At 38.1% G+C, this 144,179-nt stretch overlaps 2 protein-coding genes and 1 pseudogene across 3 annotated transcripts; all 3 read right to left on the reverse strand.

The window, feature by feature from the left end:
- Positions 1–10,940: 10,940 nt before the first annotated feature.
- On the reverse strand, positions 10,941–11,343 carry LOC101135649 (protein cornichon homolog 4-like; annotated as a pseudogene).
- A 21,362-nt stretch (positions 11,344–32,705) lies between these two features.
- Positions 32,706–67,950, reverse strand: KIAA0408 (KIAA0408 ortholog). Its single transcript, XM_019030022.4, has 6 exons — positions 67,764–67,950; positions 48,129–48,383; positions 44,270–44,632; positions 44,102–44,181; positions 40,692–42,024; positions 32,706–38,575 (listed from the first exon to the last, which is right to left on the reverse strand). Exons 2-6 carry the CDS (start codon positions 48,261–48,263, stop codon positions 38,402–38,404), a joined length of 2,085 nt encoding a protein of 694 aa, XP_018885567.3. The 5' UTR covers positions 48,264–48,383; positions 67,764–67,950; the 3' UTR covers positions 32,706–38,401.
- Positions 67,944–111,420, reverse strand: MTCL3 (MTCL family member 3). Of its 2 annotated transcripts, none has more exons than XM_004044661.5 (6): positions 110,291–111,420; positions 109,629–109,853; positions 107,696–107,854; positions 77,579–77,650; positions 69,973–71,148; positions 67,944–68,075 (listed from the first exon to the last, which is right to left on the reverse strand). In XM_004044661.5, the coding sequence occupies exons 1-6, from the start codon at positions 111,389–111,391 to the stop codon at positions 67,965–67,967; spliced, it is 2,844 nt and encodes a 947-aa protein (XP_004044709.1). In that variant the 5' UTR covers positions 111,392–111,420; the 3' UTR covers positions 67,944–67,964. The 2 variants fall into 2 exon arrangements, with proteins under 2 accessions (XP_004044709.1, XP_055247248.1); XM_055391273.2 differs by having other exon boundaries at positions 67,959–68,075; positions 69,982–71,148.
- Positions 111,421–144,179: the final 32,759 nt, after the last annotated feature.

The raw sequence follows: 144,179 nt of genomic DNA on the forward strand, positions 1-144,179 counted from the left end.
CTGTCTAGTCTGTCATTTTCACTCTGATTATGTCTTACCTGTGTGTATTTAATTTGTGCTGTTACAATATTGTTTTATGCTCACCAACCTCCTAACTTTGGAAAGGATTCAAAGCATGTATATTTTCTGTCTGTAGCCAGTTTTTATACTTGAAGGCAAAGGACCAGTTTTCTATGATGTTCAAAATGATAGTGTGCACAGAGGCTCAATAAATGTAGGTTGACTTGGTGCAGTGACTACTGTCTTTTAATGCCACAGAAATTATTGTCGTAACACATGGGTATCAATCATACCAAGCTATATAAGATCCATACAAGAAAAAATAAATTTTTTATATCCTGAAAAATATCAAGAAATATGGAATCAGAAAATGGAAGGAAAGGAATAATTAAGAGTCATTTTATATTATACGGCTTCAATGTTTATATCTAATTATTTAAGCATTGAAAACATTTCAGAATGCAGATTATCCTAATGTGTCTTGCTTTCATATATTTTATAAAAGTAATTGGTATAATATTCATCAAAACCATTTTAGTGATCTCTTCAAATCCATAGATTCTCCTTACACTTCAGTGCCAGAGAATTTTAGAAGTAGGACCAAGGTCTGTTGAAGAAAATACTAGTGACGTGGCCTTTATTATGTTGTCTCAGCAAGGTTGAAGATAACGATTTCAGCCCTGATCTATAAAGATAAAGAGGCAATGTTTTTTAACACAAGATCTCACCTATTGGTAAGTCTTAAAGCCCCACCCTAACAGAGTATGAACCAGTTGTTACTGCTATCTCATTCATTTCCTCTCTGCCAAGCTTCTTCCCAGTTTCTTGGTTATCTCAAGGCCTTTGGGAAACAAGACTGTTCTTCAGAAAATGTTTGAGGTCCTTGAATACAGAGACTATTTACTAGAGATGATAATGACCCAAGTTTCTTATATTAAAAACAACAACAACAACAACAACAACAACAACAATTCTTTGAATTTCTGGGCACTGCTACAAAGAAAGAGTTGACATAAGTGTATATCTTTGTTTTAAAATATACTCTAAGTTCTAGGATACATGTACACAACATGCAGGTTTGATACATAGGTATACATGTGTCATGTTGGTTTGCTGCACCCATCAACTCATCATTTACAATACGTGTTTCTCTTAATGCTATCCGTCCCCCAACCCCCACCCCGTGACAGGCCCCAGTGTATGATGTTCCCCGCCTTGTGTCCAAGTGATCTCATTGTTCAATTCCCGCCTATGAGTGAGAACATGTGGTGTTTGGTTTTCTGTCCTTGTGATAGTTTGCTGAGAATGATGGTGTCCAGCTTCGTCCATGTCCCTGCAAATGACATAAACTCATCCTTTCTTATGGCTGCATAGTATTCCATGGTGTATATGTGCCACATTTTCTTAATCCGGTCTATCATTGATGGACATTTGGGTTGGTTCCAAGTCTTTGCTATTGTGAATAGTGACACAATAAACATAAATGTACATGTGTCTTTATAGTAGCATGATTTATAATCCTTTCGGTATATACCCAGTAATGGGATGGCGGGGTCAAATGGTAATTCTAGTTCTAGATCCTTGAGGAATCTCCACACTGCCTTCCACAATGGTTGAACTAATTTACACTCCCACCAACAATGTGAAAGCTTTCCTATTTCTCCACATCCTCTCCAGCATCTGTTGTTTCCTGACTTTTTAATGATTGCCATTCTAACTGGCATGAGATGGTATCTCATTGTGGTTTTGATTTGCATTTCTCTGATGACCAGTGATGATGAGCATTTTTTCATGTGTCTGTTGGCTGCATAAATGTCTTCTTCAGAGAAGTGTCTGTTCATATCCTTTGTTGACTTTTTGATGGGGTTGTTTGATTTTTTCTTGTAACTTTGTTTAAGTTCTTTGTAGATGCTGGTTATTAGCCCTTTGTGAGATGGGTAGATTGCAAAAATTTTCTCCCATTCTGTAGGTTGCATGTTCACGCTGATGGTAGTTTCTTTTGCCTTGCAGAAGCTCTTTAGTTTAATTAGACCCCATTTGTCTATTTTGGCTTTTGTTGCCATTGCTTTTGGTGTTTTACTCGTGAAGTCCTTGCCCATACTTATGTCCTGAATGGTATTGCCTAGGTTTTCTTCTAGGGTTTTTATGGTTTTAGGTCTAACATTTAAGTCTTTAATCCATCTTGAATTAATTTTTGTATAAAGTATGAGGAAGGGATCCAGTTTCAGCTTTCTACATATGGCTAGCCAGTTTTCCCAGCACCATATATTATATAGGGAACCCTTTCCCTATTTATTGTTTTTGTCAGGTTTGTCAAAGATCAGATGGTTGTAGATATGTGGTGTTATTTCTGAGGCCTCTGTTCTGTTCCATTGGTCTATATATCTGTTTTGGTACCAGTACCATGCTGTTTTGGTTACTGTAGCCTTGTAGTATAGTTTGAAGTCAGGTAGCGTGATGCCTCCAGCTTTGTTCTTTTTGCTTAGGATTGTCTTCTCAATGAGGGCTCTTTTTTGGTTCCATATGAACTTTAAAGTAGTTTTTTCCAGTTCTGTGAAGAAAGTCATTGGTAGCTTGATGGGAATGGCATTGAATCTATAAATTACTTTGGGCAGTATGGCCATTTTCACGATATTGATTCTTCCTATTCATGAGCATGGAATATTCTTCCATTTGTTTGTGTCCTATTTTACTTTGTTGAGCAGTGGTTTGTAGTTCTCCTTGAAGAGTTCCTTCACATCCCTTGTAAGTAGGATTCCTAGGTATTTTATTCTCTTTGTAGCAATTGTGAATGGGAGTTCACTGATGGTTTGGCTCTCTGTTTGCCTGTTAATGGTGTATAGGAATGCTTGTGATTTTTGCACACTGATTTTGTATCCTGAGACTTACTGAAGTTGCTTATCAGCTTAAGGAGATTTGGGGCTGAGACGATGGGGTTTTCTAAATACACAATCATGTCATCTGCAAACAGGTACAATGTGACTTCCTCATTTCCTAATTGAATATCCTTTATTTCTTTCTCTTGCCTGATTGCCTGGGCCAGAACTTCCAACACTGTGTTGAATAGTATTGGTGAGAGAGGGCATCCTTATCTTGTGCCAGTTTTCAAAGGGAATGCTTCCAGTTTTTACCCATACAGTATGCTATTGGCTGTGGGTAAATAGCTCTTATTATTTTGAGATACATTCCATCAATACCTAGTTTATTGAGAGTTTTTAGCAAAAAGTGCTGTTGAGTTGTGTGGAAGCCCTTTTCTGCATCTATTGAGATAATCATGTGGTTTTTGTTGTTGGTTCTGTTTATGTGATGGATTATGTTTATTGATTTGCATATGTTGAACCAGCCTTGCATCCCAGGAATGAAGCCAAATTGATCATGGTGAATAAGCTTTTTGATGTGCTGCTGGATTCACTTTGCCAGTATTTTATTGAGGATTTTCACTTTGATGTTCATCAGTGATACTGGTCTAAAATTCTTTTTTTTTGTTGTGTGTCTACCAGGCTTTGGTATCAGGATGATGCTGGCCTCATAAAATAAGTTAGGGAGGATTCCTTGTTTTTTTATTGATTGGAATAGTTTCAGATGGAGCAGTACCAGCTCCTCTTTGTACCTCTGGTAGAATTTGGCTGTGAATTCATCTGGTCCTGGACTTTTTTTTGGTTGGTAAGCTATTAATTATTACCTCAATTTCAGAGGCTGTTATTGGTCTATTCAGAGATTCAACTTCTTCCTGGTTTAGTCTTGGGAGGGTGTATGTATCCAGGAATTTATCCATTTCTTCTAGATTTTCTAGTTTATTTGCATAGAGGTGTTTACAGTATTATCTGATGGTAGTTTGTATTTCTGTGGGATCAGTGGTGATATTCCCCCTTTATCATTTTTTTATTGCATCTATTTGATTCTTCTCTATTTTCTTCTTTATTGGTCTTGATAGTGGTCTATCCATTTTGTTAATCTTTTCAAAAAAACAGCTCCTGGATTCGTTGAATTTTTGAAGTGTGTTTTTGTGTCTCTATCTCTTTCAGTTCTGCTCTCATCTTAGTTTTTATTTCTTGCCTTCTGCTAGCTTTTGAATGTGTTTGTTCTTGCTTCTCTAGTTCTTTTAATTGTGATGTTAGGGTGTCAATTTTAGATCTTTCCTGCTTTCTCTTGTGGGCATTTAGTGCTATAAATTTCCCCCTACACACTGCTTTAACTGTGTCCCAGAGATTCTGGTACATTTTATCTTTGTTCTCATTGGTTTCAAAGAACCTCTTTATTTCTGCCTTCATTTAGTTATGTACCCAGTAGTCATTCAGGAGCAAGTTGTTTAGTTTCCATGTAGTTGTGTGGTTTTGAGTTTCTTAATTCTGAGTTCTAATTTCATTGCACTGTGGTCTGAAAGACAGTTTGTTGTGATTTCTGTTCTTTTACATTTGCTGAGGAGTGCCTTACTTCCAATTATGTGGTCAGTTTTAGAATAAGTGCAATGTGGTGCTGATAAGATTGTATATTCTGTTGATTTGGGGTGGAGAGTTCTGTAGATGTCTATTAGGCCTGCTTGTTGCAGAGCTGAGTTCAGGTCCTGGATATCCTTGTTAACCTTCTGTCTTGTTGATCTGTCTAATATTGACAGTGGGGTGTTAAAGTCTCCTATTATTATTATTATTATTATTTTTTTATTTTTTCTTTGAGATGGAGTCTCGCTCTGTGACCCAGGCTGGAGTGCAGTGGCGTAATCTCGGCTCACTGCAAGCTCTGCCTCCCGGGTTTATGCCATTCTCCTGCCTCAGCCTTCCGAGTAGCTGGGACTACAGGTGCCCGCCACCACGCACGGTTAATTTTTTGTATTTTTAGTAGAGACGCGGTTTCACCATGTTAGCCAGGATGGTCTTGATCTCTTGACATCGTGATCCGCCCACCTGGGCCTCCCAAAGTGCTGGGATTACGGGCGAGAGCCACTGTGCCAAAGTCTCCCATTCTTATTGTTCGGGAGTCTAAGTCTCTTTGTAGGTCACTAAGCACTTGCTTTATGAAGCTGGGTGCTCCTGTATTGGGTGCATATATGTTTAGGATAGTTAGCTCTTCTTGTTGCATTGATGGCTTTACCGTTATGTAATGGCCTTCTTTGTCTCTTTTGATCTTTTTTGGTTTAAAGTCTGTTTTATCAGAGACCAGGATTGCAACCCCTGCTTTTTTTACTTTCCATTTGCTTGGTAGATCTTCTTCCATCCCTTTATTTTGAGCCTATGTGCATCTCTGCACATGAGATGGGTCTCCTGAATACAGCACACTGATGGATCTTGCCTCTTTATCCAATCTGCCAGTTTGCGTCTTTTAATTGGGGCATTTAGCTCATTTACATTTAAGGTTAATATTGTTATGTGTGAATTTGCCCCTGTCATTATGATGTTAGCTGGTGACTTTGCCCATCAATTAATGCAGTTTCCTCATAGCATCAATGGTGTTTACAATATGGCCTGTTTTTGCGATGGCTGGTACCGGTTGTTTCTTTCCATGTTTAGTGCTTCCTTCAGGAGCTCTTGTGAGGTAGGCCTGGTGGTGACAAAATCTCTCAGCATTTGCTTGTCTGTAAAGGATTTTATTTCTCCTTCACTTATGAAGCTTTGTTTGGCTGGATATGAAATTCTGGGTTGAAAATTCGTTTCTTTTAGAATATTGAGGCCAGGCATGGTGGCTCACACCTGTAATCCCAGCACTCTGGGAGGCTGAGGCGGGTGGATCATGAGTTCAGGAGATTGAGACCATCCTGGCTAACACAGCGAAACCCTGCCTCTACTAAAAATACAGAAAAAAAAAAAATTGCCAGGCGTGGTGGCAGGTGCCTGTAGTTCCAGCTACTCAGGAGGCTGAGGAAGGAGAATGGTGTGAACCCAGGAGGCAGAGCTTTCAGTGAGCTGAGATCGCACCACTGCACTCCAGCCTGGGTGATAGAGCAAGACTCCATCTCAAAAAAAAAAAAAAAAAAAGAATGTTGAATATTGGCTGTACTCTCTTCTGGTTTGTAGGATTTCTGCCGAGAGATCCGCTGTTAGTCTGATGGGCTTCCCTTTGTGGGTAACTCGACCTTTCTCTCTGGCTGCCCTTAACACTATCCTTCATTTCAACCTTGGTGAATCTGGCAATTATGTGTCTTGGGGTTGCTCTTCTTGAGGAGTATCTTTGTGGTGTTCTCTGTATTTCCTGAATTTGAATGTTGGCCTGCCTTACTAGGTTGGGGAAGTTCTCCTGGATAATATCCTGAAGAGTGTTCTCCAACTTGATTCCATTCTCCCCATCACTCGCAGTTACAGTAATCAAACGTAAATTTGGTCTTTTCACATAGTCCCATATTTCTTGGAGGATTTGTTCGCTTCTTTTTACTCTTTTTTCTCTAACCTTGTCTTCTCGCTGTATTTTATTAATTTGATCTTCAATCACTGATAGCCTTTCTTCCACTTGATCGAATCGGCTACTGAAGTTTATGCATGTGTCACGAAGTTCTCGTGCCATAGTTTTCAGCTCCATCAGGTCATTTATCGTCTTCTCTATGCTGTTGATTCTAGTTAGCCATTCGTCTAATCTTTTTTCAAGGTTTTTAGCTTCCTTGTGATGGGTTCAAGCATCCTCCTTTAGCTAGGGGAAGTTTGTTATTACCAACCTTCTGAAGCCTACTTCTGTCACCTCATCAAAGTCATTCTCCGTCCAGCTTTGTTCCGTTGCTGGCGAGGAGCTGCAATCCTTTGGAGGAGAAGAGGCACTCTAAGTTTTAGAATTTTCAGCTTTTGTGCTCTGGTTTCTCCCCATCTTTGTGGTATTATCTATCTTTGGTCTTTGATGTTGGTATGTTGGTGACCTACAGATGGGGTTTTTGTGTAGGTGACCTTTTTGTTGAGGTTGACGCTATTCCTTTCTGTTTGTCAGTTTTCCTTCTTTTTTTTTTTTTTTAGTTGGAGTCTCGCTCTGTCACCCAGGCTGGAGTGCCCTGGCGCGATCTTGGCTCACTGCAAGCTCCACCTCCCAGGTTCACGCCATTCTCCTGCCTCAGCCTCCCTAGTAGCTGGGACTACAAGCACCTGCCATCACACCTGACTAATGTTTTGTATTTTTAGTAGAGACAGGGTTTCACTGTGTTAGTCAGGATGGTCTTGATCTCCTGACCTTGTGATCTGCCCGCCTTGGCCTCCGAAAGTGCTGGGATTACAGGCATGAGCCACCATGCCAGGCCCAAGCCACTGCACCTGGCCAGTTTTCCTTCTAACAGTCAGGTCCCTCAGCTGCAGTTCTGTTGGAGTTTGCTGGAGTTCCACTCCAGACGCTGTTTGCCTGGATATCACCAGCGGAGGCTGCAGAACAGCAAATATTGCTGCCAGCTCCTTCCTCTGGAAGCTTCGTCCAAGACGGGCAGCCACCTATATGAGGTGTCTGTTGGCCCCTATCAGGAGGTGTCTCCCATTTAGGCTACATGGGGGTCAGGGACCCACTTGAGGAGGCAGTCTGTTCGTTCTCAGAGCTCAAACACCGTGCTGGGAGAACCACTGCTCTCTTCAGAGCTGTCAGACAGGGACATTTAAGTCTGCAGAAGTTGTCTGCTGCCTTTAGTTCAGCTGTGCCCTGCCCTCAGAGGTGGAGGGAGTCTAGAGGCAGTAGGCCTTGTTGAGCTGTGGTGGGCTCCGCCCAGTTCCAGCTTCCCGGCCACTTTGTTTACCTACTCAAGCCTCAGCAATGGCGGATGCCCCTCCCCCAGTCAGGCTGCCGTCCTGCAGATTGATCTCAGACTGCTGCACTAGCAGTGAGCAAGGCTCTGTGGGTGTGGGAGCTGCCAAGCCAGGCATGTTAGAGAATCACCTTGTCTGCTGGTTGCTAAGACCTTGGGAAAAGCACAGTATTTGTGTGGGAATGTCCCGTTTTTCCAGGTAGTCTGTCACGGCTTCCCTTGGCTAGGAAAGGGAAATCCCCAAACCCCTTGTGCTTCCCGGGTGAGGGAATGCTCTGCCCTGCTTCAGCTCACCCTCCGTGGGCTGCACCCACTGTCCAACAAGTCCCAATTAGATGAACCAGCTACCTCAGTTGGAAATGCAGAAATCACCCATCTTCTGTGTCGATCACGCTGGGAGCTGCAGACCAGAGCTGTTCCTATTCGGCCATCTTGGAACGCCCCTCTTCCATAAGTGTATATCTTTTAGCTACTGAGCATCCATGAGTGAATTTTGACAGCTCAAGATACCTATAACAATCTTGCCAAGATTAGTGGTCTGAGCATTTATGGTCTCATGGTGAGGCAGTCCTAGGTTCCCAGGCATAAATTATTTAAAAATATGAAGAACACTTCTGACTCATCTACCTATTGAAGCCTACTGTCATTTTCTTCAAAGACATAATATCATTCCCTTTTTCCAAATTTCATTAGGTACCCACTGGGGTACTGAATAAAGTATATAACTTTATATTTACTATCCCAGCCTCATTGGAAGCCTCCCCTCCAGGCAAGATGGTCCACTCACTGTCTTCCAGATTTCAAGAGAGGCCTCAAGAATTCCCACTGCCATGCCTTTGCCAACAAACTTCTGCACTTGGCATGATCTATGCCCCTAGGCCCAGACAAATCCAGCATCTGTCAGGAATGCTCCCTTGGTACAGTCATGCTTCAATTCTGATCTTCTAGACATTTAATTTCTTGGAACATTCAGAATAATGAATTTGATACCAAGATCAAATTCCAAAAAAATAAATGTCTAGAAGATCAGAAGTGAAGGAATGAAATCTTGAGCAAGTGCAGTTTTTTTTTTTCTTTTGAGACAGAGTCTCGCTCTGTCACCCAGGCTGGAGCGCAATGGCATGATCTCGGCTCACTGCAACCTCTGCCTCCCAGGTTCAAGTGATTCTTCTGCCTCAGCCTCCTGAGTAGCTGGGATTACAGGCACCTGCCATCATGCCTGGCTAATTTTTGTATTTTTGTAGAGACAGGGTTTCACCATGTTGGCCAGGCTTGTCTTGAACTCCGTACCTCAGGTGATCCGCCCACCTTGGCCTTCCAAAGTGCTGGGATTACAGGTGTGAGCCACCACAACTGGCTTGTGCAGTTTTCTTAAATACCAATTTAGTCATCCATTGAATTGTGACAATAATGCCAAATTTGCAGAGCTGATGTGAATGTTAAACTTTGTAAACTCTAGAAAGTTATGGAAATATTAGGTGTATCATTATAATTCCTGTTCAATACCATGTATTATTTATATTACCTTATTTCTCCATCCATTATTCTAAAGTTTTTGAGAGTGCTGTATACTTCTTATAATTTGTTTCCCCAGTATGCTTGGCCAAGTGTCCTTTCTATTCTATATGAACAAAAATATTTGTCAATTGATTAACTAGATTTGAAACAGTGATGAAATGCTTTCAGATTATTTCATATTTGACATCTTATTCATTGGTTAGTAATATGTGAAGATAGGGCTTAATTATTTTTGTTGTTGTTAATTACAGATTTTAGGTAATTTAACACATAACCATTGTTACAAGAGCTATATATTCTGTATATTAATTTAAAAAAATGTACAGTTCTCTTTTTCATCTCTCTGCTGTAAAATCAATACTGAATTGGATCAAATGCCAGCTCGTATGCACTTTCAGCTTTGAAAGTTAGGACACAACTTTGAGTCTCTCTGACCGCAGACCGACTTGTAATTTAACCTACCAGAGGCTGGGTGTGTATCAAAACACAGTGGCTTTACTCAGAGCTTTTAAACAGCTACAAAAGTGAAAAAGCTGAGGATGGAGTGGAAAAAGAGAAAGGATACTTTGTTTTAGGGACCTGTTTTATTTATTTATTTTTTTGTATCCATTGATCACAGGACATCAGTGGCTGCTTCAGGGACTTGGGTTAGTAGTCTCCAGGGTTTACTTTACTCTGTATCTAGGGCAAACCTGACAGTCTGGAGTAGAGCAAGAAAAATATGTAATACAGTCAACTAGATTATTTAAAAAGCCACCTTTCTGTTATTCTTATGGGGTTGAGGAAATTGTTTCTCTATATGAGTATAAAATTTATCACCAATGTTCAAGGCTTTAAAGCAGAGTTGAAGGCAACCTGAGAATCACTCAGTATTCTTTCTTCCCTTACGTTTTATATCTGCTACTGAATTATTAGTGATGGCTCACTGTGCTTCCAGTGAGGGCAGAGGGTGTTGGGCTCCCCTTAAACAGGGAGAAAAAAGAACAACAAGGATATATATTTTTTTCATGCTGCCTACTGGTTTTGAATGTTTTAGGCTATTTAATTGGAAGAAGAAGGAATTGTTAAAGTTACTTTAAAACTCTACAATTGCTTAACAAGGAGGAGAAAAACTATTGGATAAAACATACAGTTATTTAAATAAGGTTTGGCAATTCAGCAACATCTATCAAAATCTTTATTATTTTCATGTTTAAAAAATACTTTAGGCTGGGCATAGTGGCTCAGGCCTGTAATCCCAGAACTGTGGGAGGCCGAGGCGGGCGGATCCCCTAAGGTTGGGAGTTCGAGACAAGCCTGACCAACATGGAGAAACCCCCTCTATACTAAAAATATACAAAAATTAGCTGGGCATGGTGGCACACGCCTGTAATCCCAGCTACTCAGGAGGCTGAGGCAGGATCATTGCTTGAACCCAGGAGGCAGAGGTTGCGGTGGGCTGAGATCGCATCATTGCACTCCAGCCTGGGAAACAAGAGCGAAACTCTGTCTCAAAATAAATAAATAAATAAATAAATAAATAACCAACCAACCAACCAACAAAACAAACAAAAAAACCAAAGCAAAACAAAAAAACTTTATATAGTAAAAAGACAGCAAAAATAGATTTTTGTTCAAAGAAGAAAAGATATACTGCCATTGTTGTGGTTCTGTAGATGATTTTAGTCTCTGGCTCCTCAACTGTGCACTGAAATGTAGGTTGATTTCAACCATAGCTTCTCCAGCTTCAGTCATTTATTGAAGCTAAAACCATAGTTTAAAGATACGTGAAAAAACAGAGCAAGTGGAAATTAAGCTTGATTATGGTCTTTCATGTGTTACTTTTGCTGTCCTTGATTGTGTATTTCTGTTGGATCAAACACTCCTACGTTACTGCTTGGCACCATAATGAATCAATATATATTCCAAGTGGCAAGAGGTAAGTTGAGAAGGAAGATGAACCAGTGCAACAAAATGCGCATAATACAGTGACAATAGTATGGCCAATCAATCTTGGAAATTACCCACTTGTTTAATGTTGAGCAACATGATCTAGCATTAATGTAATCACACTCTAAATCAGACAATGTAATTATGAAGACTGAGAGAAAAATGAGCCTGCAACTGAGGAGAAAGAAGACAGAGACCATGTCCTCTTCCTCTACCTATCAAAAGCTTTAAAATGTTTATTTACTCACAAATCCTATTCCTGATAATGTTTCAAAAGAAAACAGTAGAAAAGGCTGGGCATTGTGGGTCACGCCTGTAATCCCAGCACTTTGGGAGGCTGAGGTGGGCGAACCATGAGGTCAGGAGTTCAAGACCAGCCTGACCAGCATGGTGAAACCCCGTCTCTACTAAAAATACAAAACTGGCCGGGCGCGATGGCTCCCGCCTGTAATCCCAGCACTTTGGGAGGCCAAGGCAGGCGGATCAGGAGGTCAGGAGATCGAGACCATCCTGGCGAGCACTGTGAAACCCCGTCTCTACTAAAAATACAAAAAAAAATTAGCCGGGTGTGGTGGCAGGTGCCTGTAGTCCCAGCTACTCGGGAGGCTGAGGCAGGAGAATGGCATGAACCCTGCAGGGCGGAGCTTGCAGTGAGCGGAGATCGCGCTGCTGCATTCCAGCCTGGGCAACAGAGCAAGACTCCATCTCAAAAAAAAGCAAAAAAACCCAAAAATTAGCCGGGTGTGGTGGGATGCGCCTGTAGTCCCAGCTACTCAGGAGGCTGAGGCAGGAGAATCGCTTGAACCGGGGAGGTGGAGGATGCAGTGAGCCGAGACCGTGCCATTGCACTCCAAGCCTGGGTGACAGAGTGAGACTCAGTCTCAAAAGAAAAAAAAAAAGAAAATATGTTATTTACCAAGATGTCATCTATCATATAACATGAAATATAACACAATCATTAAAATACTGCCATTAAAGTGATATTAAACTAATAACATGGGGTAATGTTAAGAAAAAAAGTGAGACATAAAATTATGTATATGTTGTATGTTAAAAGCTACAAAAAACCAACATAATACATAAAATGTAAGAAAATATACAAAAATGCTAATCCAGATATAGGTAATATTGAATTTTCTCAACTTTTTTTGTAGGTTTTGTAAGGACAATTAAAATTTTAAAATAAGAAGCATAATTCTCCCTGCTGAAAATAAGAGATTTTCCTTCTCTTCTTTTTATCAGAGAATTTATTCTAGAAAGTTTGTAATTTTAAACATAATTATCCTCAGTATCTGTGAGCGATTGGTTCCAGGCCCCCCATGACCCCCGGGATACCAAAATCCAAAGACGCTCAAGTCTCTTCTATAAAATGGCATAGTATATGCATGTAACTTACACACATCCTCCGAAAGACTTTAAGGCATCTCTAGATTACTTGTAATACCTAATACAATGTCTACATATCACTTCCTTTGCGTGGACTGAATGTAGTACTTGGTATATGGCAAAGTGAAGTTTTGCTTTTTGAAGCTTTGTGGAATGTTTTTTTTTTCCCCCCAAATATATTTGATCCATGGTTGATTGAATCCACAGATGCACACTCCTGGATACAGAGAGCCCACTGTACCCTCTTGGTTCATTAAAATGTATATAAATCATTTTGAAGACTAGATAGGCCCTTTGTCAGCCCAGGAAGGTCTCTCTCAATAATCTAGGAACAATGCCATTGAAATGTACACAACGAGGGAGATAGCATCCTTAATCTCCCAGTTTCTGTGGGAGGACAGGAATCTAACTTCAGTGGAAGCCAGGCTCCAGAACTACCTTCTGTCATAAAAATACGAGAAGTTTGTTTTTCCCCGGACAAGGTCAATTAGCTAACAGGAACGATCTCCTCAATTTCCAGGTAAAGTTAGGATGAATGATGTTTGCAAATGGGGCTGTCATGTTGTCTTGCCTGAGAAATTGTTATTTATCTTGAAAACACGTATGTAATGCGTTGTATCTGCTGGGCGATATAAGGGGGTACGATTACTTTCTGTTTTTGGAATCTCTTAATGGATTACCTGTGATGTACCTCACATTCTGGCTTAATGTTTATTCAATAATAAAAGTGCTTTCTTTACTACCTTTATGGAGAGAATTTCTGGGTTGGGAGAAGATTATCGTTCTAATTATATTTATAATCAAATAAGTTCACATTGATATAATGAGCTTTATTATGCTTACAATGGGAAATATACTTTATAATTATTGCCTTTTTTCCTAGTTGATGATTTCTTTACCTTTTCGTTAGCAATAACTATCACCACTTTATTGGTTTATTCTACTCTAAGCTCTAAGCTCCCTTCCACTTCCAATTCTTTTGACTCACAGACTGTCTGTTCCAGTTTCTTCTCAGCTTCACAACATAGTTTTTAAGTCCAGGAAACACATCTGTACTATCTTGTACAACTAGGAACCCTGCTAGTGTCCCATGTAAGTCAACTGAAAGCCTTCCCTATTTTCTGTTTTTTGAGATGGAGTCTCGCAGTTGTCGCCCTAGCTGGAGTGCAATGGCGTGATCTTGGCTCACTGCAACCTCCGCCTCCCTGGTTCCAGCAATTCTCCTGCCTCAGCCTCCTGAGTAGCTGAGATTACAGGTGCACGCCACTATGCCTGGCTAATTTTTGTATATTTAGTAGAGACGGAGTTTCACCATGTTGGCCAGGCTGGTCTCAAACTCCTGACCTCAGGTGATGCACCCGCCTCGGCCTCCCAAAGTGCTGGGATTCCAGCTGTGAGCCATTGAACCCGGCCAGCCTTCCCTATTTTCAAAACAAGGACTTTATCACTAGTTCTAGTTAGCTCTTCCTTTGGTTTCTGCTTTCTGGTTTTAAACTATTCCTTTTTTTTCTTTTGTTTATCCTTTAATTCTCCTTTGAGTGCTTTGAGCTGCATTTTATACTTAATGTGCATAGATTTTTTTGTATAATTTAATATTCAAACTGGGACACTTTTGAGAGTGAAAAGATGGGGTAAATAATTACTGGGAAGTTATGCTGTAACCAAGACTGTCCTAGGCAAAACTGGATGTACGTAGGCAAAAGAATCTGAGGTTGGGAGTACCTTTGACTCAAAGTAGTGATTTAGTGTAATAAACCAATCAAGTGGTTATGAACTGATTGTTAACACAAAGATAGGTAGGTAAAGAGATAGATAAATGCAATATTTGGAGTATATTTATTTTTAAATATTTTTGTTGTTTATCTGAAATTAAAATTTAACTGAAGATTCCATATTCATATTTGTTAAATCTAGTAACCCCAGATGCATGGTCATCATAAATATGTTTATTGAAACTGTTTTCCTCAAGGATGGCAATTTCTTATTCATCAGTAAGGTGAATAGCTCAGCATTTACAGTATATTATTTAACATAAGTTAATAGGCTAAACACCGTAAAACTAACAAATAAGGCTTATTAATTTAAATGACTAGAAAGAAATATATTTATACCATAAAAAAACATAATTTCTTATTTTTAGGGGAAAATTAAGCTAATCTAATTAGGACTCTAAAGGATAAACATAATTTGAATGGCTAAATAAATCATATTGTCTATATCTTTAAAAAAATTTTGTTTTCTCTTTTCATATATCTGTTCTCATAAACATTTTGAATAGAAAATACAAAAATATTATTACCATATAAAAGTGATCTCATTACTTTTTTGGCATTCTACAATATAGTAACTTTTTCCACTACAGTCAAAAGATGCCTATTTGCCAGTAAGTCTTCTAAAATTCTCAAAATTTTCTTTCTCTTTCTCTTGGCTGTAACAGTTCACAAGTACAATGAAAGACTAAGTCAGATGGCTGGCGTTGGTGACTCACTTCCTCCCCCTTTTGGCAGTTTAGCTAGACACCCGTCTGAGTCAGCTTAACCAAAGAACAAACAAGCAGATACAGTGCCTGAGTTCTGGGGCTCCCCCTTTGTCACAAGGCTGTTTTCAGTGTCCCATGGCATTGTTAAAGAAAGCTCTCCTTGTTACATTGTCACAATGAAGTAGCCTACCCCTCTTACTCTATCAATATGTAGAGTGGTAGTACCAGGTGAGGCATTCCTAGAACTCCTTCCAGGAAGCGTCCAGATCCCCCTTCTTCAGCATGTCTCTCTGCAAGATAACACAAGCCAATGGGATGGTGTGTGCTTTGCTGTTTTCACTGCCAATATATTTGCTATATTCCCCAGGACACCCACTTTACTTTTATGCCTATGATTGCTAATTTTGTGTGTGTGTGTTTGTGTCGTGCTCCCATTACATGACATATACTGTCTGAATTAGGGGAAGATGGCAGTGGTGTAATTTCAGACCAGAGCCGCCTTTTAATTGGACTTTTATGAGACACAAAGGGCTTTTTACCCCATGTCCAGACTGAAATAAAAAAATTCAATCACTTCATTACAATAATTTGTAAGTCATTCTTCTTTTCATTCTGAAAAATCTCCCTTTGCACTTTATAACATTTCAGAAAGTAGAACTGTTTTCGTTTGTTTGTTTATTTGTTTGTTTTTGAGATGGAGTCTTGCTCGGTAGCCCAGGCTGGAATGCAGTGGCGTGATCTTGGCTCACTGTAACCTCTGCCTCCCAGGTCCTGGCTCAAGTAATTCTTCTGCTTCAGCCTACCGAGTGGCTGGAATTACAGACACATGCCACCATGCCCAGCTAATTTTTTGTATTTTTTAGTAGAGATGGGGTTTCACCATGTTGGCCAGGCTGGTCTTGAACTCCTGACCTCGGGATCCGCCTGCCTCAGCCTCCTAAAATGCTGGGATTATAGGCGTGAGCCACCAGGCCCGGCCCAGAGAGTTGAACTGTTAAGGAAAAACATGCATATTTATCTAAAATATATATATATTTTACTTAAGAATATATGTATTTTGAGATAGGATCTCACTTTGTCACCCAGGCTGGAGTGCAGTGGCACGATCACAGCTCATTGTAGCCTTGACCCACCAGGCTCAAGTGATCCTCTCATCTCAGCTTCCTGAGTAGCTGGGACTATATATAGGTGCATGTCCCCATGCCCGGCTAAGTTCAAAAATTTTTTTTTTCTAGAGACAGGGTCTCTCTGTGTTGCCCAGGCTGGTCTAAAATTCCTGGGCTCAAGCAATCCTCCCACCTGGGCCTTTCAAAGTGCTGGGATTACAGGTGTTATCCACTGTGCTTGACCAAGGAAAATAATATGTGTTTCCCTCTTAAAATGAATTCAAGAGTTTTTTGTTTTTTTTTTTTTTGACGGATTCTCACTCTGTCACCCAGGCTGGAATGCAGTGGCGTGATCTCGGCTCACTGCAACCTCCGTCTCCCGGGTTCAAGTGATTCTCCTGCTTCAGCCTCCCGAGCAGCTGGGATTACAGGCACATGCCACTACGCCCGGCTAATTTTTTTTTTTTTTGAGACAGAGTTTTGCTCTTATTGCCCAGGCTGGAGTGTTATGGCGAAATCTCATCTCACCGCAACCTCTGCCTCCTGGGTTCAAGCGATTCTCCTGCCTCAGCCTCCCAAGTAGCTGGGATTACAGGCATGTGCCACCACATCTGGCTAATTTTGTATTTTTAATAGAGATGGGACTTCTGCATGCTGGTCAGGCTGGTCTTGAACTCCCGACCTCATGTGATCTGCCCGCATCGGCCTCCCAAAGTGCTGGGATTACAGGTGTGAGCCACTGTGCCCAGGCTAATTTTTGGTATTTTTAGTAGAGATGGGGTTTCACCATGTTAGCCAGGATGGTCTCGATCTCCTGACCTCGTGATCCACCTGCCTCAGCCTCCCAAGGTGCTGGGATTACAGGCATGAGCCACCGAGCCTGGCCTAAGATTTAAATAATTATGGAATCTTTGTTAAATAAGCATGAACATTTTAGAATGTAAATTTCAGAGTTAGAAAAGAAATATTAGGTAAGTGAACATATTTACTGGTTTTGTAAATTATTTTAGGATGACCTGGGTTACAGGCACTTGCTTAAGGCACATATGTGAAATAAAACTTAAGGAATAGCCCTCAATGCTTCATGAATCTCCTATCCTTCCCCTTTCCTCTTTGGAATGGGTTGAGTACTTTTATGGTGAAAGTCTTATTCCTTGCTCTTTTCCTTCATATGACAAATTAATATCCTGAGCATAATATTAAAAAAAAGCAAACCAAACCTGTTTATTCTCTGCTCTGGCAGTTTGACATTTCTGTGTAGTACCCTCTGCCAAGTTGAGCTATAAATCCTCTGTGTTGATTTTACTGAGAGCTGTAAGTAAATGATACTTCTATATTTGGGGGATAATTTTATTTTGCTTTAAAATATTGAAATAAACAGAAAATCACCCAACAGACACTATCTTCTATCATTTTTCCTATAGTTTAAGGCATTTTAAAATCAAATGTTATTTTCGAATATGTTCTGCAGAAACACTTGGATTTTCCCCACTTGCCTTTACATACTTTGCTGTGTGTGATCAGGGCTGGGACATTACAAATTATATTTCCTTGGCTCCTTTGGTACTGGCAGAAGATCAGAAGAATAAAGGAAAAGAGAAGCTTCTGGTTTCTAGCATATACCAGTGGGAAATACTGGTAGTTGTTGTTATGGCATGGGAAGTCAGATGATTTCACACTTTTTTTTTTTTTTTTTTTTTGAGACAGAGTCTTGCTCTCACCCAGGCTGGAGTGCAGTGGCACGATCTCGGCTCACTGCAAGCTCTCTGTCCCGGGTTCACGCCATTCTCCTGCCTCAGCCTCTCAAGCAGCTGGGACTACAGGCGCCCGCTACTATGCCCAGCTAATTTTTTTGTATTTTTAGTAGAGACGGGGTTTCACCATGTTAGCCAGGATGGTCTCGATCTCCTGACCTCGTGATCCGCCCGCCTCGGCCTCCCAAAGTGCTGGGATTACAAGTGTGAGCCACCGCACCCGGCTGATTTCACACTTTCAAATTGAAGCAGAACTTTTCCATGTGAAATGGTTCTTATTCAGTGTTCCAGAATCAGCCAACAGTGCAGCATCAGGTGTGTGTTCCAGGCCAGGATCATTAGCAGTTTCTAATCTCTAGGTATTATTTCCACTTCCTTCTTGCTCCCCTGTCTCCCGTCATCATTTTGTTCTAGATATTTTAGTACCTTTGTTTCCAATTTTCTGTTGTAATGTGTTTAAATTCTTAGTGTTTCTCTGTTTTCCTAACTGGACTTTGACTGATAAAAGTACTGATGAAAAGCCACTAGAAATCCTACACTACAAATAGAACATATGTCTTTGACACCAGAAGAAAGAGGCACCTCAAAAATGATGCTCCTTTTCTAAGAAGGTATAGCGTTTCACAAAAGAATGAGGAACTACATTCATGTTTCTGAAATGAAAATGGGAGTGGTGTGTCATATTTTAAGCTCAACACAACCTCCTGGAATGTAAATTTTACTTGAAAATTTGTATTTAAAGGACAATATTTCTTTCAATCTTGAAATTTTTGGGGCAGATGATTTTACTAGTCAATTCTACCAAAGATTTAAAGAAAAGTTGATAATTTTACTAGTTTAAAATCCTTTACAAACTCTTCAAAAAATAGGAGGGGGGAACACTTTACATCTCATTCTGTGAGGTCAATATTACCCTCATAACAAAGCCAGACAAAGACATCACAAAAAATAAGACTAGAGACAGTACATATATATTCATATATATGTAAAAAATTTCAACAAAACATTATCAAACTGAAGCCATCAACATATACAAAGGATTATACCATAACCAAGTGGGATTTATCACAGGAATGCAATATTGGTTTAATACATGAAATCATTCCGTGTAATACACTGTATCAGTAGAATAAAAGACAAAATTAACATGATCACCTCAACAGATGCAAAATAAGATTTTGGTAAAATCCAACCCCCTTTTATGTTTAAAATACTCAACTAACTAGAAATACAAGGAAACATTTTCAAACTGATAAAGATCCATGAAAAACCTACAGTAAACTTCGTAACTAATGGTGGAAGACTGAATTCTTCCCCCTAATATTAGGAATAAGACAAGGATGTCCACTCTTGCTACTTCTATTCAACTTTGTGCTACATGTTCTATGTCAATTAGTGCAGAAAATGAAGAAAAGGTACCCAGATCAGATGGAAACTAGTAAAACTCTATGTGCAGATGTCATATTGTCGTATGTAAAAGATCCTAAGGAACCCTGCCCAGAAAAATATTAGCACAAATGAGTTAATTCAGCAAGACTGCAGGCGACAAAGTCAATATACAAAATACATTGTAATATGAAATCAAGAAAAATATTCAACTTATAATAGCATCAGCAAATTAAATACTTAGGATTTTTTTTCTTTTCTTTTTTTTCTTTTCTTTTTTTTTTTGAGAGCCTCACTCTGTCGCCCAAGCTGGAGTGCAGTGGTGCGATCTTGGCTGACTGCAACCTCTGCCTCCTGGGTTCAAGCGATTCTCGTGCCTCAGCTTCCTCAGTAGCTGAGATTACTGGCACCCACCACCATGCCAAGCTAACTTTTGTGTTTTTAGTAGAGATGGGATTTCACCACGTTGGGCAGGCTGATCTCGAACTCCTGACCTCAAGTGATCTGTCCATCTCAGCCTCCCAAAGTGCTGGGATTACCGGCGTAAGCCACCACACCCAGCCAGACCAATTACATTTTATCAGTGATTCTGGGGATATTGTGTATCCACATCCAAAATCATGTAGTTAGACCTGTACCTCACAGAATATGCAAAATTAACTAAAAATGGATCATAGGCCTAAATGTAAGAGCTAAAACAATGAAATGCTTATAAGAAAGTATAGAAGTTATTCTTTATGACCTTGCTTTAGGAAATGGATTTTTTAAGATATGACATTAAATGCACAAGTGATAAAAGGAAAAAAAAAACATCAATTGCACTGCATCATAATTAAAAACTTTTTTTTTTTTTTTTTGAGATGGAGTCTCGCTCTGTCGCCCAGCCTGCAGTACAGTGACCCAATATTGGCTCACTGCAAGCTCCGCCTCCCGGGTTCACGCCATTTTCCTTCCTCATCCTTCTGAGTAGCTGGGACTACAGGTGTCCACCACCATGCCCAGCTAACTTTTTGTATTTTAAGTAGAGATGGGGTTTCACTGTGTTAGCCAGGATGGTCTTGATCTGCTGACCTGGTGATCCGCCCACCTTGGCCTCCCAACATAATTAAAAACTTTTGTGCTTCAAAGGACACAATAAAGAAAATGAAAAGAGAACATACAGAATGAGAGAGAATATTTGCAAATTATATATCTGATATGGGATTTATATCCAGCATATAAAATTTAAAAAGATAGGCTGGGCATGATGGCTCACGCCCATAATCCCAGCACTTTGTTAGGCCGAGGTGGGCGGACATCAGGACAGGAGTTTGAGACCAGCCTGGCCAGCATAGTGAAACCCCGTCTCTACTAAAAATACAAAAAATTAGCCAGGCATGGTGGTGCATGCCTGTAGTCCCAGCTACTCGGGAGGTTGAGGCAGGAGAATTGCTTGAGCCTGGCAGGCAGAGGTTGCAGTGAGCCAGGATAGCACCACTGTACTCCAGCCTGGGTGACAGAGCAAGAACGTGTCTCAAAAAACAAACAAAAAAAAAAAAATTAAAAAGACAGGCTTAAAGTACTAACATATCAATAATTACTTTAAATGTAAATGATATAATTACACCAATTAAAAGAGATTGGCACTGTGGGTTTAAAAAATGAGCCAAGTTTATGTTGTCTACAACTAACTAACTTCAAATACAACAATGTAAGTAGGTTGAAAGTAAACAGATGGAAAAAGGTATGTACACATTAATTTAAAAAGAGCAGAAGTGGATATATTAATATGAGATAAACTAGAAGTCAGAGAAAAGAAAGTTACCAAGCACAAAGGGAGATTATATAATGATAAAAGGGTCAATACACAAAGGAGACATAGAAACTGACTTCAAAATACATGAAACAAAAATTGATAGAACCTAATCCAAAATTATATTTGAGGATGTTAACACCACTCTCTCAACAGTTGATAGCAGGACTAGATAGAAGATCATCAAAGGTATAGAAGACAGAACTACACAACCAACGAACAGGATCTAATAGAAATATACAGAACACTACACATCGAAAAGGAAAATACACATTCTTTTCAAGTGCTCATGAAACTTTCACTGATACAGATTATATCCCAAGAAACTAGAAGAAAAATTAGCAAAATTGGCCCAAAGCAAATTGAAGAAATGAAATAATAAAGAGCAGAGATCACTGGAATTGAAAACAAAGTAGAGAAAATCAATGAAACAAAAAGCTGGTTATTTGGAAAGATCAACGAAATGAATAAACTTCTAGCAAGACTGATGAATATTAAAAAGTAGAAGACACAAATTAGCAATATAAAAAACAAGCAACATCTTTACACATTATGCAGCTGTTAAAATGATATAAAGGAAGCACTATAAACAGCTCTGCATATACAAATACAGCAATTTAGATGAAATGGACCAAATCCTCTGAAAAGTCAAACTACCAAACATCCAACCTGAATGTCATGATCTAATTAACCTAACAATTCCAAAAAAATTGAATCTATAGTCTAAAAATATTTTAAAAAGACATCTCCAGGTTCATATTATTTCACTGGAGAATACTACCACATATTTAAGAAAGAATTAGTATTAATTCCAATTCTACATAATCTCTTTGAGAAAACAGAAGTGGAGGAAACACTTCCCAACTCTTTTTTTTTTTTGAGACAGGGTCTCTCTCTGTTGCCCAGGCTGTAGTGCAGTGGCATGATTTGGGCTCACTACACCCTCTGCCTTCTGAGCTCAAGCAATCCTCCCATTTCAGCCTCCCACGTAGCTGGGACTACAGGTGTGCCCCACCATGCCTAGCCAATTTTTGTATTTTTTTGTAGACTTGGGGTTTTGCCATGTTGCCCAGGCTGGTCTCAAAGTCCTGGGCTCAAGAGATCCTCCTGCCTTAGCCTCCCAAGGTGCTGGGATTACAGGCATGAACACTGCTTTCTGCCCAAACTCATTTTATGAGGCCAGTAGTATCCTAATGCCAAAACCACATAGCACAAAGAAGGAAAACAACCAAATGATCATTATCTCTCAACTTCTCAAGAATTTAGACATAATAATCCTCAACTACATACTAGCACACTGAATCTAGTGGTGTATATATATATTATATATAAATGATATTTTATACATATTAATATATATAATTAATATATATGTAAAATGACCAAGTAGGATTTGTTCCAGAAATACAAGGCTGGTTCAATATTAAAAGTTAATGAATATATCTGTAAGATAATAACAAAAGATCCATTTATATCACTATGTGTCCGGAATTGGTTCCTTTCGGTGGGTTCTTGGTCTCGCTGACTTCAAGAATGAAGCTGCAGACTCTCGCGGTGAGTGTTACAGTTCTTAAAGATGGTGTGTCCAGGGTTTGTTCCTTCAGATGTTCAGATGTGTCTTGAGTTTCTTCCTTCCGGTGGGTTTGTGGTCTCGCTTGACTTCAGGAGTGAAGCCGCAGACCTTCGCAGTGAGTGTTACAGCTCTTAAAGGTGGTGCGCTCGCAGTTGTTTGTTCTTCATGGTGGGTTCGTGGTCTCCCTGACGTCAGGAGAGAAGCTGCAGACCTTAGCAGTGAGCGTTACAGCTTATGAAAGTAGTGTAGATCCTAACCGTGAGCAGCAGCAAGATTTATTGAGAAGAGCGAAATAACACAGTTTCCACAACGTGGAAGGTGACCCAACCAGGTTGAGGCTGCTGGCGCCGGTGGCCAGCTTTTATTCCCTTATTCGGCACTGCCCACATCCTGCTGATTGGTCCATTTTACAGAGTGCTGATTGGTCCATTTTACAGAGCGATGATTGGTCCTTTTTTACAGAGTGCTGATTGGTGCATTTACAAACCTTTAGCTAGACACAGAGCACTGATTGGTGCGTTTTTACAGAGTGCTGATTGGTGCGTTTACAAACCTTTAGCTAGACAAAGAGTGCTGATTGGTGCGTTTTTACAGAGTGCTGATTGGAGCATTTACAAACCTTTAGCTAGGCACAGAGTGCTGATTGGTGTGTTTACAATCCTTTAGCTAGGCAGAAAAGTTCTCCAAGTCCTCACCAGACCCAGAAGCCCAGCCAACTTCACCTCTCAACTAGAGTCCTAGAAAATAAGCCTGGGTACTAAAGATTATTCAAAGAAATAATGGCTGAAAACTTCCCAAAGTTAGTGAAAGAAATAAACCTACCAGTTCAAAATATTGAGTGAAACTCAAACAAGATAAACTTATTAAAGAAATCTATGCCAAGACATATCATAATGAAACTTCTGAGAGCTAAATAAAAACAAAACAAAATGAAATAAAATCTTAGAACACACTGTAGAGAAGCACTACATTATCTATGGAGGGAAATTATTAAAGTTTTTTTTATCTGAACCTATGAAAGCAAGGAGAAAGTGGTACAATGGTGTTCTGGTTTCAACCTCAGTAAAAATATCCACTGGAAGGAAGTAGAAATAAAGACATTCTCAGATGAAAGTAACCTAAGAAATTTCTTGCCAGAAGAACTACCCTTAAAAAATGTCTAAAAGGGGCCAGGCGCGGTGGCTCACACCTGTAATCCCAGCACTTTGGGAGGCTGAGGCGGGCAGATCACAAGGTCAGAATATCCAGACTATCCTGGCTAACACGGTGAAACTGGGTCTCTACTAAAAATACAAAAAATTAGCCAGGTGTGGTGGTGAACGCCTGTAGTCCCAGCTACTCAGGAGGCTGAGGCAGGAGAATGGCGTGAACCCGGGAGGCAGAGCTTGCAGTGAGCCAAGATCGCACCACTGCACTCCAGCCTGGGGGACAGAGGGAGACTCCGTCTCAAAAAAAAAAAAAAAAAAGAAAAGAAAAGAAAAAAAAGTCTAAAAGTATGTTCTCTAAGGAGAAAGGAAACAATAACAGAAGGAGGCTGGGATTTCAGGAGGAAGGAATTTAAAAAGGAAATGGGTAAAAATAGGGGTAAAAATAATAGACAATATTTTTGTCTCATGAGTTTTTAAACCGTGTTTGAAGTTGAAATGAGAATTATAACATCATCTGATATGGTGCTTAAAATATGTAGAGAAAATATTGAAAACATTTATATTTAAAAGCATGGTGAGTAAAAGGATCTAAATAAAGCTATGGTTCCTACATTTCCCTCAAAGTGATAAGATGTTGATACTAGCAGACTGTAACATGCAATGTCTGAACATTGTAATGAGAGCATCCATTAAAAACTATACAAAGAGATACATTGAGAAACACTCTCGATAAACCAAAGTAGTGTTCTAAAATATTTGAAGAGAATAAGAAATGGGAAAAAGAGGAATAAGAATGAGAAAAAAATGAAACTCAACCTAAACTTCACAACTTAAAGAAATTAACTCAAAATGGATCATAGATTTAAGTGTAAAATATAAAACTATAAAACTTTTAGAATATGATATAGGAGAAAATCTTTGGGACCTAGGGTAAGGTGAAAGGTTCTCAGATTTGACACTAGAAACATGATTCATAAGTGAAAAAAATTAATAAATTGGACTTCATTAAATTAAAAACTTTTTCCCCACAAAACACTCTGTGAAGAGATTGAAAAGACAAACTACAGGCCAGGCACGGTGGCTCACGCCTGTAATCCCAGCACTTTGGGAGGCCGAGGCGGGCGGATCACCAGGTCAGGAGGTTGAGACCATCCTGGCTAACACGGTGAAACCCCGTCTCTACTAAAAATACAAAAAATTAGCTGGGCGTGGTGGCGGGCGCCTGTAGTCCCAGCTACTCAGGAGGCTGAGGCAGGAGAATGGCGTGAACCCGGGGGGCGGAGCTTGCAGTGAGCGGAGATTGCGCCACTACACTCCAGCCTGGGCGACAGAGCAAGACTCCGTCTCAAAAAAAAAGAAAAGAAAAGACAGACTACAGTTTGGAATAAAATAACTGCAGGTCACATATCTGACGAAGGCCTTCTATCAAGAATCTATAAAGAACTGTCAAAGCTCAACATTAAAAAAAATCCCGTTTGGAAATTGGCAAAAGAAATGTAAAAGCATTTTGTCAAAAATGACACATGAATTGCATGCAAATGAGCACATTTAAAGATGTTCAACATCATTAGCCATTACAAAATGCAAATTAAAACCACAATGAGATAATACTGTATATCTGTCAGAACATCTAAAACACGAAGTAATTATATAGTTGGCCCTCCATAAGCGAGATTTCTCATTTTATGTAAGGGACTTGAACATCAGTGGATATGGTATCAGTCAGAGGAGGAGTCCTGGAAACAATCTTCTGTGAATAGGAAAGGCAGACTGTAATAACAAATATTAGTGAGGATGTGGAGAAACTGGATTTCTCCTACATTGCTGTTGGGAATGGAAAATGGTGCAGTCACTCTGAAAAATAGTCTGCCAGATTTTACAAACCTAAACATGTAGTTATAGTACAACCAGGAATTATTTTTTGGGCATTTATCCCAGAGAAATTAAAACATGTTCACACAAAACATTTGAATGTTAAGAACAGTTTATATAGTAAAATACTGGAAATTACACAAATGTCTTTAAATGAGTATATGGATGAAAAAGCTCTGGTACATCCGTGCAGTAGAATACTACTCAGCAATAAAAAGTAATGAACTATTGATACTATGTAATGATCTGAATGAACTCCAAGGGCATTTTGGTTACTGAAAAAAGTTAATTTCAAAATATTACATACTGTATGATTCTATTCATATAATACCCTCAAAAAGACAAAACTACAGAGACAGAGAACAGATCAGTGGCTGCCAGGACACAGGAACAGGTGTAGTGGGGAAGGGGGACACAAAGAGGTAGTAGAAGGGAGTTCTTTTGTGGTGCTAAAGAAATCTGTATTTTGACTATAGTGGTGATTACACAAATTTTACATGGAGAAGGGTGCACAGAGACACACACACGCACACACGCACACAATGAATGCAGATTTTTAACCACTAATATGTTAATGTTTATTTCCCAGTTTTGATTTTGTACTACAGTGATATAAGATGTCATCATCAGAGGAAGCTGAGTGAAGGTTGCATGGGGCTTTTCTATTTTTACAACCTCCCACGAGTTTATTCTCAGTTCATAACAAAAAGTTTAAAAAATGTGTTTGGAATATGCCAACTCAATGAACCTAAGAAAATTTTATTTTCTTTGTTGGTGAATATCGTGTTGCTTTTATTTAAGCCTGGAAAGCATAAATTTTTATGTGCAATTGCTGATTAGAAAATTTGGCACTTCTGTACTTGGAGAATAAAGTGGCATTAACATTGCCTCCCAAACAGTTGATTTGGGCAAGCTGCTAGAGGAAGAACAGTGTGTGCTGAGGTTGCTCATGGCACTGGCTACCAAAGTAAAAGAGCTGAAAATTGTGATGTCTTCATGTAAACTCAGAGACCCACACAGCCAGTATTTTGATAAATTATTTTGCTACTGCAGGAATCACTGTTTTAGATTACACCCCACCAGAAGTCATTGATTCCAAAAGAGCTTAAAAGTTTCTAAGTTACTCTCATTGTAAACTTTGTTTACAAGCAAGTGATTCCAATTAGCTCTACGTCCTACTAATAGCAGATAAGTATCACCCGTGCCACCCACTAAATATTCTGTTTTGTGTGTATAGTTACCATTTTTTCCACTTACACATTTAAAGTGTAATAATTTTAAAATTATATTTCCAACGGGAAACACATATTGTGATTTAATACAGAAAGTTTGAATCATAAATTTGATATTGGGTAAAATAGGAAAGACAATTTAAAAATTTTAGTACAATTAGAAATCTGCAAAGATTGGAGAGATGAGACTTTCCCAAAGAAACTGATGGTGAAAAATATCACAGACAATTCTCTTTACTACTGGTAGTAGGTGGATGCCATCTAAAAATAGTAGATATACTCAGAGGCATATTTAAAATAGCTTTAATACTGTGTAACTGCCAAAGGTTTGATCCTTTATATCTTTCAGTGGATAAAATCCTGAGAATAATTACATAAAGCTTCATTGTTTTTTGTGGGTAACATAAAAATAAACTGTTCAAACAATGAGAAAACATTGTATTAACAAAAGAAAAAAATATTCGCTAGGAATGAAAACCACAATTGAAAAGCCAAAATTACTTGATAATTAACTTAAAGTCTATTTACAATAACAACAACAACAACAACAACAACAACAAACCCCAGTCAAAAAAAATTGGTAAATTCCACACTGAAGTTAAGGTCAAACTTGTGTGGAGCTTAACAATAAACTGGTAAAGGCCAGGCTCGGTGGCTCACGCCTGTTATCTCAGCACTTTGGGAGGCTGAGGCGGGGTGGATCACGAGGTCAGGAGATCGAGACCATCCTGGCTAACACGGTGAAACCCCATCTGTACTAAAAGTACAAAAAAAAAAAAAAATTAGCCAGGCGTGGTGGCGGGCGCCTGTAGTCCTGGCTACTCGGGAGGCTGAGGCAGGAGAATGGCGTGAACCCAGGAAGCGGAGCTTTCAGTGAGCAGAGACCGCGCCACGGCACTCCAGCCTGGGCGACAGAGCTAGAGTCCGTCTCAAAAAAATAAAAAAATAGAAAATAAAAAATAAACTGGTAAAGTGAAAAAGCCATACCTATTAAATGATACCCAAGGAAACAATTCTAACATTGAAGAAGGATAACCTGGAATGATTGGCTGAGAGATGAATCATAACCTTGCTATTTAGTTTACATTGGAAATAATGGACAATAATAATTTAGGAATGTAGTTATTGATCTTTGTCTACTAATTTTAAAAGGATAATTTATACTGAAATAACTGGTAAAGATAATTTTTAAAGATATTTGAGATTAAAAAATGAATGTAATAACACATATAGATGGGTGTATGCATGGAAACAAATCTGTGATGGTGACATTGGCGGGAAAGGTAGCATTTCTGTATCCTGAGTGAATCAGCAGCCCTGCAGTCACTCACTAATGATATCTCCTCTCAAAGAGTTTGTCTCTTGGTTTTCTTTTTCTTTTTTTTTTTTTTTTTTTTGGGACAGAGTCTTGCTCTGTCGCCCAGGCTGGAGTGCGATGGCATGATCTCAGCTCACTGCTGCAACCTCCACCTCCCAGGGTCAAGTGATTATCCTGCCTTACCCTCCACCTGTATCCTGGGATTACAGGTGCCTGCCACTACACCCGGCTAATTTTTGTATTTTTAGTAAAGACTGGGTTTCACCATGTTAGTTAGGCTAGTCATGAACATCTCTTGGTTTTCTTTGTGCTTTACTGAGCTGGAAAGAAATGCTGGATTTTGTTTAATATTAGTAGAAAAAAAATTTAGATGCTTATCTTTTTAGATTAATCCATAAGGAAATGGGAGATGAGGCCACATGTGGTGGCTCATGCCAGTAATCCCAGCACTTTGGGAGGCCAAGGCGGGTGGATCACTTGAGATCAGGAGTTCAGGACCAGCCTGGCTGACACGGTGAAACCCCATCTCTACTAAAAATACAAAAAATTAGCCAGATGTGGTGGCTGGCGCCTGTAATCCCAGTTACTCAGGAGGCTGAGGTGGGAGAATCGCTTGAATCTGGGAGGTGGAGGTTGCAGTGAACTGAAATCTGGCCACTGCACTCCAGCCCGGGCGACAGAGCAAGACTCTGTCTCAAAAAAAAAAAAAAAAAAAAAAAAAAAAGAAAGAAAAGAAAAGAAATGGGAGATGAGTTTGAAAACTTGCTCTTTGACATATGTATTTGTTGGCTTAGGCAGAGAAAAATACTGATCAGATTTTCAATTATTGGAATTACTCTTTTTAAAGTGGAGAACTGAAAAACTTTTCATGACAATGCCTGAAACATAGGTTAAAATGACTAATTATTGTTTTGCCTAATGGTAAACTGGTTCTCAAAGTTGGCTTATTCAGCCAAGACATTTTAAGGGTAACTTCTCTGTGAAAGTGAAATTGTGAAAGCTTTCATTGGTGAATTACATTTCACTTTTAATTCTGTGCAATAAGATTGCAACAGAATTAAAGTGTGAGAGCTGTGAAGAGTTTTATCGACAATAAAATTTTGAACACTTAGTTCAACTACATAAAATTAAAGTCTAGGTAATTTGTTATTTTTCCTCCTTCAAAAAGGCCCTTCAACTATTGTTTTCCTAAGACAATGGAAGAGACAGCCTTATATTTCACATGATGCAAGTCCTTTGACCTTTTATTATTAATTTAATTAATAATAAAATTAATTTTAAGCCTGTTAAATATTTATTTAACAGGATTAAAATCTTTAATCCTGTTAAATAAGAGAATTTCTACCAGCGGTCATCTGAAATATTACAGTATGCTATCTCTTTAGTAGTATTCTGGTCATCTTGTCTTAGTGATTGTATTATAAAATTTTCAAAACAACAAGAAAACAGTTCAACTTGTATGCACATTTTTCAGTGGATTCAGGTTCTCAAAATATGCTGACACCAGAACAGAAATTACTGTACCATATATATTCAGGTCAGCTCAAGTTTTTGAAATAAGTAAATTTAGTGCAGCAAAAATTAGGCATGTGCAGCAAAAAGTCTGCACTCTTAATCCAGCTGTGACTAAATGAGGAATCAGAGAAGAAAAACTTTTTTTTTTTTTTTTGCTGATAACAAGTAATTAAAATATTTACAAATTTAATGAATTCACTGTTCTCCTAAGCGGCCTGAGGTGATCTATGAAAACGGTTTGCTATTCACTTGACCCAGAAAACTCAACAAAATCATGCCAACCAACAGGTTCAAATCTTTGTGTTCATTTTAAGAACACTCATGAGTCTGCCCAGGCCATCAAGGGTATGCACATACAAAAAGCCACTAAATATGTCACTTTATAGAAACAGTGTTCACTATTCTGATGTTACAAGGGTGGAGTTGATAAGTGTGTCCAGGACAAACAGTGGGGTTGGACACAGGGTCAGTGGTCCAAAAAGAGTGCTGAATTTTTGCTGCATGTGCTTAAAAATGCAGAGTTATGCTGAGTGAACTTAAGGTTGTAGACAGAGATTCTCTGGTCATCGAGCATATCCAGGTGAACAAAGCACTCAGGATGCGCCGCTGGACTTACAGAGCTCATGGTCTGATTAAATCCATACCTTAACTCCCCTGCCACGCTGAGATAATCCTTACACAAAAGAAACAGATTGTTCCTAAACCGGAAGAGGTGGATCCACCGGAGAAAAAGAGATCCCAGAAGAAACTGAAGAAACAAAAACTTATGGTGTGAGAATAATAAAATAAAATACATGCAAACAAAAGTTAAAAAAAAAGAAATCTTGTTAATTCTTTTTTTGTTTTTTGAGACACAGTTTCATTCTGCCTCCCAGGCTGGAGTGCAGTGGCGTGATCTCGGCTCACAGCAACCTCCATCTCCTGGGTTCAAGTGATTCTCATGCCTCAACCTTCCGAGTAGCTGGGATTACAGGTGTGTGCCACCACACTTGGCTAATTATTGTATTTTTAGTACAGACAGGCTTTCTCCATTGTGGCCAGGCTGGTCCCGAACTCCCGACCTCAACTGATCCGTCCGCCTCTGCCTTCCAAAGTGCTCAGATTACAGGCGTGAGCCACCGTGCCCGGCTGAAATCTTAATTCATTCAACGTAATCTCTGCTGGCATTTTTCTAAGTGCTTGGCATAATCAGTGAATGAAGCAGATAGAATCCTGGTTTGTTTATAAACATTTTCAAGTTAAAACCCTTCAAAGTTAAAGAATTTTCTCTTAACAATGGGCTTCTTTAGATACTATCAGAGACCTTTGAAGGACTATTTCTTTTCTCTCCAATTAGAGAAAACTTACTGGAAACAGTCAAGAAACACTGATTTAGATGCTCTTTAATTTCTCTAAGGACCTAGGTAGTTAATCTGAGAATCAGAAGGCTCTTAGGATGAGTGTGAAAGAAGTCAGTTGATAGAATTGGGTGACCTCCAGGGATATCTGTCTGGCACAGATCCATCTGGAGGCATCTCCTGTTCCCACAACAGAAGGAAGTAGCCCTGTGGCAGAAAGTTTCTGTTCTCAGAGCCTGGCCTTTCTCACTGGACAGTGGTGGGTCAACACTGGATATTCTTGCTCTTGGGGTCCCTTTTTCTGCGCTCCATGCAGCCCATCACCCCACCGTAGATGGAGCTCAGGACTGGTCCATTCAGTTTCACTGCCTTTGCTTATACTCACATGGCATTTCTTTCTCCATGAGACTGTATTTATTCCTACCAAAGCAGTACAGGTGTTCCCTATGCTCATCTACTTCATATTTATATAGACAATTTTAAGTAATTTTATAAGTTATAAAAATGGTCCTACTCTTTATGTGCCTATTTTTGATTTTAATTGAAGAAAAATATATTTCCTAATTTCTGTTCTTATTGTCAATTATATGAAAGTATAGATGGTTTATTTTATTTATTACATTATCAGGTAAAGTTTTAGGTTCTAGGGATAGAGTCACAAGAAAATGACAATAAATGGAAAGTGGAGAGAAAAGAGAGGCTCAGTCCCCACCTCATCATCTTTGTGTCTTTTTCAGTCTCTCACAGTGAGGCCTTCTGATGGTTTCCTATAATTTTTTTTTTTTCTGAAAATATCCCAGATGAGGGCTCAAGCTGCATGGAGCCTCCATTTATTTTAGCTTAGTGGTGATTACTGTCCTAGTTGCCTGCAAATGGGTCCTCATTTGCCACTGTAGTCTTTTTAGGTTCCAACTTTAGTAAAGATGTGATGTGCTGGTAAAGACCTCTCAATTCCTATTTCCAATGGGCCTGCCTCCCTACCTCAGGCTGTATCTCTTAACTTTCCTACATGCTGGTCCCCAGGACTGGGATTCTTGATCTCAGATCTTGCATTTGCCAACTTTTTTCCCCCCTGGACACTTTATTCTACCCTGGCCCAGAGTCAGGTCTCTGCTGTTTTAGGAAGAGATCTCCTTGAGGATGGACTGCCTATCTGACCTGTGAGCACTGTCCACCCTGGAGTCCTTGATGTAGTGCTTTTGCCAGCCCCTGGATCTGTCTGGGAAGCCTAGATGCTTGCTTTTGCTAAGTAGAATACCTCATAAATTCACTTAGCTCTGGCTCCGTGGGCTATATGGCCACCATCTTTAACTAGGCGGCATGCCAGGTCTCAGTATCTCTCTCCTTACCTCTGCTTTTCTAGGAAGAATCTTTATTCCCAATCATTTACCTCCTGAGTTTTCACAGATGGAGACTTTTGCCCCCTATTACTCCTACATGTAGCTTCCTCTAAAGAATATTGTGGGTGCTTCTCTGGCTTTCATTGCAAATGAACTATTTTACTACAGATATCATTAACTCAAAAAACCCTTTACTGGGTTAATTTTAAACAGAAAATTTTAAGAAAATATTCAAATAAACAAATATATATATAATTCAGGTTAGACAATTTGGTGTTGAGACTGGTCAGCATTATGTAAGAAAAAATCTGCAGATCCCAAATAGCTGGATTAAATTTGTTTAATGATTCTTATAAAATTGCCATGAGTAAGTAATTGAAAAATAAAGCTTCAAAAATAAAGGCAGCAGAGCACAATTGCAGTCACATTGCTTAACAACAGCGATATGATCTGAGAAACGTGTTCTCAGGTGATTTCATCACTGAGCGAACATCACAGAGTGTAATTATATAAATCTAGATGGTAGGCTTGATAGTATAATCTATTGCTCCTAGGCTACAAACCTGTACAGCATGTTACTGTACTGAATACTAAAGGCAATTGTAACACAATGGTATCTGTATACGTAAACATAGAAAAAGTATAGCAAAAATATTGTATTATAATCTTATCATATATGTGCATTGAACTGGTTTGTGCAGCATGTGACTGTAATTTTGAGTGAGGTTTATATTGGAAATTACTGTATGCTTGCTATGGTTTGAATACGTACCTCCAAAATTCATGTTGAAACTTAATCTTCAATATTAAGAGGTAGGGCCTTTAGGAGGTGATTGGATTATGAAGGCTTCTCTTTCATGAATGGAATTTAAGGCCCTTATAAAAGAAGCATCACATAGCATTCAGCTGCTTCTTGCTATTCTGCTGTCTCTCCATTGTTGGCCCCTTCTGCCATATAAAGACACAGCAATAAGGCACCACCTTGAAAGCACACAGCAGCCCTCACCAGACACCGAATCTGCTTGCAGCTTGATCTTGGACTTCCCAGCCTCCAGAACTGTAGAGAAATAAATTTCTGTTCTTTATAAATAACCCAGTCTCAAGTGTTTTGTTATAGCAGCACAAATGAGCCAAGATAATATTTCAAGCAAACTGCTTTTATTTATTCTGGAGTATATGTAACTTATGAAGTGTGAAACTATTCTGATTCTTTTGAAGATTGAGGTCAGGATTCAGTTGATGCTAGAGATGAATACTGATTGGCTATTTATTGGTTTTACTTCAACATCATGTCCTACATACAAAATTTATGTAAAATCAGAGCATAGGCATTAAAAGTGGAAATATTTTGTTAAAGCCTTGTTCACAACTTCTTGAATTTCATAAAACCATTTAAGTCGGGGTGATGACTTTTGATGATCATTGAAAGAGGGAATCAACAGAAACTCCCAATGAGAGCAATATAAACAATTTGTGTCATGTATAAAATGAACAAAACAAAAATGAAAAAGAGCTGTTCAATCTTTTTTTTTTTTTTTGTCTTCTCTTCCTTGGGAAAAGAAGGCTGGAAAAATAGCCTGAGCTAGGAGTCTGAAGAGCCATCTATTTAACAATCATCTTCAAAAATATTTATTCTAAATATTATCTTGACTACTTAATTTTTCCTTCTTACTTAGAAATCACAATGCCTGCCTTGTAGTTTGTTGTAAGAAGCAGACAAGTCGTGGAATATGAATTTGCTTTGCAAACAATAAGGTCATAGATGCACATGGGACATTTATACAGGAGAGCAGATCATGAGTGAGCCCAGGCTTGGATTCTGTCCCTGCAATCTTGGCAGCCATGCAGACCTCTTTGAATCTCAGGTTTCCCACCTCTAAATGAACTTGTTCTGAGTTCATAGGTCCCTCAAAATCTAAACCATTACCTACTTTCTAGATTTCTCCATAGCTTCATATAAACAGATTTTTTTCCTAAGAATTTGTTAATTTAACCTATTGGATTAATACGATCATTGAAATGTGTATCAGATTTTAAGTATCATGATTTTATTCCCAGTAAAACAAAAAATTATTTTCTATGATGAATATGCATACATTAAAAATGACAAGAAATCATTTTTGGCACTTGTCTGAAGAACTCATCCCCAATTTTTGCCTTTTTTGCTTTGCAAAGCACATTTTCTTGTAGGAACATATTTTCAGGTTAAGATGAACAAGTCATAGTTATAAGTTCTTTTTTTTTTTTTTTTTTTTGAGACAGAGTCTCACTCTGTCACCCAGGCTGGAGTGCAGTGGCGCCATCTCTGCTCACTGCAAGCTCTGCCTCCCGGGTTCATGCCATTCTCCTGCCTCAGCCTCCCGAGCAGCTGGGACTACAGGTGACCACCATAATGCCTGGCTAATTTTTTGTATTTTTAGCAGAGAGAGGGTTTCACCGTGATGAAACCAGGATGGTCTCCATCTCCTGACCTCGTGATCCCCCCACCTTGGCCTCCCAAAGTGCTGGGATTACAGGCATGAGCCACCGTGCCCACCAGTTGTAAGTTCCGATACATGTACTTGCTACTTAAGAAAAACATGCCGAATTTAAAGCAAATAGTACTGTAATAAAAAAATCTGATTTTCCTGAAAATGGTTTATGATGTAAATGCAAATCTTAGAAGTAAAAACTTTTTTCAAAGAAGACTTTTATCAGACTCAATTAGCAGTTAAATGGGTAGAGAGAGGATGTCAGTGTACGAGAAGCCATATGGAGTTTTGGGTGGCCAGGAGCAGGAAGTCAGGCAGGTTTGGCTTCAATTGTACTACCTAGAGATATTTTGGAAGAAGCTAGAGTGAACTGTGTACATATATGAGTTTAGATTTCATAAGACACTTAGCTTTACTGGAGTTCACTGCAGAAAATGAGGGAAAGAAAAATGTTCTCGATGTATACAAATGCCACAGACAGTTGTTTTTACGCCTACTTTATTTGATAGCTTCTAATGGCTGAAGGAGATTTCAATATCAAGTAGTTGTTTATCACAAATGTGCCTAAAAATAATTTTAAAGATCTTTGTAGGGAAGCAGAAACTCTTTTAAGTCCAGATGTTTTCTCAGGATAACTAAACCTGGTAAAATCGCCTATGTAGAAGTAAATAATATTTTATGGCCACATCTGCAAAATGAAATATGATCATCTTCATTGTCGATATAAAAACAAATGAAAGTTATGGGTAATTTTTGATAAAATGAATTATACAAAGCATCATTTATATTTTTATATTTGGCTTTGGGACATAAGGCAATATGGAGAACTTATGTGACACTGACACAAACACACACACACACACACACACACAGAAACTCAAGTACTCCTCTCTGCCTCATCCTTATTCCTTTCTGAGATCAGCCCATAATATCAGTAATCCTCTGCTGAAGTAAAATAATATTTTTGCTCCAAAAGTCTGCTAGGGAAAACATCTATTAATATATGTTTTTAAATCAAATATTTCCAGAAATGCTTACAAGTCCCTTTAAATCTAGCAATGATAGCATAATAAAGGGCATATTCTAGGGAAGAAAATGCCCACCTAAAGTAGAAATTTACCAGTTAAAAATCACAAAACATCAAAAACTATTTTCAAGGATTATTTCCATTTACCTAATAGGTTTTTCCATTTAAAAGTTATAAAATATTTAAAAAGAGAAAACAGAACATTCAAATAACCTTAGTTTTTCAGTTTTACAATCAAGGAGTTGGACTAGATGCTAATTTTTTTTTCTCAGCTCTAACTATAATTTTAGTCAACATAAAAAGACGTTAAAATGTGTCCCACTGGTTCATTCAACTGTTAATAGAAAAAAGTGGCTTAAAATTGTGAAGTCTGAAAGTATAGCCATTCTAATTTACAGATAACAAAGGCAAGTCCTAGGAAGAAAAGTGACCACCCAAGGGCATCCATCCACTCAGAGATCAAGCAATGTCACTGTTTTCAAATCTGCCTGATCATCAATATTTTGCTTTGTTTTGTTTTGTTTTATTAATGGTTCTGGAGTCCCAGTCCCTACCCCTGGAAATTTTGCTTTAGTAATATGGGGTGAGATCAGAAATTTCGTTTTTTTAAAGAGATCCTCAATATTCTAAGGAACCACAGATCATACCAGACTACTTGGGATACAGTGGTGGAGAGGAACAGATAGGTTGCACAGTCCTTGGGCAGGCTCTCCATTGTCACACAACAGCATTTTCCTAACAGGTCCGTCATTTTATGACCCAGGGTTCCTCTTTCCTGGTGTTTTCTCCCCTCTAGCTGGAAAGCATATTATGAGAGTGATATTACTTGGTGTCTAGTTTACTTTTCTTTGATAGCTTCCTGTGGAAAAGGATCTTCCTGAAGGAAATAAGAATTAAAAGAGTAGATGTATAGACCTTAGTTACCATCCAATATAAGTCACTCTAGACCTTTAATTCCACTTAACTACCGAAACTGTCCTTACAGTGAAGTATGAATCTAGACATCACCATGCTACAGTCTTGAGCCTTTCAAGGAAGTCTGCAATTTGAAAATTATTTTCTTTACCTCAGGTCATGGGGTACAATGAAGTGAATTTCTCTAAATGGTTCAAATACATCATAAGGAGATGGCTCTTGGAATACATTTGGCATAAGAATTTCTTAGTAAAAGAAAAGCTTAAATAGAGTTAATATCTAATAACATAACATAATTGGTTTTATATAGTGACAGTGGAGAGCAAAGTTCCTTCTAAAATCTTCCATTTAGAATTCCAAGCCCCTCGACATTCATATTTCTGTCAGTTTTCAATATAGATTTTATGTGTTCACTGTATGCAAACTGTAGCCAAAATATACATTTCTATTCCTGATGCTACTGTGGATGTCAAGGTTTAGTTTAAGCCTTTTTTTGGTAGCAAACTGTGAGAAGTATAATTTCAGCTTTCAAAGAAATATTATTCCTGATCTTCCTTGTTAGTAAAAAAGTAACTTAGTTTGTTATCTATTAATTTTAAGGAAAAGATTAGAAAAAGGAAAAAAATAATAAATGACTTACCTCTAAGTATGTATGACTCCATGTTAAAGCAGCTAAACTAAAAGCTTACCACAACTTAAAGAAAAACTAAAATTCAACATCATTCAGTTTCTTTTTGCATCCCATTTAGGAAATGTTTGTTGCTGAGGCTGACAAAATAAATTCATCATTTAATCATGTCATTTATAATGCAGTCTCATGATACTGTCTCTGAGGATCAAATATTCAGTTAAAGCCATACTAGACTACCAAATAATATATAAAACATTTATGAACATTTTATGCTTGCTTTACAAGGCTGATCTATTAAACTTGTGACATTTTTATTTAAAAAGAATAAACAAGAATATCAATGGTATTATTTTATCCTAATATGGGTTAAGAAATTATTTATGAGTTGTCTTTAGAAATCTACCAATGTTAGATGTGTGCATAATTCTTCTTTTTCATTGTAGCTGGGGGCCAAGGAAGTGGTCAATTAATATTTGTACTGCAAATGCCTTAAGTGGATACCTATTAAAAGGTATACAAAATATAAACAGTACTGCATATTTTCAAAACTTTTAAATAAACACAAAGAATATATAGGTATACATGTTATAATTTCAAAGTCAACACTAGCACATAAGTTTTTCATATCTAAATACATACTAGGATACTTCCTATTTCAACACATGCACCTACAAACACATGGCCATGCACATAACCTTACTTTCTGCCACTTGCAACAAAGAATATACAATATTGTACATTGTTTCAACTTATATTGTATTGGAAAATTAATGAGGATGGCATTAAAAAATTCTGATCTAAGAAATCAAAATACAGGAAGATAATTATTCCTTAGATTAAAAACACTGAAGACTGATGGAAAGTTAAGATTCAAATTGCTTGTCGGAAGAGAACAGGTCCGCCTGTAAACACTCAGAATGCTCTGTTTGACAAGTGGGACTAGAACTTCTGTAATATAGCAATCCAGGCCAAAGACTTAAACCATCGATGCTTCGGATCGCAGAGAAATGGTATAGTTGTGGGTAGTTCTCCGCAAGGCAGGGGGTGCAGATGGAGATCTGGATGCCCATCTGGAGGGGAGACGACGATTTGCTGGTCTAGCAGGTCGGGAAAATCCTTTTCCATGTGAGGCGTTCACTGACATGGATTCCTAGGACACAAGTAAAAACATTCCTCTCACTCTCTGGGTACCAACAATAGGCTTAATATATGATGGGTCTCAACTATAAGATTAGTCCGTTAGTAAATTTACAAGAAAGAAAAAGCACTGAAAACTAAAGAAGGTAGTTGTCTAATATTTGTGGTTTTGAATGTTTTAAAGCAATTCAATTTTAATATGGAATATGACATTTGATAATTTTGTACCTTTCCTTACACTGACAAATTTTAATACAGTTAATCTCTCTGTAGAACTAATGATGAGCTCAGGATTTAAAATTTCAAGTTAAATAACTTGAATATCATGGAAATACAGATGTTTCTTAGTGCGCTGTTAGTATGTTACAGTGTTATTTAAAAATAAAAAGATAATTTATAGAAGAAACTGTTCATTTATGTCAAATTATTGACACTTTTAGAGGTGATAAGCAAAAGGCACAAACCAAATGATTAATCTGATGCTTTTTTTTTCACTATCACTGGCACTATCTATCAAAACCTTTAAATTATCATTAAAATACTTTTAAATACATCTTCATTCTAATTACTAATACAAAATTGCTATCTCTTGGGCATATTCTGATGATAGAAAACCTTTTCCTTCACTTTTCTTCTCTTTCTTTTATTTTCTTCCTTCTTTCATTTTAATGGAAAAAAAGCATTCCTTGGTCCTTAAAATTAAAACGAAAGTACAAAGCTTCCATGACACACTTTATACACTTGGTTCTTATTGACCCTTCTTAGACCCCACAAAGCCTGTGCTCTTTCATCTGAGCTAGGCAGTGAGGATGGCCTCCTATTTCTACTATTTTAGCCATGGTCTGACAGTAAACTGCAGTTTCTTTTTCTTTTTGGAGACTTATTTTCTAGATTTGTTCCCACAGGAGGAAGAACAAAAAACAAAAAACAAAAACTGCTCCTAAGGATCTATAGTAGAGAACCTCCCTGCCAAACTCCCAATGAATGCAAAAAGGGAAATCACTCAGTATTATTTCTTGTTAGTTAACAACAATTTTGTTTGGTTATTGTACAGATATATCTATTTCCCATCTTTAGCTATAGGACCTTGCGGGCATTGATGGGCTCAATTAAAAAGCAGAGAAATACAAAAGCAGGATACTTTCTGCACCTTATAAAAACAGGCAAGATTTCTCATAAGATGGATGAAAACTGATATTTTTGCAGGGTTTGAAATCCACATAGTAGTTTTTTACACCAGAAGGAAGCAACTTGCATAATAGTTTAAAACCATGCTGCGTACCCACTGCATTCTATGAAACTAGGAGTTCTGAAGTATTGGTTAATAATAACAATATGTCACCTTGTAATTTTCGTTAGCTTCTTAAAAATTATATGAATAAAAGAGAGTGTTGTATAACTCTTCTTTGTAAATACCAATTTCTTTGACCTCTTTTTCTCTTATAACTAATGAAGATTAAACTCTTTCATAAATAGACAGGAACAAAAAAAGATAACAGTTTACTTAAAATGTCCATTTGAGTGGGGTATTTTTGGTCAATTTCTATGCTAAGAATACATACAAATAAGAATAACCTTATTTATATATACTATCTTTTAGTTCCACAGATAAAAGGACTCTATTAGGCACTGTTTTAAATGATGTGTATTTCCCATATTCATATTAATGTGATTAATCCTATGAGAAAGAACATGAGTCAAATGCTGAGAATGACTGAACCAATCATAGTTAATAACTGAAAAGTGAAAACGATTTTAAAAATATTTTCCATACACTTAAAAAAGAACCTTTAAAATAATGAAATTCTATAAATTGAGAAATGTCCATTCTGAGTATTTTTTCAAGAAAGAGCAAACATTTGATCTTCTTCAGGTTCCTAAATCCACTTACTGTATTTATGTTATCCCATTTCAGAATTTTTCAAAAATTACAATGTACTATTCTCAGTCTTAAAAACTACACCTTCAAGGTTCATGTTGAGTTATATTTATTTACAAACAGGGTCAAGAGGCTAAGAGAGTCCAAAACTTGTGCCCTCATTCTATTTATATGAATTGGACATATAAACATGATTCAGAGCCTTTGCTAATATGGATGCTACCAAATTATGTTATATTTGCTTTCTCACCTCTGTTATCTTTTTCGGATCTATTCCTTGCTTCACTTCCTGTCCCCCCCACACAGCTGTCTTTTGCTGAAACTGTTGTTCCATTTGCAGCATTTCTAAATGCTGACTTAATGTGGCACCACCACTGACATCAGAATTACATTTGGTCCAATTATCCTGGAAGCACTTAGAATTTTGCAATGCAGACTCTGTTGCTGTCTCATAGGTTTTCAGCAGCTTTTCCACAACACCATAATTTGACCTGGGATCAGCTGACCTTGGACGGCCAGACAAATTACTCGGTCTCCAGTCATGCTCGTGGAGCATATTTCGATAACTGCGAGGACTTAGGTGTCCCTGCATTTGTCTTACTAGGCCTGTTGTGGATTTCTTGGTGGGATTATCAGGCACATTTTCCATGGGCACAGGCATGTGGGCATTGGTTTTCCAAATACCAGACACATCGTTACTTTGTGATATGCTACCTGTGTGAGTAGATGAGGTATCACAGGGCTTGAGATCCTCCGATGATTTTGAGCAGCTGTGATTTTGCTGTATTGCCTGACAATTTCTATCTGTTCTAAATACAGTTCTGTTAAATTCATCAGTCTTTGCTGCCAGCTTCTCATTCCTTGTAGTCCTTTCAAAGCCACAACTGAAATTTCTAAGTGGGCTACTGCTCTCTGCTACTGAGGAGCTACAGTCATTACTTACATGAAGATCAGGATGAGATTTAGCAGGGTGATCTGGGATCACCATTTCATATTTTGGATTACTGGGGGTAGAGCAGGTTTTCTGAAACCACGAAGTAGAGGGGCTCCTTTTTGCACCTATCCCAGTGTCACATGACCACATGCTAAGTCCAACATCTTCATTACTTGGAGGCTTGCTATCGATTTTGACTTCTGGTACCAAAGAGGAAAAGATGATACCATCTTTCAAAGTTTTCCCTTCATTTGGATACAACATAGACATCTCTTGTTGTCTCAAAGGGAAGTGAGGGTTGTAATTCCTTTTACTTCGACCCTCATGGGGCACCCAGCTGTTGTGGTCTAACCTTTCCTTCCATCTTTCATAGGCTTGTTCAGAATCCGAGCTGGGAAAATTTCGAGAGGTACTTCTTGGAGGAGGAACTGGTGGAGTTTCATTTCTTTTTAAATCGATTGTATCAATTCCACATTTTTTCGTAGAATTGCTCTGGAGCACATTGGTACAGCTCAGATTCTTCCTATTTTTCTGTTTTTCTTTTTCTAAACTGATTGGAAGAATGCACTGGTCATTGTTGATCATGGGGTCCCCATGAGGTATATTAGTTACATTTGGCATTTCCTGGAGAAAAGAATCTGACTTCATCCTAAACAATGATAAAACATGGTGTATTGGTTATAACTTTATTTAGAATAAGCTCTCAAAAGCAACCATAGCTAAAGCAATGAGTTTCTGCTATAAGAAAAGGATTCACAACTGCCTCATACATCATTTTTATATAAATCTCCCAGTCAAAAACTTCAAGTCCTTTTATGGTGGAATGAAGTCTACCTCTCAGTGTTATATTCAATGCTCTACACACTCTGACTCAAACTCTTTCCAAACTTGTCTCTCATTTTCACTATTACCTGAGACTTCACCTACCCTCAGATTAAACTATGTAGTCTCCTGGGTTTCTGCTACTGGCATTTCTCTCTCTGTAGCTTTTATCTTGCCATTCCCTTACCTTCTCTCTGCCTGCTGAATTCTTATTCATTATGTAATGTGAGCTCAAGTTCTTCTCCTTGAATTTGAAATAACATTTTCAGTAGTCAGATAGAAATCTGAATAAAAGTGCAATGAGATATGAGTAATTCCAAATGGAAAGTGTCATTTGGTCTTGAAAAAAAGTAAAAATTTTTTGGATGACTTGAGTAAACGGCATATAGGATTGAAGTAAAAGGCAAAAGGATTAAATACTATGGCTACTCGAAGGAAAATGAGTACTTTGATATGGATTAATTATAAAGCAGAGTGGGGAGGATAATGAAAAATGAGAGAGAAACATTAGGTTATGTCAAATTGTAATGTCTTTGAATTACAAATATCTTGAACCTTGTTCTAAAGTCCATGGGGTGACAATAAGAACGTTATATTAGGTGTGATTTGTAAAAGAAAATTGGCAAGTAAGTCTTTTCTGAGTTATATTAAATAAAAAACTAAATATCACAATTCAAACTTAATCACACTGATAAATATAAATCATATTTATATCTCTTCAAATTATAAAAGATTATGGGATAGCTTACAACAAAATGTGGATAAATACCTATTAACAGAGAATAGAAAAGCTAAATGGGCAAATAGAGGACAAAGTTATGTTTAAAACATGATTGGCTAAGAAAATCTATTGCAAGTCAGCACAAAAATTCTTTCTGAGCTTCCTAACAACTAATGAAAAATAAGGGAATATAGGAAGCCTACTGACCCACGAAGAGAGATAAATGTTGATCCTAGAATAATCCATCTTTACTAAACTTGTAGAGAATTCCAATATATTTGTTAATTTGGCTAAAACTTACTGTTATTAAGTATATACTGTTTCCAAATGGAAACAGCATTTTTTGTGGCACGCGTACATATTTACAATATGTTGTTCTGAAAAGTATGTAGGCCTCCATTACATAAATGAGAATTGAAGCAAAATAAAGTGCTCTTAAGCATTAAATATTTTAGTAGAACATGATTATATAAGCAAAACGCCACACTGTTAATTCTGACATCGTTTAATGATACGTTTAACTGAATTAGCCCAGTTGCACACTTTCATTGTCCAAATGCTCAGAATGAGAAAGAACTACTTTAGAGGTTACTTACTGATTTTTTATGGAGGGTCTACCTTAATTAGACACGAAAAAGAGTAAAGTATTACTAATAGTCAGATTACAAAGAGAATTGGAAGATTTGCTTTAAGAATTAGTGAACAGAGAAATATACAATTACAGTTTCTGGCCTGGTGTGGTGGCTCACGCCTGTAATCCCAGCACTTTGGGAGGCTGAGGCAGGGGGATTATTTGAGGTCAGGAGTTCGAGACCATGCTGGCCAACATGGTGAAATCCCGTCTCTACTAAAAATACAAAAAAACTAGCTGGGCGTGGTGGTGTGTGCCTGTAGTCCCAGCTACTTGGGAGACTGAGGTAGGAGAATTGCTTGAACCTGGGAGGCGGAGGCTGCAGTGAGCCAAGATCATGCCACTGCTTTCCAGCCTAGGAGACAGAGCGAGATAACATCTCAAAAACAAACGAGCAAACAAAAAATTAAAGTTTCTGTCTCCCACCCTAGATAGTACATTTTAATAACTCATTAGTTCTTACATGTAAGGAGGAGGCAGTTTGGAGTCATTAACTAAAAACAATATTCTTTTTTATTTACCCATCTAAAATAATCAGATGTACCAGCCTACCTTCTATGGTTAGACCGCTTTCGAATTTCCTCTTGAAAGCTGCATAATTCTTCACTCACCTTCGCAAGTTCTTCAAGAGCCTTTACACATATAAGCAACAGCCCGTTAGCACTTTGAAATGTAAATATTTCTTTAGAAACAGTTCTAGGCCAATCACATCTTACTTACTGTGCTGAGGGCGCCAGAACAGCTCTTGCTCTCTTCCTCAGAAGTCCTCAGGTCAGGCCAGGCCTCACATTCCTTTTGGTTGTCTGTAGCCAAAGGATCCAAAAACCCTACTTTTGATTTTTTTGTTGCTTTTTGTTCCTTACACATTTGATTTCCTCCACTGACTAAGCTCTGCTCTCTTTTATATTCTTTTCTCAGACCATCTTTGTGATTCGTCCTTATAAATTCACTTTGTCCTAAATCGGGGTAATTTGGGGAAGATTCTATCACTTTCTCTGGAATGGTCTTCTCATGGTAAAGATCAATGATCTTAGCACGTTCATTCATATTGATTTTCCTCCGAAGCTTTACTTCCCGGCAAAGCTGTAAGAAAAATAAAACAAAATTAAAACTTCTTTTCCCCTAATTCACTTTGTTAATATTCTTGATACTAAGCAAACCGCTTTGAGTTCTCTTTACCATATTAAAATATACTTCCTGGGTATTAATGCTTCGGCCTCCAAATAGTGCCTCTAAAATATGGATTAGCTGGAACAAGTTTGATGAAACATAAAGGCTACTTTTAGTAGGGCAACACATGGATGCTAATTCTTTTGACTAGCAATCAATCATTCACAAATAAAATAAATCTGTATCTGTATATAAATACAGAAACACTGTCACAAAATTAGAATGACCTGAATCAATTACTGGCCATATTATGTAATTGCTTTCAGAGAGATGCAAGAATTTAACATTAAAGTCATAGTTTTCAAATGTCTGGTCCTACTTGTACACTAACATTTAACTGTCTAAATGCTTGACAATCTCAGATAGTAAGTCAACTTATTCTTGTTCCCTAAACAGTCACTTGTCAGTCAAAAGATGTTTCCTTTGGTTGGTCAATTACATTGTGAGGGCTAGATATTACTGAGATTTTTAAAAAATCTCAAAGTGATATACATTTTTAAAATATTTCTCATCCAGATTAAAACAAATATGACAATACCCTACGTGATATAATAGAACTGCAAGGCTTTGATCATCTATTAGTCTGTATTAAGGTAGAATCCAGATTACTTCTTTATGAGATCTTAGTTGAACCTGACCACACTCATTCAGTTCACTTCTGAATAGAGGAAAGAAATGGCTTTCTCTTTAGGCTTGAGTCATGTAAAAGCTTGTCAAACTTCAAAAGAGACTGTCAGATGACTATCAAAGCAAATGACTCTATGTTTAACAGCCGCAATCAATATCTACACTACATGTATTATTCAAGTAATATAATAGATTTATTGCTGCTTAATACATACCGATAACTCAGTTGAGAGAAGCACTAGAGTTGATGCCTGAAAAATATACAGTGTATTTATTTTTCTAATGCTTATAAATGTATTAGTATTTATTGTATGAAGTCAGGATAGCATCAAACTGCAGCCGTGAATTGATTGTTTGGTCCCTGCCAAATTATTTGTACTGAACTTCTGCGGGCATTATGGTTTGAGCTGACCTTGAGGGATATAAGAAGGAACCCTAAAAAGTGACATGTTAAATCTAAGGATGCTCTTGGTGACACTGTCCTGTTTTTGCGAAGTCATGAGTGAAAACAAAATTGCTTTAGTTGCAAAACCGGGGAAAAATGTGCTATTCCTGGGAAATAATGTTTGCCTTATCATTTGAATTTGAAGGTATATGCACCTGATAATTTTTGTTAGTTACTAGAAAGACTCACTGGTACATTTCATATATGATCCTTCCTCCTGTCTTCAGCTCATCTTTCCATTTTTGTTTTTGCATATTTTATATCATACCTAATTTTATGCCATCTTAAATTTTCTTGACTTAGGTGAGGTATGAATCAACAAATAACAATGTTATTGACGGAAAACTATTTTGTACAAAGGTACTACGTTACTTGGTACTCCGCCCTTGTCAATGGTTATCTGATTATTCTACCAAAGGATACAGGCAGGAGACTACAGTGTGGGAAAAAAACAAAACAAAACCCCAGACGTCTATAAGTTCTATCCAGAATTTCTATCTGGATTATTTCAAATTTCAAATGATCCAAGTATGAACATCTTGGTTTTGCCATAGCAAATGCAATGACTGTGGATAGTGGCTGAACAGGGAACTACGAGTATCTTAATAGCCAACACTGCATCCTCTCATTAGATATTATCACTTAAAATCACTGAAGATATATGTGCATACCTGGGAATCTACAGTTCTCTAGTACATGGCTTAATAATTTACATCTGATTTAACATACAGAACTTTGTGATAAATGTTAAACAAATACAGTCTTTTATGCTTGTGGCATGAGATTATTTTTCCAAGTGTTGATTTCTTAATTTTAGTTTAGTTATGGAGCTGTATAGCACAGGCAGCAAAACATAAACAGCAGTACAGCTACTCTCCAAGATAAAAAAATATGACAGTCCTTTTGTCTCTCTGATACAGAAAGGGATGTTATCTCTATGAGGTATAATTTGATGTTTAAAGCATATTTCATGCCTGCTAATTGATAAAGCTAATATTTACCATAGATGAACTCTATAGAATTGTCAGAATAATTATTGGACAGTAATAAATTTAATCAGACAGCAGCTTCTTTTAACTACATGGCTTTAAAAATTGGCTAGACTAATCCTGCATCCCTTAGTTATTTTGCTTGGATGCTAGAATTGTCTGAGACTGTTATGAACTGAACTTCCCAAACATTTGGAAGGCAATGACCTAGGACTACAGGTGAGTTTCTGATTGCGCTGGAGTTTTGGATTCTGATTTGACCAGGGAATCTCTTTGTTGATCCAATCCGAGTATGGGTAGAGGGGTTAAAGGAGCAAGCAGTGCACATTTTCTAAACTATAGAGGGACAAGAAGTATATATTCTCCTTTAATCCCTAATCATACACCACATGCCTGCCTTCTCAGCTCTATTTTAGAGGAAGGGCTTAATAGTTACTTTTCTTCAGCTTTCTTCCTACTATGCCAATTCATATTTTATTCACAGTCAATTACATGGCTGTTAATAAGAAACATGACTGTACTATAAACACATAAAGCACTTACTTTGCCTGCAAAAAAGGCCAAGAAGTCTTAAAATAACAACTTTGGTAATGCGCATAAAACCATATAAAGTCAATACTAAGGATGTTACCAAAAGAAAGCAAGATAAGCATAAATTCTTTCCAGTTGGTGCAAAAGCTTGAATATACATCAATGCAAATGCTTGAAGGAAATATTTCAGGGTCAACAGACTGAGGGAGGGTTAACGGGAACAAAATGACTGTGTCAGAGTCGTGATATGTCATTTTTCATAACTCCTTTTCCAATAAATATGCCACTAAATGTGCACACCTTGATAGAATAAATCTCATGTCTACTGCCATTTTCTGTTTGATATATGACACTCCTTTTGATTATACTGCATTATCTAACATGTAATTTCCTTTAATAGACATTACTCATAAATCTTCTTAGGAAAGATCTATGTTCTAATGCCCAACTATAATTTTGCTAATCTATGTCCCACCAAGTATATCTTTCTTGCATTTTACTCCTGGACCTGGTATTTGAAAATTCATGCAAAATACATACCTCACTTTTGATAAAAAAGCTCTCTAGCCAGAAAATATTAAGTTGAAACATTACAGAGTGACATTTCAAATGCTTAATTTTCATGCAATGATATAAAATAATCCTTACAATACCATTGGATAAGATTATGCTATTTTTGTCCTAGTAAATGTCACTGAGAAATGTACCTCTTAGGTCGAATAAGGAAATCAAAAACAGTTTCCAATACAAAACAGCCCACAGAATTTTCATCCTGCACTTAAACATTACAGTACATCCAAAACAAATTAAAGTGTACCTCTTCTATTTTCTTCTGCATAATCTTCCATTGACTTTCCCATTCCTTTCTCTCATTGTCAAACTGGTCCAGTAATTCCATCTTTTCCTTATGCCAGTTAGTCTCTGTGTTCTCCCACTGCTTATGTAGGTCCATGGCAACAGTGTAAGTGTCGGCGAAGAAGTGTTTCTGCTCCTCTCTGCCTCCTCTTAACTGTTTCTTGGAAGCTTGAAGTTGTTTTATTTGAAGCAGTCTCACTTGCCTTTAAAATAAAGCCTAATATAAACATAACAAGAGAGAGTTCCAAATCCATGTGCTTTCTGGAAATATATTTTATCATTTTGTCGAGCCATTGACATAAACAAACTATAGGAAAATTGGATTCAAAAGAAAAGAGATGACAACAGTCTACTTAAGAAGAAGAAACTAACACAGTCAATAAAGTAATAAGTATTGTCCAAAGTTTTTTTCCCTTTCTGAGACCAGACAGCAAAATTATAGTGGACAAGATGATTAAATGCGCATGTGAGATGTAATCATCCCTTTAACCACTTACTCTAAAAATAGATTTTTTCATGAATAAGAGTGTAAGTATACAATTCAAATGTATGCTCACATCTACACACTGTGGCAGATTCTGCTGCAATAAAATTATTCTTTCTGTTCTGATGCAACCTGATTATATATTCTTATGACTTAAATTCCTGAAACAGAGCTGGTTTGCAGTCTTAATTCTATATTCAGAGATCAAGCCTGTGCCAAATGTCATTACTGTGTTACTTATGAAGACCCCAAAGTTGGTAGTCAACTTAGGACTGATGTATCATCCAGAAACTAATCTAAATTATAAAAAATATATTCATTATGTCACTTCATCAAGGAAAATCTAGAAGCATCAAAACTATCCTGTGAAATATACGTTAAAATTTATCCATGCTCTCTTTTCCTTTGAATAGGCTATATACCATAAACTGCTTAGGATATTGAATACAGGGAACTGAAGAAAACATTTTGCTCAGTTTTCAGGGAATCCTTTATTACATTAAGTAGTGACTGAAATAATTGACTTTCTAGCCTTCAGGGACGTGTATTTAAGGTTTGAAGTCACAATTTAAAATACCAGCTATGTAACTGGTATAAGTCTAAAATTTCTGAGATTTAGTTTTTTGCATTAAAATGGGGATAGTCATAGAACTGTTAAAAAGATTAAATGGCATACTGAATGCAAAGTAGTTTCAGAAATTTAAGAAAGTTTTCTATTTTTTGCTTTACAAAATTTCATTGTGACTTCAATTAAAAATACTTTTGTATTAAATAAGTCATGTGCCTTTTTAGGGGGTAGAAAAGCATGTTTAAAATGTTTGAATCTCTGTTTAAGATAATTATGCCTATAAGATGTCTAACTCTTCAGTCACTAAGCCATTATCAAAATGCTATAACTTACTGGTGGCAGCTAATGCTAATTACGGACAAAGATCCCAACAGTCAATAGCTTTGTGGGTGCTGGCACTGCCGAATTAAGGCCACATACCCAAGCAGCAAGAGCCAATTTTGTATTCACAGAAGATAACTGCATATTTCAAATCCTAAATATCAGCTAAATATCGAACACTAATTTTATTTTTGTCAGACTTGTGAACATACATATCTGACTAGTAAGCAGTTTTGAATACATATTTTTTGAGTCACGATCAATGAATTAGAATAGAATAAGAAATGAAAAATGTTAGCTATATATGCAGGGTTCTACCTTCAAAACACCCTAATAATTTTGGGATCTATATTGTTACTTTACTCTCAAACTATTTACTAAAGATACTTTGATAATTTTTTCCTATGTCTTTGGCACTAGCACTATTATGATTAATTCAGTCACGAAAAATACATAATTTCAGATCTGGCTATTAAAGGTGCTATCATATCTCATTTTATCCATTTGGCCATGCTCAATTTCTGACCTCATTTCTCCACCTCCTCTGTCACCCCTTTCTTTGCTATCTTTCCCACATATAAACCAGTAACCACAAGTACTTGCCATAATAAATGTCAGTGAAGAACAAATAAAACGAAGATGGTAAAGAACATACAGAGTTTTGGTTTTTGTTTGTTTTGGCTAATCTAATTTCCATTGATCTTGATCTTGAATACCTAGTAATCTTTTAGGTTCGTCTAACAATTCTTCATAGGAAATGCAGACAGTGCCTGTCTTGAAACTAGCAGACTGCTTTAAAACTATATGTAATTAACTGTGTGGTGAAACTACCTTGCTGACTAGAAAGTATTTGCCACTGGAACTTCTTAGGAAGAATGGTGTGGTTTGAGATAATAAGAGATAAATGCAGATTTAACCAAAGAAACTAAAAAAAGGATGCAGACTAATTTCAAGCTACCTGGAAAAGAGGAGCTATGATAAATCCATGTTTTATCCCAACTGTCTTTAAACACTGGAAATGTTCAGAAATCACCATAAAGTCTTTTCTACAATTATGTAGCAAATGGCTCCAATTTTTCCTTCTATTCCTAACTCTTCTTGAATCGCTTCCACGCTACTGTTGAAAGATGCCAGGCCTTTCTCTTTTTAACCTACCAGAAGATCATTCAGGAATACCCTAGATCAGTCTTGCTCTTGATAACAAGACTATATCTAAACCCAGGTAACAGTCCTGAAGCAGACCGAATCCTGCACCTATTTGCAAAGAGCCAAACTCATCCCTTAATATGGAGAAGGACCAATGTATGGAGCTTTTCCTTTCCAGGCCCAGAGCAACTGCTCGTGCCAAAAAATGTAATAGTTATGGATCAGAAACAAGCCTTTGCAAGAACATTTCTATAGAGCAATATCTGTGCCAATTTTTTGTGGAAGGATTTGGCCTTCTTAGCATCTCAGTCTTGTCGTAAATATAATGTTAGATGTAACGCAGCCAAACATATTGCTTCCACCTCTAAATATAAAGTGGGGGGGGGGCATAGAATTGTTTCGGAGATTAAGTGAGCAAAAGGGAAAAATGCTTAAAAGAAGTGCCTAAACACTGCTCTGGATCATAGCAAATGCCTGAAAAATACTTGGTTCTTGTTTTCTTCCTTCTGTCCTTTGTTCCCTCCCTTCCTCTTCTTGTCTTTCCTCCCTCCTTCCCTTTCTCCTCTCTTTCTCCATCTATCCCTCTCCATGTTGTTCTCTGGAAAAAAAACAGATTATTTTGGTCTTTATTTTAAAACGAGATAGAAGCAAGTGTAATTGTGTGAACTCTCATATTCTCCATGATCTTCTTTTGCCTTTTTTCAAATATTTTAAAGATACATGTCACATATTTAAAGAAAAAAGTTTTATTGTTAGTAAAAATGTGAACAAATCTTATGTAAAACTGCTTTTGTTATAAATCTGACTTAAATATTACAAAAAATATCAAACTAAAGGGGCAACGTTGTAGAGACAGAATGTTTCATAATGAGAAGTTATGGGGTAAAGTGGTTCAGCAGATTCAAAAACTCAATTTAAGTGCTCTCTACTGGGGCAAAAATAAAAGTTCTTTTTGTTCCTAGTTGTCACTCATTTTCTCCCACAGATACTGGCATCTATGTGGGAGAGAAGGAAGGATTTCTGCTATCTGCATCCCCTACCCCATATCTCTTTGGCTCTCCAGTTTATGTTGTTCCTTCTAGAATTCCATTTAAGAATAAAAATTTATTAGAGCAAATGTAAGGGGACAGAGTGAGCTGCACTACTTAGTCACACACCCCAACTCTAAACCAGCATTGCATAATCCCTTTTAACTTACTTCCCCTTTTCAGGGCTGAAAGCCAGAATTATAAAGAGTTGTGAGTGGGTTGCATAAGTATGGTGATGGGAGGCAAATAGTTCTGCTAGCCTTCCGGCCCTACCAGTAAGCAAAGTTTAAGAGTAACACACAAGTCTCACAAGAAATTATTTTCACCCCCAAATTAGCCTCAGTTTGGTCATGGCAGCAATTCTTTCTCTGAGGGGTGCTCCATTCTTAGGACACCCGGGTCACTACCCTTTCAACCTCCATCTCGCCCATTGAAAACTGGACTGCATCCAAACAAACTAAACAGCGTTCCTTAGGGGCAGCTGCTCCATTGCTACTTCTCTCTTTTTAGATTATTGTTTAGAGTACTTGTTTCTTGCTGTCCTTATTTCCTTTTGCTAAACATATCACTTTTGACATAATTAAAGATTTTTCATTTGTAAGAGGTAACATATTCCAATAGAAATGCCACACACAGTAGGTACTGCGAATCTCACAATTCCTAGAAGACTCATTTGGCCTGAAGATGCTTTGCTTCTGCTTAACTTTGATGGATTAGGAATTCCCCAGCTTATAACCTATCAGAGTAATGTACCATTTACCTCCTAAATTCTCTATCCCTTTCTCCAGGCTATTATAATCACTTGAATTATTTCAATGAATTAATAAATCTCATTCCTCTCTACTGTTCACTTGCAATTGAATCTTTCCAAAGACCACCATGATTTGATTTTGTTACAGAGTAAAAGGGAAATTTTTTTCATTGCTGTTTATTGCTGATTTAGCACATTCCTCATGCTCCAACAAGGTCAAAGAGACACTACCACATGCAATTCCGAATGAATCAACTTTACCGTTTCATTTAATTATCTTCTTCCTTGTTTTCTTTACAGTTATTTACTCAAATTAGAAAACATCCAAGCTGTATGCACACTGATTTTACTTATAAAATGCAAACTTTAAAAGCAAACATTTGGTTTGAGTAAACAAATGTCTAAAACTAACCATCGTGAACAAAAGACATAGTGGTAAGTTTCCCTCCTAACTGTAGATTATTCAATTACGAATGGCATAGACTTCAGCTCAAATTACAGAAACACTAACTCTACAGTGAGTCCACCACCACCTTAGATAAAACTAAAATTTATTTTTCACCGCAATTTTCAAATACCAAGTCTCCAGGATTGTGACCTTTAATTTGCAAATGTTAAAAGTCTTTATATGAATAAAAAGATCACATTTGAATAAATATACTTAGTGAAAATCAATGATGGGCAAAGTGCTTTTCAAACAACTGAGAAGCAGTGTTGGAAAAACAGTCTCAAAGAGCGGATGGCACTGTCAGTCCACAGTTGGGAAATCCACCCTGAGCAGCTGAACAGCCTTTTTCCTAGGAGTCAGTACAATCTGTTATGCACCCCGCCCACTGTTTTTAAGCCCAGACACAGACAACAGCAGAGACAGATGTTGAAATTACACTCCACTTAAACAGTATCCATAGTTTAAAACATCTCAACAGCAGCCCCTTTGTATCCTGCCATAATTAGTCACTTGCTTGTAAACTTGCCGGAAAGAAACATACCTTTCGCACTGGGGAGAAATCCTATGGATGCTCGACCACTGGTCAATTAGCAGTGGAAGAAAGTGGATGGCTAGCTGTCTTAAAGAGAAAAGTCTCAGCTCGGTGAATCTCGATTCTTTACAAGAAAAGGGATGCAAAATAAGTCCAACCATTCCACAGAGCAGTACTGACAAGTCCCTTTGAAACCTTCACCACTTTTACAAGTCAAAAAGCTGCTCAGCTTAGTGTCACAGCAGCAGCTGAGACTACTGTGACGTCAGTTACTTGGAGGCGGCCTTCAAGCCACCTCTTCCAACCAGAGCTCTGTAACTTTAGAGCAGCTCATGCTCTGGGTAAACAACTCCAGGTCCAGGACATTTTTAGCTTTTATAATGGAGCCCAGTATTTTCAAACTTGCCAAAAGAGCTGGTTGTTAACATCATATGATGACAATGGCCAATTTTAGATTTATTTTATTAGGAAAGTAAACTCATTTTTTTATAGGCAAGAATTATCTCCCTCCTTCCATAATTCTTTCTCCTTCTCAGCTGGTGGCAGGATGTACTCTGCTGCACCTTTAGAAGTTTGCATCTGGATGTGGCAGAACAATATGTGTAGCGTAATTATATATATTATGCACTCTCAAAAGATCTGTGAAAGTTATCAAACTTCTATCTTCAAATAAAATAGAAATGGAACATAAAGTCCAACCTCTTAGCTCTCTGTGATTCTGACAGTGTGTTGCTTTTATCTACAGTCGTAGCGACGTCTTTACGTTGGAGAAAATCAGAGCCCATGGGAAAGGATGAGATTTCTTATTGTGGGAGGACAAAACACACACACACACACACACACCCCAAAAATGAGATACCTATGGGCTTATTTTCCACTAAAGTGTGCTGCAGCCATAGGAAGAGAAAGCAGCCTAAGTGTATGGAAAAGCTCTCTAAATCATGATCAAATCAGCCTGTTCTGAAATGCTAGGAGATCTTGCCTCCCCAGCGACATTTTCAGGTTTATTGTGGCTTTGTACACACATGCATCTGATGATATTTGGTTTAATTTAGTCAAAAAAGTCTCTAGAGCAATTTTTTGCCTAACTTAGCAAATACACAAGTTTAAACAATAAGGTCTTATCTTCAAGTCTGAAGAGCTTCCCTGGTGTGGTCTTTAAAGTAATACATATTCACTCACATTATTTTCACCTGCTTCCAGATAAACATTTCATGAGGAGCTAAAGTTTAGTAATAGTAACCTGCTCATAGTAGGACTTTAATACATGTAGGACAATCAAATGAAACCGTGCTCTGTGTCTGGAAAGCCTGACATCATAATCTCAACAGCAATAACAACAACAATAACAGTGATAGTTATAGTAATAATAGTGATTATTCACTGAGGGGCAACCCTCTACAAGGTTCTGTGCTAAGTACTTTGAACAGACCTTTATCTGAGTTCACCCTCAGAGCAATTCTGTCTCTAGATACTGATAATCTGATCTTACTGATAAAACCCAAGCAAGGCTCATAGTGGTAAAGCATCCTGCAAAAGTTCATAGAAATGCACCCATGTGGAGGAAACGGGTTTGAAACTGTTTTGTCTGATTGCAAACCATGGAATTTTGTCATAGAGATCTAAGTTTCAATTCTGCTGCCACCACTTATCTGTGTGATCTTGCAGACCCTGATTCTTCCTTTAAGACATAATTATATTTACTTTAAGAGGCCATAAGAATATGAGGGAATATATATAGCGCCAAGCACACAATAAAGGGTAGCTCATGTCTGCCTCCATGCTTATGAGGCTAGGAAGAAGATTCTTTGAGAGAGGGAAAGGGAGGAGGGAGTTGCACAAAAACATCAATACAGAATTATCTTAACATTGTTTCTGGCCGGGTGTGGTTGCTCACACCTGTAATCCCAGCACTTCTGGAGGTGGAGGCAGGTGGATCACGTGGGGTCAGGAGTTCGAGACAAGCCTGGCCAACATGGTGAAACCCTGTGTCTACTAAAAATAAAAAAATTAGCCGGCCATGGTGGCTCAGGCCTGTAATCCCAGCTACTAGGGAGGCTGAGGCAGGAGAATTGCTTGAACTCGGGAGGCGGAGGTTGTAGTAAGCAGAGATGGCGTTCCTGCACTCCAGCCTGGTTGACAGAGCAAGACTCTGTCTCAGAGAAACAAAACAAAAAACATTGTTTCCTTTACCTTTTCTTCTACTCCAAACTTCTTAACTTCTATGTATCACTTGTAAATCAAACTAAGACTATTTTCTAAATCCTATCGAAAATTCAGATAGTGTGTGTCTAAGTTACAAGAGATGTTAGGTTGGACCATACTTCCTAAGTGTCACTCAGTAGTACCCATTTCAATCTCTTTTCATGGCTGTCCCAGTGTGATTGTCCCAGGGCAATCACAAATAATTGCCCTATGTTTTAGAAAGAATTATGTCATTCATACCTGATGACATACTAATTTATTTCAATGTATAACAGATTCAAGTGCTTCATCTGCTTCTTGTCATGGTAAAGCTGATCTTAAATTGTACACAGAATCAAATAATAATGAAAGTCTTTGACAAAAAGTTTACTCCAAGTTTACCACTTATTCTAGTATTTACCAACCTTTTCTGTTGAAGTTTATATATATATAATTTATATTATGTTATTTATATATAATTTATATTATATGTTATTTATATATAATATATAATTTATATTATGTTATTTATATATAATATATAATTTATATTGTTATTTATATATAATATATAATTTATATTATATGTTATTTATATAATATATAATTTATATTATATGTTATTTATATATAATTTATATTATGTTATTTATATATAATTTATATTATATGTTATTTATATATAATATATAATTTATATTATATGTTATTTATATATAATATATAATTTATATTATATGTTATTTATATATAATATATAATTTATATTATATGTTATTTATATATAATATATAATTTATATTATATGTTATTTATATATAATATATAATTTATATTATATGTTATTTATATATAATATATAATTTATATTATATGTTATTTATATATAATATATAATTTCCAGGCCATATTTCATACCAAAAAGACAGAAAGTAAGTCAATTAGGTGATACGGTGCAAAGTCAAGAAATGTTCAGCACAGCTTTTGATATTTTCCCTTGAAAACTTTTTGTTTTTTAAGAAAACTTTTAAAAGAAAATTTACCACAATTATATACATAAAATGAATGCATTTAAAAGACTGATGCTGGTATACTCAGCCCTACAGTTACATTCAGACATCTTGAACTGCCTGAGGTTTTCAAGCAGGTGTCAGAATGACTGAAAATCTTATGAAAAAAATGCAATTTGTTTTGTAATGCAGTTTATCTTTAAACCATTTGAACATTTAAATCTTCAAATATGAAATTCACAATGATTGCCCTATGTTTTAGAAAGAATTACATCATTCATACCTTATGACATACTAATCTTATTTCAATGTATAACAGATATGTAAAGAAATGTACATAATAACACTTAATGGAAAATAAATGTAGAAACACTGCCTGCTGTCAAGAAACAAAAAAGAAAATTCTAAAAAGAAATGGAAAAGATCTATATTAATAATAATATTAAGGCACAATCAAAAACATTTTGAAAAGGGTAAAAGAGAACTAATGCATGCATAAATGTCACTAGCAGGTGTTTCCAGACTTACAGAATTTTAGAGCCAGAAAGAACTTCTGAAATCATCTAGCTAACCTTCTCGTTTTACAGTTGAGGGAAGAGGCCCTGAGGGTAACTCATCTGCTCAAGGTCACAAAGCCACTTAGTGGCCATTCCAAGAATAGAATCCAGGTCTCCTCATTCCTGGTGGAGTGCCTTGAAGTTCAAAATTCCAAGAAGTGCAAGGGAAGAAAATCGAAATAAGAATGCTGGATATGAGAGGAGACTGAGAAGTTGATTTCTGGCTTTGGCAAATTTTAAATTCAGTTTTCTTCTATGTCCAAATGAGAGAGATGATACTCTATCTTTCAAGTATGACATAAGAATCATATAGCTGAGTATTTATTTATTTATTTTTGAGATGGAGTCTTGCTCCGTCACCCAGGCTGGAGTGCAGTGGCGCAATCTCAGCTCACTGCAACCTCCGCCTCCCAGGTTCAAGTGATCCTTCTGCCTCAGCCTCCTGAGTAGCTGGAACTACAGGGGCATGCCACCATGCCAGGCTAATTTTTGTATTTTTAGTAGAGACAGGGTGTCACCATATTGGCCAGTCTGGTCTCAAACTCATGATCTCGTGATCCACCCGCCTCGGCGTCCCAAAGTGCTGGGATTACAGACGTGAGCCACTGTGCCCAGCCAGCTGAGTATTTATTACTATCTAAAGAGGCTCGTGTCCTTAGCTAATTGTAAACACTGCGTCAAAATAAAAAGGCAAATGGATTTTATCTTAGCAGTTAAAAAATCTGAAGATAAACATGGCAACATGGCTTTAAGCATGCCAGTGCCAGTACATATTTAATCTATGGTTTTGTTTGCAGAATGATCCTGAAGTGTTACAAAGCAGTTACTCATTTGTTCTCTTTATGCTATGACAACCTGGTTGTTATGAGACTGGAGAGCTTCTGATTTCTTGTTTATATCGTTTTTCCATTGCTTATTCTTTTACCCTTTAAACATATTTAACAATAAAAGGGGTACTGTGTTTCTATTTTCATTGGAAAGAAGATAGAAAAGATTGAAAAAGAGAACAACTTTTAAAAAACTAAATTTGTTCTTTTTTGTTTGTTTTAGTTTAGTTTTGTTTTTGAGATGGTCTTGTTCTGTTACCCAGGCTGGAGTGCAGTGGTGTGATCATGGCTCACTACAACCTCAACCTCTGGGACTCAAGCAGTCTTCCAGCCTCAGACTCCTGAGTAGGGGACCACAGGCACTTGCCACCATGCCCAGGTAATTTTTTTATTTTATTTTTATTTTTTTGAGATAAGGTCTTGCTATGTTGCTCAGGCTGGTTTTGAACTTCTGAGCTCAAGTGATCCTCCCTCCTTTGCCTCCCAAAGTGCTAAGATTATAGGCCTGAAACACTGTGCCCCGCCTAAACTCATTCTTCTGCATGTTAAAGTTCAAAGGCTACTATAAAGGACATATTTTAAGAAATCCTTCCTTCTTGAATAATGTCTGCCCCTTGCAATTTTCAAAGTACTTTAAGATCATGAGATCTCAGTTGTTTAGCAGAACTCTTAAATCTTAAATTATCTTCAATTCCTAAGGTCTTGGGTACTTCAACTAACATTCCATTTAACAAATATTTGTGAATACCAATTCTGTGCCAGGTTAGACCAAGAGGACTCAAAGAAGAAGAAGAAATCCTTGTCTTCAACAGGTCTGGTCAGCTCTGAAGATTCCCTGAAATGTGACATGTAGTGTGACTGTTTGCATTCTGAGTAGCCCACTACACTGGTATAAATTCACAAATTTGGAGAGTCTCTCCTAGGAGTACCCACAGCATTCCACCAAGATCACGGTTTAGTGTTACTCTCACTCAGCCCTAGCTGCATACTATAATCACACAGAGAATGAAAAAGAAAAATAGTAATGCTGGAACTCTCCCCAGACTTCTGACTCAGACCATCCAGTGGTGAGGTCCTGGCTTCAGACTTTTGATAAAGTTCCACAGCTGATTCTGTCAAATTTGGTCCTGTGTTATTTGAGTTCTAGAATGGCAATTTCAACTGTGTGTTAATAAATATAATTTTGATCCTCCTAAAATACTGTTTTGGGGTATAAAATTATGAGGATCACACACAGAATATTTACTATCCATGTACATGTTTGGATTATTACTTGCCAGCTAGTGTACTATTTTTCCAGTGGGGGATGTTTATCCTTAGAATCATGGGACACTGGCTGTCTCTTCTATTCTGAAGGCTGATGACACGTCAACAGGTTTTCTAGCCAAGCACATCCGTCATGGGGCTTATGCACAGGCATTTCCAGATGACAGAAATATTCAAAAGACACACGTTTGAATGATCTGTTCTTTTTAGGTAGTGGTCCAAATTCTGAACCAAACAGTAACATATTTGAGAAATGTGGGCTATTTTAAAACTAGAAACAGACCTTGCTCACATTTTTCAAACTTGTTTTTAGCATCTTATTGTATTATTTACAGATTCTTGACTTGGAGGATACTGATAATGATGACAATAAAATCAAAATAATAAAAAGGACTGTTTGAGGGCTACCTTTTCTTTAGTGACCAGCAGAGTCCTGGGAATGCCTGTCCACCACAAGAGGGCCACCCTGAGCCACTTCTCTCTGCTAGGATGTTTCAGCAGTAAAGCATGGCTCAGGCTTGGTGAGTGTAATTTGAAGGACACAGGAACTAATCCATATTCCCCCAGGGAGTAACTAATCCACCTATATCTTCTACGAGAAATGTTAGATTTATCACTACCGGGTGGCAACATTCTATTTCCAATAATTGCCCAGTAAAATACCACTGGTAGAGGAAATAACTATTGGCTACTCACACTTTGGCACAGAAAAGAAGAGGTAGCACATACTAAGGACTAGAAGGAACAAATCAATATGGGTAGGCTTTGATTAGAGGTCGGGAAAGCCATCTGTTTCATTCACAGGGCATGGAGTGGGGAAACAGGTGGAAGATCTGAATGGGGAACTGCATAGGTGGGTGTTAGATTTTGAGCACTTGGAGTTCAGGTCAAAAGGAATGTGGCATCATGATATGAGAGGGATACAGTAAAGGATCTGGAGGTAAAGTTACAGAACGGGGGGCCCAAAGTCACACTTCAGTGTGGCTCCTAGGCCCACTCTGCAGAACCAGCCAGACCCATTTTCAGGGTCTTCTGCAGAACCATCCAGACCCATTTTCCATGGCCAACGTCCCTCAGTAAGTCCATATTAGCCTATAAGCACAATACCTTGATGGGTAATTTGCCCATGAACATCTCAAAAATTCATAAAGGAAAAGGGGTTAGGAAGAGAGAGTTACAAAATGGTGGTATCATGTAGGGCAAAAGCTATTCAAGTGCAGGAAGGAAACAGTAGGTATTTAGTACATCCTCAAAAGCAGCTGTGTCTGACCCTTCCACTGTATTCTGATGTTGTTGACGCTATCAATATATATTGCAAAATAAGATTTCTGTAACCTTATTCTTTTTTTTTTTTTTTTTTGAGACAGAGTTTCGCTCTTGTCGCCCAGGCTGGAGTGCGATGTCATGATCTCAGCTCACTGCAACCTCTGCCTCCCGGGTTCAAGCGATTCTCTTGCTTCAGCCTCCCAAATAGCTGGGATTACAGGCACCTGCCACCAGGCCCAGCTGATTTCTGTATTTTTAGTAGAGACGGGGTTTTGCCATGTTGGCCAGGCTGGTCTGGAACTCCTGACCTCAGGTGATCCACTCAACTCGGCGTCTCAAAGTGCTGGGATTACAGACATGAGCCGCCGTGCCCAGCCAACCTCACTCTTTCTTTATCCAACTCTTTTTAATCCACACTACTATTTTGAATCCAGTCACTTTCTACAAATATCAGGTATCTTCAAACAAATAGCTGCATCTGAATCAATTACATTCCCTCTGAAGTAAGGAGGCTGAATAGAGACTTCAGTTTCCCCTCTTGGACAGTTTTTTTCATATCAAGATGAGGTCCAAGGCCAGGGAGTCCTCATTTTCCTTGACTACCTCAACTAGCTTCACTACAGCTTTTTCCACTAGATGTAATCTAAGCTTGTTTACAAACGCTAAGGCCCTCTATGCAGTGGGCCGACAGCCTCAGCAGGTACACATTTCCTTTCAGGCAAAGGCTCAGCAGATACACATTTCCTTTCCTGCTTGGATTCCCAGGAGTCACCTAATGCCTAGAAAAAAATTAATTTCAGTAACTTGTCATGCTGAAACCCAGTTATAAATGACTGATCTAGGCCAGTACACAGGATGTTCTATTTAAGAAGTCTAACTCTATTTTGTCTGTCCCGGAGTCAGTGATGCAAAAGGAGTAACACAGAATGTGAAAAAACTGTTTATAAGAAAGATGGAAGGGAGTTATAAACTACAAACTAAACTGAGTGTTCTGACTTTAAGAAATAAGAGTATATAAGTCATTTCTTTAAAAAAGCTCTTAAATTATCTTCCCTTACTAAATCACTTGAGGCAAGTAACTAAACTGATGAGCTGCTCTCTGCCCCTCATACTCTCTTAATATTTGAATGCACAGGTTAAGGCAGGTACTTTTGACATAAACTTAAAGAGCTGACTTTAAAGGTACATCATGTTGGACAACCTCAAAAAGAAGTGATGCCGTTTCCCAGCCTTCAATAATCACTTATACATATGCTTGTTAACATAAGCAGCTCAACTCAAAACATTCAGAAGAGACTACAGAAAATAAATGCATAAAGCACACTTTTTCAGAGTCAGTAATTTCCACAGCTCCATATCTGGAGTACGCATGACATTGTAACACTTCAAATAGTCAAGATATTGCACCACTCCTGAATACCTCAGGATGGTTTGCCATTTTCTTAAGTGAGTTGATGTTCTAAACTTTTCTGAAAAGTTCTAGTTTTTAAATTAGTGTAATGCTCCACACTGTTACTGTTTATTTAATGTTTATTTTAGTAAAAAATAACAATCATTTAAAATCATTTTTAAAATATATCTAAAACTTTGCTGATAATTTAAATAAAAATCATCAAAACAAAGGCAAATTTTATTATCTGAGTTTAATATATGCTAAATAGGAATTTGGATTCAAAAACATTGAGAAAAACATTCAAATATGCAAGTCAATAAAATTTTATTAACATTTTTGTAAAGGCTGAATAACTGCTAACAACCACTGATTATGTATTCTCATCTTAAACTAAATGTTTGCAATTTTATCTTCAGATGTTGAGTTTTGTTGGTACCTTATTTTGAAAAATAGCTACAGAAAAATACATACAACTCGGAACTAAAAAAGTTTTATAATGGTAACAGTGAAATTGAATAATCAGGAAATGTCAATAGACTTAAGTTTATTAATCATAAATATCTGGGATATAAGATCAGATGAGGCTCTTTAAGACAACACAGCCTGGGCCGGGCGCGGTGGCTCACGACTGTAATCCCTGCACTTTGGGAGGCCGAGGTGGGCAGATCATGAAGTCGGGAGATCGAGACCACCCTGGCTAACATGGTGAAACCCTGTCTCTACTAAAAATACAAAAAATTAGGTGGGCGTGGTGGCGGGCGCCTGTAGTCCCAGCTACTCAGGAGGCTAAGGCAGGAGAATGGCGTGAACCTGGGAGGCGGAGCTTGCAGTGAGCCGAGATCACACCACTGCACTCCAGCCTGGGCGACAGAGCGAGACTCCGTCTCAAAAAAAAAAAAAAAAAAAGACAACACAGCCTGGCTTAACAGTGAGCAGTGCAAGGTAGAGATTTCTGAGGTTTCTCTTTACATCTAAAAAGTGTTATATTTGCTGCTCTTGTTCTTTGATCAAGTGGGTTATAACAGTACTCTACTCAAAAGATGCCCCCAGAAATATTTAAAATATTACCCACAACTTCACTAGGACAGACACAGACTAGAACTGCCAGTGAGTGCAGAAAATACACCTTTAAGCAGGGAAGACATGGATGAAAATGTATTTAAGTTACATGGAAAGGACCTTTAGAGATTCTATGATTTACACACATTTTCAAAATGGCAAACATGAAAAACAGCCACTACCACTTTCCCTTCTCTCAACTGATCAACTCAAAAGTACAGTTTAGAAGCATTACCACATTTAAGATATTACCACATTTCTTACTGTAACTACAAAGGTGTTCTGCCATGTCCAGGCCATGAAACGTTCTATTTTGTATGAGTTTCTATCTGAAATTCTAGAAGTAGACTGCTGAGAATATCAGGACCTACCCATGAAATGTGAGTTTCATCAAAATATGAATGAAATTACTTTACTTATCAAAAACCAGATCAAAATTAAAAACGTAGAATGAAATCTTTCATTAGACCTAATTGGTTTACAACTAGGGTTTAAGCAGTTATGTCTTCATGCATACTATGTTTTAACTGTACCATATCCCAGTAGTTTAATAAATGGTCGACTTTTCTTACTTTCTGGTAATATTCTCCACTACCTTCTCTTCAATTTCTACATTCAGTTATGGTGTCTGACCCAAAGCATGACTCTACTAGATGAACTGGACTGTAGTTCTATCAGAATGCAGTTACAAACTCTGCACGAATATTTGGAATTAAGGCTGAGCTACCAAATTGACACTCCAAACTTCGTTGGCAGCTGATTAAATAACCATATCCCATTCTATCACGCAAACTAAAGTGAAGATTGGAGAATGCAGGCCAAAACACATTCCAGGCTCAGGACTGAATTTTCCTTTGTTTTATGAGTTTAGTTACTTATGCCTAAAAATAGCCAACTGAATTCCTTTTTTCTTAGATCTAGGTCAAATTAACAAGAAGACACTTCTTCCTATGGCCAAGAATGTGCATACAAGGGAATTTTCTAGAATAAGGCTTGCTCTGTTGAGTTTACTTTGGTGTGATGTTTAAATAGCACAGCTTCAAAGGTCCAAACAAAAGATGACGCCTTGTCTTAATAATTAAGAGTCTTTGCTCTCTTGGTGAATCAAGAAGCCTGGTTGTTCCTCTTTCAGAAACAGCTTAATATAACAAAAATAATGCAAGCAACAGGATCAAAGGGGAAGATGCTGGGGACTCTCTTTCTGAGGTTTTGGGCACCATCTTTGTTAACTTATCTTCCCAAGTCTATGTTCTACGCTTTAAGAGATAGGTGCACCCTGGATACTGGGCGCCCATTGAACAGCTTGAAGTTATAGGGAAAAGATGGCAAGGAAAAAGGTCACTTTGTGCCTGCTGGCAATTTTCTGACCCCACCTTCCACCAACTGGTCCCCAGCATGTCCCCTAAGATAGAGGCAGGTCTGAATGCCCTGACCCTGGATGCATTTCTCATTATACACCACAGTGTGATGGAACTGTGTGTGTACACACAGGCACAACCGGGAAGCTGGTTTATGCAGTGAGTGGGGCAGAGTGGAAAAGAGCCTCGCTGGAATTCAACTGTTCAGTAAAGTTGATTCACTAACTTCAGAGGAGCTGTTGGAATGATCCCATATCCCCCAGAATCTGTGAGCAGCAGTCAAGTCAGTACTGCTTCAGCCTACTTTCCTCTCCCCAGTATTTCACAGGAGTTTCACATATGGAGGATCTGGATGAGGTTTAAGAGTCTCATGGAATTCTACAAAATAACTGCCTGTATTAGTCCACTTTCACACTGCTATAAAGAGCTTCCTTGAGACTGGGTAATTAATAAAGGAAAGAGGTTTGACTCACAGTTCTGTATGGTTAGGGAGGCCTCAGGAATCTTACAATCATGGTGGAAGGGGAAGCAGGCACCTTTTTCACAAGGCAGCAGTGGAGAGGAGTGAAGGAGGAACTTCCAGACATTTATAAAACCATTAGATCTTGTGAGGACTCACTCGCTATCATGAGAACAGCATGGGGGAAACCACCCCCATGATCCAATCACCTGCCTCCCTCTACATGTGGGGATTACAGGTCCCTCCCTCAACCTGTGAGGATTACAATTCAAGATGAGATTTGAGTGGGACACAGAGTCAAACCTTATCACTGCTTTAGGAGTTCATAGGTAAGATTAATACCCCTGTTGCCAGAAAGGCAACATAGGGAACATGACTATAGTTCCTAAAATGAGATCTATAGTTGAGGCTGGTGTTTTGGTTAGCCCAGACATCTCTCCTTTCCTATTCAGGTCATAAGTTATCACTGAGGTGTTTGCACCATCTTTGGATATATTTAGGCTGTCAGCCCATCTAAGAATGCCTAGGGATTTTGTTGTAATAACATGTTAGATCACTGTGGGATCATCTTGAGTCTTGAATTCAGTGTGCACACGTGCCTGTTTCTCTCAGTGGGTGTGTGACCCTGTGCCCACACACTATTCATCTTGGTTCTCTTTTCTGTTAGGTATTACTCCTATTTACCTTTGATTTTGTGTTTTTGAAAACTTGTATTAATGCAAGCCAAGTTTTCTGGCACGACCACCAGTGCAGAAATATAATTGCTTTATCACTGGAGGTGATATCCCTTCTGGCAAAGGCTGTACAACTAAGTGGAAATGCTCTAGAGAGAATTCAGACATCCACTGAGCAGCTGAAACTTTAAAGTCTACTCAAACCTAGACAACTAATGATCCTATATCTTGGTATCACATAGTTTACTGTAAGCTTTGTTGAGGCTATATAGAATGTGTATTTTAGATAATTCAAATATCTAAGAGTAGTGGTTCTGGGGCATTTTTAAAAATACAAACGCCTAGGTCCGTACATTTTATTTCAATTAGTATGGAGTAGGTCCCCAAATAAAAACATCCCAGAAATTCTGATGTGCAGCTAGTGTTGATAACTACTGATCTAGTTATTTCATTTTTGATTCCTCTCATGATAAAGAAAGCTAAAATGTAAAGCCAGTTTCTTAAAGTCACACAGGGTGGTGAATACGCATGATGCTTCTGAAGTGAATAAGTGCATACCATATCACGTTTCTCCACAAAGACATCAGCAATTTGGACAAGCCAATTATTTGTGATGTGGGATTTCGGGGACCTTGAAGTTCTGATCCCTTCCTCCTAAATGCCAGCGAACTTCCCAGTCATTGTAATAACCTGCAACACTCCACACACTTCCAAATGCTCTGTAGGTGGCTGAGAACCTTTTAACAGGTATAACTGGCTCCAAAGATGATAAATATTTCAGCTACATTTCTGCCCTCAAACATTTACTTTCAGTTCCTGAAATGGTGGCCTGGAAACTTATCACGGATCTAACAGACAAACTTTAGGTTTTAAAGTGTTTATTATCTCTGAGATGAAAAATTTTAAAAAGCAAACACCTGAATTATATATAATTGATTAAACATGGCATTTATCTCATTTCATTCATTTTTGTAATGAAGCTTTACCTAGCTCTCAGAATCTCTAAAATGAAAAGCCAGAAGTGCATACTGACAGATTCCAACTGTTGGGTAACCACTCCTCACTCCAAGTCTCTCCTCCCCCTATCAAAAAACAAACAGAACCAAAAACCAAAACCAAACAAACCCTACAGAGAGTAAGAGCAGTTATTCTAAACTAAAGTTTTAGAGTATTGTGAAGGTTTGTTTGTTTGTTTAATTAATACTCAAATGCATGTGTGGGAGGATGAGACTATAAATAAATCATAGTCCCTTGACAGTTAAATTCCTGGGATTCCAGGACCATTACCAATAGCAACTTTTATAACAAAGTTTTTCCACATATCCTTTTTGCAGACATGCAAGATACTTCACTTTCCACAGATTTTCATATCCGTCAACCAACCTGTGAATATTTACAAGTATGTGACTTCAACAAGTGCGGAGATTACTGACTCTTGGGTGGCACTGGATAAACTATCAATGAGATGGACAGAATGGGTCCTTTGGGTAGATGGAGTCTATCCAGGCCACTTTAGGTTTGAGGAGAAAGGGGGATGCTCAGGTTTATTGAAGTTAATTTATATCTCGAGAGCACCTCCTGCCTGAACTATGCAGTCTTGGATTGTGATCTAATGAAATTCTAGAAAATGACCATACTTTAATGAAATTCTAGAGAATGACTGTATTTTTCCCTATTCAAAACAATTCACATATCATATTTATAGAGTATTTCCTACTCTGGAGGCAATCTATTATAAAGGATAGGACTCCAAGCAATAAGTTCGATTAGCAATACACGACTTCAAGTATAATAAGTAAAAGCAGGAGTGGCAGGTTTGGTGGGAATCTGGTCAAATAGAGTAGGATGGGGATAATTATTTCCTAAATGAACTAAGACCTAATTCAATCTCATGCTTCCAAGCATATCTCTGTAGACAAAACACATTGGCATTACAACACATTACTTAGTTTTCATGAGGGTCACATTTCATTTATTTCCCATATTTTTTTCAGATATTTATTGGATGTCAAAATTATCTTGTTAGTTTGATGCAACCTGGCAAAGGTACTTTACAAATGTATATACTTTTTGGAAATGTGACCAAATTGTGAATGTCCATCCAGCTTTTGAATAATAATAGTGAACTACTGAGAAATAATTATGAGACATGTAGTCCATTTTTATATTCAATATGCCAATTATTTATCAAGAGGAGACAAACAGGATGAAAAAAAGAAATAAAAATTAAAACAATTCATATAGAAAAATGTCACACTTTCTTACCTGAAATATTTTAGTGTCTGGGCTTCTTATTGAATTTGGTCTTGGTAAGATGAGTTGTATCTTTTTAAAGAAATAAGCAGTCTTCAGTGTTTTTATAGCATTGGTTACTACAGAAATTATACTTCTTTTACTTCTTGTCTTGAAGGGTGAACAAAATAAACAAACTGAAAATACTACAATGAATGGTAAATGATGAAAGATTTACAGTACAAAAAACAGTGTAAAAAGGAAGACAAGTTTAAATATTGTTGTGTAAGAAAGTGATGAAAATAATACAAGAATGAGAATAAGTAAAATGATAGGCTGGAACATCTGGGAAGGTAAATGCAAAGACAAAGAGAAGAGTTAATTAATAATAATTTTTAAAACTTAAGTTCACATCAACAAATTTAAGTATTCATTCAACTTAAAAAAGAACCTCCACCCTCCCTTAAGCCTATATCTATAAAATCTGAAAGCCTAATATACGTAGCACTTTCTCTCACTCTAATTTCTATTATTTTCCCTAAGACTATAACTGAATACATATCAAAATTCAACACGTTTTATCATAAAATGATATTTTTCATAGCAAAGCAGAGCAACATGCAAGATAAATAAGCGATAGGGCTGCAATGTTTCTAGCTGTACCAACAGGCAGTTAATCTAAAACCATGCTTCTGTACGTAAACTGGCTTTTAAATGTCTTGCGTGTCTTAAAAGCCATGCATGCTGTTGTACTTCCGTGGGTTCTCCAATGGATACAGGACACCAGGCTTGCCAGAGGAAACAGCATTGCCTGTTTTGTTTCATAAATTATCTTTCATGTGGTTAACTCTGACAAAATGCATTGGTCTTTAAGTGGCCACCATACCTGGCCAAAGCAGCTCAGTCCAATTCATCCGGTGTGCCTCTACAAATCAGGATGGAGGAAAAATGCTGGTTTTCCCTGTTCTGGAATAGTTATTACTATTTCTCTGAATTAGTGTTGCCTTCAAGCTACCGTATAGACTCCTTCCCCAGTCCTGAGATTCTCCACTATACAACTGAGAGTGATTTTCTCTGGAAATAATGATCATGTTATTTCAACTTATGGTAAAAAAAGTGGCTTTCATTTGTTCCTTTCCCGGGGGTTGTAGACACAAAACCATGTCTCTTTACCACTGGTTTCTATATTTACCAGTAGTTATCCATCAGTTCTGTTTTATTTAATTAAATTAATTTTTTTTATTGAGACAGAGTCTCACTCTGTCGCCTAGGCTGGAGGGCAGTGGTGCAATCTTGGCTCACTGCAACCTCCCTCTCCGCGGGTTCAAGTGATTCTCCTGCTTCAGCCTCCGGAGTGGCTGGGATTACAGGAGTGTGCCACCACACCAGGCTAATTTTTGTATTTTTAGTATACACGGGTTTCGCCATGTTGGCCAGGCTGGTCTCGAACTCCTGACCTCCTGCCCTCTTTGGCCTCTGGGATTACAGGCATGAGCAACAGTGCCCTGCCATCAATTCTGTTTTAGTTTTATTCTTTCTTTTTTTTGAGACAGGGTTTCACTCTTGCCCAGGCTGGAGTGCAGCAGTGCAATCACCATTCACTGCAGCCTCGACCTGCCTGGGTTCAAGTGATCCTCCCACATCAGCCTCCGGAGTAGCTTGGATTACAAGGTGCGTGCCACCACACCCAGCTAATTTTTCATATGTTTTGGAGAGACGGATCTCGCCTTGCTGACCAGGCTGGACTCGAACTCCTGAGCTCAAGCAATCCACCCTCCTCGGCCTCCTAGTCTAGTCATTTTTTTTAAATCCTAAACTCAATATGGATCTTGGCTCGAAAACCACATATCAGCAGTTAAATATTCCTATCCAGGACCATCTTGCAGTTAATCTGCTAGCAGAGTAACAGAGAAAAATATTGACCTTCTAAAATAATAACGTGCCTCAAAATCCGTTACTCTTTCCACAACAATTGAGGGTAACGGTGTTCAGTTTTCCTTTTAAACAAAACAGAGGAAGAAATGGTAACTATGTGATGGAGTCACAAAAACCTCAGCCCTGCAGAAGGACAGTGTGTAAGAACTGGTGGGCCGAGGCCGGGGATTTCAGGCCCCAGCACGGCCCTGAGCGGGGGCTTCCCTCAAGCGGGGCGCGGCAGTCCGGGCGCCGAGACGCCCCCCAGGGACGCGGCTCCACGGGCCAGCCTGGCCACCGCCGTGGCTCGCAATAGGCAGAACTGTACCTGACTCACGGAAATGGGCTCCTCGGCGCCGCGGTCGTCGGCAGACTTGGGCACCTCGAGGCGGTCGATGAAGGTCTGCAGCTCCTTGCGGAAGGCCTTCATCTGAGCGTTGATGCGGTAGAGCAGCTCGTGCTCGCGGATGCGGCTGCCGTCGTCCTCCTCGTCCATGAGTCCGAACAGGTCCCCGTTGGCCACGTAGATGCGCGCCTCGGTGATGATGGTGCTCGTGTCGGCGATGAGCCGGTCGATGGTCTTGCCCAGGCGCTCGGCCTCCGAGCGGATGTCCTTCATCTGCTGCCGATCGGAGAAGCTCTTGGGCCAGGGCCCAGGAGCCGGGTAGAAGGAGCGAGTGGGCGTGAGGCAGCGGATGTTGCGCACCTCCTCCGAGTCGCTCTCGCCGCCGATGGGCCCTTCGCGCTTGCGGTGCGGCGGCCGCGAGTCGTCGTCGCTCTCCTTCTTGCCCGCGTCGCTCTCGGCGTCGCTGTCGCGGGGGCTGCCGCGGATGCCCAGGTGCGAGGCCAGGTCGTAGCGCTGCATGTTGGACATAAGCACGCGGTTCTCGTACTGCAGCTGCATGACCTTGCCGCTGAGCTCGTTGATCTGCAGGCGCGCCGCCTTCAGCTCCTCCTGCAGGGCCTCGGTCTTGGCGTTGTCGTGGTGCCGCGCGCTGTCGTGGCCGCCGGACTTGTACTTGTACTTGTTGAGCTCCGCCGTGATGCGCTTGTTCTGCTCCTCCAGGTCGGCCACGTTCCTCCGCAGCAGCTCCGTCTCGTCTTCCACCAGCTGCAGGTGCTGCCGCAGCTCCGACAGGGATTCGCTCTGCTCCCTCATGAGCGGGTTGGCCGAGCCGTTGAAGTCATCGCCCCTAAGGTCGTCCAGTTCCGCCTTCAGGCCTCTGTTCTCCACCTCCAGTTCGACGATTTTCCTGCCCAGGATGTTGGCTTCTTCCTCCACCAGCCTTAGCCGTAGCTTGAGCTCGGCCTCCCTAGTGCTGGGAGGGCCTCCGGCTTCTCCTTTGGGCAAAGGACTGTCCAGATCCCCATAAAAGGATCTGTACTTCTGGAGCTCGTGTTCAAATCTGTCCTTTTCTTTATCAATCTTGGCCATTTTCTTTCTCATCAAAGCGGCTTCTTCCTTAACAAACTGCAGCTGGCACTTCAGATCTTCATTGTCCTCCTCATTTGGGGGAAAAGAGGGAAAAGGATAGGAGATCATTTTTATGTAAATCAAGGAAACAACCAAAAGAGGACACCTGGATAAATAATTTTTCTTGCAATCCAGATTTAATGACAGAGAGAAACAGAAGCAGATACTGTGTATTTTCTTCAGATCACTTAAATTCTCTGGCAAATTAAAGATTAGAACAATGTTACATCCTGGAAGCAAAAAGGAAAAGGAATATGAAAAGAGAAAAACTGTGGCATCACTATTCAGAGATTATTATATGTTGTAACTGCATACAACTGTTTGGTGATCATTTCAGCAGTGTTTCTTTTGTTTCATTATTGCAGTAATAAATATAAAATCTGTTCAACGAGCATGTGGTTCATATGCATTTGCGGCCACTTTTTTGTCACTTACACTGAGCCAAGTGCCGAAAAGTGTTTTACAAATATGAACCTAATTTAATATTCAGAGTAAACTTAGGAGTAGGTATTACAGTTCCTGGTTTAAAGATGTTCAGTAACTGTTCGAAGGTTACACAGCTAATGAATAGCAAAGGACAAAGGTGAAATTTGAATCCAGTTCTGTCTGAAACGAATGCTCAGGCTCTTTATTTCTGTGTCACTTAGGAAATAATCTGCCCCCTCTTTTTATTCAAAGGAAAATTGTTTTAGAGGCCTGTAAGTCAGGAAAGTTTGACATTGGAATGGTCCATCCAAGGAGAAACTGTTAAGTTTTCCGTCTAGATCACATTTAAAATAGGTTGTACTCCCATCAGTCTGAAATGGATAAAGCCTGGCAAAAGGATAGTGGAACTATAGAAGTTCTTCTCACACATTCTTACGACAACCTCAGAGCCCAATCATTAACTAAATTGAAAAGTACAAAAGGAGGAATGGAAATCTTTCTCTGAGGGATATTACTGAAGCATGTTACTATGTCTAAGGTCATTTCTCCCAAGGACAATTTCTCAAAATTCTCTTTTAAGTGTGTACTTTGAGCCAATCATATAACTTCTGTGAACTTTGGTTTCTTCATTAAAAAAACAAAAATAAAAATTCTTTCCTTATGCAGTACTCGGTCATCTGTGTTTGAGATGCATTCTGGTAAAGAAGGAGCAACCACTGGTGAGAAGGTGAGGAGAATAATGAGCTTCTGCCAGAGATGCTCAGTAAATACCACACAGAGCCTTTGAGATGGAAGAGATGGAGAACAGGGCACAGGTCTTCTGTCTTCCTATCTACTAATGGGAATATGAAGAATATGAAGGGTTTGAGAGCTGCTGGGTGTGCAGAGCCTGAACATTACATTCCATATAGTATTAAATACTTATATCAGTCCTTCAAGATAGGTGATGCTATCTCCCCTTTACCGATAGGGGAGATTTATTAACATTGCAGTGCACAAGTTAATAAGTGACAGAGCACAATCTATATTCTGGCTGAGTCCCAAACTCATATTCCTTCCACTGCACATGCTGCCTCTAGAAAAGAAGCATAAAAGAAAAAAAAATAGAGCAATGTGGTAAAATCAAAGAAGTAAGATGTGTTGCCTTGTACACTTTCCTCTAGGAGAGGTTTAGAAGAAAGAAGAGAAGGACTACCAGAAGAGATGAGAGAGCCTTAGCAGCATCCAGAGAGGAGAAGAGGGTATGTCATGGAAAGCTTTGATGGAAGCTTTTTTGAGGATGAGACCAAGGACATGTTACAATATTTTGGATCACATCAGCAGAGGAATCAAAGATGACCCTGAATTTTTGAGTTGAGGGGTCTCATTGGATTGTATGGCCAATAGCAAGGATAGAGAATGAATAAAGAGGAGCATTCCATTTAGATCGCTTTTAAAATAGGAGGTACTTCCATCAATCTAAAATGGATAAAGTTGGTTCTGCCTGCTGAAAAGATAGTGGAATGAAACTTACAGAAGTTCTTCTCAAACATTTTCATGACATTCTCATGACAACCTCAAAGCCCAGTCATTAACTAAATTGAAAAGTACAAAAGGAGAAATGGAAATGGTTTTGGGTGAAGAATGTGGGTTTAAGGTTTTAAGAATGCTGTCTGTGAGGTGTTCCAGTGGAGGGATACAGGGTGGAAACATCCATCAACAGTCATGTAGAATCTCAGGCTCATGATTAGATTACTAAGATTACAGCTTGGCACTTAGAGCTCAGGTCTAGAAGTGAGGACGTGTGGATGAGATGTGTAGAGGTGATGGTTGAACCTATCATAATGGTCACAGACACAACCAATGAGGAGAAGAAAAGAAAGGGAGACAGATGGCCAGGCGCAGTCACTCATGCCTGTAATCCTAGCACTTTGGGAGGCTGAGGTGGGTGGATCACAAGGTCAGGAGCTCGAAACCAGACTGGCTAATAGGGTGAAACCCCATCTCTATTAAAAATACAAAAATTAGCTGGGCATGGTGGCATGCGCCTGTAGTCCCAGCTGCTCGGGAGGCTGAGGGAGGAGAATTGCTTGAACCCCGGAGGCAGAGGTTGCAGTAAGCCGAGATTGCGCCACTGCACTCCAGCCTGGGTGACAGAGCGAGACTCCATCTAAAAAAAAAAAGAGAAAGGGGGAGACAGGTAAGAAATAGTCAAAGGTTTGGGAGGGGAAATCTAAGGTCATGTAGGCCAATAATTAGAAACAATGTTTGAACAGAAACATGACCAAAAATGATATGCTAAACAAGGGGTGGATTATTCATGCCTCCCCTTTTTAGACCATATAGAGTAACTTCCTGATGTTGTCATGGCATTTGTAAGCTGTCATGGCACTGGTGGGATTGTAGCAGTGAAGACGACCAGAGGTCACTCTCGTTGCCATCTTGGTTTTGGTGAGTTTTAGCTGGCTTTTTTACTGGAACGCATTTTATCAGCACAAATAAATGTCAAATATGCTTTTACATAGGCTAGGTTTTATTTGACATGCAAGAGTAGATGAGACTGGGAAGCCAGGTAGGGTTGCATATGTGGTGGAAGTCCTTGATTGCAAGGCAAGGCCTTTATTTGCTAGTATAGTTGGCATATACTGCAAATTGAATCTAACCAAAACAGCAGTGGGCGTGATACAAGGCACACACTGAAGCAGAATAACACTTCACTGGGTTATATTAAGCAAATAAAAAAGAGAATATCTGATTTGTGTGTATGTAAGCGCTCCTGCCCAAAGGAATGAAAACAACAATTATTTTAACACTTGGACATAGACTGAATATAATAGAGTCATTATGAGGGAAAGAGCTGCATCAAGGTCTAATGGTCATGGTAATTATTTTATTTATTTAAAAATAAATATTTTCAAGATACAAAATGTGCTAGTTTCTGCAATGCCAAGAGTTTATCACCCTGTATGCCAATATGCCTTGCATCCTGATCTTGTAACCCAACTATTGTAGGCTGCATTGGAAACTTGGCATAGAAATATCATACATAATTATTGATAAAAAAGGAGATTGTATGCAAAGTGCCTGGTCCACAGTAATTGAGCAATAAATACTTTCTCCTACTTTCCACAGTGAAGGGTAGGCAAGAAAAATTAAAATGCTCTGAGGTGTGAAGCAAGTTATTTCTTATTTTTGTGTATGTTAAAGACTCACTCAATTGAAGATGCAAATTACATGTGAAGAGGGGAACATAAAGATATGATGATGATGAAGGCCAGTAAGAAATGAGCTATGCCTGGCTTTCACTTTAAGAGTCACTACTAGAAACTAAATTTCATTCTAATCGATTACATATATTAATTCATTTAGTCTGTACAACAACTCTCTATTATGATTCCCATTTTATATATGAAGAAATAGAGGCACTAAAAAGAATAAGTAATGGGCCCAAGTTCATACAGCCGGTATATGCCAGAGATTTCAACCTAGGCAGCCTGGCCCTAGAGCTACAGTTCTTAATTGCTGTGCAGTATCATTTCTCTGTAAATAAAGTCACTGTGCTGCTGGAGGAACATGTGAGGAAGAGATCAAAGAAGCTGAAGCAAATTAACAAAATGAAATACAAAGCTAAATGAATAATAGACAGTTGGACCATATGAAATTGCCACTTCTGTAGATCAAATTCAATAGCATGTTGGCAATTTTGTGTGATTTCACATAGAAAAAGGGACACAGGAGTATTTAAAAGCATGTACTGAACATGTGCAGAGTGCCAATCACTAGACACAGATGATTCAAAGCTGAATAAGATGGCTCCTGTCTACAAAAATGCCCTGGCTAAGTAGGAGAGATGAATGCATAAACAAGAATTACAATAGAATGGTATATTTTTAGTAATACAAATATGTGGATCGATGGTTTGCAACCTTGACTGAGCATTGGAATCATGTTATAATTTTGTAAAAATGGACCATTTTATAATTGAGATATCCCATCAGAGATAGCCTGATCAGTCTCCTGAGGTGGGTTTTTTAAAAGTGACAGGTCATAACCTCTGAAAATAAATGTGTTGGAAATGATAGCAGAAACTTCAAATGCTACAGTATACTTATAAAAAAGGAAGTTTTTGCCCATGAAATAAAAGCTGGTAGATTGCATAGCATCTTGACTTTTGTAAGGTCCCTGACCTCACTGAGAAACTGATTAAAGTTGTGGATGTTTTTGCAGAAAGTTGCCCACATGCATAGTGAGTGGAGGTCCATAAAGCCAAGACTAAACAGTTAAGAATTCCTGCATCAGAGGCTATGGTTGAAAAGAATAAATAAACTTTTAACACAGGAAGTGTAAGAATAGGACAAATGTAGATACAGCATCTACTCCATAAACAAGGTAGGAAAGAAGATTCATGGCAACTCGTGAAATGATTCACAACAAAATATTTAGAGTGAGTTGGATAAAGTGACAGCAAAGACAGAGTGGAAAAGCTGTAGTGACAGAGTATATCTGGACTTACTAAGGGAACAGAGAGAAAGGTACAAAAAAATGATATCATGGTCTTGGCTGTGAGACTTTCTGGGATTCTAAAAATGCTGAGGTCCATACATGTTCTGGTGCAAGTACCAGGAGAAAACAGAGCAGGAACAGAGCAGGTACAGAGAGGAAAAAGGAAAATAATATATAGTTAATATGTTATGCTTTAAAAAATGTCTGAGATCAACTTTTTCAAATTTTGAATATTTAAAATCACTTTAGTTAAATTATCTATCTAATGTGAAAAAAACCTTGTAATCACAAAAGTATACTACAGTACCATAGATTCCAACTGACATAGTTTAAAGGTTAATATCTAGCCAAGTGCTTTTGGAGAGTCATAATGTCAGAGGCGTGTGACCCAGAACAACTACATCTTGAATAGGAGCTGGGTAAAATGAGTCTGAAACCTATTGGGCTGCATTCCCAGATGGTTAAGGATTCTGAGTCACAGGATGAGATAAGAGGTCAGCACAAGATACAGGTCATAAAGACCTTGCTGATGAAACGCATTCCAGTAAAAAAGCCAGCTAAAACTCACCAAAACCGGGAGTGACCTCTGGTCGTCTTCACTGCTACAATCCCACCAATGCCATGACAGTTTACAAATGCCATGACAACATCAGGAAGTTACCCTATATGGTCTAAAAAGGGGAGGCATGAATAATCCACCCCTTGTTTAGCATATCAAGAAATAACCATAAAATGGGTAACCAGCAGCCCTCAGGGCTGCTCTGCTTATGGAGTAGCCATTCTTTTATTCCTTTACTTTCCTAATAAACTTGCTTTCACTTTACTCTATGGGCTCGCCCTGAATTTTTTCTTGCACGAGATCCGAGAACCCTCTCTTGGGGTCTGGATTGGGATCCCCTTCCATAACAATAGTGTCATTTTTATCCCAAATGTTTCCTCTTCCATTTTAAAATCTTCTTCATTACAACCATTGGCACCTCTTTTTACCTTGAAAGCAAAGCTAGTCTTTACTGTGGCTGTGTTTCTAAGGTTTTTAACAAGCCCATGTTGAGTACATCTTTCAACTTTCATTTTTATTCTTTTGTCTCCTTTCTTTTGCTTCTCCAATCACTGGTATGGAGAATTACTTCATTCCAGGGCTCTCTAAAGATATAATGAGCCTTTCTCTCCTTTCTGACTTCCCTCTGCAACATTCCTTTCTTTACTTTCTCCTGACACTATAGGAACAGCCTTTCTATTGACCTTATTAATTATAAAAGGACAAGATTAGCATCATGAGTATAGTTCTCAAATATAGCAGCGTATAAAATACGAATGACATTTTTCTGTGTGCTTACAATGTAAAGCAATTATAATAGGGATGTTATGGCTGGCTTTATAAGTAAATATTCTGATTTATACTACCTGTATCTACAGCTACATAATTGATATGCAAATTTGACTTGGTTTTGCATAAGTTTATCTGGCCATTATATCTATTTATAAATGTAGCCTGTGATTATATACACTTAGAGGTACTTGATGTACTAGTTGAAATTTTATTTCCACATACCTCTGTGGGAGTCTGTTGAGCCTTTTTTTCAGATTTTGGCAAATCTTTGCTTCCTCTTCTTTTTAAGGATAACTGAAACAAAGCACGAATATATTTAGTTGGATAAACTATAATTTTAATTCAATTTTATGTTTTTAAGTATTCTAGTCTCAAATGACAAAACCAAGACAAATAAAAAGAGTTAGTTCAATAATCATAAAAGGAGGAAAAAAAATCCTAAACCAGATAGATTTAGATATATTTTTACTTTGGACTAGGATACACATCACAGTAGAATGTAGCTGGCAATTATTTAATTTGAGAAATACAGGAAACCTACTGTGAAAATGCAGAAAAACAACAGACAAAATTGATTGTTGACTCAATATGATATATAGTTCAAATGTAAACAAATGCTTGTTAGCATTCCACATCACGGAAGGAAAAAAAGTAAGTTATTATTTCCAATGTTGGGAGTTAGGTTGCTATAAGCTTATGAACACACACTTTCAATGAATTTATGTAGAATCGGAAGCACTTCATTCTCCCCTCACCACACATCACCCCCTTGCTCCTCCCTGACACGTGCAAAATGATAGGGCATGGTAGGGGTTGTAGTGAAATGGAGAAGGCATGCCCCATCTCAAGAAACAGGTGGACCAGCCACAGCTTCAGCTCATTGTGTGATACAGGAATGTGGGCTTTTACAAGAGAGGCTGGAAGTCTGGATTCTTATGTAAAATCTCCCACATTTTACTGGCTGATCCTAATTAAAATTCAAACTAACACTTTGGAAGTCAAAGAATACACAGCTAGTGCCAAACTGTTTCAAGGACAAGCGTAATATGATCTCTGGTGCTCAGTTCCATTTCTCACACCAATATAAGAAGAAGGGTCTCTGTATGTAAACAATAATTATCCATATGTATGACTGTCTACCATATACTAGACATTGAGGGGGAGACTCAAAGTTTGATTAGATACTGCATCTACCATCAGGAAGCTGAAACTTAGCAGGGGAGGAGACAGAGAAGCAAACAATTACAGTGCAAGTTGATAAATGCTATGCTTTAGGTTCTGTGAAGCAGGGGTTTTGATTTAGTGTGGCATCACCACCATAAAAATAATGCTTGCCACATGGCAGGTGGTGAAAAAAATACTTGCTGAACTAATGATGTTTGAATACCAAATCGAGGTTCTGAGGTCAAAGAGAAGGACAGGGGTATAGACTGACAGTAAAAATAGGGAAGCCTTTTCCAAAGAGAAGTCTTCATAAATTCGCAAGGAAATGAAAATTAAATTCATCACATGTTAATTTCTAACCCATATCACTGTTAAGTAAAGGCATACGTTCAAGCACAGAAGGCAGGGGAATACTTTGGTGCAACTGCTTTCATTCAGTATGAAACTGAAACTACAGAGACAAATGAATAGCCCATGTGGTTATTCACTTCTAGTTCTTTACAGGAAGAAGTTCTTTCTGTTGCTTGTATAATCTTCTTAGAAAGGAAAGCTTGGGGACTGACTCACCATAACCAAAAAGTAATTTAGGAAGTAATCAACAAAACAGTCCCAAGAATACCAAGAATAAAGTGAGCTAAACTAAGAAACCTGGAACATTCTAGGTAGGGGCTACTTACAAGAAGCGTTAAATTTGTTTCACTAAATACTTATTGAATGCTTATATTTGAATTCACTCAATTATATGTTTATTTAGTGACTACCAATGCACTTCATAACATACCTGTGACACAATAATAATAAAACCAATGTGATCTTTGCTCTTTTGGGGGTTCTCAGCTTACTTGGCATGATCTGTTCAGTCTGGAATTCAACACAGTGTTATGAAAGCAATGATAATACAAGAACAATATTAACTGTCATTGAACCCTAATTCATGTCAACCCCTTCATATACATTATCTCAGCTAATTTTTAAACACTCCTTTTAGCCTCACTTTGCAGGTGCTGAAACTAAAGTTTACAGGGGTAAACAGAAGTAGATGAATAAATTATCAAAAGCATCAGTTATCTCTGTGCTCCTCAGAACAGCATCATCAGTGTCACCCAGAAAGCTGTTGGAAAAGCAAATTCTTGAGATTCATCCCAGAACCACTGATTCAGAAACTCTGAGGATGGGGCCCAGTGATCTATGATTTAATAAGCTAAAGTTTGCAAATGTCTAAAGTTACTAGTTGGTAACAATAACTTCAGACCTTGACCCAAGTCTTTCTCATATCTAACTGTTAGCTATTAGATCACTAAGGAGAAAGACTTTATCTAATCTAGGGCTAGAGATGGTGTGGGGAGCTAGGGATAATTTCCAAAATGAGTAGCATCTTATCTAGAATCTGGTGCATGAGTAGTTAGCCAATGGAAGATGAAGAGGAGGAAAAGGGAAAAAAAAGGCATTCCACATAGAAAACCCATTTCTGGGACAGAAATTCCATATGGGTGTTACAGAGTGAGAGGAGAGGAGTGACATGAGATTTGCTGGTGGCATAAGTCAGATCTTGAAGGACATTGAATTATCTTATTCAGGTCAAATTATTGTCCTAGGGTCAACTTGGAGCACTAAATGCTCCTATTGAGCAAGAAATGTCATAATTAGACTGTCATAGAGACATACAAAGACACAAGGGTGGCAGTACAAATGGCTGTGAGATAAAGATGTTACATGCAGGGGTTTCAAGGGAAAGTATGTTCTAGTTCTGGAAATGTTTTTTGGTCTTTGTGTTTCATTCATTTCATAGGTATTTAGTTTCTGGTCTATATGTGGTACTGTATATATGCCAAACACATGTGACTAAGAAATATTGTACTCTGTCCCCAAAGAGCTAACTGTTTATAATGATAAAAAGGATGCAATTAGCAAAAACAGTGGGCAGAACTAACTCAGGGCAATAAATGAAGAAAAAGGGACTGAGAGGGCAAAGGAAGAAGCTCTAATTCCAGATCTGGCGAATCAGAGAAAATCATCCAAGAGAACTGACTTTTGAAGGATATGCAAAATTTCAACAGAAATAAAACTGAACAAACTGTTGTAGGAGTAAAGATATAGAGGAATGAGTGTGCCTTTCAGATGCACTAACTCCTGAAAAGAAGTGATGGAGGTAGGGCCACTGTAGAGATGGGGTAAAAGAAGATGCAGAAAAGATTGAGGTCAGCTTGTGCAGCTGAGAAATTTAGACTTTATCCTGTGGGCAATGTTAAAATGAGACCTCTAAATTAATATAAGAGCAATGCTGAAATTAGGGCATTCTTTCCTAAGAGGCATTTTCTATTTTGCTTTTATTTAAATATCACTCAGGTGGGGTGTTAAGCTCAAATAAAGCTCTGAAGTAAAGCCTTCCCCTTGAATAAAGATACATTAGCTTTCAGCTGCCTTTAGGGCTGCTACTACGTGTAAGTATCACATTTGCATTTTCAATAAATATTTCATCATATTTTCATATTCCAGTAAGTTTATGTTAACTTTCTGAATCCTATGAAACAAAGATGAGACATTTCTATGGATACAGAAAGTTAGAGAAATAATGTGAGTCCAAGTAGTCCCTTTCCTGTGAGGATGAAACTGTGTAACCTCCCCCCTTGTCATCCTCCCCCACCATCATCCACTAAATCTTGTAACCTCTGCTAGGGGAGCAGTTGGGGAGGCCACAATGAAGTCTCAGATTTTCATATTTGCTGGCAAAGCAGGCACTTCTCTAGATGGTTCTCTAGATAAATACGTTGAAAACATTTATTGTCCACTTCTTAATTCTTTACATTCCCAGCCTCAGCTTGTCCAAAAGAGGCTGCTGTTCTTTTTGATCATGAGAAGGCCAGGAATTAGAGAGTTTTGCCAGTAATTATTTTTTCACAGCAATGATATAAAATGGGTTGTTTGTTTTCTAAAAATGTTTTGAGATTATCTTCCTTTTCTCAATTAAAATTTACTCCACTTAGTATGTAGCATCTTTATGTTTTCAGCAATTAAACCACAGAGAAGAATGTGCCTAACATGCTACCAAAAGACATATTATGCATATAGAAGTCTCCTATGCTGTTGATAAAATTAAAGAGAGATTCATTTGTGTGGTAATTAAATCAAGAAGGAAACTATAGAGACATTAATATTTAGATCTTTTGAGCCCTAAATATGTGTCATGCACTTTTCTAAGCACTTTATATGTATCTACTCATTCAGACTGACACAGACTTATTGATACCATTGTCTGAAGCACACAATGGATTTATCGCTCAGCTAGCTAGTGTTAGAACCAGGATGCAAATTAGCCAGTTTCAGAGTTCCCACTCTGAACAACTACATTATACTGTTACTTCGACAGAAAAAGGTACAATTTAGATAGCAGGCTTATATTATTTCTGAGCATATCCTTTATGGTAACAGAGCATGACAGCAAGGTTTGGGGTACTAGGTTACATATATGACACATGTGCAGAAGTTTTAATATTTTCAACACAGGGATCAGCAGAAGTGACATACACCACTTACTGGTTCTTAAATCAATCTGTAAATACTGTGACTATAGGGTAACACTGGGAGGGAGGCCCAGGGATTGCCTGCTGGAAGGAAACTGAAAAAGGTAGAAGCTCTGTCTCCAACTTGTCTTGGAAGGGGACAGAATGGGCTCTTGTTCCTAGAAGTCTTCCTCTTTTCCTTCTATTACATCCTTGACACTTACCCAGACAGACTGGCAGAGGCAGAACAGGTGAGGTGCCCAGAGAGCTTGCTTAGGACCACATTCACTCTCTTCCCTAAAAGGGTGAGGCAGGATCCCAAGCTTCATACTAAGGCATGATCTTAAGGTCCAGAGGGGAATGTGGGTGAAGAAGAGGCACATGCCAGGGTGATCAAGCTGTGTCATCCTGTGCAAAATCTTTCAGTGGCTTCCCATCTCACTGAGTCAGAGTCATGCTTTACTAAGGTATACCAGACCCTGACTACACACTAGATTTATTCTGGTAATGTTTTCTAAAGACTTGACCAGATTTCAACCCAGACCAATTAAAACAGATTTTGGGATTGGGCCCAGACATTTTTTCAAAGCTCCCAGAGTGACTAGAATGTGTAGCTGGTTCTGTCAACTACCAGCCCACTCTATGTGGTCACCCCACCCCCCAATCCCACAACCCAAACAAGCCCTTCAACCTCATCTCCCACCACACTCCTCACTGCTTTCTTTGCTCTAGTGTCACAGGCATCCTTCCAGTTCCTCAAACATACCAAGTATGCCCATGTTTGGGGCCTTTGGACTATGGCTTCCTCTGCCTGCAACATTCTTCCGTCATATACTCTCATGACCCACTTCCATAGTCTCTTCAGGGTCCCTAATAAGAAAGACCTTCCCAGGCCATTTCATATCAAAAAGCAAATCCTTCCCCCATTCTCTTCCTTTGCATATTCCTTGCCTTCCTAATTCTGCTTTTTTATTTTTCCCCATAGCTCCTCTAATCTCACCAACTGACTTGTATATTTGTTTGTTTCACGTCTGTTTTCTCATTCTGCAATGTGAGCTCCACAAGAGCAGGCTCCTAGAATTGGTCTCTGTTATAGCTCCTGCTCTTGGAAATATACCTGACACAAAGTAGTTGTTTAGTCTATGTCAGTTCAATGAGGAAACAGCCACTGTAGCTTTATTTCTTACCTAGATTTGTTTTGGAAGCGTTACTAAAAGTCAATAAATGATAACAGGTAAACAAAAGCCCATTTGAAAAGGTCTACTTTAAAAGTAGGCCTTTAAAAAGCTGGAATATAAAATGGAAAGAAGCTGGAAAAATAAAAATGTCTTAGGCTTTTCAACAAAAAGACTAAAGAGTCAAAATTGTATGAGCTGAAAAGTATTTAAAACAGGACATATCACATATAGCTGGCCCTCTGTATCTACAGGTTTCACATCTGTGGATTCAACCAACCACAGATTGAATTTTTTTTAAGTACAACAATAAAAAATAATGCAAACTTAAAAATGATACAGTAAAACCACTATTCACATAACATTTACATTGTATTATGTATCATAAGTAATCTAGAGTTGATATAAAGCACAGGCATACCTGGATTTATTGAGCTTCACTGTATTGTACTTCACAGATACCACAATTTTTACAAATTTAAGATTTGTGGAAACTCTGCATTGAGCAGGTCTATTGGTGCAATTTTTCTAAAAGCTTGTGCTCATTTTGTGTCTCTGTGTTACATTTTGGTAATTTTCCCATTATCTCAGACTTTCTCATTATTATTATCTCCATTATGATAATCTGTGATGAATGATCTTTGATGTTACTCTTTCAATTGTTTTGGGGCACGATGAACTTCACTGATATAAATTGGCTAACTTAAATGTTGTGTGTGTTCTATCTGCTCCACCAACTGGCTGTTCTCCCATCTCTCTCCCTCTCAGGCCTATTCCCTGAGACACAACAGTATTGAAATAGGCCAATTAATAACCCTACAATGGCCTCTAAGTTTTCAAGTGAAAGGAAGAGTCATATGTCTCTCACTTTGAATCAAAAGCTAGAAATAATTAAGCTTGGTGAGGTAGGCATGTCCAAAGCCAAGATAAACCAAAAGCTAGGCCTCTTGTGACAAACACCTAGCCCTCTTAGCCAAGTTGTGAATGCAAAGTAAAAGTTCTAGAAATAAATTCAAAGTGCCACTCTAGTGAACACACAAATAATACGAAAGCAAAACAGCCTTATTGCTGATATGCAAAAAGTTTTAGTGGTCTGGATAAAAGATCAAACAACCCACAACATCCCCTTAAGCCAAAGCTTAACCCAGGGCAAGGCCCTAACTCTTCAATTCTATGAAAGTGAAGGAAGAGAGGTGAGGAAGCTGCAGAAGAAATGTTAGAAGCTAGTGGGCATTGGTACATGAGGTTTAAGGAAAGAAGCCATCTCCATAGCACAAAAGGGCAAGGTTCAGCAGCAAGTGCTGATGTAGAAGCTGCAGCACGCTATTGGGAAGATCTAGGTAAGATGATTGGTGAAGGTGGCTACACTAAATAATAGACTTTCATTGTAGATAAAACAGCCTTCTATTGGAAGAAGATGCCATCTAGAACTTTCATAGCTAAAAAGGAGAAGTCAATGCCTAGCTTCAAAGCTTCAAAGACAGGCTCTCTTGTTGGGTGCCAAAATAGCTGATAATTTTAAGTTGAAACCAATGCTCATTTACCATTCTGAAAATCCTAGGGTCATTAAGAATTATGCTAAACCTATTCTGCCTCTGTTCTATAAATGAAAGAACAAAGCCTTTATGACAGCATCTCAATTTACAGCACAGTTTACCAAATATTTTAAGCCCACTTTTGAGACCTACTGCTCAGAAGAAAGGATCCCTTTCAAAAGATTACTGCTCGTTGATAATGCACTTGGTCAAACAGGAGCTCTGATGGAGATGTGCAAGGAGACTAATGTTCTTTTCATGCCTGCTAACACAAAATCCATTCTGCAGTCCATAGATCATGGAGTAACTTTAACTTTCAAGTCTTGTTATTTTAAAAATGTACTTTATAAGGCTATAGCTGCCAGGTAGTGATTCTTATGATGAATCTGGACAAAGTAAATTGAAAATCTTCTGGAAAGAAATGGCATTCTAGATGCCATTAAGAATATTCATGATTGGGCCAGGCACAGTGGCTCACGCCTGTAATCCAAGCACTTTGGGAGCCTGAGGCAGGTGGATCACGAGGTCAAGAGATTGAGACAATCCTGGCCAACATGGTGAAACTCCGTCTCTACTAAAAATACAAAAATTAGCCTAGTGTAGTGATGCGTGCCTGTAGTCCCAGCTACTCGGGAGGCTGAGGCAGAAGAATTGCTAGAACCCGGGATGCAGAGGTTGCAGTGAGCTGAGATCGCGCCATTACACTCCAGCCTGGGGGACAGAGCAAGACTCCATCTCAAACAAACAAACAAACAAACAAACAAACAAACAAAAACACCCACAAAAAAGAATATTCATGATTGATTGGAGACGGTCAAAACATTAACAGGAGTTTGGAAGAAGTTGATTCCAACCCTCAGGGATGAGTTGAGGGGTTCAAGACATCAGTTGAGGAAATAAATGTGGTGACAATAGCAAGAGAACTAGAAGTATAGCCTGATTGTGACTGACTTGCTGCAAGCTCCTGATACAATACAACTTTATTGGATGAGGAATTGTTTCTTATGGATGAGCAAAGGAAGTGATTTCTTGAAATGAACTGTATTCCTTGTGAAGATGATATGAACTTTGCTGAAATGACAACAAAAAGTTTAGAATATTCCATAAACTTCCTTCATAAAACAGTGGCAAGGTTTGCAAGAATTTATTCCAATATTTTAAGAGATTCTACTGTGGGTAAAATGCTGTCAAACAGCATTGCCTGCTACAGGGCAGTCTTTCATAAAAGGAAGAGTCAACTGATGTGGCAAATCACATTGTTGCCTTATTTTAGGGAATTGTCATAGCCACTCCAACTTTTGGCAACCACCACCCTGATCAGTCAGCAGCCATCAACATCCAGGGAAGACCCGCCATCCAACTAGATGATGACTTGTTGAAGGCTAAGATGATCCTTAGGATGTTTTAGCAATAAAGTATTTTAAAATTAAGGTATATACTTTTTTTAGATATCATGTTATTGCACACTTAACAGGCTACAGTATAGTATAAACATAACTTTTACATGTACTGGGAAACCAAACAATAGTGTGACTTGCTTTACTGCTGTGGTCTAGAACAGAACCTGCAATATCTCTGAGGTAGGCCTATAAATGGGAATATGTGAGTAGACCAGCCTGGGCAATATGGTGAGACTTTATCTCTACAAAAATGTTTTAAAAGTTAGCCAGGCATGGTGGCATGCAGCTAGTCCTAGCTACTTAGGAAGCTGAGCCAGGAGGATAGCTTGAGCCCAGGAGTTCAAGGCTGCAGTAAACTATAAACCCACCACTATACTCCAACCTAGGTGACCCTAGACTCCAGCAAGACCCTGTCTCAAAAAAAAAAAAAAAAAAAAAAGATGGAGTCTACTTCTGTACCTCTTCTAACTGAACTGGCCTTGTGACTTGCTTTGACCTGTAAAATCTGGTGGCAGAAATGGCATGCTGGTTCTGAGTCTACCCTTGAGAGATTGTACAATTCTGCTCACTCTCTCTTGGAAATCTGCTACCCTGTGTTTTAAGTCTGGGCTGGCCTGCTCCATGAAAAGTCATGTGGCCCAGATGCTCCTATTGCCCTAGTGAACAGCCAGTTAATCCTCAATGCAGAGCCTTCTAGCTGTTATCTGACCATAAATACATGCATGGACCTACCTGAGACCAGAATGGACCACAGAATTATGAGCCACATAAATGTTGTTTTAAGCCACAAAGTTTTGGGATGGTTTGCTACACAGCAAAAATCCACTGACACATCTACCAAACATTCTTCACCCCTGGGATTAAAAAATACACTAGGCTAATAAATTTAGTTCAGACTTATAAACAATATCCCGTATTCAAATTCCATAAAAGCGAAAAAAAAAAAAAGAATGTAAAAGGCTAAGAGGAAGAGTTGAGAAGGTTATCAAACACAAGAAAAATAAAGCTTAATGTATTTTCCTTGTTTTTATTTCTCCCCTGCCTTTGCCACTATTTTGATTCCAGAAATTTTTTATTTTTAAGACGGAGTCTCACCCTGTCTCCCAGGCTGGAGTGCAGTGGCCCGATCTCGGCTCACTGCAAGCTCTGCCTCCCGGATTCACGCCATTCTCCTGCCTCAGCCTCCCGCGTAGCTGGGACTACAGGCGCCCGCCACCACGCCCGGCTAATTTTTTGTATTTTTTAGTAGAGACGGGGTTTCACTGTGTTAGCCAGGATGGTCTCGATCTCCTGACCTCGTGATCCGCCCGCCTCGGCCTCCCAAAGTGCTGGGACTACAGGCGCCCGCCACCACACCTGGCTAATTTTTTGTATTTTTTTAGTAGAGGCGGGGTTTCACCGTGTTAGCCAGGGTGGTCTCAATCTCATGACCTCGTGATCCACTCGCCTCGGCCTCCCAAAGCGCTGGGATTACAGGCCTGAGTCACCAGGCCCAGCCCCCAGAAAAATTTTTTAATGAAACTGAGCTTAAATAAATTATTTTTAAAGTTCACTTTTCCAGTTCTAAATTGCAGATGCTTCCCTTAATAATAGCAGGTGTTCAATTAGCACCAAAGGTATATAGGAGTTAAAAGCTAATAAATTTCATCCTAACATTTAAGCTTATTATATATGAAGTGTTTCTTCTATTTGAACTTAGCTTTTATTCTTTATTTTTAGGAAGAAGTGATATATACATCTTCACAATGCCTTTGTCTATGCCTCTGATTTGTATTTGTTCATCCCACCCTTAGTTTTAGCAAACTTTGTTTATCATTCTGTTTCTATAGTTTTCCTAGGCAAGAGAAGAAAAATAACTTTACATTTTCCAAAATTTCCTACTTATGTAAATTTACAGAGTTGAAGCACAAATACAAAGTGAACTATACCCAGAAAATTATCAATTTTAATTTAAGGATTCGATTTTCCAAACTTACAGTGATAGTTTAAAAAGCCAGACTTTAGAAAAGAATAGAGAAGGGAAGAAAAGAAACATTATTAATTCATTGATTCTAATACATAATGTTGGAATATATGGGAAGGAAATTTGACTGGCAATTTAAATCTGGAAATTGTTTCCAGAAGGTAATAATAAATTTTAAAAGTCCTGGATTTTTCACTTTGACTCCCTTCTCAAGATGGTCATAGAGGCACATGTCAGAGGTGAGGAGGTATATCTGGCATACAGATGTTTATGTCATGAAGGCAGAGACCTGAATTTGCCAATAAATCAGCCAGCCCTCTTCTGCTAGACAGCTAAACCCTTTCTCCATCCCATAAGGCCAGGTACCGTTCCTATCTTTTGAGTTATGAGGCTGCCAAACTTATTTCATCCTATCTCCAGTGAATGCCTAAATAAAAGCAAATTTTAAAAGCTGAGAAAACTATTTTTCTGCTCTAAAAACTGATACAATGCCAAACTAAAATAGCTGTGATCATGGTATTATTTTGTTTTATTTTTTTAAATTAAAGAATCCAATAAATTTTCCTTTTCCTAGTTCCTCTATTCTTTTCCCATGTGATAAAGTAGGTATCTACAGCAGAGCTCAGATTGACGACAAAGTTATGTGAATTCTTTATTGTTAAGGAATATTAATGAGTCAATTTGTAGAGCATACCCTTGAACCAGGCTACCAATAAAAGAGGAAACTTTTAAGTCTTTTTTGGTGTGGGAATCAGAATTATCTTCACAGGGCCAAATAGGTTTGCATGGCCCTTCAATTGTACAGTGTCTTTTTAAGCCATTCTTTGGTGCCAGGAATTACTTTAGAACATATCTGCCCTTTTCCTAGTGTATTATTTGGTAATAATGCTTAAATGTCTTTAAATTGGAACCCATGCTTTGTAACTATTAGTGGCATTAAACTTAAAATGGCAAAACTGCAATTACTTTTGCACCAATTTAAGAGTACAGTGAAATTTAGGTATGTCAGAAACTTAGAAAGTAAGATGCTGAACTTAACTCTAGAAAATATAAGAGAGCTTAAAAACCATGGGATATCAGAAAGAAGAAAAAAAAATAGAGGCTTCTCTTGTTAATGGGATGTGGTTACAACAGAACTGGAGGAAATAGCACTGACAAAAAACTGTAACAGTTGAGGCCTACAAGATCCTTGTGAAAACATCCCCTTTAAAAGTCAGGTTAGAACTCCATATGGGCTGCCTTGCATTATGTAGTTCATATCATATGATCAAAATATTTCCTGGATCCTTAGGAAGAATTGGCCTCTGTATTTTCTAAGCTTCTCTGGGATTCATCAAGGGACTCAAGTCTACCAGTGAAGTAGTTTATGATACAATTAACTCTTTCATCATTGTAGAACCTTCTTTTGGAGCAGGGTATGGGTTATTAGAGGGTCTGTCAAACTGCCAATAATAAACTGATCACAAAGCAAGACCACCTTGCTTTAAAAAATCAAAGCCAACATGGTAAGTGCTTCTTTAATATATCATGTATTATACTTGGTTGGCACCATGCAAAAGCCTCAGAGAACTCCACCCAAGCAAATGGATTTAAGACTGGGATATTTCTCAGCTTAGAGTTTTAAAAAATCTGAGAACCTGGTGGCTCACACCTGTAATCCTGGCCAGCACTTTGGGAGGCCGAGTCGGGCAGACCACGAGGTCAGGAGATCAAGACCATCCTGGCTAACATGGTGAGACCCCGTCTCTACTAAAAATACAAAAAAGTAGCCGGGCATGGTGGTGGACACCTGTAGTCCCAGCTACTAGGGAGGCGGAGGCAGGAGAATGTCGTGAACCTAGGAGGCGGAGCTTGCAGTGAGCCAAGAGCGAGCCCCTGCACTCCAGCCTGGGCGACAGAGCATGACTCCATCTCAAAAAAAAAAAAATTATTTTATATCTTAGATCCACAGTAAAGATATGTTTATTAAACTATGGATGACAACAACAAATGCAGAGATGTAGTCTAATTTACTCTTGTTAATGGAATGGGTTCTAACCATCATTGCATTGAGTAATTAAAAGACACTTAGAAAATTATGTCTGGGTGGTGACCAGAGTTCCTTAAGGCCTTTGTTTATAATTCAGGCAGAGAAAAAAAAACTGTGGCCAACATTTATAGGGTGAAAGGATGAGCTGTCCAGTCTATTCTACACTGCATCTCAACCAGCTTCGAACTCATTACTGCAGTGAAATTAGCAACATTGTTCTATCAGGATTAGAATCTTGTAAGAAATATGCTTGAATGTGCAATTACAAGATGGCAGGACACTAAGGGGTGGGCATTACATGAGTGTTTTAAAATTATTCTTTACATAATTACATATTTAAGATATTTCATAATACAAATTTAAAGGTCAGAGTATTCATTAATTTCCAAAATGCACTGAAAGGATATAGAAGCACTTTTCTGAGGGTAATTCCTGGACTAGGTTAAATGTGATAGCCCACAATTACGCTTTAAAATTTTTGGAATTAGTTACCAAATTTAAAAATGTAAACCATTTACATTTGAAAAATCCAAATTTCCAGTTTCACTTGAAACACTTGAAGAACGGGTAAAGTTGGGTCTAGATTATGGCATGGCAACGCTGGGTTAAATTGAATACTAAGACATACACTCTCGGCTGGGCATGGTGGCTCACGCCTGTAATCCTAGCATTTTGGGAGGCTGAGGCGGGTGGACTGCCTGAGCTCAGGAGTTTGAGACCAGCCTGGACAACATGGTGAAACCCCATCTCTACTAAAATACAAAAAAATAGCTGGGGGAAATAAATGCATGTACACAAGAGCATGAGATACCACTGCCACAGGAATAAAATATTCCACATATTAATGAAGTTAAGGAAAGTAATCAAAGATGAACCAGACTTATTTCCTAAAGTAATATTTTTTAATGAAAATTTACCCTATTCATATTGTTACTCAAATTGACAGAATTCTGAGTTAATATAGTATAAAGCTATCATTTACTTCTGATTAAAATATAACTGAAGGCCAAGACAAAAACGTAAACACAGTAATATCAAAAACTAACGTGGTAGTCAAGCATTAACCAGAATCTGAGAAAATTTTCTTTTAAAAATAACATCAGTGAAATTCAAACAAGAAATGTAAGCTATCTAATGTATGGCCTTCAATGTGTGAAACAGAAGGATTGGACATGCAGACCAATGAAAACTAGAAATCCTGTTTCTTAAAAGGCTAAATGTAAATTTGCCATATGACCCAGCCATTCCAATCTTAGGTACATACTCAAGAGAAATAAAAACATACATCCACAAAGGACTTGCACAGTAATATTCCTAGCAGCATTGTTCATAATAACCAAAAGTTGGAAACAACCCAAAATTCCACCTACTGGTGAGTGAATAGATAAAATATGATATTTGCCCAATGGAATATTATTTGGCAATTTACAAAAGGAATGAACTATGGATACATGATATGACACAGATGAATGAATAGATAAAGTATGATATTTGCCCAATGGAATATTATTTGGCAATTTACAAAAGGAATGAACTACGGATACATGGTATGACACAGATGAACTTGAAAAACACTATGTTAAGTAAAAGAAGCCAAACCTAAGAGACCACATACAGTGCAATTTCATTTATATGAAATGTCTAGAAAAGGTAAATTCATAGATAAAAGAAGTAAATTAGTAATTGCCTGGAGGTAGTCAAAGGGAAGGAAGAAATAGGAATTAACAGTAAATGGGCATGAAGAATCTCACTACTATGGTAATTAAAATGTACTAAAACTGATTTATAGTAATTGTTGCACAACTTGGAAGTTTACTACAAAATCACTGAATTGTACCATTGGAAATGGATTAATTATATTACATGTAAAATATGATTCAACAAAGTTATTTAAAAAATCAATCAGGCAGCTAAAACTTCTGCATCCCAATCATATTTTCCCCAGTACATGCATAAGTACTGCACAGACAATACTGTAGCTCTCTTCTCTGGTGGTTAAATATTCAAACAAGTAGGAATTAGGCAAGGAAAAAGAGCTAGGTGACTAGCTGTGCAATGAATCATGAGATATATTCTTTCCTTATCCAAACATTCAGGGGAAGAAACATAGGTAGAAAAGACTTGGGAGCACCCATGTTGAGGTTTATTCTTTTTCATATATTAAAGGTAGTTAAAGAAAAACTACAAACTTCTTCAAATATTTCTAAGATGTGTCTCCCTCAGAGTCAGTGTACCTGAGTGCTGCAGTAGCAGCCTTTCCCACTTCAAACAGGCCATAACTAGCTGAATGTTTACTATCATCAGTAATTGAGCTGGAATTGTGCACGTCAAGCTGTTCTATATCTTGGCTCTGAGAAGGGGCAACTAATAGCAAATGGAGAGTGAGGGGAACTAAGAAGAAAAGCCACACAGTGAGTATCTAAAGCCAACATTGAATCTATAAAGAATGTTTGACATTCAATGATGATATTTTCTAAGAGAAAGAAGAAGGAAAAAAGAAGATAAAATTGCACTGAGTCAAAACAAATCAATGAGGAAAGGATAGTCTTTTCGACAAACGGTGCTGGGGCAATTCGAGATCCACATGCAAAAAGATGAATTTAGACTCCCGACTCACTCTATACATGAAAATGACTCAAATTGGATTGTAGATCTGAATGTAAGAGCTAAATCCATGAAAGTCTTAGGAAAAGAAAAAACATTGAAGTGAATCTTCCTGTAGGTTAGGCAAAGATTTCTTAGATGCGACACCAAAAACATAAGTGATGAAACAAAAGAATACAAATTGGACTTGATCAAAATTGCAAACTTTTGCACTTCAAAAGACACTATTAAGAAACTAAAAAGACAAGCCTAAGAAGAAAACATTTTCAAATCATATATCTGATAAAAGACTTATATCCAAAATACAGATAGAGCTTAAATTGGAACTCAAAAATAAGTAGAAAACCCAATTAAAAATAGGCTAAACATTGTGAATAGACATTGCACAAAATAAGATATATGAGTGCACAATAAGCAGATGAAAAGATACTCAACATCATTAGGGAAACAAATTAAAACCACAATGATGTATCATTTGATGCCCAGTGGACTAACAATAATAAAAAAGATATACAATCAGTATTGAAAAGGGTGTGGATAAATTGGAATCCTCATCCGTTGCTGGTGGGAATGTAGAATGGTGCAGCCCCTTTGGAAAACAGTTGGCAGTTTCTTTAAAAAGTTAAACACAAATTCACCATATGACCCCCAAATTCTAATCTTAGCTATCTACCCAAGAGAAATGAAAACATATATCCACATGAAAATTTGCATGTGTGTGTTTATAACAGCATTATTTATAAAATTAGAAAATATCCACTGTCCAAAAACTGCTGAATGAATAAACAAAATGTGGTATATACATACAATTGAATATTATTTGGAAATAAAAAGAAATGAATTACTGATACACGCTACAGGGATGAACCTCAAAAACACTGGTCTAGGTGAAAGAAGCCAGGTACAAAAGGTTACATATTTTATGATTGTAATTATATGAGATATTCAGAAAATAAAAGCTATAGATTCCAAAAACAGATTAGTGGCTGATTGGGGTTAGAGCTAAGAACAGAAGGTGACTGCAAATGGACATGAGAGATCTTTATGAAGTGATGGAAATGTCCTAAATTTGGGTTATGGTGATGGTTGCATAACTTTGCATATTTACTAAAAACCATTAAATTGTACAATTAAGTGAATTTATGGTATGTAAATCAAACCTCAAAGCTGTAAAAGTAAAATGCGTCAGGATGATTTAAAAAGTCAGCTAAAAAAAGAAAAAGATCCCCCAAATATTTCTGAAAACTATTTGCTATGAGAAACAGAAGATAGCTTTAGAAAATATTGTACCCTTAAAAAGATAACAAAGATGGCCTCTATGAACTAACAAGAAGGTCATAACGGGAGATGAAGCTCTGAAGACTAGGAAGCTGTCAGGAATAAGAAAACTCAAAAAGGTCTTTAAAATTCAACACCAGAATGAAATTTTGCACTGATGTCTTTAAGGAGCACAACTGACACCGCAGAAAATTGATTCCATAATATTGAAAACAAACTTGAAAATTATCTAAGGCCACAGAGGAAAAGGATTAAAAAATGAAAGGATGAGAAGGTAGTAAGGAATACAAAGCAAAGAAAATGCTAAGAAGAAAAAATAGAGCACATATGATTATCATATCTATAATACAAGAAAGCTTTTCTGAAATAATGAACACACAAGTGTTAATTTTCAGAGTAAAAGGTCTGTATGTTCTGGACATGTTATAAACAAAGACCATCACCTAGATATGCCCAGGTGGTATTTCTGAACCGGGTATTCTTCTTTTCTTTAGCTACCCAGATTCATGCTTGCTCCTTCTCTGCCCTGCTCTGTGCTCCAGGAGGCTGACTTCTGCAAACTTTACCCAGGCTTTCTCCCCATCGGTTGACTCCTCCTTGGGTTTGGCCAATAGAAGGCACTGGCAGGCACCCTGACAGGTGGAAGGTGGGAGAAGAGATGGTTCAGAGTATTTCCCCTCACTACCTTTCTTTTACAACACCACATTTTTAGGCAGTAGCTAAGTCCCCTTCAGGCGATAGATCCCACTGGGAGGACCCTACTCAACGGTTAGTTTTCACTGGCCTCTATAATACTATTTCCTCAGCTATGTCTTCATTTCTCAGGGTGGTGATGGTTTCCAAGAGTAGCAAGATTTTTCTGAATGCCTTGCCAGCCCTGGTTTGTTCCCATAATCCTGCCCATACTGCTGTGAGTAATAATCTCTTTTCATTTGAACCATCTTGGGTGAATTCTGTTTCCCACTGGGGAACTCAGATTAATATAAATGATGAAGAAAAATATCCATAAATACGTAGAGAGAAAATAATTTGACCTACAAATGAATAAAAGTCAGACTGATCTCATACTTCTCCATTGCAAAATGAATGCCAGGGCTAATATATAATAAGACATATTTTTTTGACTCAATAATTTCATTCTGCCATTCCTGTGTGAAATCAACCAAAGGCTATTTTCAAAAATACAAAGGTTCAGAAAATATTTATAAGCTTTTTCCTGAAAAATCATGTCAAGTATTATCTAATCAATGAAAGATTAGTTAAAACTATGATCTCAGAATTGTAGAAGCTGTGGTTTAAAATCATTGATAGCATTGAATTGTTTGAATACCTATAATTTTTTTTTAACTTTTATTTTAAGTTCAGTTGTACATATGCAGGTTTGTTATATAGGTAAACTTGTGTCATGGCAGTTTGTTGTACAGATTATTTTATCACCTAGGTATTAAGCCTAGTGTCCATTAGTTATTTTTCCTGATCTTCTCCTTCTCCCACCTTTCACCTTCCCACAGGCTTTAAAATGGAAAGTATATACCATAACAATGAAACATTTAGTAGTAATAATTTTATCTATAATCTCACATTAAATTAACAAAGAACAGGCTGTAGTGTAAGGAGTTAAACTAACTGAAAGAATTTTTTTTTTTTGAGATGGGGTCTCACTCTGCTGCCAGGCTGGAGTGCAGTGGTGCGATCTCAGCTCACTGCAACCTCCACCTCCTGGATTCAGGCAATTCTCCTGCCTCAGCCTCCCGAGTAGCTGGGATTACAGGCGCGTGCCATCACGCCTGGCTAATTTTTTTGTATTTTTAGTAGAGACGGGGTTTCACCATGTTAGCCAGGATGGTCTTGATCTCCTGACCTCGTGATCTGCCTGCCTTGGCCTCCCAAAGTGTTGGGATTACAGGCATGAGCCACTGCTCCCGGCCAAGAATTTTTTAAGTTTCATTTTTGATTTTGGCAATTGGGAAAACTGAGAATTGTACATGTATTACAGAATAAAATTAACACTAGTAGAATTAAAAATAGGATAACTACTTTCAGAACGACTCTAGAACATAATTATTCTAATTTAAACTTAGCCATACCGCTAAATGAAAAAACCCAATAGCTACATTTTACCCTTGATAGATAATACTTTCCATATAACAGATATTCCTAAATACACACAGTTGGATCACCTGATAAAGTTCTATGAAAATTTTTCTTTTCTTCATATGCAAAGAGGCAGTGGATACAACTACATACTAACATATTAGTTGCTCATTATATATCAGAATAAATAAGCAATTGGTCTAATTATTTCTACTATTATTCAAGGTTCTTGGCTAATGTAATGGTAAGAAACTGTTACTTTGTGAAGGAAAGAAAAAATTAACAGTTAATTGTATTAACCAGTTACCCCCATGATTAATTGGCTACACAAATTTAAATAACTGAGCTAGCCAGCAGATCAATGTAGAATACTCTGAATTTTTAATTTTAAGTGCTTCTAAGTTGAATCATGCTGATTATAAATGCTCCAATTAAGTGAAATATATAAGTATAAAATGGAAAATGTTAGGAAAGGCTAAATGACAACTTCAAATGTCATCTTCAAATGTCATTTACCATCTGGATAAAGATCAATTTAACTGATCCTGAAATGTAAAAATGGAATTAGGACAGAAGCATCAAATAAATAATTGTATTTCCATTCAAATTCAGTCAGGTCTAAGGTCTTCAACATATAACTGAAATTTTAATTTGGAAAATACTTTCCAATATACAGTAAAATTGCACATTATATTTACTCAAAAGTAACATCACAGTATTTGAAAACAAAAGAACTGAGTAAATTATAATTTAAGAAGCTGAAGATGAGCTCCTATGACAGCAATCTTATCTTTCTAAACCTCTTCTCTTGCCCAAACATTTATTGATATTTTTTATATGTATCACTGTGTGTGTAAGTGAATTAAATAGAAATATAATTCTTAAATTCAGAGAACATTAAATTTAGCTGTGGAGTCAATAAAAGCTACAATGCAAACTAAATTATCTTGTGCTTGACTACTTTTGATCAAAGAACAGGTCTTCTTTCTCTGCTACTCTGTTTCTTTTTGGGAAGCATATTTATCTAGCAGTAAGGTAGAAGAGAGATATTTAACAGGACAAATCAACATAGTCAGCCCTGTTGCCCTGTTGATGAATGCAGTGGCAGGTAATGCAGCCAGATTATCTCCCTGTCCATCAAAACATTTGCAAATGTGAGCTAATGTATCCTGAAGCAGTAAGGACTAAATATAGGCCTAGTGGAAGAGGCAATGGGTCAGATGGAAGAAGCTAGCATGGCTTTATAATGAAGTGAGATTTAAAGGGGAATTTCAGAGAGTAATAGACATTCACGAAAAAACGGAAAGAAAAAGCCTTTCAAAGTTCTGTAGAAAAAGTTGGGGTCCTAGGTAGCTCTAAAATTTTATTCTGATAGACTTCAAAATTCTTTCCAGGAATTGTCTTAATTAGCTAACTTACAGCTACGTGGTGTTAATAACAGTAACATCTGATATGGTACCATACAATTTATAAAGCACCTTCACATATGTTATCTCATGTTACCCTTGTGAATAGACTGGATAGGAAAAATATTTATTTTCCTTTAAAAGGTGATTAAGTTGAGAGTCAGCTATTACGTGACTTATCTGAAGTAACATAGCTATTACATTTGTAAAAAGTGAGATAGAATTGACAGACCTGAAAACATTTTTCTAGCCCTATGTTCCTAGTTTTTGCTCCAAAGATTCCCTTTCTGTAAGATAAAATAGATTTTTCCCTACAGCCACCTTGGCAGTCTTCTCTCAGTGTTTACTCAAAACATTCTCTGATAGACCCTAGAGTATTATAGAGGATTATAGATTCTAGGAGTATTGAGGTTCCCTAAAGAGGGTAGGTTATTTGTGGGTCAGGAAGAACATGAAAGTGGCAGTGGAGGGGCAGCCTGAGTCCTTGCAGTGAGGCCACGCAGCACTGATGACTGCAGACCACGCGTTGGAGGCAGACAGACTTGGGTGTGGGCCTGTCCTGCTAACTGGTGACATTAACCTCTCTGAGCCTTAGAGTCTTCATCTCTAAAATGAGGCTATTAACAACATAATTATACATAAACTATCTAGTTCAGCCGCTGGCATGTAATTAGCACTCAACATTGGTGGCTACTGAGCCACTGCAGCCCTGGGGTAATTTTCCATATCTCTCCAGCCAAATTAGCTGCTAAATCAATTGTCTCAGACATTGAAGATATCAAGCAAATTCCAATGGATAGTCTTTGGGAGTGACAGGATCTGCAGTCTTCTCTCATTCCTTAAACCTGCATTTTACATTTTTTCACCAAAGCACAAAGAAGTTAAACTGCAGAGCTGATGCCCAAGATGTCAGAGTTGTCTTCTTGTTCTTGGGTTCCTGTCCCCATTCCCTTTCTCAAGAATCCAATGATACCTTGTTTCAGGGAAGATCTGTTGTTTCTGGGGGATAAATGGAATTTGAGAGATGCAAAGCAGAGTGCTAGAAGTTTCTAGAAGGTAGTAAGGTCTTGGGAGATCTCTATTTCTGGAAGTGGGGTGAGGCTGGAGTTACCCATCTACTTCCTTTTCATCATGTTTGCACTGCACTAAGCACAATGGAAAGAGCCCTGGTTCACAGCCACTTTTTTTTTCTCTCTGCAAAATCGGGCATGAAACACCTTGCTTAATTACCATTCATTCTCTTTTCGAAATTACTTATTGTTTATCAACTTTGTGCCCTGTTCTCTTTTGGTTGTTGTGGACACAGTTAATAACATGGTCTTAATAACATGGACTCAGTCTTTAGTCTCAAGGAGTTTACAGTCAGGAAACTGTAAACAGTTTCAGCAGGAAAAAGTTATATACAAATCAAGTAAAAAATAATTATTGTAATATTACAGAAGAAGGTGGTCTCATTGCCTATATGCTGGGTACTGAACTAGATGCTGAGGGTGCCACAGGGACCAACACAGGAGCGGCTCTTGTCCTCTTAGAACTCACAGTCTGGTTGGTCTTGTGAGGACTTCATGAGAAGTATTTGGTATAGTACTGTGTATGTGAAGCTATAGTCAAAATACAACCTGTATGAGGCTCTTTCCTATTAGAAAATAATTAACTTGTGGGCAATGACTATCCACCTGGTGACATTATCTGTTATTCCTTATACATATTATATATATGCTTCATAAATAGTTGCTAAGTGAAAGTCAGGTCCAAGTTTATATGTTTTTATTTTTATGTAAAAGGCTGAGACAGAAATAAGATGCTATTTCTGCCACTACTGGGAGCAAGGCCATTCACAGGCAGCCAAGGGTGGCCATGGTAGAGGGGAGTGGTGGAGAATAGTGTCGTTTATTACTGTCCCAAAGCCTGAACGCACCACATGGACTATTTAAGTTACAACTGTGCCCTGATTATCTCCTAAGGAAGGGATTGAGGTTAATTGAGGTCTTTTCTGCATGAGGTTGATGTCTGTCACACATACAAAGGCCAAGTAATCTCAAAAAATTTTTTATTATGCTCTTGAAAACATAAAGACTTGCAACTTCAAAAAACATCAGAGAAGTCATAGGGAATAAAAATAAATTTCAATAATAACAAAATACAAACATTTGGATGTTTAGCTGAGGATCAGTGCTGGTTAATGGCCACATTCTGCGGTGAGAGCCTGGCAGCCTTCCAGGGGCAGGAAGTGGGGCAGATTTCATTCTAAGAATCGTATGGTTAAAAACCCCACCTCAAGACTTTTTGCAGAAATTAGAATGTTTAGGGGCCATCATTCAACACCCTGGTTTATTTACTGGAATAGATGATGAATTCTTTTGTTACCACATGGTTTTTGTAGCTTCCTAGAGTGTACAGCCAAGGCCACATCAAAAGGCATGCCTGGATTATTAGGGAGTTTCAACTTGTACTCATTCCCACATATCAGGTCTTCAGTTGTAATTTCTACAGCGCTAACACAAGCCCTGAGTACTGAGTAGCAACGGCAAGATAACTGTGGGTCTTACTTCCTGTGTTAAAAATGGAATCAACCTAAATGCCTATCAATTATAGACTGGATAAAGAAGAATGTGGTACATATACACCATGGAATACTATGCAACCATAGAAAGAAAGAGATCACATCCTTTGCAGGGACATGAATGGAGCTGGAGGCCATTATCCTTAGCAAACTAACACAGGAACAGAAAACCGAATACTGCGTGTTCTCACTTACAAGTGGGCGCTAAATGATGAGAATACCTTGACACATGGAGGGGAACAACACTCATTGGGGTTTTTCAGAGGATGGAGGGTGGGAGGAGGGAGAGGATCAGGAAAAATAATTAATGGGCACTAGGCTTAATACCTGAGTGATGAAATAATCTGTACAACAAACACCCATGACACAAGTTTACCTATGTAACAAACTTACACTTGTACCCCTAAACTTAAAAGTTAAAAAACAAAAGCGATACATGTTCCTAAAATGTCCATTTTTTTAAATTAAAAAATGTGTATCTGGAAAAAAACTTTCAGTAGGGACCTTCAGTGGGTGCAAACTTGGAGTTTAATGCAACGCTTTGCCATCTATATCTTTATATCCTCTGTGTTATCTACATGGCCACACTACACCAGGCATTCAATAAATAGCTGTTAACTGACTATATGAAAAAATAATTATAGTATTTAAATAATAGTAATGAAACTGAATTTTATACCTATGAAACTTTCAGGGAGAACAGAGATGGATAACTGACAAAGTAGAAAATGATATATTTATAGGAAGTTTCGAGAGCACTCAGTTTAATTTCTGTATTTATATATTAAAAACTGAGGCCTATAAATTTTAAGTTATTTGCTCAAGGTCATAGGGAATGACAGATGAGGTCTCAAAGCTAGTTTCTAGACTCCATTATACGTGTACTTTCTAACAATCACACTCAAATTCATGGCTAATGAAAAAATGACTATTATCTTTTCTGTAAAATTTTAACTCATAATTTGTTGATTCTATAGAAAAGACCTGTCAAGTATTTAGAAGGCTCATTTATCCATGATGGTTGCATGTAGAGTCTGTGTATAACTGTAACTTTTTGTTGTACTATATTGATTTTCTTCATGATTGCCCCAGAGGCCTCACATAAAACTCAGTGTTGCTTCTGTATCTGGTCACAGCTAGGAAATGAATTCTTTCAATATTTGGTCCCCAGCCTTGAGTGATACTAAACTCAGAGCTGTTTCATAACAATGTACATCCCTTGGATTAAGTTTTTCTTCACCTTCCCGGCGTTTTTACCTAATTTTAAAACCCTTATTTCAATAGTTTTATGGCTTTATTGTGAACCATTTCAAATTCCCCCTCCCCCGTCTTTATTTATTTTGTTTGATATGGAGACTCGCTCTGTTGCTCAGGCTGGAGTGCAGTGGCGATCTTGGCTCACTGCAAGCTCCGCCTCCCGGGTTCATGACATTCTCCTGCCTCAGCCTCCCGAGTAGCTGGGACTACAGGCGCCCACGACCACGCCCGGCTAATTTTTTGTATTTTTAGTAGAACGGGGTTTCACCGTGTTAGCCAGGGTGGTCTCGATCTCCTGACATCATGATCCACCCACCTCGGCCTCCCAAAGTACTGGGATTACAGGCATGAGCCACCACGCCCGGCCTCAAATCTCCTTTTAAGGTAGGTTGGATACAGAAGTCAGTGAAGTAAACAACACTTCAGTAACTATATAAGTAATATACTTCCATGGAGATACTTAACGTGGATAAATTGCTAATCTCACAGAGGTGAGTCACTCAAAGTTCAGCCTTGAGCCCTTGGACCAAGTTAAACTGGCCTCAAAGAGTTCAGGGTTGGAGACTTAACTCTTATGAATATGCTTCATCAGCAAAAGCAACAAAAATTTAAATATACATGTATTAAACAATTTTTGGGAAGCCCATTACGTTGCACACATCAAAATATTTTAGATGGGAACTGGAAATGTACTCAATAGGAGATGCTTAATCAGGTAAAAACCTGTATTTGTTCAGCACTCTACAGTTTCAATAATATGGAGTGCAAAATTTCAGCCAAGAAAGGAACTGGAATCTGATCAACAACATGGGGGTGTGCCATGCTGTCCTGTATTTTTATGTAAATAAGAAATCTGAAATTTATAATAAAAGCTCATTATATTGCACAAAAATAATCCACCAATTTCTGATCTGTGTACTACTTTGCTTCTAATGGGGGCTTGGCATCTGGGTAAAACAGTCATTTACATGTGATTGAATATTAAAGATCACTTCAGAGTACATGGAACTGTATATCTAATTTCATTTAAAAATCCAATAAAATTTATAATGCCTACATAAATACATCTTTAAAAATGCATTCATAGGCCGAGGCGGGCGGATCACAAGGTCAGGAGATTGAGACCATCCTGGCTAACACGGTGAAACCCCATCTCTACTAAAAATACAAAAAATTAGCCGGGCGTGGCGGCGTGTGTCTGTAGTCCCAGCTGCTGGGGAGGCTGAGGCAGGAGAATGGCGTGAACCCGGGAGGTGGAGCTTGCAGTGAGCCGAGATTGCACCACTGCACTCCAGCCTGGGTGACAGAGCAAGACCGTCTCAAAAAAAAAAAAAAGAAAAAGAAAAAAATGCATTCATAACACATGGCAACTTCCTGGAAGAAAAGCTTTTCTATGCTTACCTGACACACTCTTCCTTTTTTTAAATTTAGTCTCTTATTCCTGCCCATGTTATTCGACAAACTATTGGCTCTGAGAAGATATGACTAAAATAATAATGTTTAATTGATGCATCTAAATATATGTGTGGCCATTTCATTTTAAAATATCAATGACTACTGTTTTATTTTAAAATGTTAAGTAAACTACCAGAACCAGGGGAAAATATTTGCAAGAAATGCCCCATTAAACCGTCTCTTGGAATGCTTCTTTGCTGATTTATCACTCAACATTTCTTTTTCACATTTTATTATTCAGGTAAACATTCCCTATTAGAACCAAGTGTAGCTATGATCAGTTCTTTATTTTATATAAGAAAATAAATAGGTAATTGTAAATATATAGTACAGAATTTGCCTATCAAACTGTTCCATTTGTAAAGAGAATCTGGGTATGCAGATATACTCTCAAGGAACTCTAAAAAACAAGAATAACAGAGATGCTGTTAAAATTTATAGTACTAATTATTTTTGTGTTCTAGAACAAAAGTTCATTGTAATAGATAAGATCTATTATACCAAGTGCACAAAAAATAAAAGTCCAAGATAGATGGTGCTATTTCAGTACGCCAGTTAAGAACCCTCTGGAGCAAAGACTGGGAAAAGTTAAGAAAATTATTTTCTTTTAAGAATCTTGTGTATGGGTGAGGTATGAGACAATATAAGGAGTACAGATTCTGAAAAGAAAAAAGATCTGATAAACAGTTCTCATCATCATCATCTTACTCTTTTTCTTTGCTCCTCTGTTGGTGAATTCTTTGCTCAAATGCCTCTTATCAACACTTCAACAAGCACCAGACCTTAAAAGTGACACCAGATGACCCTTCTTCTCTTGATGATTACAAGGAGTTTCAAAGCTTTGAAAATAAAGTTCACTGCTACAGCAGCAGAACCTCATGACAGGCAGTGATCCTCAATTTAACTGGAGCAAAAACTCACCTCTCACAGAGAATGCGTTGTCCAAAGCCTCCTCCACAACCTCACTTTATCCTATTTGTGTATGAACCCATTCTGGCGTTCAAAGAGTTAGTTGTTGTTTACATGACATAACTTTAATTAAAAACCTCTGTCTCTTTGATCATTTGCAATGTTGAAAGATAGAATGCCATTTTCTACAGGTTACAGAAAGGTAAAGGCATTCTTCTACAGCAAGAAAGCATAGTGCTGGTAGCAATCAATGTTTTATAATTGGGATGAAAATGCTATTAAGATTCGAAGGCAGCATTCGAAGAGGTCCCTCTTGTTTGCAGTTGGTCAAACATCAGCTATTTCAATACAAGCAATGAGATGCAATAGATGCAGCTAATTACCTCTATCCTGCCTCTACTCAATTCTTCTTACTCCCAGGTGCCTACTCCATCCTCTCAGGGGGAGAAGATAGACAGATAGATGTGAGAAGGTGCACAAGACCTTGTGCAGCCACCAGTCCTGAGAGCAATTGGTCAATACCCTTGAAGCTAATTAAATTTTTAGCAAACAGTTCTAAACTGTAGCAGATGGTCTATTGGTCCCAGCGGTGCTGTTCAACATCTATATGACTCCATGTAAAGATCTAAAATCTTGGAATTGGAGGATTGCTTCTCTAGAGTATATTCTATGATTTTTTGACTTTATAACTAGTGTCTTTTCTCTTAATGGAGAGCTTGGCCTGGTTCTACTTTTCTCCTTTAAAAAAATGACATGAAGGGATGACAATTCATCACTCACCAAATTAACCAAGTTGGTTAACACTCACCAAGGGCTTGAATATGTTTTCATTTTACAACCAATGAAGCAGATGGTTAACTGAAGTTTTTGCAAGTCATCCAAGGAGTAGCTTACAACCCTTATCCACAGAGTAAGCCAGTTATAATTGCAGCTCAGTTTTAATATTTACCGTTTTAGAGCATCATAAAATTACCATTGCAAAAATCTTATCTGAATGAAACATTTCTGATTTCTAAACATATTGTTAAACTACTTTTTCTATTTCTGACATTTTTCTGAACACTATGAAGGTCAACCTCAAATGGATAATTATAGAGCACTCCTACCAGAATATTATTTGGTTTTCCTTTATTATATTTAGTATCCTCCAGATCTTTATCTTCCACTCTTTCTCCCTTCCTGTTTTTTTTTTATTTCTGTTCCCCACCACCTTCCATCTTCTCAAATCGTGAATGCCATTTTCCTAATAAAAGATTACTTTAAAGGCTGATGTTCTGCATATATACTCCTAAATTATTTTTACTTTTATTGTTGTATTCCCTAATCAGGCATTGACATTTGGTTTTTTGTAACTCCAAGGAGAATCAAATTGCCTCTTTGGTATGAACATATATACCCACACTGCTTGGTGCTGGAACAGCATTCTCCCAACCCAGAAATAGAGCCCTGAAGGAGGAAATAGTCACAGGGAAGAGTGTGAGCAAAAGAATCAAGGAAACGCATCTTTACAATCTCCTGAGGACATTCCCAAGCTCTACCCTTTCCTCCTGGTGGCCAGATTATTTTGGCTTTTATTTTAAGATGGGAGAGGTCCCATTGTTCTGGCTAATGGATAGACAGTCTATGCATATTTTCCCCTTTAATGGAAGTAAAATGAAAATCAGAAAGCTCTTATGCCATTCTTAAGTACAATTTTTCAGGTATCCACTTAAAACATTCACATGACACCCAATTACAAGGCATTTCTTTTTTATCTCTGGTAATCAAGCGAAGTTTGTTTGTACTTGAATGTTTACAATTTAAAACATTCAAGAAATATGAGAGAGCACAAGTAACGTATGAATAGGGAATGGAGCCTATGAGACTAACAATGAACATTCTCTTTGCTTGCTCACAGGAAGCTATTAGATTGTTGCTGCTGTGGGTTGAATTCTGTTCTCTCCTTCTACCCTCCCTGTCAAATTCATATATTGAAGTCTTAACCCCCAGTTGCTCAGGATGAAATCTCATTTGGAGACAGAGGTATTTACAGAGGTAATCAAATTAAAATGAGGGGCCGGTGTGATGGCTCATGCCTGTAATCCCAGCTCTTAGGGAGGCAGAGGTGGGAGAATAGCTTGAGCCCAGGCAGGTCAAATGAGGTCCTTAGGGAAGACCCTAATCTAATATCACTGATATCCTTACAAAAAGGGGAAGTCTGGAAACAGAGAGCTACAGGGAGAATGCCATGTGACCATGAAGATGGCCATCTACAAGCCATAGAGGGAGGCCTGGAACATATCCTGCCTTCGCAGCCCTCAGCAAGAACCAGCCCTACTAACACCTTGATTCCAGACTTCTAGACTGCAGAACTGTGAGACAATACATTTTTTTTGCTGTTTAAGCCACCCAGTATTTGGTATTTTGTTACAGCTACCCTAGAGAACTAATACAGTTACCTACTTTACTTTTTTTTTCTATAAATGAAAGTCAATTTTTGACATACCTTCAACTGTACATTATTGTTGAAGAAATATATACTTATAACTATATTAATTTCATATTTGATCTTTTAACTTTAGGGAAAAAATCTTTGCCATTCCTTAAATGGCAATGTTCTGAATTTCATGAGGAAAGTCTTACATACCAGAAAAAGATGTTGAGAATCATCAAAAACAACCCTTCAGTGTAGAACTGGATAAAAGTAGACAAGTACAAGTTACAGGCCTTTTAAAGTCACCCAGTTACTGGTGAAAATAGATCACACAGCTCCCAGTCTCCATATTTTTCTACTATAGCACAGAGCGACTCCTAGCTAGTAGCCAAGGATTTCATATCATTAAAATATTTTTTTACTATTTTCTTATGCTAAAAAATGTTTAAAGTCAGGATAATATAAGTAAACAGATCACAAAAAATAGTTTACTCCACTGAAACTGTATTCTTCAAAGTCCTAAGACATATTCTTAATCAGACTGTTGATAATTGCACTGTTATTTGCACTATATTTTTGTACCATTTTGAGATAAGCACAGCAATGACAGGTGGGTCAATACCTCAGTCTGTGGAAAGATTAGAATTTTCTTTAGAATTCTGCTTATCCAAGCAGAGGAAATTTTTCGGAAGACAACTTGTGCATTTGGTATTTCTCAATGGTAGTTTTCACAAGTTGCATTGTACATGTTCAGGTAGCTATCAAAGAAAAGTATAATTTAATTCTAATTAAATTGCTATTTATCTTAAAGCTAATCATTTCTTGATAGGTGTTTCTGTCTCTTTTCTCCTCCATTTCTTTACCTTGATTCTGTTCTTTTAGAAGACTCATGGTAAATACATTTGGAATCTTCAAATAGCTGACATGAAGGAGAACTTTGACTCTTCTACCCTAAAGGGTATAACTAAGATGAGCTGGCTAAAGTTGCAATTAAATATATATCATGTAAAAAAAAAAAGGAAAATCTTTAAACAGAGCTATGATATGATACAATTGGCTGCTGTGAAAGATCTTCAGAGATAGTCACTGGTGATATTGAAAGCATTAGAACACTGTGGGAAGGGCTGGCTTTGCTATATAGAGACTTCAAGCAATGAATGAATTAGATCAAATGGACCTTAGAGTCTTTTCCATCCTAAAAATTCATGGTTCTATGAACTCAATAGTAAGTAATCTCATGGGGCTAATTATTCCCCTCAACTATCACAAGTCTCATTCCTTCACACGCTTGACACTCTTTGCATTTAATATGCTGTGGAATTGATTTAATTAACATACATTTAGAAGACACAGAGATGAAACACAGAGATCAGTCAAAGCTCGTACATGTCGAGTTAGATACCGTGTTTAGGTCACAATCTTTCGTTGCTACTCATTTATTAGTATGAAATCATGTATTTTTTACTATTTGGGTAAGAGTAAAAAATTGTCCTGCAATCATAAAAGAAATTTTTTAACAGTCATATTAGTCCTTGGGATTCTTTTTTAAAGGGCTAAAAATACATAGTACACCATGAAATAATCAAATACTAACCTCTTTCATTTTTTCCAGTTCATTCTGTAAAGCTTGCTTTGCAATTTCAACTTCTATGAGCTGTTGCCTCAGTTTCTCATTTTCATCTTCTGTTGTTGTTCTCTTTTCTTCCACATTTTCTAATTCATGGTGAAGTCTCACAGATACATCCTTTGCAACCTGAATTAAGGTGTTTGTAACAATAAAATATAATTAATGACAATATAATGAGGGCTAAAATTGTATTCCTATTGAAAGCATTAAAACCCAATATTTATATGGTGTTTACCATGTGCCAGGCATTATTCCACAAAGTATACATATAAGCCATTCACATATATCAATCATTTAACCCTACAAAAATCCCATGGGATAGGTACTATTATTACTTCTATTTTGTAGATGAGGAAACTGAGTCTCAGAGAGGTCAAGGTCACACAGCTAATGAGTAGACACTGCTGGGCTAAGAGGCCTGGCAATCTGGCTCTAAATTTTGTTCCCTTAACTTCTGCACTACTCTGTGGTAACAAAGGTTCTATTGCATTTTATCACATGTAGAGAAATTTCACAAATCTCCTTTACTTCAACAAAACTATGAGGTAGATGTTTCCATTATAATCTATGTTAAAGAATGAAAAATTGAAGTTTTTACAAGTAGTGGGTTGGGCTTGAATTTCAATCTTATAACTAGAATTCCAGTTGCTTAATCTTAGGAAAGTTTTAGTCCTTGAGATTATTATTTTTTGAATGACTGTGCATTTTTGCCTCATATTTTGAGATTATCCTGGAAATTCTAGGGTTTGGAAGAAAAGTGGAGCAGTCTGGTGTAGAGGCTTAGGACACAGGTTGTGATTTTGGACTGAGTGGAGAGTCAGCCTGGCACCTATTAACTGTTTTCCAGGCCTGGGCACTTAACCTCTGTAAAAGGTGTAGCTTCTGCACCTATAAAATGGTGCCTTAATAATCCCTACATTGTAAGATTTTTTTTCCCTTGAGAATTAAATGAAATAATAATGTATGTAACAGTGTTTGCCACAGCGCTTAGTACACACTAAGCACTCGACAAAAGTTAAGAAAAAAAGTAATACGTCTTTCATAAAATGTTTACACATAGCTTTCTTTAAAACAAAGATTACACGTGATCTTTAAATCCCAATGAAGTTAATGCAATGAACAGTATACCTATTTGGTTGTGCAAGGAGATTAAGTTAATATCTAGTTTGCATTGTCAATGAATCTGCCTACAGTCAAACTGAACTGGAGACCACACCTGTCTAGAAAATGCACTTCAAGGTTGAGATTTTTCCACTGGAAGAAATTCTGAAGGAAAAATTGCGCTTTAAAAAAATGAGATTATTTCATTTACCTCACACCAAACAGGCTGCAAGTTGGTTATCTGTTTTTTTTTCCCCCCTCAGGGAGTCACCTAAGTGGCAAGTGCAGAAAGGAAGAAGTCCTGGAAGAAGGAGGTGGAGTGGACACTTGCTGAAAGAAATCTTAACTCTAGTATCTTCCCAGTGCAGTTCCTATTTTGGGTTTCAACTCCCCCAGAGGAGTCCTTTTAGTGCAGCTCCTGACTGCCCGATTCCACCGGCCTTCTCTCAGTAGACAGACTGAAGGGCAGATCAAAGGCTAGAGCCTGCGCTCTGCCACGCCCTTGCTTCTGCCCAGAAGGGAGCCTTCTTCTCATCACCTCTTGAAGAGCCACCTTTGCTCCCAGGAGAGCACACTTAGCTCGTTTGCTGCCAGGCCCTCCACACACTCTGCACTCTTTAGAGCCACCTGCCAGTTCTCTCCCTTCTGAGACCCTAGTATTTTCTGGTTAGCGCTACGAAACTGTGTCCCTAAGGCTCCTTGCCAGTCGCCACTGAAGACTTCTCAGCCTAAAGAGCCCTTGGCCAAAGTCCCCACCCACCGCCCCTGCCGCGCGCCATTGAGCCCCCGCGCCGCAGACCTTGAGGTCCTGCTCCAGGCTGCGCAACAGCTCCCCGTCGATTTCCCCGGTCTGGGCGTAGCGGAGCCTTTTGCGCTCGGCTTTGCGGAGGCGGTACTGCAGGATCCGGCAGTTTTTGTTGGCTCTCTCCAACTCGTGGCGCATTTCCTGCAGTTGACAGGCATCCTCCTCGAAGAAAGTGTCCCTCATCTCGTCCATCTCGGTTCTCAGCTCATCGATCTCGTTCTGAGGCGGTGACAGGCCGCGTGTCAAAATCAAACTCGCTTCCAGCCCTTCCGACACACACCGTGCACACCCCATTCCAATTCCAAATTCTCAGCTTTAATTGCCCTCTCTCTCCAAGAGACAGGAGTGACAAGGAGCTGGCCCACTTTAGGCCCTCTCTCGTTCTCTTACTCTACCTCTCTCCAGGAAGAAGTGTGACAAACCATTATAATTAGAGAGACGGAGGCCTAGATTTGAATTTAAATGAAAACCTCGCGTTACTGAGAGCAGATTCAAATTCAGACAAGGCCTAGGAAACCCTCTCCCTCCTTTCTTGTTCTCCTCCCTCTTCAAGGCTCCCTAACAGGTTAGCAGCCTCTCATCCCTGCCGGTACACGCCCTAATCCTCCCAGGCCCACTCTTCCCATCCCCCAGCCGGGTCCTCCCACCCTCCTCACCTTGAGAGTCTCGTTTTCCTCTCGCAGCTTCTCCATCTCCTCTTGCATTTCTTCCTGCTCTTGGAGCTGCTGCGGGTGCGGCTGCGACGAAGGGGGCGCTGCCGCCTGCATGCCCCCGCCGCTCGCGCTGCCCTCTGCGCTCTGCTGGGGGCCCTCCGCCGCCGCCGCCATTGGGGAGGCGGAGGCGACGGCCAGGGTCTCGCAAATGGCAGGGGGGCCAGAGACCGGGGAGCTGCGGCTACTGCTGCCGCCGCCGTTCTTAGCGTGCATCTGAGCCGCGGCCGCCGCCGCTGCCGCCCGCTCCTTCTTGAGATGGAACTGGATGAGCTCAGACTGCAGACATCCTTCCTTCCAGTAGCTCCCTCCACCACCGCTGCCGCCCCCCGCAACGCCGCTTCCGGAGTTTCTGCTGCCGGTTCCTGGGGTTTTGCCCGCAGAAGAGGAGGATGGAGAAGGGGAGGCCCCCTCCCCGCCGCTGCCGCCCCTCTGCTGAGCGCGTACGCCTTTCCCTCGCCAGCCCCTGGGCGGCGGCGGCTGCGGAGCGCCCCCCTCCCTTTCCCCGGAGCCGCCGCCGGCTCCTCCTCCTTCCCCGCCCCCTCCTCCCCCTTCTCCGAGCGGAGGGGGTTCCCCGAGTTTCGAGGGCAAGGACTCTAGCTCCCGAGGCGGCTCCTCGGGCGGTCCGGGCCTCCTGCCGCCCAAAGCGGCCAGGGTCGCGGCGGGGGCCGCTTCAGCACCAGCCACAGGCTGGACAGCTCCCGGAGCGGCCCCTTTGGGCGCCAGGGGCGTCGCCTTCTCGGCCCCACCTCCGCCTCCTCGGATGCTGGCTGGCGGCCCCGTGCGGCTCCCGGTCTTGTTACCCTGCTGTTGCTGCTGCTGCAGCTGCTGCTGCCGAACAGAATTGAGTTTAGTGCCGGCCCCCACTGGGGACCGGGTGGCCGCGATTGTCTGTCGCAGCGAACTGTCCCTGGGTCTAGCGGGTGACTGAGCTCGCTGCTGCTTTCTGCTGCTGCCCTCCGGGTGCAGACGAGCCTCAGTGGCTGCAGCGGCGGGAGAAGCTGCTGCTGTGGCAGGGGCAGCGCCCCCGGTTGGTGGCTGACTCATGGCTAAGAACCTACCAGATGCGATTTGGAAGAGCCCATTACTAGATCATCCTCTTCCCTCTTCACCGCCGCCAACCTTCCTTCCTAAGCTGGGACAGAAACAAAAGGAGAGAAGAAGACAACATGTCTGAATTTTTGCAGAGCAAAGGGTGATGTTGCTCTATTTGAACGGCGCTTAATAGAATTTTTGACTTTAGGAATAGGATGCAGGGCTGTCTTTAGGAATAGGATGGAGGGCTGTCAATTCTCATTTTGCCCAGGGTGGCGCTGTCTCCATCTCACTCCACCTCAGCAAAATGACGGATCTGAAAGCAGCTGAAGCTTACATTCTCATGGTAGCAGGCTTTGGAAAGGGTGAGATACAGAGTCAGACAGGAATTGATGGAAAGGGAGATATAAAAGAAAAGAGGATAAAGTGGAAAAGAAGCTTCAGAAAGAAAAGATATCCATATATTAGAGTTGTCAACTCTGCTTTTACAACTTTGGCTTTCCTCACCATCAAATCCATATGTAAAGCCTAGTTTACTGGAGAAAGTTTTCATTTAATTAGTATTCCCAAGTTCAATTAGAGGAAAAGGGTTATGATGTAGGGCTCCTAGAGAATATTTTCTATGGATAAATAACACTTTCCCCAGGCAGCTCCAACCCTTAATGTTGTTTTTGGGAAAATGCACCCAACTTCCTTTATAATAGAACTAAAAGAAAATATAAATAATGAATGCCTTTAAATCAATCTCAGTTTCAAGAAAATAATAGCATTAAGAATTGTCTATATGGGTTAGTTATTAGCAACCCCAAAATGTATTTTTTCCCTTTTGGGAAATAATTTTTAAAATACATTTGGAAAAGTTGTGGTCAGTTCTGCAGTTTGCTAAGTTTCTGGTGATGAATTTTCCTATGCTTACCCAGTTTTGTAGTCTTATGAATCACTTTAGTTTTAAGTGTAATTGCTAGATAGAAAATATTTTCATTCTTAGCCATCTTCTTACATCGCATATCATAGGCAAAAGTTGTACTTTTTAAAGTGCCCATTTCCTCCCATATAGCAATTCTGAGACAGAACCCAGAAGGCTGGTGCATTTTCCCTCATGGTGGTAAGATCAATTTCCAGTATGTATATTTCCAAGATAAATCCGTCACTAGCTTCTTTAATCTGAAAAATAGCAAGTTACTGCCTCATGGGTTCCTCTCCCTAGGGATCCAGGCAGCTAGTCAATTAGTTGCCTTTTCCTTAAAATTATTTCTGTCTAAAGCACTGAAAGGGGCATGACTAGGCATAAATTTCTCCTTTAAAAATATTTGTTCTATACAGAGAGCAGATTACTTTACTGCCAGTTATTTTACTTGCATTATTCTTGTTAACATCTATTGTTAGCATCACAACTTAGCATGCAGTAATTCCTCATTTTATAAAGAAATATTACCGAAGGGTTCCTAATCCACCTCCCTTTCTGTTTCTGGCACCTCCTTCCAACTCACTTTGAAATATAAAGGTGAACAAAGAAGACATCGGGGGAAAATTGCCCACCAACTTGTTTTCTGCATCTTCTCTCCCAGCCGCGATACTACTAGAATGTCTGGCCTAGTTTATCATCATGGGTGGCACTAACATGGGCTATCTAACTAACTTATATTGCCAATGCAAACTTATTTTTGTTTTTAATCAGGCAGAATAATTCCAGAGCTGAGAAGCCAATGTTTAAACTCAGCCCTCAGACAGCATTAACCCAGGCGAAAGCTTGTGTTCCAGTAACTGGGCTCCACAATCAAAGGTATCCGGCTGCTGTCACGTGGTTCCCACAAAGTGACAAGATGCTGCATCTCTTCAAGGCTTTCGCGGTGAAGATTATCACCCAACCAACCCCGGCACGGCTTAGACCAACACTTTTAATCTCAAGTTTTATCCGCCTGCTAACCCACCCCATCATTCATCCCCAACCCTTTAGAAATCCAGAACTTGCTCACTTCTCAGCAGAGGCGAGGTTTCCAAGTAGCTGAACAAATCAACAGCACTTTCCTTCTGATATTCCGGGTATCTCAGGGTTTATTATTGTGCCTTTCTGCGCCGAGGAAAGTTCAACTTCATATTATTGTATGCGACTTTCCGGCTGAGCATGACTTTGGGCTCGCTCGCCGCAGTTCCACACCCACTCGACTTCTCCAAACAATGGCGGTAACGTCAAGATTCAGCTGCCCCCAGAGCGGATGACTTCCCGGCGGTCCGCGGCTGGGCTGGAGCTGCAGTTCTCAGCAGGCTAACACGCGAGGTACCAAGCTGGGCCAGACGCTCCCCAGGAAGTGCAGAGATGTTCATGAGCTGACCTCACCGAACTGGGCAGGAGAGAAGGCGGGATTGCAAGGGACGATAGGGTAGAAGTAACCAAAGAGAGGTTACTTTCAAGAGGAAAGAGAAGAAGGCGGGGAGGGGGACGGGGGACGGGGGTGGGGAGTGGCGGGATAAAGAGACAAAAAGGCCAGAGCCACGCCCGAGATGGAAGATTGGCAGCAGCGCTCAAACTCCTTGCTCTATTCTCTTATCCCGTACTTGGCAGAGGATCCCAAAACCGCTCGAACACGGATGCACTGGTTTCCTGCAAAGCTTTGTCCTGGGTTCGGTCATTCTCCATCAGGTATTTACTTGAGCTTCTTTTCCAAGGAGGCGGACTAGAACAGCCTTCCGGGCGTGACTAACATCTCCTGATGCAGCTGGCTGGCGGCTGCTGGGAGTTCTCTTTGTTCACTCACTTTAATTCTCAGTCGAGCTCTCCACGCGGTGCTCCCTTCCCACCCCCAGCCCGGGCGGAGTCATCAGATGTCGTTTCCACGAATAGATAATGGTTGCCATGATGGGACCCACCGTCCCACAGACAAAGGGTTCTTGCGAAGCCACGACTAATTTAGTGCAAACCGAAATAAATATCGGCCCACAGAGATGCTTTACAGAACGGTTTGCCTTCAGTACGTTTTCCTGTTTTCTATTGAGTGCCGGTTTCTACCGTGAAAATGAGTAATTGCTGGGATCCATAATCTTTATAGTAGTGCATGCGAACAATAACAGAAACCAGGAAGAATACATTATATCAGCCTAAAAGGGAATTCATTTAAAAAGAGGAGTTCAGAATATACATGTCTTTACAATTTACACTAACCCATACTGTTTCACAGTAATAATATTTTTAAAAATTAAGTGGAATTTTCTCTTTTTCTTTTCAGTTTCTTCTTTCAGTGGGGGGCGGGGGGCATGGGAGCCTCCCTTCTACCTCTGAGAATTCCTTTGTGAGCTTGAGTATGAGAATAAAAGTAAGTACTGCTTTTGAAAGGGCATTTTAAAATTTAATTTGTCTTACATTTATATGGTGATTTTGTAAGTAAAAGGAAGAAGATATCTTGAAATAATAATAGCTTTTTGTGCCAACATGAATTTTAGCTTAAGAGATTCAATTTTCCAAGTGTTGATCTTGCATTAAAAGTGAAATAAAAACAATTTAGGAGTAGTTTGCATAAAAGCAATTATTACAGCAAAATAAAAACATGCTCAAGCTCTGGTTATTCTTATCTTTAGAGACACATAAAACAAATATGATATCACGATAAAATCATTCATGTTCCAAAATAGGTATTAAAAGCCAATTTTGAGCCTGGCACTGTCCAAGGTACTGGGATGCAAAGCTGAATCAAGAAATTGTCCCGTGCTGGGGACACTCAAGCATACTGGTGAAAACTGAGATAATTTCCTTATTTTCTTTCAAATACCTTTGGGAACAGGAAAAGTGACATCTGTGACATTTATAATAAAAAGCCCACACCTCGACTAGCATACCAAAAATAAAGGAAAAAAAAAAAGCAAGTGAAAATGTAATCACAAGTTGGTTTGAATTTATATTAGGCAATTTCTTATTATGTACCCAAACTTGAGCTGTAATATCCTCAAGAAATATCAAGATGCACGTGTCTCATCCAATCAAAATGGATAAAGTAGATACAAATATTTTTCAGCTCAATCTTTGCCAATAAAATATTGATACTGTAAACACAGTCTAAAGACACAGAATATGCATAGTCCTGCTTCTCTAAGAATTTTTACTCTGCTCAGGCATCTATGTTTTGATTTTTTTTCCGAAAGCGGTATCATTTATTTCAGTGCAAATAGTAACTTTAAAAAGTAAAATAAATATTAAGAATGGATTATTATGTATCCTTAAATCAAACAATGTGTCTAAATGTTTCATTTTATAATTTAGTATTATGCAATTTCAAGGTTGAAAACTGTAATGATACAGAATAAGTATAAGCAATATTTAACATGCTTGTTTACCCATAAGTATGCCATAAGAAAAATAACTTCTGAATTGGATATTTTCCTGATTTATTCCTTTATTTGCTGGTTAAAATTATATTGCTTCAACTAAGCAAAACTTAAAAATGATTATTCAAAGGCTTTTTTTCCAAGATTTAGAAAGATTTCAGCATTATTTTTACTGTGTTTCAGAAGCAGACAGGCCAATCAGCCTTCTAATGTTTGCTTATAATAATGAGTTATCCACTTCATAGCACAGCAAAATGTAGACCTTCGATCAAGGGAAGAAGGCTAAAGTCTCAACTTGGAAACCCTTAAGAAATACGTAGTTTAAAATTTCCAACCTCCTATTCTCACGACTTTACATCACAATATCTCAATTTATATAGCTTTATATTTTGCAAGGCCCTTTCATTTTGTGTGCTCAAAACAAAGTGTGTGAAGTAAATACTATCTTCTCCACCAAACACAGAATAACTGAGTTTCAGAGATGTTAAGTGACTTCCTCTAGTTAAATTTCAGAATCACAACTTAAACTTGGTTCCTCTTCTCCATCAATTGTGCTTACTATATTGGCCTTAAGTGCCTCACCTCCTTTTCATACCATGATGTAAAACTCTGCATCTCAAAGCCAGATTTTGCACCTGTATCCTAGTTCAATCTTTTCACCAATGCATAGAATATCTACATTTGGAGATAACACTATCACCTCAAACTCATGTAATTTTTTTCTTTTTTCCAACTCTTATCTATTTCTATTCATCTTTTAGTAAAGAAAAACAATATATTCTGTATCTATTTTTCTTTTAGTGAAACTATCATGTCATATACTTTCCCACTAAACAATGGGCTTCTTCATTGCTTTGTCTTTTCCCTTCACTTCTATAATCATATTTTCTTTCAAAATGTCTTATATTCATCATTTCTTCTTTATCTCCTTTGCAATCAACTACCAAAATGCAGATCCTCATAATTCTAGTTTAGACTGTTACAAATGCTTCCTCTGTTAATGATAGATTTTTTTCTCTCAGATCTGCACTGCTTAATGCTGCCTGTTTACACCTTTATTAAACAACACTTTCCTCATGTCATTCTGTTTACAGTCATGTCTACATTGTTACATCGCATCCAGACTCTTCTTCCTAGACCTCAAGTAAGTGTACTGTCCCCATTCTATAAGATGTACTCTCTAATACATCACTCTGTCCTCGTCAGACTTACTGTCTCTTTTTCTCATTAACATGCAGGCTTATTCTGCTTCTGTACCTTTCTTCTTTCCAGTCCCCATACTTGGTATTTCCCTCTTCCTCTCTAGCCTGAAATCTGCTCATATTTTCAGGTTTAGCTTAAGTTTCAAATCTTTCTGTCTCATGAACTTAGGCAAGTTATTTAAACTTTTGGAGCCCCAGTTTTTTTCACTTACTTCTTCACTTGTTTATTCATACATGTATGATATATTGTTGACTTTTTGTCATTAATAATACCTAGTTTATGTGATTATTATTATGAAATAGTGAAGTTAATTTTTATCACAGTGCATGGAACACAGTAATCATAACTAATGTTAAGTGATGATTACCATGTGCTTGGCATTGTAGGCTATCAGTATGAATTAACTATTATTGTTGTTATTATTATCATTAATTTAACCAAATTTTACCATTTCTGAATTTCTACAAAACTATGTCACACTATTTAAAAATACTTGGTTAGTCTTGGCTTATGTTATAATTTTTCATCCAGAGAGTAAATATTTTAAGATAATATTTCTGTTTTTCTCATTATCTCCAGCAGAGAATTGGATACATAGAAGCTAGTCAATACAAATTGATTAGTAGAGTCATAACTGAGAAAAGCTGATGTGTTTGGGTTCATCTTGTTTTTGGAGAGTAACTTAGCTTGGAGATGTGCCATTGTCCTGACCTTTATTGACATATGTATGCAGTCACACACTGTATTTGTTCTCTGGATGACACTTTAGATAATCATTAATGAATCATAGAGTCCTCGAGGTGTAAACATCATGATTCATCTTTTTATCTCTAGGCAGGGTGACCAAACTGTATTATACATTGGGATTAGCCTAATTTCAGCCATCTCAATAAAGGCTATTCTACAATCTCTCTGAGTACATGTACACATGTTATAACTTAACTTTATGAGCAATAACTTACAGTTTAATTCATATATTGGAAGAAGGATGTTTTGTGAATGACAGAAATTGCTATTTTATCATGGCTGCCTTAGTTACTCATGCCTTTACTGTTGAGTATATTTGCAGTTAGGCTTTGAATAGACTTCTATTCAAGACTATTGAGTAGTCTTGAGTAACTTTACATCTGTAAGTACTCTTGGTAATTCAACCCAATGTCTAGCCACTCATTACAACCAACATATTGTTGGATTCCTGATTTCAATCTAAACCCATTCTCATTCTAGTCTTAATCTTAGTGAAAACTTTTAACAACTCTGGTACTTATTATATAAATGCATTATACATATTTAGAATCACCATTAAAGTTCCCCTAATATCTCTATTTTAATAACTCAGAATCATTAAATTGTCTCTATCTACATTTTAATAATCCTTTATCTTACCTATTGTGGATCATCTTGCTAGTTTCAGAATTCATCACTAATTATTATGCCTTAAAATGAGCACAGTCGACCAAGTTTCATTAGCCAGACCAAAAAGGATGGCATCCTAAGTTACAAACTTTACATTTCTAGCTCCTGTCTTCCCCTATGCTGTCTGAAAAAAAGTCAAATAGTCCTCTGCATAGACATAATCTAAGAAAGATCCTAGTAACTGTAAATGGATCTGACAGATATTTATATTATTATATACTGAATATCTGTTAAGCAAACCTCAAATGTAAGGTCTTGATATTCAGTTGATCCAGTTATGAAAATGTAAGCAAACTGCCACTTATATGTTATACTTTAATATCTTGCTTTTCTTGTTATTGTTCTTAGATATCAGTAGGATTTAAATTCAATTTGTAGTCATTAAAGTTTTGGATATTGTAATATGCTAGGCAAATTCAGAGTACTTTCTTCTGACAGGATGCTAGATTGCTTTGACTTGATTCATTCTTCACCCAGTGATATTTATTATACATGAGTAATTTTTAGGGTCCTTCAAGGAAATACATAGCACATTCAATGTAAAATAATTTGAAAAAGGTTTATTTACAAAGGGACTACTTACAAGATGTGGATCAGATGTCGGAGAAACCACAACGGAGAGTTCAATAAACTGGAGTTAAGTACCAGGATGGTGCTATCACCACACCTACGCAGAAAAGAGGATACTATTGACAATGGGATTAAAAAGATGAGAGAACAGAGTGGTCACTGTACCCAGAAAAAGATGTGCAGAGCATGCTACTTTGAGAAGAGTGATTTCCTATTGGATGACACAGCTAGCCCAAGATTATCTTGCTGTGAGGGATTCAGTGTTACAATGATCATTACTGCAATTCTCATCCCTGTCTCTGGTGTCCTGCTGGTGCTGTCCATTGCTTGGTCCCTTGAAGTCCAGAAGGCTATAGAACCAACTGATGTGGCCCATAAAGGCCGCCTCCTGGTTTGAGATTAGATCTTAAGATGTGAAATGTAAAATATTCAGCACAATAAGCAACAATATGATCAATAATGCAAAGTCTTTAAATTTACAATGTCCCTCACAAACTCATTTTTTTTCTTTTTCTTTTTTTTTTTTTTTTGAGATGGAGTCTTGCCCTGTCGCCCAGGCTGGAGTGCAGTGGCACTATCTCGGCTCACTGCAAGCTCCACCTCCCGGGTTCATGCCATTCTCCTGCCTCAGCCTCCCGAGTAGCTGGGACTATAGGCGCCTGCCACCATGCCCGGCTAATTTTTTTTTTGTATTTTTAGTAGAGACGGGGTTTCACCGTGTTAGCCGGGATAGTCTCGATCTCCTGACCTTGTGATCCGCCCACCTCAGCCTCCCTAAGTGCTGGGATTACAGGTGTGAGCCACTGCGCCCGGCCTTCAAACTCGTTTTTATACATGGTGGTGATCTAAAAATTTCAGTAAAAGCATGCATGTTGAGTTATTTCTTATAATTCTGGTAATGAATTTTCTCTGTGGGTATTTTCATTGGAACTGCACATTAATCAATTGGAGAATTACAATTTTATGGCATTAAATTTACCTACATATCCACATGATATGTCTTTTTATTTAATTAGGTTGCCTTTCTAAATATCAATATTTTTTTCTCAAAGATCTGGCACACGCTTTGCTAGATTTATTCCTAGGTGTTTGATATTTTTATGCTGTTGTCAAAGGTGTCTTTTAAAGCATGTTTGCTAATTATTTCTTGTTAGCGTATAGAATCACAATGGACTTCTTTGCAATGATCTTATGTCCACTAAACTTGCTTTATTCTTTGATCATTTCTGATAATTTTTTTGAAGATTAATTTTTAAGTAGATAATTATATCATGTGAAAATAATGACATCTATTTCCTCCTTTCCAAATTTTTTGTCTTAAATATATGTTTCTTGTTTTATGGTACTGGCTAGGCTCTGTGGTACCATATATATAGAAATAGTGACAAATGGCTGTATTAGTCTGTTCTTTTGCTGCTAATAAAGACATACCTGAGACTGGGTAATTTATAAAGGAAAGAGAGGTTCAATAGACTCACAGTTCCACATGGGCTGAGGAGGCCTCACAATCATGGTGGAAGGCGAAGGAGGAGCAAAGCCATGACCTACATGGCAGCAGGCAAGAGAAGTGCTGAACAAAAGGGGGGAAAGCCCGTTATAAAACCATCAGATCTCATGAGAACTCACTCACTATCATGAGGACAGCATGAGGCTAACCACCCCCATGATTTAATTACTTCCCACTGGGTCCCTCCCATGACACTTGGGGATTATGGGAACTACAATTCAAGATGAAATTTGGGTGGGGATACAGCCAAATCATATCACTGGCTATTACTAAATTAAGAATACATGAGAACTTTCTTATCATAATACAGTATATCCACTAAAAGTATCCAGAGTAAGCAGCATACTTTATGATTGATTAGAAACATTCAGTTAAAAATTAGAACCAAACATGGAGACATACTCTCACTACTTTTATTCAATATTGTGCTGAAGGTTCTACAGGGAAACAAAGAGAATAAAAGTTTAAGGATTGAAATGGAAGCAAAATTGGTTTTTATTTTAGATGCTATATTGGTATGATTAACTATCAAAAATCTTAAGGGTCTGCAGATAAGTTATGGATGCTAGAGTTAGGAAATATTGTTATATAATAAAAAATCAACTTATAAGTCATGCCAACACACCAGTAACAAACAAAAATAAGGTTTTAAAAGATATATTATCATAACTACAAAACAGTAAAAGTATCTATAAAAATCTCTAACAGGAAATATATCTTTTTGAAGAAAACAATAAACTCTTATTCAGAAAAGTTAAACAAGGCATAAGTCAACTAAGAAATTGATGTTAATAGATGTTATTAAGAGAACTTGTTATCCAAAAGGTGTCCATTTTTTCCAAGTTGATTGATAGGTTCAAAGAATACCAATCAAAATCTCACAGGTTGATTTTTTGAATATTAGTATATGAGTATTAGTTTTGTACATAAGTCTCGAAGACCAACGATAGCCATAACACAAAGTGAGTTAACAGGCTGTACCAGACATTTATATCTAAACTATAACACTTAGTATATGTATATGCCTCAGGGATAGAAAACCTAAAGAAACAGAGATGGTAAAGTAACATGGCGCATTAAAATCACCAGAGAAATGATAGATTATTCAATAAATAGTGCTAAGACAAATGGTTACATCTATGAAAAGAAAAAAAAAGAAATTGAGTCACTATGTTACATCATAAAATATCATTTGACAATGGATTTGTGGCTTAACATGAAGGGCAAAACTTTAAAACAGTTAAAAGGAAGATTAGGAGAAAATATTTTTTGGTCTCAAATAAAGAAGGAAGTTTTAAAAAATAAAATTCAAAAATTGTATAACACAAATGGGAACATTAATCTATCAGACTTTATTAAATATAATTTATCTTCATCAAAAGATAATTTTTTTAAAGTGCAAATATGGAAGGGTAGCTTTAAATTTGTAACAACAAAGGATTAATATCCAGAAAATCTCAGTGTCCCTACTAATCAATAAAAAAATTAACAGCTTAATAAAAAATTATCAAAAGACATAAATAAGCAATGGATGTCTCACAAATACAGAAAATATTTTCAATCTTATTAGTAAAAAAGGAAATATTAATAAAAATTCTTGAACTAACATATTCCCATCATATTTTCAAGATATTAAAAAGTCTGATAAAGCTAAATGTTGAAATGGATATGGAGCAACATTAAGCCTGGTAGGATTACATATTTGTGCAATCACTTTGGGAAACATTGTAATGTTATGCAGAAATATTACAGGCAATAAGTTCTCACAATCTGGGATCTTCAATCACAGGGATAGAATTTCTTCCATGTTTTCCAGTGTGTGTGTGTTCATGAAGACATTTGTAATTTCAAAAACCCAGAAATTACATGAATAATAAAATTGTGACATATTTATTCAATGGATTGCTATATAACAGTCAAAATGAATGAACTGTAGCTACAAACAATGTAAATAGTTCTCAATAGTGCTAAGTAAAAGAAGACATTCATAAAATACATGAACAAAACATTTACTCACATAATTTTAAAACATGCAAAATCAGGCCGGGCGCTGTGGCTCACGTCTGTAATCCCAGCATTTTGGGAGGCCGCGGTGGGCAGATCACGAGGTCAGGAAATCGAGACGATCTTGGCTAACACAGTGAAATCCCGCCTCTACTAAAAATACAAAAAAGTAGCCGGGCTTGGTGGCGGGCGCCTGTAGTCCCAGCTACTCGGGAGGCTGAGGCAGGAGAACGGCGTGAACCCGGGAGGTGGAGCTTGCAGTGAGCCGAGATGGCACCACTACACTCCAGCCTGGGAGACGGAGCGAGACTCTGTCTCAAAACAAAAAAACAAAAAACAAAAACAAAAAACAACCATGCCAAATTAAGCAATATTATTTAGGGATGCATGCATAGAAGTGAATCTAGAATGAAAACGAAGGAAATAATAACAAAATTCAGAATAGTAGTTAACTCTGAGTGCAAGAAAAAAGTAGTTCCGGGTAGAACTGGCTTTAGTGACACCTGATAAAGCTGGATTTCAGTGTTCAAAGCACATCTTCAATTTGTCATTTTCCCCCTGTATGTCTGCTTTCTTCTGTATTGGCTTCAATCTCAGACAGTCTCTTCATCTGTGGGGAACCACCCGCATTTCCAGGCTTATCAACCTCAGAGAAATAAGAACATCTGTTTTTTTTTTTGTTTTTTGTTTTTTTTGTTTTTTTCCAGTTAGCTTTAGTGAAATTCCAGATACCACTCTCCTTGTTCCACGTTAGGTCTTAAGTTCACCCTCCAGTGATGTTGGGAATGTGTAATTATCACTACCAGATCTAGACCATGTGTCAGATGCTTAAGCTAGGCTGTAGGGTAAATCTCATCAGTCCATATGGCAGGATGGAAGATTCAGGTCTTCCAAAGGAAAATTAAGTCTTTGTTATCAAAGGAATGAGATACTGATGCTGAGATGCCCAAACAATAGATATGTACTTCAGTCTCAAGGCAAACAATAACAGTTTCTGAATCAAGGGTCAAACAACCTTTAAATGGTGATTGATAATGTGGCGAGTCTCTAAGATGCCTAGTTGAGTTCTGACCAGAAATTAGCAGATGGGAGGACAGACCTCTGGATATGTTTGACAAGACACCATGCCACTGTGGAATACCCTCTGGAAGGTCTGACTCAATTGGAGCAAGTTATGAGTAAAATTTGCACCAACTTGTTACTGAGGAAGCTGAGACTTCATTAAAGATCCAAAGGACTCCCCCAAGTTCTCACCATTTATGTAGTTATTACTGTAAGAAAGGAAACCAAATTGGATGCTCTCAGGTAACATAACTAAATTATGGGGTCAGATTTGAGTTATAAATTCATATTTGCAGAACTGGAGCTCATACAACCTCTACAAGTGGAATTCCTGATAAGCATAGACCCAAGGAGTGGACACTGCTAATAAGAAGGGTCCTGAGTGGAGACTTTCAGAACGAGGGGCCTGGGACTCAGTCAGACAGCTGGGACCACTTAGACACACACTTCTAGCTTTCCCCATATCTCTTATCCACATAGAGCAGGGATAGAAAAAAAAAATTCAATATAATGTTTTAACTTAAACCTGTTCAGTGAAAATACCACATGCTGATTTGTTTTGGTCATGGTGGTGTGTGTGTGTGTGTGTGTGTGTGTGCGTGTGTGTACATATATATATAATTGTCCCTGGGACTGCCTAACTCTGGAAATCTACAGATAAAAAATATGCTAATGTATAAAATATGTTTATATATTAGCATATTATATATTAATATATTAGGATATTCTATCACATATTAGTTATATTAATATATGAATATATAAACATTAGTTATATTAATATGTTGTATTAATACATATATTAATACATATTGTGTGTTAATATAACTAATAATATATTAATATATTAGATATGAATATGTATTATTTATTATATATTAATTTATTATATAGTAAAAAATATATATTTTCTATTACTATATAACTAACAAATTAATATATACATATATAATATGTTTATATACCAGTATATAACAAATATATTAATATGCATTATGATATTTTTTACCTGTAGATTTCCAGAGTTAGGCAGTCTAGGGAAAATTTTGTAGCTCAACAATGTTAAGGTTTTGATTCTCATCTTCTAATATTTTCTTGGCTTTACATCTTGAGGTAGTGGACTGTTGTCCTGGCTTGAAGTATCACATCCTCATAGTACAAAATCTAAAAGGAAAGGAAGTGAGTTGAGGGTTCTTCAGCGGGTAGATGAGTCTATTATAAACTTATAATGTTAGTGGTACCAAGTTACCTTCAGTGTAGTTGTGAAACATCTCAACTAAATGCTTTTAAACGAGGGATTATACTACAACTCTGTATTTCCACACATTGGGTTTGGAGTACAAAATGGGGCAAAGTTCAATTGTTCTGCATTATAGTTGGCAGAGGAGGGAGGTTAAAGCTCCTTGGGTGGTAGAAAATCTTAGAGAAATAGAAATCAGTAAGGCTGGGCATTCTGTGGTGTATTAGTTCATTTTCTGTTGCTCATTATGTAATACCTAATACTGGATAATTTATAAAGAAAAGGAATTTATTTCTTATAGTTATGAAAGCTGAGAAGCCTAAGGTTGAGTGAGTGCATCTGGTTGAGGGCCTTCTTGCTGGTGGGGACCCTCTGCAGAGTCCCAAGGATGCACAAGACATCACATGGTGAGGGAGCTGAGCTTGCTAGTTCAGGTCTCTCTTTTCTCATAAGACCACTAGTCCCATTCCCATGATAACCCATGAATCCATTAATCTACGAATGGATTAATTTACTCTTCAGGGCAGAACCCTTATGACTCAATCTCTTCTCATGACTCAATCATCTTTAAAGGTCCCACGTCTCGGGCCAGGCGCGATGGCTCATGCCTGTAATCCCAGCACTTCGGGAGGCCGAGGCAGGTGGATCACCTGAGGGCAAGGTTCAAGACCAGCCTGACCAACATGGTGAAACCCTGCCTCTACCAAAAATACAAAAAATTAGCTGGGCATGGTGGTGGGTGCCTGTAACCCCAGATACTAGGGAGGCTGAGGCAGGAGAATTGCTTGAACCAGGGAGACGGAGGTTACAGTGAGCCAAGATCACGCCATTGCACTCCAGCTTGGGCGACGAGGGAAACTCCGTCTCAAAAAAAAAAAAAAAAAAAAAAAAAAGTCCCATGTCTCAGTACTGCTACATTGGGGATTAAGCTTCAACATGAATTTTGGAGGGGACACAAATTCAAACCATAGCAAAACATCATATAATCGACTGAAAAGGAGCCTCGTACAATAGGGGTGTCTACTATGGATTCTTTATCTTATTTACATAAGTGATGCCTACATATTTTACTGTGAAAGATTTTTAAAATAGAGAAATATAGACTAAAAACTGAAAGTCTACTTTCACGTCTCTTTTGTTTCGTTATTCAACACAGAATTGATCATTGTTGAGAGTTTAGTGCGTGTACTTGCTGGCCTTTCCTATGAACGTGTATTAGAAATAAATGAATTAAATATAAAATGCAAACATACCACTTGTATATTCCTGCAATATACTTTATTTTAACTTAACAATATGAGTTGGATGTCTTCTCCTATGAGTCATATGAATTTGCCTTATTCTCTAGTTGCTGCTTAGTACACCATACTAGAAATATTCCAATATATTTAAGACATTTATATTGTTTATGACTTTTTATTGTAGGTAAAAATATAAAAAGCCCACTTTGTACATATGCCCTTGTGCACGTCTGTTTTTCTGTAGAGTAGACATTCAAAAATGACTTACTGATTGAAATATATGCTCCTTTAATATTTTAAGAATTTGCCCTTTTACTTTCTAGAACATCATTATTAATGCATTTTCCTACTAACAGTGCATGACAGGACTTGTTTTTCCTCTTTTTGTCAAAACTAGGTATCTTTTAAATAGTTTACAATATATTTGATTAAAAACTATATGTAGGGGGTGTGAAGCAAGGGGAGGGAGAGCATTAGTAAAAATACCTAATGCATGCGGGGCTTAAAACCTAGATGATGAGTTGATAGGTACAGCAAACCACCATGGCACATGTATACCTGTGTAGCAAACCTACACATTCTGCACATGTATCCCAGAGCTTAAGGTTAAGAAAAAGTTAAAAAAAACTATATATAATTTTTATTCAATATATGTTTTCCTGATTATTAATGATATTGGGCATCTTTTTATATCTCATTTGTATTTGAATTGCTCTTCATCTCCTTTACTTATTTTTCAATTAGAGTCAAGTTTTCTTATTAATATTTAGGATTTTTTAAATATTCTAGATAATATACATTTCTATAGTCTACTCATATTTTTTTCTCCAGAATGTCCTTTGCTCTTTGACTTGATAGTGTTTTGGACAAAATTTTAAATTCTTATGCAGGCACTTTTCAAATCATTATATTTATAGTGCTTGGGTTTGCATCTAGCTTAGAAAGGTCTTCTCAATAAAAAAAAGAGCTTAATTTTATAAATGGGTAGATACTGTTATTATCTCCATTTTATACATATCAAAATTTAGGTTAAGTGAGATTAAATAATTTTTTCAAGGTGACACAGCCAGTTAGTGTCAGGATCAAATTTGAACACAGGCACTCTGGCTCCAGAATACATGCTCTTAACTGTATACTAATTATTTAATATTCTAAATTCCAATATTAGTACAAGTCTTTTTTGTACTATCTAGTCTGTTGATTAATCTATTATTATGCTAATATATGGTATGCTAATTACCATGAATTCATACACCATGTTGATATCTGGTAGGGCATTCCCTCTTATTTATTTAAATCTTTTCTTGTTTATTTTTATTTTATCTTTCAAATGAACTTTAAAGTTGGTTTGTCAAGTTTCATGAAAATCTTGCTGTGATTATCTGACTTTATACATTTGTTTAGGAAAATTAATGTCCTTAAAATATTAGAGTATTTTTCCATAATCTATACATTGATTTAGGCTTTTAAAAAAAGTCCTTAATAATGTTTCAGGTTTTTTTGTTATAGTGTTGCACTTTTCTTCTAGTTTTATGTCCAGGTATTCCAGAATATTTGTTTCAATTATAAGCAAACTATTTTTCAGCTTAATTTTCCAATTATTTATTGCTATGTATGGAAACTAAAACTAGTTGATTTTTGTCTCTATCACAAAGCTGAATGCTTTTATAAATTCTAATTCTAATTGTTATTTCATGTATCATATTAAATTTCTTTTACAAATAAAGAATATTAAAAGCCTTTTATGCTTCCTTTAGAAATGAAGAATATAAAATGGTTACAGAAATGAATAAACAGAGGAAGAAGGCAAAGAGAACTATAATGTTCACTGAATCTACCCATCAACGTAACTAACTACATTTTATGTATTTTCAGCTACTTGATCTGTGTTTGAAGCAATTTCCTTCACTTCAATGTTTTTTCTCTTTGCTATCTTTTTTTGGCTTTTTCTTTTTCTTTTGCATAAAAAGTACAATAAAAATGATATGTCAGTTTACATTATGAAGATCTCAAATATTGCTTAAGAAACTCAAGTGTGGCTGACAAATGGAAAACATCAGCATTGTGCAATAATTTCTTTCATCATGTTTTGTCAATCTTGGCATCTTTAAAAACAAAAACTTCATGCTCTGAATGTCACTGATGGCCTGAGACAATCTAAAGGATATTTTGTTTGAAATGCACACACACAATTCCTAAAGTGTGAGAAACAAAATCAGCAAAGTAACAAACTGCTGTCCGCCATTTTAGGTAAGTGCCCCATTTTGACCAAAGGCATCTTGCCAGAAGACAGAACTGGCATATTAGCAGGTTTTACTGGTAAACAAAAATACTCTATTTTAGTACAATGCTTCACGATTGATAGTGTTTCCATACATGGTTATTATTATTTTTAAAATTTTCATCACCATCCAGTGCTATGTGACAAAGGCAGGGTTTAGTTGCTCTGTGTTATCGATGAGAGAGCAAATCTACTAGTCTGAGTTAACCAGGCATGGAGATGAATGAGCCACAGAGTTGGAACAAAATATAGATCTGACTGCACGTCAAGTGAAGTTTTCACTCCCACTGAAGAGGCTTAGAAAAATCAGTATTCAGTGGGAATTTAAATTAGAAATATTTTAGAAGAAATTAAAGCGTAGTTTTCACTCCCACTGAAGAGGCTTAGAAAAACCAGTATTCAGTGGGAATTTAAATTAGAAATATTTTAGAAGAAATTAAAATAAAGTGCAGTTCCTGATAAAAGGGATCTTTACATCACACATCTCATGATTGATTGAAATTGTACACAATATGTGGAAATAGTACCACTTCCTGGCTTAAAATCTGACAACTAAAATTAGGGAACAAGTACTTGACGGATTCTCTTGAACACTGAGTGGATTCCTATCTTGGGCTGCAAAAGATACATATTCCCAAAGAAGGAAGTTTTCTGGGCTTTTGGAAAGACTCCTTACCCTCTCCCCCTTTTCCGAAAGCGATTTTAAGTAATGTAAAACATTTTGTAATATTCAAGTATACGTTGTAACTTTTTCACAATATTTATTTAGCATCTATAAAGCTCAAGGGAAATTAAATAAGATGAAGCTCCTGCTATCAAATTGATATTCTAGAGCATAACTAATGTATACTTCTAAGCAAACATAAACATAAGTGAAAATCAGACTAGTGCTGATTGTATGTAAGTATAGAGGAAACTTGCTGGAGAAGCATTTAGTTAGAGAAAGCATCATGAAACAGTAAAATGCAAGCTGGTATTGCAGGAACTGCAGGTTTGACCTATTTATTTAATTCCCCTGGCTGACAATGACCTCTTCCCACTTTAGTTCTGGTGTTTCATTTTTTCATTTAATGCATTTTGAAAAAACTGTTACATTCCAACCAGGAAACATGGATGTCACTGATTGAACTTTCAGCATATGTTACAAACTTCCTAAGAGCAGTCATTTCTTGTTCATAGTTATATCCCTACTGTATGTCTGTGGCTATTCACTAATTTTGCTCATAAAAGGTTATTTATCAAGATGATTTTGCATATTTGAATTATATTTTTATATTATTCCAGGTAAACATTATTTTTCTCCCATAAATTCTTAGAAACTTGTGGAGTCACATAACATATTTTGATGTCCTTTTCAGTTTCTAATGCAGGGCTTTGCAAATTATGAGTGGCTGATAAATGTTCTTGATTGAATAATAGTGTTGTGGGTGGGCAGATGAATTTTAGCAAAGGAAACGAGAGATGCAGAGTAAGTCCAGGAAGGAGGCCAAACTGAAACACATAGAATCTTTTTATTACAGAGTACTTGGACATCTTCTGTAGTTCTCCAATGTCAGTTAGTGAAAATGCCAACTTTCTAATTATTCAATTAAAAATCTTTGGCTCCTCTTTTTCTTCTCATATCCTACTTCGGTTATTCAGGAAATCTTGTCAGACCTATAAGCAAAATAATTCTCTAATAGAAGAGACCCTTTTGGCACCACTTTCACTGTTACCAACACAATCCAACGGAGAATCTTATGGTGCCTGTAAGAGTCTCCCCGCTTCTAACTTTGCTCTCTTTCTCATATAAGTAAAGCTTACATGGTGACCAGAGTCATCTTTTCAAAGGTTAGTCAGATCATGTTGCTCCTAGCTCAGCCTGTACAATGGCTTGGGATCTCTCCCATAGCAAACCCAAGGTATATATATATTCCTCAGGAAGCTCTCCATATTGGTATATATATTGCCCATGAAGCCCTACCAGTTCTGGCTCCTGCACTCTCTCTGACCTTCTCTAGTCTTCTTTCACACTGACCTCCTTACTGTTCCTCAAATACTAGATGCACACTCATGACTCACGATTTTTGAAGCATCGTTTTCCATTTGATAAGAATTCTCTTTCCCCAAATAATTGCTTGCTTTTCACACTTCCTTATGGTCTCGTTTCAAATGTCACCTTCTCTGGTTGTCAGAATATAATCTTAATTCTTTACATAAATTTCCACCCATTCAATAATCTCTACCCTTCTTACATTGCTTTATTTTTTTTCTCATAGCAGTATTCTCCACCTGATGTACTGTTACTTGTCTGCTTCCTCGCCTTACAGTGGGAGCTCCATGATGGTGGAGCTTTGTTTTTTTCACTGCTGTATCCCTAAGACTCAGGATAGAGGATCTTAGTAAACACTAAAAAAGTTTTAACTTATTTGAATAAATGAATGCATGTATGGGTAAAACATAAATGCATGAATAAACAAAAAGCATTGATGGAGATTACAAATTCCAAATGGAGTTTTGTTTTGGTGTGAAAATCAGCAAGAACACACTGCAGATACCTGAGGAAGGGAATAGAGATTATCTTCAGTCAGAAAGCTAGATAAATCTAAGGAAGACAAGAAAGAGTAAAGAAGGGACTGCTATAATCCAAACTGAAATCAGGTTTACATAAATAGTTATGGAAATGAAGAAAATGTTATAATTTTCATGTGGGAGAAAATGTGAATTGGCCAGATTAAGTATAGTGGGTGGATGAAAATGGTACTTCATAGATATTCCCAATACTGAGATCTTTGAGAACTGGAAAATGTGGGTCCACTCACAACAAGGAGAACTTGGAAAGTTCCGTTTGTTTGGGGAAGATGGCACTGTTGTGAACAGGAGTGGGGTGGGCAGCCATGGCTTATTGATAATTTTTTCTTTAATCATTTCGAACCCACAGTATTCTTTATTGCAATGGCTTAGTGAAGGGTGAATGGACACACTGTTAAAAGACTGTCCCTTTTAAGCCACGTTCTTACTTTTTATACTTCATATTTCTCCTCCACATATCAGGCAGCTGCCATTTGATCTGTATACTAGCCAGCAGAGGAGTGGCTCTGTACAGATCTAGATTAGCTTAGGGTATGTTCCTGCTGGGTCTAAAGGAATCATAAAACCAACAAATAAATCCTGAGGTTCTCTGTGGCCCTACCCTGCTAGCTGTGTCCCCATTTTAGGATTCTGCTTTCATAAGCAGCTCATTGCCATAGTGGACTCCAAAATCCAACATCTTTCCAGAGAGAGAGAGAAAAGACAGAGAGATATAAACACTGAGAAAGAGAAAGAGATGGAGGAAGGGAGAGAGAAGACAGAGAGGAGGGAGAGGAAAAGAGAGAGAAAGAGAGGGAGAAAGAAGACAGATTGAGAGAGAGGTAGGAATATCTCCAAATTGGCTTATTGCTTTGAGGTTCTGTACTGGATTAGAACCCCTGGTAATTTCTGCTATGTACTTTAGTCTTGGATTTCTGAAAATTTAGGTACCTGGGAAATATATGTTAACACTATCAGTTTACTGTATTTTTAAAACATGTTTAATTAACATATTTTTATTTTTATTATTATTATTTTTTGAGACAGAGTCTCATGCCACTGCACTCCAGATGTGTTGCCCAGGCTGGAGTGCAATGGCATGATCTTGGCTCAGTGTAACCTCTGCCTCCCAGGTGTAAGTGATTCTCGTGCCTCAGCCTCCCAAGTAACTGGGACCACAGGCGCATGCCACCACGCCAAGCTAATTTTTGTATTTTTAGTAGAGACAGGGTCTTGCCATGTTGGCCAGGCTGGTCTTGAACTCCTGGCCTCAAGTGATCTGCCTGCCCTAGCCTCTCAAATTGCTGGGATTACAGGTGTGAGCCACTGCACCCAGCCAACACCATCAGTTTATAATCATCAAATTAGGACCTCTATAAGTTAATAGAATAAAGTTATACCACTCACCTACCCTCAAAACTATTAAAATCCCCACTAGGAAAATGTCTGGGAGGACTGAAGTATCTAGATTTTTAGGATTGAAGTTGTGGTTTTAAAAGGCAATACCTATTTGCAAAGTGCTTGAGTTTTTTGGGCAGGTGTATCTCTCTCTCTCTCTCTTTTTTTGAGAGAGAGTTTTCGTCCTTGTCGCCTAGGCTAGAGTGCAGTGGCGCCATCTCGGCTCACTGCAACCTCCGCCTCCTGGGTTCAAGCGATTCTCCTGCCTCAGACTACCGAGTAGCTGGGATTATAGGCATGCGCCACCACTCCCGGCTAATTTTTGTGTTTTTAGTAGAGACGGGGTTTCACCATGTTGGCCAGGCTGGTCTCCAACTCCTGATCTCAGGTGATCCGCCCGCCTTGGCCTCCCAAAGTTCTGGGATTACAGGCGTGAGCCGCTGCACCCGGCCCGTGTATCTCTTTAAGATTCTCGCTCCTGTAATCCCAGCACTTTGGGAGGCCAAAGCATGCGGATCACCTGAGGTCAGGAGTTGGAGACTACCTGGCCAACACGGCGAAACCCCATCTCTACTAAAAATACAAAAATTAGCCGGGCGTGGTGGTGGGGGCTCTGTAATCCCAACTACTCAGCAGGCTGAGGCAGCAGAATTGCTTGCGCCCAGGAATCAGAGGCTGTAGTGAACTGAGAGCTTGCCACTGCACTCTAGCCTGGGCGACAGAGCAAGACTCTGTCTCAAAAAAAAAAAAAAAAGAAAAAAAAGATTCTAATTAGTTCTAATGAGCCAAAGCTTTGAACTTCTCCTTATTTCGTCTTCTCCCTTCTTTGCATTTTTCCTCTTTTGGTGTTAAATGTATAGCTGGGAGTTAAACTTGAAATAGACCACGTGGGTAAGGACTTAAACAGCTCCGCTATTCCTCAATGGACAGAATGAGTGAGCAGCTTCCGTCAGCCCTTAGTTTACCAATGTGAATAAAACTGCTCCCATGCTGGCATTTGATACAGGAATGGGAAATTAAACTAATTTTTAAGAGCTAGAGTAGCATCTCTTTCTCACCTGGGAAAGAATTGGTAAGAATTGCATTGGTTAAAGTAACTAAGCCTAGTCAAAGTAGCTGGGGCAAAAGTGAATATTTATTGGAGAAACGCCTTCTTATCAAGTTTGATTAAAGAAGTACATGAATGTGGCTGCGCACGGTGGCTCATGCCTGTAATCCCAGCACTTTGAGAGGCCAAGGCAGGTGGCTCACCTGAGGTCAGGAGTTCAAGTCTAGCCTGGTCAACATGGTGAAACCATGTCTCTACTAAAAATACAAAAATTAGCTGGGTGTGGTGGCGTGTGGCTGTAATCCCAGCTACTCGGGAGTCTGAGGCAGGAGAATCGCTTGAGCCCAGGAGGCAGAGGTTGCAGTGAGCCGAGATTGCACCATTGCACTCCAGCCTGGGTGACAGAGTGAGACTCCAAAAAAAAAAAAAAAAAGGAAAGAAAGAAAAAAAGAAAAGAAAAGAAAAAGAAAGAAAGAAAGAAAGGCAGAAAGAAAAATAATATGAATGAATAATCAACTCTGGGAAGCATGACATCATGGCTTCCAGGAATAGCTGAAACCAGGGAATCAACTTGATCAGGACTCTCTCCCACCGAACACCCCACTCTCTACCTCAGTATACTGTCTGTGCTCCTCTCTGCTTTTCAGTTTCATTTTTTTTTTTTTTTTCCTACTCAAGGGCAGCTTCCTACCCTGCTTCCTCCAGCATCTGCATTTTACATTTTGCTGCTCCCACTACCAGGGATGTACTAGCTACTCCTAAGTACAGTTTGAAAAACCCTAGGGAAAGATTCTGAGTCACTTTTTCGGTTATAGGCTTACCTTTGGTATATTCAGGCGACACCAAGAGGCTACGTGGGGGATTGTGCACTACAATTCATAGATGAGGAAACTGAGGCACAGAGAGGATAAGCGACTTGTCCAAGATCACTCAGTTACTATAATATTATTTGATCAGTGTCTAGAGAAGATATTAAATATTAGTTATAATTAAATCTGTGATCATTAAAAAGCCATTTGGAAAGAGCTTGAAGCAGAGAACAGCACAATCAGGGGGAATAGACTGTATTTAATGTTGTATACTACCATCTAGTGATAATCTAGAGAATTTCAGCATTATACATTAAATATGTATTTAATATTCGAAGTTTTATTTTTCTTGATGTAATCTTTACAAATGTATCATAAATTGGCAATAAATATATAACCACATATTTACATATTTTATGGGCCCAGTAAGAGAATAGCAGCCATTTAAAGGACGATTTCAATTAATATTTTCAAAACCCACCTTTTTAAGGTGGATGTCACAATAACTTTGAAATTTAGAAAATTTGGGATAAATTATCTTGCATAAAATATTCATTTGCTCTCATATTATGGTATGAAATGAACCAGATGTCAAGGTTTGCAACAGATAGCCTGGTATGTGAGCCTTCTTCCTAGGAGACAAATAGGTGCTCTTGAGAATGAGGCAAAACATAGTTAAATAAGTGGTCTCATTAGCCTACCATCTGGAGGGCATGCTTGCTTACTCCAGGGCCAGCCCTGAGAGCTGCTGTGCCACTTTGGTACTAGGATAGGAAATAGGGAGTCACAGGGCTCTAAGCTGGCAGTCAGGTTGGTTCTGAATCCACATGTTTACTCTGTACCCACCAAATATTTTAGTACAATGTAGCCATGTTCCCCTTTCTTTTACAAATGTGTGATTTACAACAGCGGGATTCTAGCATTTATCAGGTCTACGTAGCACAACATAATTTTAATGTGAGGGATTCCTGACAGTCTTATATATTAAAAAATTGAGCACTCAACCACGAATATTTTAAAGACTATATTTAGTCCAACATTATTTGATGATATTTAGTATAAACTGACATTGACTTAGAAGATATAATATTTCATAGTGTATGTGATCAATAAACTTGTACTGGGAGCACTAGATGTGTACCAAGGTCTTTTACACATCTTTAGAAAATTCATCGTATCATGACCCATATCCCTGGGATCTGGCTAATATTTACAAATCCTCAGTTATTTGATGAAGTTTTTCAAATCTTGATATGATCAACAAGGGAAAAAGTCATGAGAAAAGAGGTAATTTGAACATATTTTCTTCCCTTGACGTAGCAATATTTCCTTGTGTGTGGAAATATTATTCTATCCGTCCTCAGGTGAGAAAGAGCTGCTACTCCAGCTTGTTAAAAAAATTAGTTTAATTTCCCCTTTCTGTATCAAACGCCACCATAGGAGCAGTTTTTAGTCACATTGTAAACTAAGGGCTGATGAGTGCAATCCATTGAGTGGTAAGATTTAAAATCAGATACATTTTGAATATAAATCACAGTTTTACTGAGGTAAAAGGTTTTTTTTAAAATGGAGTCTTAAAATATAAAACGTATACTTGTAGTCATTAACACATTTTCTTTAGTATAGCTGTGTGGGTGATATATTTTAAATATATCTGGAATATTTATTGAAATCATCCGGCTTCTTAGCAGTTATTTAACAATGTACCACATTAAAGACAATTCTAAGAATGTTTCATTGGAATATAGAAAGCAATATTGCTCCTCTCCATCTCATTCCTTCCTTCCAGAGTAATCCGTAGGTGTCCTAGAAATCTCCTGAGATTCAGCAAGAATCAACATTCACATACACAAGGCTCAAGATCTGGGGGAGCCTGAAAGAGTGGCATTTGGTCATAGTCCCCTGATTGAGGAAAGCGTACTGGTGGGTTTTCCTGCATCCAAGCAGGATGCAGGATTCCTGGGCCTCCTGTAGGCATATTTCCATGGGCTTGCATATTACAACCGAATGAACACTATTATTCACCAATTCTTCATGGCAAGACATAACTTACACTGTTCTTGGCAGTAACCAGGAACAGCTTTGCAAATTATTCAGAGATGCTAGGAGATAAATCAGCTCAAGTGTTGTTAGAGCATTATTCAAGCAGATACACTTAAGGCAAAGGTATGTCTGCTCATCTTCGCCATACTGTAAAGGGTCCTCCACCCCCAAGATCTAATGCAGTGGAATCATCTTCCCCACATCAGCCTGGGAAAGCTATGGCTGGGCTTGTTTATTTGGAAGCACAACAGCCTCCATGAAACTTCTATGTCAGGGTAACCTGTAAAAGGAGAGATGAATCTCCGATGCCCACAGGACGCTGGCCCTTAGCAGACTTGGGTTTATAATGAAAATCAGATAAAACCAGAGCAGTCTTGTTTCACAGAGCCTGTCTAGAGTAATTTAAAGAGGGGAAGTGGGGTGGAGAAGATGTGCTTTAATCCATTTTATGGACGAAATCTTTGGTTCCAGGTAGTTTTTTATCCCCTCCGTGGAGGGCCATCCCAATGTGTGAACTTTTCAAATGGATGCCTTCTGATGGGGCCCCTAATACAGACAAAATCCCCCACCCTCACCCTGTGGACTTTGCATGAGAATCAACTCCAAACTGCCATGTTCTCTACATACATTTCCCACATTTTCTTCAGTCATTAGTTTCCTGCTGAAAACACACAGAACCAACACCCGCTGGAGAACTTGCTGCTATACATTTGCACACACCTATCCAAGTTTTCTGCAGGACCACAGATTTCTATTCCACTCTATTACCTCTTCTTTCTCTTTCCCCTTATTTGGCATCTGGATTCCTTTCTAAATGTGTCATTTACCAAGAAGTGAACCCACCAAACCTCTTCCTCACCTGGGGAGTGTTGCCAGTGGAGAGACAAGCCTCTTTATTAAACTGCTGTTTTCCACCGCCTGAACCTGAGATTGGGATTTTTGCAACCCTTGATGACCATGTTTCCTGTATCTACCCTTCTTTCTGGGGCTAAGTTTAAGACAAATCTTGGATTAAAAGCCAGCTTTTGGAAATACAACATAAATCACAGGAAGAGGCAGAGACAACTTTAACTTAGTAACCCCAGGAGACATGAGAGGAAGAGGCCCTCTTAGGTCCTCACTTTCTACTCACAGCTTCACTCCTATCTCCAGAACCTTGGAGATGGATGATATCAGAACACTTGACAATCTGAAGCAGGGCACACTGAAGAGAAGAGGCATAAACCTGTGGCAGGAGCAAGAGGGATCCAGAGACATGTGAAGTTGAGAGCAGAGGAGAGAAGAGATGGTGGGCCAAGAGGGAACATTTGCTTATTGCCTACTAGTCACAGGGTAGGGGCCTACTAGTCACAGGGTAGGTAGGTAGTGGCCCTAAGGCCTTAGCTGAGAGGCCCTGGACCCCTTGATTATTTGGACATGATTCATATATGGCAGGAAAAAGTATTTCTGATATTTTAATATAGGTTAGCAGATGTGATTTAACCTAAATCATATTATTGTTTTACATATTCTTCTGGCCTCCTAGTGAGTGTGATGAGGAAAGAGAGGTTCAATACTGAACTCCATTACCCTCCTTTCTACAGTGCATAGTCCCAGGTTATATGTCTACCTCTATGCAACACCGTATCAATCACATGCCATCAGTCTCCTCTGGGACTCATCCAGTGCATATCATGAAGAAGAAAATTGGATAACTACATTTCCAACATGTTTTCTTCAGCCTCAATGCGCGGCCATGAGAGACCACTACTAACATTTACCTATCCCTATCCCATTTTCCCACCTTCACTTCCTATATATGTATATACACACATATATAATACACACACACACACACACACACGCACACACATATATATATATATTTGGCTGAGCAAGGTGGCTCACGCCTGTAATCCTAGCACTTTAGGAGGCCGAGGAGGGCTGATCACCTGCAGTCAGGAGTTTGAGACCAGCCTGGCCAACGTAGTGAAACCTCGTCTCTACTAAAAATACAAAAATTAGCCAGGCATGGTGGCACATGCCTGTAGTCTCAGCTACTCAGGAGGCTGAGGCAGGAGAATTGCTTGAACCCAGGAGGCGGAGGTTGCAGTGAGTTGAGATCGTGCCACTGCACTCCAGCCTGGGTGGCAGAGCGAAACTCCGTCTCAAACCAAAACCAAACCAAAACAAAACAAAAACAAATAATTTTTTAATGAAAAAGAATCTTCTTTACAAATTAATTATTGGTTTCTGCATTTGGTTACATAACTGGATAGTTTTCTCCCAATTTGGGATTGTTCATCAATATTTTTTTCTAGCATTTTTATATTTACATGTTTTCATTAACTCATTAACATGGATTTTTCTTTTCTTTATAAAAACCTTTCAATTTTTTGCTATGATGTAGAATATATTTCTCTGAGGTAGTGGTCTATCTTGATGTTTAGTCACTTAGCCCAATGCATTATTCGAAAGTCAAACTGATTTAAAATTATACTTCTATCATATACCAAATTATTTCAAATGCTTGGGTCAATTTCTTGTCTTTTTTTCTTCTTCTGTGTATCTGCTTGTTTTTAAACTATTGACAAACATCTTGTTTACTTTTTTAGTTTCTTTCCTTTCTTTTTTTGTTTGTTTGTTTAGGGAGACAGACTCTCACTCTGCCACTCAGGCTGGAGTGCAGTGGCATGATTATAGTTCACTGCAGTCTCAAACTCCTGGTCTCAAGTGATCCTCCTGCCTTGGCCTCGCAAGTAGCTGGGATTGCAGGCATGAGCCAGGACACCTGACTCCTCTTTATTTTTCTCAGATATAGAAAAGTCTTTAATTTTCTATTTTTTTCCAGAAACACTTTGCATTTCTAAATTCTCTCATAGGCACTGACAGTTCTTTATTTGATTATCTTGGATTTTCTAAATAAATAATCTTATTGCTTGTAAATAATAATAAATTTGCCTTTTTTTTTTTTAATGGAGTCTCACTCTGTCACCAGGCTGGAGTGCAGTGGCATGATCTTGGTTCACTGCAGTCTCTGCCTCCCGGGTTCAAGCAATTCTCCTGCCTCAGTCTCCTGAATAGCTGGGACCATAGGCACACACCGCCATGCCCGGCTAATTTTCTTGTATTTTTAGTAGAGACGGGGTTTCACCATGTTGGCCAGGATGGTCTCAATCTCCTGACCTTGTGATCCACCCACCTTGGCCTCCCAAAGTGCTGGCATTACAGGCGTGAGCCACCACGCCCGACTGACTCTTTTTTCATAATTATACTCTACTGATTTCCTTTCTCCTTCCATTCTTCCCTCCTCACCCTTCCTTCTATCCCTGTTTCTTTTTTTCTCTTTCTCTCCATCTCTCTCTTTCTCTAGGTTAAAGCTTTCTAAACAATGCTGAAAAAGAGTAGGTAATGGTGCAGTGTCATTTATATCACATACTTCATGACTGTAATGGAAATAGTGGGGTTTGGCTTTGCTTTTGTTTTTCAATCAAACATAATTGTTGCTATTGGATTGATTACTAATATACTATTTGGGCCGAGTGCAGGATAGGATGAGAGCCTGTGAACAAGCCTCCATGCACTTTCGTAAGATAGGTGTAAGGTAAGATTGAGAATTCCCTTTCCCCTTCTCACCCATTATCCCCTTCTTTAGGCTAGGCTTGCCTGTATTTCTTGCCAAGCAGAACTTCACTGTGTTTTCAGATCTTTCTGAAAGCTGTCCTTTGGCTTTCCAGGTGGGCTAATAAACTGCTGGGTGGTTTGCCATTCACTAAGTTTAATCTCATCAGTATCATGTCTTCCAGAAATTGCTTGAAGTCACTCCTCTCTGATTTCCCTTAACTTTTTGGTAGTTCTTTTGAATTTCAATGAGAACTAAGTAAAAAAAAAAAAAAAAATCAGCTCAGCCAACCAACTTGAAATAGTTCCTTTAAAAATAAAAATTATCATTTTTAATTCTCAAGTGTTAAAATATAAATGAATCCTCCCTTAAGTAATAATGACAGATGGAAATACTATATTAAAAACTCAGCTCCTATCACATATCTGCAATGGTAACTCACTTAAAAATGTTATCCTGCATTGGATTAAGTGGTTTCAAAATGAAAATATGAATATAAATAAACTGCTCTTTTACAAAAGAACTGAAAACTAGCAAGTATACTGAAAAAGTGCTTCTTATTCAAATTAATCTATGAATTATTTTCCTTTTTTGATATTGACAAAGAACCTTGCTAAGAAACAATGTTGAATTTTGTATCAACGCTGAATACTAATTAGGAAAAAAAAGCACCCTTATTATTCTCTCTGAATAACAAGTATTTTTCCAGTTGGATCACTGTACGTTTGCGCATGTTAATGACTTATTTTTCAAAGATTTACCACTCTGATGTATGTTTTGCAGTAGTAGATTTCCTCGTGTCCTCCACAGTGAAATATCGTCATTGTTTGAATCACATTTTTGGCAGGACGGTGTTCTTTTACATTTTGGGGGAATCATAGGAGTCTGAGAGAGGAGAGAGACAAATCTTATCTATAAAGCTTATTCATGAATTTTTGTTTTGGCGTGGGAAATTTGCCCCTGTGTGTAACAAGGGCATTTAACAAAATCTGTAATGCTTGTTTGAAATAAATTAGTTTCTTACAGCAAAGCTGTAAGAAGCTCTTTTTTCAGTTGTTAACATGTTTTTAGACTAAGTTCCAAATTCAAAACGAATATGAATGCCGCCTTCAATCTACACCACTGCACCTCATCTTTGTTCTTTTTTCTTCCTTTCCCAGACACCTATATTCTCATTTTATTTCTTCAACGGACATCAATTAGCACTTTGGTCCCTAACCCAGATCGGTTTTGTCAGCACCTCATGTTTGGAGTTTTTCTTATTTTCATCGTTTGACTCAACTAGTCCTCTGATTTCCCTGACCCACTTCCCTGATTTCCAAGGTAAAAGCTGGCTGATCTGTCTGACCAATTCTAAATCTGTCCATAGTCTTTTTCTCTATGCTATACTCTCACATCAACTCATTATTATGACTCGGTGTTAAAGATGTGATAGTATGAAGGGTTACATTATTTTTCAGGAACTGGATACTTGGTTTAACATGACTCTGCCCTGGACAGCCTGGCCAATTACCCTGACTCCCCTACTTTCAATCATACTGAAGATTTTATATAAGTAACATGTTATTAAATATATTTTTAATGTCTGCAAATGCCCTTCTTCTATAGCTGTCAAATTCAAGAAAGTTATCTCAGAATTCTGCAAAGACTCAGAACAGATAGTCTTCAATGACACACACTGTGGATGCTAAGATTTACCAACCCAGTAACTTCTTGGGCTGACTGAAATTTTTTTCAAGAAGGCAGCTGTGCACCTCCTGCTGGTGGGTTGGTGGCCTCACTGGTGCAGACACTCCACTAGTGGAAAGGCCCACGTGTTCCTTAGAACTGTTTCTTCTTCTATATGGCCAGAACAATCCTCTGCTCACCCTCCTGATGTACACTGATGAAGCTATTTATTTATTTATTTATTTATTTATTTATTTATTTATTTATTTATATTTTTTAAGACTGGACTGTGGCAGAGGGTAGGGGGCTGGCTTTGCTGTGTTGCCCAGCCTGGACTCAAACTCCTGGGCTGAGGTGATCCTCCGATCTTAGCCTTCTGGGTACCTGGGACTATAGGCGTGTGCCCCAGCACCTGGCGGATGCAGTCTTTTACATACAGGGCACTACCCTTGCAAATAAAAGTGCCAGATAAAAGAACTGTACAATCTACGTTCTAGGTCTGGTTCTATTCCTGATCCAATATGTGATTCTGGGTAAATTATTGTCTCTAGGCTGGACCTCAGTATTCTAGGAAGTAAAATGAGTGTTTTGGATTATATGATATTTAGTGATATCTCCTGTTCTAAAATTTAAAACTCTCATTCATCTCAAGGTTACCTTTCTGTTTGTCTGTGACTTGCTGTCCTGGCCCATTGGCTGTTGAGAGGAGTAATGAAGCAATCGGGGTATCTGAAACTCAAGGTTTCTAGGAAATTAAGTCCTGGCCCAAGTATGCATTTTATTTTTCTCCATGTAACTTATCCCCACCTAGTGATTAAAAGTTAAAATAGCAACTCATACTTGGAGAGAAAAGGGATTTTATTTATCACACCCAAATGATGTTTTCTTGGGGAAATGATAGACGGTGTATATATGTAGGCCATGTTTTTTAACATCAGGTTCAAGATGATGGCTGACAATCCTCCTGTATCCACCCTGCATGATAATTACAAGGGCTGGAGTTACCAGAAAGGCAGAAAAAGAATTTTTAAAAGGTTGTTTCTAGAAGCTGCTTTGAAGACCTTTATGCCTCAAATGACTAAGAATTTTTTGTGTGCCTTGGTTTTTTACAGTTACTTTGAGTAATGAGATTTGAAGGCAACTAATCCCTGACAAAATCAGAGACAGCATGAGAGAATAAGAGTCATCTGTTTAAAGTTGACACACAGGCAGGGCAAAGTTTATTTATTCATTTTTAAATCCTGGAAGGTGTATGCAGAAGGGAACTATAATACCCGATTGTCTGGAACACACCCCATTTGAACAGCTGAGTGGAGTTTCTGTTTTTTGCCACTTCTTCTCATTTGTTCAGGCTGCCCCTGTGGACCACTGAACAAGTAGGCTAGTTATAGAGCTGCTGGGAAGTTCAGGAGCCTAGGTGAAATTTTGGAAAAAGGCAGTGGCATAAAATAAGGTTCCAGGGAACAGATGTACTACTCAGAATTCTGAAGCTCAAAACACTTTGTTATAATAGTTGTGCTTAGGCTTTTTATTATGGATGGGGATAAAAGAGTGGAGTAAGAATCTTTGCTATTACTCAGTCTTCTTATTTGAGTTCTTCTAATACTGTTAGGCCACTTTTGTTAGATCAATTTTATTTGGAAGCCAACAGCTAAAATTTAGGCCAGGATCTGTGGGATCATTTAAATTCCATGTAATTCATCAATTTGAAGAAAGAGTTACAATAATTTTCACCCAAACTATTACATAAAAGATTCTTTATAAATTAATGATATGACTTGGAATTCACTCTTTTACTTTGTCTTGGTTAAGCTTGCTGGAAGTTTATGCATTTTATTGATCTTATCAGAGAATCAGATTTTGTAACTTTATTTTCTAGATTGCTTTCCCACTTTCAATGTTTTAAATTCATGCTCTCATTTTTCATATTTTTTTCACTTCTACTTTCTAAATTTAATTTGTTAATCTTTTCTAGCTTCCTAAAGTGGAATAGGTTATTAATTTTAACCTTTTCTAACTTCTTGTTGAATATATGTATTAAAAGCCAAACATTTCCTTTGAAGCACTACTTGTACTAGCTATAATTTCATTCAAAATATATTTTAATTTTTTTCAAGGCTTATTCTTTGACCCTAGTTTTATTTAGAGATGTTTTGTTTAATCTCCAAATATTTGGAGATTTTCCAGTCAACTTTCTGTTATTACTTCTAGCTTAATTCCGCTGTGGTGTGAGAGCATACTTTGTCTTAAATCTATTACTATAAATTTGCCACTTAGGGAAATAATAAAAATGTGAGCATAAATTTGTTTTCTCATTTTCATAAAGTTTCAACTTCATGAAAATGAGAAAACAGGATGGGTCGGGTGACTCACACCTGTAATCACAGCATTTCTGGATGCCACAGAAAGGTGACTGCTTGAGGCTAGAAATTTGATGCCAGCCTGAGCAACATAGCAAGACCTAATTTCTACAAAAAATAAAAAATAATTCAGGTGTGGTGGCAGGTGCGTGTAGTTCCAGCTACTCAGAAGGCTGAAGTGGGAGTATTGCTTGAGCCTAGGAGTTTGAGGTTACAGTGAACCATAACCATGCCTGGTTGATAGAGCAAGACCCTGTCTCAGAAAAAAAAAAAGAAAGAAAAGAAAATGAAAAAACAATATAGAAAATATCTAACACCAAAGGTAGTTATTTGAAAAGATCAGTAAAATAGGGAAACCTCCAGCAAGGCTTACCAACACACAAAAATGTAGGGAGAAGACACGAATTACCATTTCACAAATGAAAGAAGGATCATCACAACTGATTTCATGGACACTCAAAGGAGAAAGAGGGAATACTATG

Source organism: Gorilla gorilla, chromosome 5 (genome assembly GCF_029281585.2).
Source record: "Gorilla gorilla gorilla isolate KB3781 chromosome 5, NHGRI_mGorGor1-v2.1_pri, whole genome shotgun sequence".
Taxonomy (NCBI): domain Eukaryota; kingdom Metazoa; phylum Chordata; class Mammalia; order Primates; family Hominidae; genus Gorilla; species Gorilla gorilla.

Excerpts from the sequence above, each read along its gene's own strand:
- KIAA0408 (XM_019030022.4), bottom strand. The coding sequence starts at position 48,263 with ATGGACCTACATAAGCAGTGGGAGAACACAGAGACTAACTGGCATAAG. Across the intron at positions 42,025-44,101 it reads AAGCGGTCTAACCATAGAAG|GATGAAGTCAGATTCTTTTC; the intron begins GTAGGCTGGTAC and ends ATCATTGTTTAG. Across the intron at positions 38,576-40,691 it reads ATCCGAAAAAGATAACAGAG|GAATCCATGTCAGTGAACGC; the intron begins GTGAGAAAGCAA and ends CTTGTGTCCTAG.
- MTCL3 (XM_004044661.5), bottom strand. The coding sequence starts at position 111,391 with ATGAGTCAGCCACCAACCGGGGGCGCTGCCCCTGCCACAGCAGCAGCT. Across the intron at positions 109,854-110,290 it reads AGGAAAACGAGACTCTCAAG|AACGAGATCGATGAGCTGAG; the intron begins GTGAGGAGGGTG and ends TCACCGCCTCAG. Across the intron at positions 68,076-69,972 it reads AGCCCATTTCCGTGAGTCAG|ATGTTCCAGCCTATCATTTT; the intron begins GTACAGTTCTGC and ends TTACCTTCCCAG.